At 38.0% G+C, this 106,728-nt stretch overlaps 1 protein-coding gene across 1 annotated transcript; it reads right to left on the reverse strand.

The window, feature by feature from the left end:
* Positions 1-337: 337 nt before the first annotated feature.
* On the reverse strand, positions 338-77,991 carry JMY (junction mediating and regulatory protein, p53 cofactor). Its single transcript, XM_065860267.2, has 11 exons — positions 76,701-77,991; positions 55,530-55,703; positions 35,553-35,703; positions 33,163-33,332; positions 26,417-26,582; positions 22,706-22,893; positions 16,556-16,642; positions 13,555-13,650; positions 11,757-12,303; positions 9,070-9,380; positions 338-5,746 (listed from the first exon to the last, which is right to left on the reverse strand). Exons 1-10 carry the CDS (start codon positions 77,604-77,606, stop codon positions 9,073-9,075), a joined length of 2,793 nt encoding a protein of 930 aa, XP_065716339.1. The 5' UTR covers positions 77,607-77,991; the 3' UTR covers positions 338-5,746; positions 9,070-9,072.
* Positions 77,992-106,728: the final 28,737 nt, after the last annotated feature.

Here is a 106,728-nt window from a genome sequence, read left to right on the forward strand (position 1 = left end):
GACCTGTATTTAAGCACAACCATCCTGCATTATTTAAGAGCAAGATTCTTCTACGACACTTACATAGTCTATGTGAATTTTAGTTTACAAAGATGTTACCTAAATATAATTATTCCCTGCTGCAACATAGCTTACGCACAACCATCTGCCATTAAGCAGTGACAGGCAGTTTAAGGATGTAAAAGAATAAAAAAAGGAAACCTAAATGAACTAGATATTAGGGTTTTGTTTGTTTGTTTGGGTTTTTTGTTTGGGTTTTTTTTTTTTGTGGGAACGAAATGGTAATAAAAATATATTTTTGATGTTGACACATGCTGAAGTTAAAACGAGACAGTGGTCAAATAAATATCCTTTAATAAAGAAAAAAGGAATATTTTAAAGCACCAAAACTGTGAGTATGATGTTACATCGCATGTACAAGAAGGTGAGTGCAGTACTTTGTGTACAGGTTTAAATTTGCATGACAATAAAAACCAAGAAATACACAGCAATAAATTCGCATTGCAGAAAAGCTGCACTAAAGAAAAGAGAGCAGAAGGCAGACAGTTAAATTGTTTTTAGTTTTTAGGTATTGCTAGAAATGTTTGTTTAGTTTTGACCTTTTTTTAAAGATACTTGTTGCTTAATACTTTATATCATGGAGCATTTTTAGGCATAGTAAATTTGCAGAATATGCATCTAATAGGCCTTTTTGAATATAATGGAGTAAAGAACATTTTTTTAAAGCCAAGCACAATGTGCTAATAGTGTTTGAGTCTACCAATAATATTGCACCAAGCTAGTGAATGGCAAATTGGTTTTCTTTTGATTATTCATTTATTCAACAGGCTTAACAAAGAAGTTAGTTTCATTAAACTTGACTGGCTTCCCTCATGCAAGATGACCTGCAGCCATCTGTATTTCTTAAGCTTTTATGATGCTCTATTTGTATACATTGAAAATGAAATACAAAACATATAGCAACCACAGCAACACATTGGGAGGTGTTTAATGAATATCCCCAACACCTGTTTCCCAATTCTGAAATAAAAAATGCATTTCTGCACCTGAACATCAAGCCAGTCTATGGCAAACTAATTACCAAATAGGTGACAGTGCGTAGAATAAAATCTCTGCAGCAGAGTTTGGATGACACTCACCAAAACGGCCATCATCCTTTTTACTTCGTCCAAATAGTCACACTGCTGGTTAACAGCCTCTGTATCACCTTTAAATAATACTCTACCTTAATATTAGAAACTCCGCAGATTAAAATTCATTGTTTGGTCATTTTCCATATTAGAGGTACCTCAGAGCATTCACATTTGCCAAAGGAAAGATGACCTTTTCTGTCAAATTCTGAAGCTGTGGGCCACAATACAGAAGACCTGCACCGCACTAAGAATACTTAAATGTCAGGTTGCAGACTTGGATTAATAGCCAAACTGAACTGGAAGTGCAAAGAACTGTATATACAATAGCCCCTCCCAAAAATACACTGGCATGCCTACCCACCCTTGGCCCTCCTAAAAATTCTAAGTATTTATGTATTAGGCAGCAATTAAATATAAATTTATTTTGTAGGAAAAATTTAAATTACAGTATATTTATAGGTTAAAAACAGCCATTACTGTACTTTTTTACAGCACTGATAGCAGTATGTCAATGTGCTTATTACACCAAAGAGCAATCTGCGGTCAAGTTTAGTATGACCTACTGTCTGTCAGCTCCAATAGCACTGAAGTTGTGTAATGCGTTCTCTCAGTAAGGTGCTTCTGTTTACTCCTTTTCTTTGCAAGAAGCTTCAATTGTTCTTAGCATCAATTCTGTAGTGCTAAATGTAACACCATATTGTCCATGCTTATGGAATCACTACCAGAAATACATCCAGGTAAGTTAATTACATAAGCGTTACAATGAAAATAAAATCTGATTACACACGTGAGCAAACTTGATTTACAAATTACACTCCTGAAATTCAGTGCAACAAATGGAATAAGGTAACATCAACCAATAAAAGTTTCTGCCTCCTCTTCTCAGTAAGTTGCATCTTCAGTAATGCATCTGTCATTACTTTAATATTAAACATTACAGAATATAGTGCTTATACTCAAAATGATTCTTTACAAATAATGTAGTGAAGCATATTGAGTTCTATCCCCAATGTAGTCACAAAAGAACACAATATATAATCATACTATTTTACAAGTATCTGGTGTAAGATACAGCCTGTCAGATATATATATATATATATATATAAAAAACCCAAACCCTAAAACTGATGTCTAAGAAAAATAAAAAAGCCTTCATCTACTCTAGACAGGTAACTTAACATCTGAAAACATAGCAAAGTGAATAAAAGAAGACTATTGGTCATTTGTAAAGGACAGGAACCTCTGTGAATGAGAGCAGGAAATTCACATTGATGCAAATTCCATTTCTGGTCGAAGACTGCTGCTGTTTACCTTACATTTTGGTTATTTCAGTAGAAATCAAATATTTCATTTCTTGTTCCCACTCAAAATATTTCTGAGTCCTCATGTAAGCTTTTGTACAATAAACATTATGCATTATGCATTCCAACTCTTTATCTCAGTTACACTATACTAAAACAGTTTAATTTGAACAAAGAAGTTTCTAAAAATGGAAAAAGCATGAAAGTTAACAAACCGCTTAAGATAAATGACTAGCAACGGAACAAGGCAGCCACAACAATGAAGTCCAGCCACAAATGAAAAATACTAATCACAGGTAGAAAGGTCTTTTTATGGAGGCTCCCCTTCCTTGAATGTATTTACATGTTTTTCTGTAGTGATGCTTGCCACAATTTCTCTGAAGGAACAACACAATTATTATGTCTTTTCTCAGCTATGGAGGAACCGATGTCAATGCAGGACTGTCATAATTTCTGTAAGTTTCTTGTGAATATACTTGAACTTTCCCCACTTGCTGCTCCAGCCATGGCAATGCAAAATTTCACATTACAGTGGATGGGAAGTTTTATGCATTAGCCTGTATGCTACATACGCACAATTTTTATACTGAAACAGAAAATTAAGTGAAATTGTGACATCTAGTGATTCATGGATGATTAAAATCCAGGAGTACTTCTTTAACAGTATATGGAAGGAAAAAACAACCAACCAACCAAACCAAAACCAAACCAAACCCAAAAAACCAAAACATTTACTTTCCACATTGAAGATGGCAGTTTTTAACTGACAGAAGCTGCTATGCTCAGCATAACAACTACTTTTTTGTGCACATAAAATACCAGCTTGTATGAGAACTCAATTTCTATAAACTAAGCTATTACAGGAATCTAAGACTTCAGCTAAATATAAAACAGATTAAGGACAGAAATCTTTCTCAGACATGCACACATTTTTCAAGGCAAAGATGACAGATCAAGTGGCAAACAAATCTGAAAACTGTAGTACAGTACAGCATGGAGCTATTTAGATAAATCTCAATCAGTGGTAAACTCTAGACACAAATGTGCAAAGGGACCATTGTCACCTATGCTTTAAAATTACTCTGTTTTTCCTTGGCTTGGAAATTTGCTAGTATCCCATAAGCATACTCTAAGGAATAAAACTGCAGGCTGGAAAACAGGAAAAAATGGATCTAGATGTTGCTCGATTACCACTATGAACTTAGCACTAAGTTTCAGATGAACTGTATAATCTGCATTACCACTCTACGTCATAGTTCTGCTTTGTGCTACACCCAAAAATGTATTTGATTACCTCAGTTTTAACATGTGTTGTGATTGTAAGTACAGACAGATGCAGAGCAAAAATACACCACAGCTTACAGTACAGGCAATGTCACATGATTATGATGAATTTTGAAATTGCTGTTACTGCTGCGTGAAAACACTATTGGACAGCTTACAACCACACAAAACACATCGTCTAGTTTTAGGTCCTTGGAAAGCCAGTACCAAGTGTTTCACAGAGCTGAACTCAGGACAGAGTAATACAGACCTGACAACTAAGACAGCAAAATCAATCCAACTCTACAGTAATGTTGCTCACAAGTACTTTGAAAATGAATGTTCACTAACTTTATAAATAAGGCAACAAGGTTAAAAATATTCCTGTCAACAGCAAAGGTAAAGTGACATCCTTTCAGATGCCTGACAGAGCTTTAATTTCAGAACAGCCACAGCAAAACAACTGAAGGGTCCAACAGCTGAGGTTCCTTTAAGTTACACAGCCTATTGCTAAGGTAAGTTCTCCTGTTCCTCTTTATATACAGAAATGGAAAGATGTGAAATCTCCTGTGACAAACATTTATGCAGTATGTGTTCCATTACATTACAGGAGCAATGCATTTCTCCACTTAGAAAACCCACCTAAATCCACATAGCAGTTTGTTACAACAGGTACACTGAATGGAACACATCACACAGTGGACAGGGACTGTGACTTTCTTAAGCACAATGGGTGCCATGCTGTTAAAATAGAACACTAGTGAAAATTCAGTTTTCGTAGGATTGTAATGGGCTGACTTCAATGTCACGTGGAACTTCTAGATGGTACAAGACTACTTGTACCTCTGCACTGACATACCTCTTAGTACTGTGGTATTGTAAGAGTAGCTGCCTGCAGCTGTTAGTCATGAAGTTTAAGATTATTTCTAAGTATTCACAGCAGAGAAAGCTGCAACGCTCCTGTAAAAACAAAACAGTCAGGATCAAAAGGGAACTTTTTTTTTTTCTAGCCAGTAGGCTTTTGGTTATGAAGTACAAACATTTTTGCAGCCACTAAACAAAATAATAAAAACCAGCAACAGAAGCATGATTTTCACAACTGAATTATCAATATGTTTAAGTGCTTTGATATTTTTTAAAGATGACTGCTTATAGTAATCAAAAGCCATTTTAAACCAAAAGAAAAAAATAATTTTAAGTATTAAATTACAAAATATTGCTTCTTAAATGATTAAAGTATAACTAACTTGGTTCAGCGTAGCTAAGTATTATTTTAAAAAAGCATGAAAATGTCTACTTGAAAAAGGTGCAAGACTACAAATGACCTTCTAAAAAGATCCTGTTGTTTGTCTTGCTAAATGTACCATGTTGGAAACAACGACATTCTTGAATATGTACTGAATTCAACTCTTATTTCTCATTGTGCTGTGGTCACTTGCTACTTTTGATACTGACATACAGTTCTTCAAACTAAGAAGAAAAAACATCTTAGTTGCACATTACTGAATTTCAGCTACTGCAGAGCAACTAGGACTTCTGCTCTTTCCATAATATCACACTGCTACATAGCAAGCTTCTCTGCAAAGGGCTATTAATTGGATTTTCAAGCAGATGATATATTCGATGCAGTGAAGGGAAGGTTTTATAGCTAGTTAGATGTTGTGGCTGAATCCCCAAGTTACTCTAAGAGCAAGTGTTCTCCCAACTCAAAATGCCCGCTTCATTTATCTGGTCACACATTACTACTGCAAATATAAAAAGTGCATAAGAATTGGGCATTCTTGATTATATAAACGCACATCTAAACAACTTAGCTTTCTGCCTAAACTAGAATTTTTATAACAAACTAAAGGTGTGACCCAAAAATTAACATTTTAGGCCATTTTTTTCCATCTACTGAATCATTTGCCAAAGAAAGACTATTTCTTTGCCAAGGAAAGCCTCCTGTGGAGTTGATGGTGATAACTGCTGGCTCTGAATTTTCAGAAATGAAGACGGAAAGTAATCTTCAACTGGGTCTCTTGTCTTATGATAGTAGCTGTGAATCACCTGTGTGGGGAAGAAAAAAAAAAAAGGAACATCTGAAAAGCTAAACAGCTGTACAAATACTTTCTGATCAACATATTAGGCAACTCCAACATGCAATACTGAGAAGAGTCTTCAAACACCTTGATTCTCTTTGGCCGCAGGGTAATGATGTATCAACTCTGGAGCCAGGACACACCAAATATGACCGAGTCCTTTTTTTTTTTTCTTTCTGGTCTTGTTGGCAGGGAAAAACAGATTACAGTTTTTGAAATCCCAAAATACTGGATTAGGAGACTATGGAGAACAAAAGCTTGCTTTTATCCATTGCTCTGTCTGTCTCTCCCAGAAACACAGGTTTGTCATTACTTACAGTACTGTTAAATGTACTGTAGTAATTTGTATATACCATTATGTACACACAGATAGGCTTGGGACACTTGATCACCAGTGATCTGCTAGTTTTCTTACAGAAGCTACTGCATCTTTATATGGCTTGTTCAGCTGTATTTCCAATTCACAGAATGCCTCAATATTTTTGTACATGGTTTTAGAGTGTCCATAACTTTCTTACGCTCTTAAAAAAGTTAGTCATAACTTTATGTAGAAGCTAACTCATAAAGCAGGTAATACAAGAGATTACTAGATCTCCTGGAGGAGATATTTACTATTAGTTTGTCTTCAAACTTCAATATTTAATGAAACCGCTCCAGTGGGTATTGTTAATACTCCTTGCATATACCTTAAGATACTTTTTGGCACTCGATAAGCCTATATCATTTTATCAGATCTAGCCTTCATTCCTAAGGCAAATAACTGCATTACATTTAGCCTACAAGGACGCACATGTATTAAGCATAGTTTGTAGCATATGTGCCAATATCTTTTTGTATAACTCTTTTCAACCCAAAATCTCTATGCAACACGTTTTTGTATGTGCAGAGCTTACAGTTAAAAATAACAGGTCAGTCTTAAAGCATGGTATTAAATGGATAACTTTGGAGTAAAAAGAGTATTCTGCGATTTCTACAACAGACTTTCATTAGATTTTACTCTTATGTAATAAATGCTGTGTCACCGGTCTATATGTTCAAGCAAGCACATTAATCTATGTGAAAAGCGTTTATTTAGCTGAATTTTACGAGGGCTTTGTCTCAATCTCTGTTCTCCCAGATTATTTCACATACCTCTTCAGCATGGGCCTGTTTTCCCTTTCTAAGCTGTTAGCTATTTTGCACAACCAGTATTCAATCAAATCTGTACTATCTGTTAAATAGTCTCATCTCATGAAAATAGGATTGTTTTCATAATAAAACATGATATAGGTAAGAGAAAGTGGGTCCCAAATGTGTGGAGAACTCCAAGGAGCACACACTCCAAGTTCTGACACTGCACCCCACTTTAGGTCCAAGTGATTTCACGGGACCTCAGTACTGGACAGGAGTGCATCCTTAAAAGCGGAAGATATCATAGCTGTAGACTGGTAAAAAGGAGACAACAACCACTGCACTACAGCTACTACATAGCAGTGATTTTCATCCTGCAGTCTGTACTGCTTTTATGAGGCTGCAAAGACAGCAGAGGTAAATGTGTACCTATTTTGTATGGCAGTGTACATGTAAGTCTTCTAACAGGATACACCTCCAATGGAAAACAAAAATTCAACATCACTCTTGGCCAAATTCCATTTTTTTTTTTCAATGACCCATAGTATTAAAGAGTATTCTTGCTCAAAAAGGTAAACAAGATCCCAAAGATTAAGTTAGATCTACTGAAATCATAAAGTTTAATAAAAAAGTTTAAATTTGCTCAGTTATCTAGGTAATGAAAAGAGAATAGTTGCACTGAGAAAGCCAAGTCAGTTCCAAGGTATGTCTTTTCTTGTAGCTGTCACTTGATTTCTGAAGGGCAGTAGTAGTGGGACTTTTCAGTATGCAAGTAATAGAAAAAAGTTGCATCCAAGCAATATTATTTTCACTTTGACTTTCAGCAAGAGTTAAGTACACCTCCATTCCTTGATTTTCAATTCCAAAACTAGGATTACATTTGGTATAAAAGGAGCATGTCATAATTGAACAGTATTAAATCATTAGTGTGGCCAATGGCTAGTTTATGAGGAAATGAAGGCAACATTTATTTTCCTTTTTAAAATTTTTAAGCATTATTATTTCAGAATAGCATACCAAATGGAACAGTTTGAGACATGGTATTTCATAATCAAAACACTTGGCAGATGATGGGCTAAGTCACCATCACCTTTTAAACAGCTGTAGCACTTTATCAATAGTCACCCTCCAGCTGTGTTAATAACTAACCACAGCAGAAATGCCTGATTAAAAATATCAAAAAAGGTTATTTTTTCCTACTGCTAGCTGTGTTGCAAGGATTATAAATATTTATCTCCCATACTCTTGAAATACTTTGATTTCTAAACAGATTTTTAAATTCTTTACAGATTGTCATACCTCTCTTTCCTCCAAATTTTAAGTTTAGTGGGAGCTTTCATTGAGACTTACGTTCATCCACATGCCAACAGCAGAAAAGAACCACCAGTGTCATGCTGTTGTTGTAATCAAGAATGTCTTTATGCTACGGATGCAGTCGTAATTTTGAAAACTGATCTCTTGACAATTTCTGTTTTGTTGTGAAGTCATTAACTTCATCTGCTGAAGTCTACCATCCATACTTTCAGACACTATAGCTTAGTATAATGCAAGGTCATGGAATTCATACAAGTAGCAGAAGTATAAATTACATATGTATATATATTATAAATAGTCTGGAAATTCAATTAAATCATAGAGTTTACAGACTGAAACCAAGCTATCAAAGAGTCAGTCACACAGGATAACCAATGAGACTCCAATGTGTTCAGCAGTCAAAATTAATTTTCCCTCAATTGGAGCTACTCAGTCTGAAGCAATAAACATGCTAAACTTTTATAAGGCCAGAAGTAGTTAGAAAGTAAGTATGAGATGTGTCCAAGAGTGATTGGGCTCCTTTGTTACTTAAAAGCTTTTTAAAGCTTCTTGGTAAGCTGCAAATAGTCCCTTCAAATTTACTACATAAAACAGAAGTTTTCATAGAAGCAGTCCTGTCAATATTGAACAAAAGTATTCAAACAATAAAAAGCTAAGATGTTGCCTACAAAAGTTTTCCTTACTATAAACCTTCGAAAAGTCAGTGTTACTAAATTCCTATGTGCATGTTATACCATGTTGGATGTCAGACAGCTTAGTCACATTTATACTAAGTTTCTTAGAATGCAAAACCTGAGGCTTAGCCACTATTGCTATACAAAAAGTGTTGAAGAAATATTTTAAAAAAAAAAAATGTAAATTAATTACAGGTTAATTTTCCCAGTCTGTGCAAGGCAAACTCTCCTCTTCATCCTCTGACTCAGGTGATGCTTCCTTAATTCGTCGCAATGCTTCATGGATGCTCCTTGTCAGAGGGTCAGTATCAGGCAGAATTGTGAAGGATTCTCTCAAAACATCTTTCTGCACTTTCTTCAGTTTCACCCCTTTCCTGATCTGTGCCAAGATGTTATTGCTATCATCTTCATCGGGAAAAGGAGGGAGACTTCTCTGCTCAACTTTTTTTAAGTGAAAGCTGCCACGTTTCAAGGAAGCCAGCACTTCATCCATTGGGGAACTCACTGCAGTAAATCAAAAGACCTTCAGTATTAGTTTTACTTAAATTTTATCAGTCTTCATTTATATATCCTACAGACCAAAAAGTAGCCGCATACTATGAACGTGATAGTCCCAGGCTATTAAGTATAATGGTAGGTCCCCTACTTGTTTTAGCCTCCAGATTTATCTTCCCTGCTACCATGTCACTGGTTTACACGTGCTGGTTTACACAGACAGTTTTCATTTCTGAAACCACTTAACCTCCTACCGGGCAGGTAGTAAAATGTTTTGAACAAAATGGCTTTCCTGTCTGCAGTCAGAAAATCAAAACAGCTACAATGAACACAACACACTAAAAAGTGTTTATTACATTATCATTCTTGACTTTGAGTACATACCTTACATATTGGACTGCACAGTGCGTTCTCAGCACTTGCATTTTGTGGCTGATTTTAGCTACTGTATGACTATTACTACATGTCAGTGAGGGAAGCGGCAGTACAGTCAAATGCAAGTGTGCATTTTCTTGCTTCTCTGGACTCATGCATTAGCACCTAGTCACACTGTGCCTATATAAATTCCCTTCCTTTATAATTAATGAAAGTGGAGAAGAACTGATACTTCATGACAAATCCTTCCTTTATCATAAATTTGAAACTAGTTCTCTGCAGAAATGAAAACGAGGCTTTGGCACTTTGAAGAGCGACAAGTGGGTAAGATCTCTATCCCAGAGAATGCATTACAATAAACTACAACAGCTTGAAAAAGCTTGCATACCCTAGCACTGCAATGTGCAGCACAAATCAATCAATGAATATGTGCCTACAGGTTTTTTCCATATACGGTAGAATACATTTTTTAAACCTGTTTTCCATTTATGGGTTGGCTTTGCCCGTCAGACTAATGGCCCAGACAGTCGGAATACACGAGGAAAAGAGAAAAGAAGAATACAGGACCGCACATTTGAAGAAGGAAGGAAGGACTGTAAAACAGTCGTCTGTCATACAGGAACAAATTTCTGAAGCCACTTAGAGACTTCGAACATCTCAGGGAATACAGAGCAGCAGGTAGACTGCTGCTACAGACATTAATACTCCTAAGAGGGAGGATATAATTTGATTTTATGTTTGTCATTTTATGACATATATATCAAATTGCACACACAATACACGCTTTATATAAAACTCCAAGATGAAACAGATATCAGAAAAATAAACAACAGGACTGCAGAAAAAGAAAAATGGAGCACAGCAGCATCAAAATTGACAATGAACTTAAGCACTGTACCTGCAACCTGCAAGACACATAAGAGCTTAAAAACTCTGTAACTATGCAGTTGCTTCAAGGGTTTTCAATCATTAAAGGACAATTCTAGAGGAAACATTCTCATTTCTGTTTGATTGATGAAGACTGTTCTAATTTTGATTTTATCTAGATGAGACAATATGTCAATGGAGGGTTGTTTTCTGTAGTTGTACTTGACAGAGCCAGACAGAATTTTTAATAAAATGCTAACAGAGCCACATTACAGCACTGTGAATCAGGGCTCACTCCAGGTACTTTTTCCCAGTGACATCCACTAAAGTAGTTCAGCTGAGCACTTTTGAAAATCCCATCTCTGATTTTCAAATAAAAACTTAGCTCAAATATAATATTTTCCACTGAAACGGCAGGATTATTTTGTTCAAACATGTCTGCCATTCTCCCATTTTATATATGTGATAAACAGTTAAAAACAAGTAGCACAGAATCAACAAGTTGTAAGAGAGCTCCCAGCTCAGCCTTGTGCTCTATTCATTCTCCTTAGTTCCTAAGGAAGTTTTTGATCTTTTAACTATTTACTTAAGACGCTTTGCTGAATGATTACAGATTTAATTTCCAATTGTAGTTAAACGTATATATTCTTACTCAACTCTCAAGGGTACTTGAGGGTTTATGGATTTTTGTATGAAAATTTTAAGAAACCTTGAAGATAGCATTCTCCAGGTCTCCTAGGTCCCAAGATAAGTATTCATTTTACTCTTTCATAAATTATGTAAAGTTCTGTTATTAAAAAAACACTGCACCCTCAGGTGAAGCATATAATATTTGCAGTGCTGGCTGTAAGCTCAACAGGAAAAGATTATTTCAGGCAACATTTAGCTCCATTTTCTAGCTAGTCCAATGTGGTTTATCATGGAATCAGTTTCACAAGTGTTTTCTGTCCAACTCAACAGTATACTGCATGCTGCTGTACAGGTCCCAACATTTGTTCGTGTTGCAGACATCTGTCAACTGAGAAGGATTTAACAGCTTTCCCATCAATTATAAATGAATCACAGCACACACTTTTCTGTAGAGCAATTCAAAAGAGGAACTGATGTGCATTACAATTAAATACACAAAAATTAAAACATTACCTCTCCTCCTCTGTAAACCCTCTAGATCACCGGTCTTCTTCAGCTTCTTCTTGGCACTAACTAGCTGACTGCTGTCAAAAAGATATGCTGGTGGTACACCAGAAGAGTGTTGGACTCCCTTCTCCTCACTCTGACGTTTAACAAAGCTGTCACTTTTCTCTAAGGATTTGGTGGCTTCTTCCTTGGAGGGCAAAGGTGGAGGAGGAGGTGGTGGAGGCAATGGGGGTGGAAGCGGTGCTGCAGTAACAGTCTCTGGTTGAGGCTCATTACCAGTGAGTGGAGAAGTACTACCATGAGGCAGCTCAGAGGTAACACCACTGGGAGGTAACGAGAGATCCTGAAGTTGTTCTAAGCTTGTGGATTCCTCCACTTGCAAAGGCTGAACTGCATTTTCCAATTCCACCCCTTCTTTCTTCTCTTGGATTTGTATGGTTGCTGGCAAAGATTGAGGCTGATCGACACAGGACACTGAGCTGGCTGCACATTTTCTTCTTGCATGGGCCAACTGCAGTCTGGTTGATTTAAGTATTACTTGCCCAGGGTACCGCTATGGTGAGTAAATTATTGAAAATTAAATAAGCACTGGCATCGCACTATTCTAGATTGTAAATACTTGTCACTAGGGTTTGCCTTTCTGACAAGTACAATTCATCTGCTAGTTTCATTCATTTTGCTCTGGATGTAAAAGCAAAGTAAATATATCCTCAGCTTTAAGCAAAAATTGTCCATTTTCTTAATTTTTATTCTTGGTTGAGGCCCAATTTATATGTGATTGGTGTAGTCAGGGTTACACATGGGTTAGAATTAGGATTTTGCTGAGAACCAGATGGCACATTCAAAACTGAAAACTAAAATTCAAAATTCCCTCTTGCTTTCCTCTTCTAAAACTGGTCAATGGCTCCCTCTGCAACAGAGTCCTCTCTGACCTAAGGCACTGGCCTCAGATGTTAATAATACTGCTTAAAAAGATATCTCTTGAAATTGTAAAACATTTTGAGACTTTCCACAGTGTTTTAGCTCTTAAATTTGCTACCTTGATATCTGTCTTCTTGTATTAGTCTCATCCATGGCCTGTTTTATGCAAAAAATTAAACTGCTTCTGAAATACAGGTCTAATACATTTTACACAATTGTAGTAGGCCTAAAACAATAGAGATCTTAACAATATCAATACGTTCATACATAAAGTCGGTTCATTAACACCTGCTGGTTAAAATAAGTAAATTCACGTTAATTTACAGAAGCTATGCAATTCAAACTACTTTGCAAATAATAAAGATATGAAGAGTGTACTGGTAAACAAGACAACTTCCCAGTAAAGAAACTTCTCACATACATTTTGTTATGTATTAAGCAAAACCAAAATAAGTCTTTGCTTATTAATACAGTCTGAAGTTCACCTCTTTCCATCTTCTATCCATTTTCTGATACACATATTGTAATAGGAAGGGGCAAGTATTGGCCTGTGTACTGGTAATCAGTGGTAGCAGGGGAATGTCAGATAGTAATGCTCTTTGTGGGCAACAGCATTTAGATTACATTTCTTTCAGGAACATTTGCCAAGTGTCTTGATACAAGATGTTGAGGTAAGAATGAACAGAAGCTTATCTCTGCACTGGGAATACAACAGGCAGAGGAATTTCTTACCACGAATGCCCTATTTTGTGTTAAATTTTCCAAAGAACACTTCAACTATAAAATGAAAGACAATAGCTAATAGCATAGTATAGTCCTGGAACGACTGAAAATTTCTTTTGCAAAAGAAACTGGCAGAAAAGAACAACTCTTCTTCTGTTACCTGTTTAAATGTGCGAAGTCTGTCCAGTGTTTTTTGTCGTTCCTGACTAACCCAGGAGCTCTTTCTTTCCTCTTCATCTTGTAATTGATCTCGCTTCTGAGAAAATACATGGAAACCATGTAAATATTACATTCAATGCTATGTTTAGTATCATTAAAAAAGCTGAATTTAAATAACTGTTCTACTAATTGTTAAGAATTACCTAACAATCTATTTCTCAAATAAATACATTTCTGAACTTCAAAACTTGGCCTTTGTCTTCCCCTTAAAAATACTATGCATTTCATGTTTTATAATCTTGAAGAAATCCAAAGCTCTGTAGAGAGAGATTTCATGAACACTTGAAGACTTGTTACCTTGAAAGATGAGGATACCTAGAGATGTGACAGAACATTACACTGAAAAAAGCCACCTTAAATTAAAAATTGTACAAATTAGCCAGACAGCAAACCAGTATCCATTTTGTATCATTCCAAGAATAAAATGACAGTCCAAATTGCAAGGTTGCCCATTTAAAACAAGTCATATTAAAACAGTAACTTCTCAGTGCAAGAAATTACAGAACTCAGTGCCATGTTTTGAACCCAATACTGAGCAAATTAAGTAAACATTTTCATTATAATTTACAACTATGAATAAAAGTTTTAAATTTAGTTAACTTAAGCTGTCATCATTTAACCCAGCTTGATTTTCTGTAATCTTATTTCAACAAAGATTTGGAGCTCTTTCTTGCAGCCAAAAGAGTTGTATTTTTTCTTGTTTGGGTGCCCTGCCTCAGTGAAAACACACATTTGGATCCTCCCCCTTTAACCAATCATCTATTTTCACAAAACTTCAGCAAAGTTACTACATCCTTGAAACAAAACACTATTCTTCAGTCGAATTTATTGAAAGTGCATGCTAGTTATCAGCTAGAAAAAGTCATTGTATGTAAGTTCAGAAGTTATCAGGAAAAGTGACTATGAAAAAAAACCTTGAGCAGAAACAGCAGCTTTTATTTTCAAGACTCACAGAATTAAGTATTACTTTTAAATGCTCATCTTAATCATAATTAAAAATTCTGAGCACTTTTGTAAACTTCTGCTGTCATTCAGTGAACACAAAAGCAGTGTTTGCCTGCCTGCCATTTTCAGAACTCAGGTAGTGGCCTTGTGTCCTTCACAAAGAACCGGCTCCTGTGATTTGGAAAGAGGTAAGTATAGATGCATTAGGGAGAGGAAGAGGAGAACATGTCTGAAACATAGGGGACAGGAGAAGGTAAAGAGGAATAGAAGCGTGTGGTTAAAAGAACAGAGCAATGTGGCAAAGTTCAAACAGAAGTATAAAGAAGAGATTATACCAAGAAGAAAGAATAGCTCTATCACCACACTTGCATACTACATATGCAATCAGGTCAAACTTTTCCTGAAGCAGTCTCAAACTCAAGGGGTTTTTCTGTTTGTTTTGGTTTGCATTGTTTTGTTTTTAAATAAGAAGAGTGAAATTACAATTCTTATTTGGTTTCAGGTTTGGAAACCCTTGAGATATTATCTTCAAGAATAGCAGTGGTTGAAAACCTGTTTTACAATAATAGTATAAATTTTCAGTGATATTATCAACACAGAAAAGCCAAAATATAGCAGAAGTTTCTTTATATAACACACGTGGGCAAATCTGTAAGTAAAGAAAAAGCCTTGCAGTATTTCAGAGACAAGAAAGTCCTTAAGCTTTGTCAGGAGTGATTTTTAAGAGTGATAAATGGACTACAATCCACACAGCAAATTCCATTGCCTTACCCTACAGTAAGGTAACTGAAAAAACCCCGTATTTTTCTAAGTTCCTGAAACAGTATGCCAATATGTACTGTCGTTCACAAGTTGCCTGTTCATAAAATATATTATGCAGCTGACTTCTTGGACAAATGTATCAATGTTAAAAATGTATAAGGATGAAAAAGAATCACTTTCACTAATCTAATTGGAGCCTGAATTAAAGAGACTTGGATTTCAATTCATCTTTGTAAGTGATCTTTATTAAATATTGATACAATATCAGTTCCCAAGACTTAGCCCAAAATTTTAATATTCTTTAAGTTATAGTTTGTTATGTTCAGCACAAGAGTCAGACTACCTGGCCTATTCTCTGTGATGAGACTGTGCAGAGAATCGTGGAGCATGCAGCTGGAGCTACATCTCTATGTGACACAATTCAAGTGATTTCTTTCGTAGAAAGAAGAAAAATAATGAACAAGCTTATTAAGATTCAAGAATACATGTGTAAAGAATCATAGAACCATTTTGGTTAGAAAAGACCTTTAAGATCATCAAGTACAACAACCTAACACTTCCAAGTCCACCTCTGAACCACGTCCCTAAGAACCTCACCTGTGCATCTTTTAAACACCTCTAGGGATGGTGACTCCACCACTTCCCTGGGCAGCCTGTTCCAATGCCTGACAACCCTTTCCATGAAGAAGTTTTTCCTAATATTCAATCTAAACGTCCCCTGGCATAATTTTGTCCTGTCTCTTGCTACTTCGGAGAAGAGACCAACACTCTCCATGCTACAGCCTCCTTTCAGGTAGTTGTAGACAGCGATAAGGTCTCCCCTCAGCCTCCTTTTCTCCAGGCTGAACAGCCCCAGTTCCCTCAGCTGCTCCTTATCAGACTTGTGCTCCAGTATGGTTTTCTTACTCACCTCAGCATGTCTGACGCTGTACTCTGACGTGTTCAGAATCATCTATGTGCATGTGGTAACAAACTGCGCTGGCAGTAATCACTTGAGACTGTGAACCTACCATTAAAGAACTGTTTTATTTGCATGGGTTCAATATCATCCTAACACAGCTATATAATCCTCCTTACCAACATAACATAACACAGAAATCCATGGCGTAAAGGTGCGGGATACACACCATCTTTTTAAAACAGCTATCGCTCTGAATAGTCTCTTAATTACGTATAATGAAAAATGCAAGCTATTAATTAAAGGCTATATTCAACAGCAGAAAACTCATACTTACTAGCTGTACAGTATGGTGCATTTTGTATTCCTCCTCACTCTGGTGACGCTGCTGGATCTTTTCATCATGCTTTGCAATACAGATCTCCTGTAGGGACATAAAATCTTATCTATAAAATATGAATTTCAAATATCGATTTACAAGGTACAATGTCATATCTAGCAAATAGCACTAAGAAATAGAAAAATAAAAATTACAACGCCTATCTCATACAAGCTAATCTAACCAAGCTAATTTAGCTTACAATAAAACCATAAAATGGACACAAACTCAAGACAAACTCAAACCTACTTCTTTTAACTGTCCAAAGAATATACACAAGTAACAGCTGGTTGAAAAGTCCGTATTTGTATTCATGGATAATAACTAGCACTCAAATATACTGTGTATTCCTGTTTATGCAACTAGACAGCTTCCAATATATAAAAGTCAGTTAATCTTTTGCATGTACAATCTTCAAGCACAAACATTAATAAAGCTGTTAGAACTGTATGCATGCACAAGGAGGTTCACTTATACTGAATCCACATCTGTAACATCTGGATTAAAACCACACATTTATTATACTGCCTGCAAGTAAGAAAAGGTTAAAAAAAAACCCAAAACAAACAAACAAAACCAGGCTACATTACAATAGATGACAAGAAACAAGATGACACTCAAACTTCATATAGATTATATAAAAAGATCTGAATAAATATCAGTTACAAAGACAAGGCATATGCAGGAACTGAGAGTAGCAACAAGACAGACAACTCCATAGGACAATACTGAGGGCCAGGAAATCAGACAACGTGGGCAATGACGTTAGGCCTGGTACAAGAACCACAAAGAACTAGAACGAAGTCCAGTGTATAGTTAGATCTCATGGCTGCATAACAGGGGGCAATGCTAGGAAGCGGTTTGGAGTGTGGCTGCAGCTAGAAGAACACTGAAGTGATGTGCTTCCCAGGCATCAGTCAGCTTGCTTCACTGGGTACAGCCAGCCAGGAGCTTTGCCATGGAAAAGCATGGCCTGGGACAGCTGATGGAGTCAGGGCCACCAAATGAGATACTACAGTAGTGGTAGAAAGACACCAAAACAAAGTGGGGAGGGATACATATATTTAAAAAAAAAAAAAAAAAAAAGAGAAGACTCCTGGAAAGGCAGACAAAGCTACATTCTCCTACAAGGTGACCACAGACATACTGTCATCACATAAAGAGGAAGCCAGTGTTCCTGCAGAGGATGGAAATACCATGCTGTCTTCAAAGTTTCTACACATTAAGATCATCAATGTTGTTATCATAAAGGTGTATATATACAGCTAAGCACTTCTGGGTTTAGTGTATATTTGTTTGTTTGTGGAGTTTTTTTCATGATGAAAAGATTTTAGTTAATACAGCTGGAAAAGTTAATCCATTTAATTTGTAACTGCTAATTACGAACTACATTATTTCTGCATTTCACAGGCACAGCAATAGCTTCAGAATATTATTAGAGAATCTGAAAGACCTTATGTAATACTACTGCTGATTTATCTTTATTATCTGTTTATATGTTAATTTTGACTTAAAGTCTTCTAAAATAATGAGGAATGTCTGTTATGACATGTAAAAAAGTATTATAAAACAATGAGAAAACATGTTAAGTTTGGGGTTTTTGACATGTCTCACAAATACTCAGGGGGCACACCTTCATGAAACATTTTTAGCATCAGTACTTAAATCTTTCTCATTAAGAGCAATAATTAAAGGTATTTTAAGCATGTTAAGAGGATAAACCACATCATATTTGTTTTGGTGCTGACTTTGTACTAATAAACAACCTACATTAATGTAATTAGTTTTCTATGACTTGAAATAATAAAACATGTTTCATCACAGGACTAGAAATCTGAATCATCTTAACTAACTACAGAAAAGGTCTATAAAAAACAAGGGTGCAGTTTCATAGGAACATATGCAGGGTTCCACCTGTGAAAGATTACGTGACAGCAAACTAAGGGTAAAGGAAAAAAAAAGGTGAGGTGGCAGCATTAAAGAAAAAGGTCCGGATGATTATGGCTGGTGACAAGTTCAAGATAAATCAACAATCTCTGGCCAAAAAAAAAAAAAAATAAAAAAAAGAACAAAACATCATAATTTGATATATGAGCAGGAATACATCCTGCAGGACATTGTGAAGCATTCCTTCCTTCTCAGCACTGGGAAAGCAGGAGCTCAGTGAGAGCCACACTTCAAGAAAGTCAGTGACCAACCGTATGAAATTGAGAGAGCATTGAGAAGTAATGTTCATTTCTCTTTTAATCACCTGACTGATTTCACAGTATGCAATTATACTTCTACTAAGACGACAAAAAGGGAGAGCTGAGGAACCATTTCAACTGTCGTCACTGGATAAGGTACCACATTTAAGATTAGTAACATGTAATATAGGTAAAAGAGATCTGCATTAGTATTATATTTAACTAGATCCAGTGCGCCTTGATTTCAGATCTAAAAGCATCCCAATTAAAAGGTTACCTTCTCATTTAGTAAGCTCAGTATGTGCAGAAACCGTATTTTACCCTAGGTGTTCTGAGTAGTTATGCCCTTATGTTGTAATAATAATAACAATAATAGTAATATGAAAGCATACCAGATAACTGTATGCCAGCTGTCACTGCATTTACGTCACACCTCTTCTGGCATGGGCTGTGCTTCAAACTATGGGCTTGCAAAGTAGTAAAGGTGTAATGGACACAACAGCATATGAGGAAGCTTTCTAGATCAAAGCACAAATCATGAACATAGCCTAAACGGCTTCACCAACCAGTGGTTTCTCCCAGTTTGCTCATGATTAGGAATGTAAAATAATTCTATTTCTTCGCAACTCTATTTTTCCAAAGGTATTTTTCGAAATGTCTTTTACACCATCTTTTTTTACCTTGATTTTTTGCTACAAATCTAGCTCCCTAATAAAACAGCTGCTGGTTCCATATAACCTAATTAATACCCCTGTGCAGCCAGCAGGGGGTGGACTGAGATAACAATAGCACTATCCTGCATCAAAAATCCATAACTAGCTTTCAAGAAATAAGAAAAATAATTAAACTGCTACTAAAATATTATGTTTTTAATAAATAACTCCCTGACACACACAAAGGAATATCAGGAAATTATTGCTTAACAAATACAAATAGGTTTGTATAAAAAAAATGAGAATGAGTTTATACTCATGAATTTATACTCATGGCAGTACAGTGAAAGAACATCAACCTCAGTAAAATCATTAATTTAAAAAAATGCTGGCAAAAGTTTCTAAGTAAAAATTACAATATATGACAACATCATTAAAAAATAAATGCATCAACTGCTAGAAAACAGGGAAGGAATTTCTGAAAAATGAAATGAATAGTGACTAGAGTCACCAGAGTTTATATTTATATTACATATAGTCTTATTCTACACAGAGTAATTGATTCCCTTTCACTGTTTTATGTCCTCAACAGAAAAGATTTTCAAATTCCCAGCTGATGAAAAGACCTCCTGAAAAAATAAGAACTGGTGATAGAAAATAACTTCCTAGTGTTTTCTTAATCGTGATATCTGTTGCTAGAAAAGGGGCATTCTCCTAAGGGAACCTTCATTTGCCAAAAATCTAATAATGAACGAGGACTATAACTTCTAAATATATCACAAGACTGTGATATTTACCACTTAATGCACAGCTTGCTTTTTGTTTTCAAATACGGAACTGACAAAGTAAAAAAAAACCAACCAAAAAAAACCCACCAACACCAAAAGCTCTCCAGCCCAATCCAAAACAGAACACTTGTTTACAGTTCTGTTTTAAAATACTTCACTAAGCCAAGCATGGTCAGGAAGAGAGTCTGAAAAGCATTAAATAGTCTCTCATCTCAGTTCAACAATATGTTTCTTAACTGAGAGAGACAGACTTTGAGAAAGATTTACCACATAGTATGTACTTTCCAAATGCACCCTCAAATCTCTTTTTCTCCACTTAGCATGCAGTCATCACTGTGCTCATTCTCAGCATCTAGAGTCTGCTTTTGCAACCCATCTGTATCTTTGTTCTGCATGTTTAACTCAAACTGCAAACTCTTCGTAGCAAAACCCCCTTTTCCCTCTAGTTTTGTGAAGTACAACTACTCACATCAGGCACTATTACAGTGCTCATTAACAATGTTTTGCAGTTTCACTAGGATGGTCATTCAAGACACATAGTTTATGTTTGAATCAAAGCCACAAGGGGCTTGATTTTCAGGTAATTACTAGTAAGCTTAGTAGGGCTCTGCGTTATTTAGCAGTAATAAGAGCAGCTATAGTAAATACCTCTAAGATAAATATCCATCAAAATGGCTATTGTTCTTTCCTGGCCAACAAGTGCTGCAAAATGGTACACAACAACTGATTCTGCCTATTCTTTTTTGCCCAAATAAAAATATTTTGTTTACCTCTACGAGTTTAAATGCAACCTGTGATTTCTTCAGAATCTGAAAGCTAAGTATCTCACTGTAGCCATCAACTGCGGATAAGCTATGCTGGGCAATGAAATCAGTAGAGCGCTGGAAGTAGTTCAAAGGGTGCTGTGATGTCCAGCAGGAGGTTCCACATGAAGACATTACCCCAGGTCCCAAAAGCAAGCCACCTTCTTCCAGCACAATGCTGAGCAGACATGAGGATGTTACTCCTACATGCAGACCCAGATGAGCAATACTACCATCTACAACTCTGCATCGTATCGCAGTGAACAAGTACGCATGCTGCAACTACTGTTACAGCCTAGAATTAATTCCTTCAGCTTAAGTAAGGCATTTTATCACAGCATAACCTTAAAACAAATGAAAGTGACTAGTTTATTATACCGATAAGAAAGCTAAAAAAATCTCTCCTCCTGCTTCAGGATTGCTTCTCAACTCGTTAACACGGGTAAGTTAAGTAACAAAGTAACAGGCTGTTGCTTTCAAACAGATTTGGGTACTCAGCAAGATGTCAAGCAGTGTCTTCTCATATTCAGGAGAAAATAGCATAACTACTATAATGGAGCCTATATTAATTAGCATAACATGACAGATAGAACCTATCCCTTAAAGCACTAAAAAGCCCAGCTTCTTGATAATTGATTTACAGTCTTCTTCATATTGTGTTACTCAGAGACGGGATGGTAACTCAATAAATATTAAAAAATCCAAAATATAAAATGTATCAACTAATGTTTTGTTTGCTCTGTTATGCTTCAGATTCAGGTACAGAAATAGATATACGACTTATGAAGGCTTTACCCCTCAGTCTACTGAAATTGTTTATGTAAAGGGGTCATCTCTCACATCAAGATGCCAATCTAGAATGAGTTCTGAACTCATTCTGCATAGCCTTGTAGTACATAGTATGGGGTCAAAACCTATTTTATAACAAGTATTATATTGCTTTCTCAGAACTTTGATCTATTCACTCATTAAGCTACCTTTCTCATTAATAATGCATATGCAGGTAACCACAAACTGCTAGGGAAAAATAAAAAGATCCTCTGGAAACAAAGGAATAAACATATTTACACACACTTGATACAGAATTTCACAACATCAGCTATATTGAAACCATTTTCTGCACAGCATCCAAATCATGTAATGGATGAAAAAGGAAACTGGTCCTAAAATGAACACCTAGTTTTACAAATTAATTATACTGGATTTCATATGTATCTACTGCATACAGAGTATCAATGACACATAAGTTTAAAAGGATGAGGTAAGAGAATGAAAGTAGAACTCATTAGTGAGAACACATATTCGAAAATTCTCTTCTGCAAACATATAAAACTAGTCTCTGTAAAAACATTAATTCTAGCATGTACTTTCCACATGAAAGTATTCTGATTAGTTAATAGAAACAAGTTTATTTGTTGACTTCAAAGTGATTAAAGGTTTCTTTAAAGTTAAAAGGTAAACTGAAACTTAAATATATCAATTTAATAATACATGCTATTGTATTTGGTACTCTGTAAAAGATCTTTTAGTAAGTAGTAAACATAATTCACAGAAATTCTGGGAGACTTGGAAGTTGTTTTGAAATTAAACCTTTTGAAGTTTTATTAAATTTGCAAATTATGCTAGAAATTTGCAACATAATAATATGTTGTGCTAGAAATTTGCAATTCAGTAATACCTTCTTATTTCTGAGGTAGGCTTTCTTGGCTGAAATACGTCCACGTCTTGCTTCCAGCTGGCGGATTTTTTGATGTAATTTTTGCAGCTCCTCTTTTTGCAAGTGTATAGATGTTGCCATATCCTCTTTTTCAAGCATGGCTTCCATACTTTCGTAAGTGTCATAATATACCACTTCATCTCTCTTCTCTGTTGTAAAAATGTCAGCAATCAAAAAAGGCAAATCAATAGTTCATATTTGATGAACATTTTTTTCCTTTCAACAACAACAACCACCTCCCACCCTTCAAGTTGCAAGACTAAACGTAGAAGAATTCTATGGTCCCTTTAGAGGACTATCAAAAGGTCAGACGAAAAGCATTAAACAGTGAAGTATTGTAGAGCTTTAAAATTTATATGAAGAAAAGAAACCAACACCAATGAAGCACAGCTTGGTAATCAGGTAAGCTCAGAGCATTAAAAAACAAACGCAAATCTAAACGTATGCTTGTGTCTGTAGCATAACTTGATCACGATGTACACGTCTTCGCATCTCTTAACCAAGGGACTCATGATATGCAGTAATATGCTCTGGTCTTCACTACAAACTTCAGGATTTACAGACTCTTTCTGGAGTCTTTGGCATGAGACTCTTCCGCCACAGCCTACTGTTAATTTAACAAAAGGGGAATCAGACAACAAAACTGAATGTTGGGTCGAAGAAGCAGCAAAGGTCTCTTGTTCCTTAACTCACTGGCATAACAAGTAGGATATTTCTGTAATACACCAAGAGCATTATTGCTGTCTGAAACAGGCAGATATGGCTGGCATGACTATCTTTGTCAATTCTGCAGCACCACCAAACCTTCTCATTTCAGCTTCATCAACTACTGACAGCAAGACCATAACTTCCTCCTACTTCTGCTACTAGATTATTTGGAGAGAGAGACAGGATTTTCTTCGGTATGCTGTCCGTTTTAAAAGCTGTGGTTATTTCATGTTACATGTGTGTGCAGTCTCTGCTGCAACCAAAATTCTGCCTGTCAATTTCAGCTCAGCAGAAGACACAGCAGGACCAGCACTATATTAATCTTAAAATAAAACCTAATAAATATAGACCTCCTATATTATTTACTTTAGCACTCAGTTAAAAAAACATGACACTTTCATCCATAAGTAAAACTGCCTAGTCAGTAGAACCCACTTAGACACATTGGCGATTAAAAGTAAGATTCGTGGCTAACAACTATTATATTTTACCATGCACTTATAAAATGGAAGAATTTTCATGTGAATTTGGCTTTAGAACACTTTCATGTAGAGTTAAAGATACAAATTTACAAGTGAAACACCAGTAGCTCAGCTGCACAATAGCAAAATCTACCAGTTCTAAAACATAATAATAAATCATCTTCTACTGTTTGGAAAATAACAACAACAAAAACAAACAAACCTTGGCAACTGTATTGCAACCTCCATGTAACATTCCAAGAGTTTTCTACAGCTTTGAAATATCTATAAGTTTGTAAGTGTTTAAGCTTCTAACAGCTCAATGACTTAATAATTACAAATATTCCGTTTAATACAAAAGCCATACCATTTGCACGCATTCAAGCCACTCTCCAACCAAAGCAGGAACCTACTATCACATTCTCAGTTGACAGCAATGCATCCACCATAAAACCATCATACAAGGTGGTATGAATAGTTTGTATGAATAGTATAAGACCCTTTAAAATTCTAAATAAACTCACATTTTGTGAATTTCACTGCAGGTACTTGGTTAATGACAGTAAAAAACTACTACTATTGTTTATGATATGACAATCTACTATAATTTGATACTTTTCAGATCCTATGTGCTGAATTTGCAAACGAAAATGTTTTTCTTGTAGCTTACAATAACTGGCAGCCAAATGATATCACACTCACAAAAAATTCTGTTGGGACTTCATTAGCAGTACTGCTGATGTCCCTCAAATCAAAACACAATCCAAACATCTCTGAAATAACTCTACAGAGCCAATACAGTCAAAGGGTAAAGAACAGCAATAGCCTCTACAAGTCAGTAAGACATACGTACTTCACATCATACAGCTGCGCACTAATAAAGGCTATTACTTTACTGACTGTAAGTACACTTCAATAACAAAGTGCAGTAGAAGATGCAAGAGACTGTTCTTCCCTCTTTGACTGCATAGGAAACAATGCATACTAAGACTACTACAGGTTTTAGATGCTTTCATTCAAATTAGATGCTGAACAGTATTAAAGAGATGGCAGACACTTCAGTGTGACATTCTTCACATTAATTGTTCTACCCCCTCCACCTAAGTGAAGTCCAAAGAGTTACTTTAATTCTTTGAGTAAATTTAAGAAATGTATTTTTCATTTTTTGTCCTATGAGATATTAATTAGGATTTGTTAAAAAAACAGTAATTCCTTCTAAAATAGATGGCTGTTTTTAAAAGAAAAAAAAAACACAACAAAAACCCCAACTTTTGGATTTTGTATTAAAGAATATTTTACAAATTTAAAACTGCAAAGGAAGCCAGTACAGTGAACTATTTTGTTGGCATGAGAGAAGGAGAAGGTTGGTTGCTTCCTGAGTAGGGTTTTGTTTTATGAATTTTGGGTCAGGTTGTAGGGTTTGGGGGTTGTTTTTGAGATTTCTGAGAAAACTTTACTAAGAAGTCATAATGACCTATGATGTGTTTACAGAAGGCTTCAGCTCTGAGGGCTCTTAGCTTTTACTATCACTATATCAAAGAAAAAGAATTTCGATACATTCTTTCTGAGCCTCTCCTTCAAGGGATTTCCTTTCGTCTGCCAGTAAGCAAACCATACTGTGTCTTCAGTACCAAAATTAAATGTCTACCCTTCCCAAGTACAAGCACCATCTACCTCTAAAGCACTAACTAGCTCTCCACAGAGGCACACAGTCAAGACAGCCACATTCCTTTAAGTCATTTACAGAGTTTGCAATCCTCATCTTCCATATGTGCAGTTAGAGTTGTTGCCATCACAAGACTAAAAGGAGATTTCACGTAACAGTAATTCCAGAAGCAGCTCACAATACAATGCAGCTTCAAATCTGTCTTCTTAAGTGACTTTTATGTCCGTAACAAAATTTGCTCTGCAAGCCCCATGCACTAAACAACACAACAGAGCTTGTGTGAATAAAACCAGTAACTATAGAAAGGTCTAAAGAAGAGAACTGGGCTCAAAAATGCTGTATGATTTACCTGTACGATTTCCATAGTTTGCAAGTACACAAGGTATAGTAGGTTCCTGAAACATTAGGTTTGCATAACTGCTCTATATCAGTGAGATGTCAATACAAGCTTCAAAGTTTAGCTGAAAGACTCTCAATTTGCAGGAATACCTTTAGAAAACCAATCACTTCAAATAAATTTGTAACAGCAATGCAAATTTTCAATAAGCCAAGTCCAGTAACTAAGATATTTCCTCCTCCCTAAATTCAGTTTTCCAGAACTTACACAATATCTTGTATGCACATTTCCAAATGCAGCCAATGAGAACCAGACCAAAACTGCTGTATTGTGTAGGTATAAGACTTATTAACAGGTATAAATTTTCATTTAACAGTACTTATGCCAGAAGACCCATCTCTTCACATGGTAAAGAATTTTTTCTCCCACAGGCTTTACTAGACTCTTAGAAAGAGAATTATCCTTTACATATTACATCTTAATTTAAATGTGCAAAGCACCTGACATCAGTCTTCTGATACTTTCAAGTTGTGCTGTCAGCAGTAGCTCTTCACATTTCAAGATCTCAAACTGCACTTCATATAATTGAAGCTGTAGATCATAATAATCAGCTTCTAACTCATCCAAATGGGCTATGGCTTCTGTACCACCTTTCAGGCTCTGCATCTAAATGGAAAGAGAAAAAAAAAAAACAAAAACAAACACAAAAACACATGACTCCAGGATAATAAGAACAAAACCACAGACTTCACAATTAACAGCTAGGTAAGTGTGTGGTACATTAAATGTAACATGCTAAAATTGAACACATCAGGAGGAGAAGATAGGTTAGATCAGCCACTCACTTTCAGATATCTTTCATATCTGACATTTTTTGCATATGACAATACAAAAATCCATGGCATTGGATTATTCTTTGTCACCATCAAAGTGACGAGTCATATAGTGCATAGTGTGAAACATCTCTACCACTCTTTTTGCTCCACTACTTGATTCTCTGAAGACACATAATGAAATTAGTATTTTCTGATCTTCAGTCCAAGAAGTCTAAAAGTCACTTTGCTAAAGGCATCAGGAAAACTACAGTTAAAACTATCATTAAACCTGAACTGAGGAAAAAAAGTGAAAGTTAGTGGAAAAAGAGAATTACATGCACCAATTCTCTTGTAATGACAACTGAGAAGTTTCATTATTTCTGGAGTCCTTCACAGCAGAAAAAGACAACTACATTATAATATTTATATACACTTTAGCACTTATTCATGTCATAAGTTTGACACAGAGAAGTGACACAATACACAACCAAAGTGATTGCAAATCACCGTCTTTTAGCTGCTCGATACTGTTAGCCATTCAGGTCACATTTAAGAAATACTAACATGCAGGGGGATCCTATGTGATGTCTCACTTTGCATGGAATTCAAAGCAATGCAGCTTTACATCCTGCATGTAACAGCGTTTTCAAAAGATTTTCTCATTGTAAAAAAAAATAAAAAAAACCCCAAACCAAATATCATAGCAACAAAATGTGATGTGGTTTTTGGTTGTTTGTTTATTTTTTGTTTGTTCATTTTGCTGGGGTTTTGTTGGGTTTTTCTTTGTCTCAAATTAAGGCAATGTCATTCAAACTTCTACCACAGCTAAGAACTTCAGCTTTGTCAGCAAACTGAATTTCACTCACAATTATACATTTTTTTCTTTTAAAAAAAAAAAATATGTTCCCAAATTTAATTACACATAATTTGTATAAAGACTCCATAGAGGCATAATAGGCTATCTTCAAAAGTATTGGTTAATCAAGTTACAGCAGCACAGTATTTTGCTCAGCTGCATCAGTGTCTGCCTGATAAAGGACCTGACTACAAGCACAAATTACAGACGCTGTCAGCTACCTGTTCTGTTTTAGGGGTACACCACCGCTATATTCAGTTTTCAGGTGCAACAGCAATGGAAAATTAATATTGTCATACGGTTCACAAGCAGATATCCAAGCAACATGAAAGCCCCTCAAGAAAAAGAAAAATGGACACTCTTAATTACAACCATTTATGTTAAAACTTTCAAGTGAGATACTGTATATGTGTTAATTCAAAAGAGAAAATTTCAGCATTTCTTGTTAAAAATTTAAGTGTTGTTCAATTCTTAGTGTTACAAGTTGCTATCCGCACTAGCAATTTTCCTCATGCTTGGTAGGTCTAAGGTTTATCAAAATGGTGAAAGAAACACTAATAACTTTAACGTAAGAATGTTAGAGGAAAGAAACATTTTGCAGCTGGACAAACAGCTAGAACTGAGGACAGATGAGTTCCATTTCCTGCTATGCCACAACTCCCTGCATTAACTCAAGCAAATAATTAAATCTCTGTGGCCCTAATTCAAGTAAGAGTGTTTATGGTCTTTGTTGTTTCATTCACACTAAGTGAAGAACCTGGGTAGGAACTCAGGTTTCCTAACAGTTCTAAGACAGAAATATATAATCTTAAACCCACACATTTGAAATAAAGGTATAACGGGTTAAAATGGAAAGTTTCTGACAGGAACTATGAATACACATATTAAAGAGATAGATGAGACAATTAATAGAAAAATAGCAAAACATGGAATACAGAGGTGTGGGCCATCAAATCCAGCTTTCCACCGACATGGAATGATTTCAGACAAATCTAAATTGAACTGTTTTCACAAACATGTTGCTGTTGTTGTTCTTACTCTGCTTTTGTAAAAGAAAAAAGCTTTCAAAAAAACCTCTCTGTTCTTTATTCCCATTGGAAGTCTGCTCCAGATACTCCATCCTAATTGCCAGAAAACTTCTGCCATATTTCCAATGTATTCACAATTAGATAGTATCATTTGTTCTTGCAGCAGTACTGAATAGGAACACACATTGCCCTTGACAAATATTTATTCCCATTAGTATTTTTGTGGAGAGCAATTCTGTATTAGTTTGACCTTCATATTTATCAAAAAACCTTCAAGTCATCTTGTAAAACAGACTTGCCACTCCTGGCATCATTGTGGTAGCCCTCTCTGCAACTGCTCCAGTTAGAACCAATCTTTCTTGGGTAATCTGTTACTGTTCAAATAGAATGCAAAGTTACGTTTCAATCCACTTCATGTGAATCCTGATTGTTCTCTAATTCAAGTATTCATTTTAATTCATCACTGTTGCTGTCTCAGAAATCTCAGAAGAAGGGACTAAAATTCACAGAAAAACCTCAGATCTAGTGCGAATATAGAAACTCATCCTCAAAACCAACAGAAAACCATTCTAAAGAATTTTGGCATTATTTTAATGAACTACAGGACACAATATTAAAATAATTAGGTTAAGATGATTACTTACAGTTAGTACTTGGGCAATCAGAAAAATTTCAGACACTAAAAGAAAACATCTCTTCCACATCAAAAGGGTGCACCACTGTTTTTACAAGCTTTTTTTCTTTTGTAGGACTAAATGTTCAAAATCCAAAGACAACCTGCTTAACACCAATAATGTCTTCATACACAGACAGATCTGGTCTTTGCTCTTAATTGTCATTCTTTCTGTCATAATGCACACCTGAAACCCTGATAAATTAGTTTCTTGAGTATTTTTGTCTTCTTAAAGAAACATCCCAGATTTAACTTATATGCCTATAAAACAGTAGCTAAATGGTTTGCCAGAGAAGGCATTTCAGTTCTGATTTTCTAACAGTGCTGTGAATCTGTTTCAAGTGACCACAAATACCTCATCTTTTTCTTTCTCTTGGTCAATGAGAACTAAATGTCATTGATGCACAAAACCCTTCAAAGAAAAAAGTACTGCAAATGCTGGGATTTGCCCTCTTTAATACTCTTTAAAATAGATTTTCTGGGTAAAAAACGTATAAAAATAAGCTACACTGTAATAAGGTTATTTCAAAAGAACTTATGTAGGATTTTGATAGCTATTAAGTTCAATGTAGGTTATCATTGGTAATGAGTAATTTTCTAATACTGCCTCATTGCATTATTAAAAGACTAACTATGACTTCCAAGTTTTGTCTATAGAATGCACCCTATTACTTCACTTGAGGTGCTTAAATCTTTCTGCTTTCTTTAAACACAATGACAACTTAAAACAGATTTTCAACTTTTGATTGAACTGGTAAATATTACACAAATATTTAATGTAAGACTAAGAAAAAAAAATTGCCTTTACAAAAAAATTTACTTTTCCAATTTGAACACTGAAAGTGAAAAAAGCAAAAGCATTGATAATCTGATATTAAAAATAATAATTCAAATATGATTTAATACATCTTCAAAGATTTTCCAATTTTAGCTTCTTACTCAGCCTTTTCAAAAAGCTGTCACTGAAAGAAAAAGCTTAAAAAAGATACAATGAAAACTATTAAGGTGAAATACACTTGTCTGAAAAATACTATGTTGCATCTGTACCAAAATATCTACTTCGTACAAAAAGATTAATTTTTCAGAAATAGCTATTCATGCCTTCTTGAAGAGAATCCTTAATAAAAGTCTGTTTTTTCAGATGTCAAAATAAAATGACAGTCATGAAATGCAAGATATACTTACATACTCCAAGTCACTGGAAGCAAATATATCTTTGATTCAGGCTTAATGTATAGGAAAGTACTCCTAGAGTTATGAAACTATGAAAAAATTCTTAAAAAAACAGAGCAGTGCTTTGTTGGAATATAATTTTGTTTATGAAAATATCACAGAACACTTATGATGTAAATTGAATACTGGTTTTGAAGTGTATCTTTAGAACTGAACTGTACAGCTCTAAAAGGAAAAAAGAGAAGACTAGTTACTGAATCCTACATATGCAAGATGGGACTTGCTGGAATTTAAGTCTCCAGTCACTCACTTCCATTTGTCCAAACTATTTTACATACTTAGAGAATTACAAAGGATTCCCACTCTCATTTAATGGTTCTGTTTACTGTCATGAGGATAAGACTTGGCAACCAGTCCTCAAAAGCAGACTCTGGTCTACCTCAAAAGGAAAGTTTTCATCATTCCCATCAAACAAAATTCAGAACAACAACAGATGGAACTTCAGAGGTACAAATCAGGAAAATAAAAAAGCACAGAATGTAATTTGTCTAGAATTTGGTTGTTTGTTTTTGTTTTTTAATACAGATAATCACATGGCTAACATTTTCAGCTGTCAAATAAAAACCCAAACAAACAACAACAAAAAAAAAACCAAACACCACCACCAAAACAAACAGAACAAAAACAAAACAAAAACCCAACCAGCCAGCCAAAAATCCCCACACAAAACAACAAAACTGATCTAATCACCTAACCAGGTGATTTTCATATCATGATAACTTGGAAAATGTAGTAGCTTTCTATATATTTACAGTGTGGACCCATCTTGGGAAACAAAAAAGTTCTCGATTAATACTAAATGAAAACTACAGAAACAAGGACATACTTATTGTCCCTCTTGAAAAAATCAATCAGCAAGATTGGTTTAGATTTGGAGAAGAGGGAATTGAGTGCAAAGGAAACAAGTATATTATTTCCTATGTGTCTCCTTTTCCTATTCAGTGAGACTACATTTATACACCTAAGGACAGTAGGAAGGTTTTAACTTCTTAGGCTTAAAGGAAAAGATATATCACCTTTTCACTTCTTTTGTTAGTGGTGTTGTGGAGGGGGGAGGTTGGTGTTTGTTTGTTAGTTTTTTTTACTGTCATATCTTCCAATTACTAATGTAATTACCAAATATTTTATTTATTATAAGACTGAAACCTGTCTTACCCAATATGGGATTGCCAGTCACATTTGTCACATCCAGCTTTGCATACTTTGGGCTTTTACAATCTCAAAGCAAAAGTAAGTTTCCGAACAGAAGCTTGTCCTCATATATCCCCATCACAAAGTTTTGACTCAGAGCTCTCTGTCCCTTGTAAGACACCATCCCAAAGCACCGTGCCCATGGACACCTCTAAGATATTCCTCATTTCTACATCCCCAAAACCCCAGCCTCTCAGTTCAGAGCTCTTCACCAGCAAGTATACCACAATGAGCTTCTTCTCTTGTGCAGCCCCTAATGCTTTTGCACATAAAAACAATCACTCACCAGACTCAGATGTCATTCAATAAAAAAATCACAGAAGGTCTCCACTGGGAGAAAAATAAAATGTGCTACGGAAAAAATGATGTGTAGCTGCTCTAAATATGTGAAGATATTTCATATAATATCTCCAATTAGTATTGTTGGATTCTCTCATCATGTCTTAGCTAAGGATGTCAATAGCCTCATAAACTCAGGTTTCCAGACAACTCTTGGCTTTCTAAATACAAAGAGCGTTGAAATGGAGGAAATGCTCTGGGTCTTTCATGTTTTCTCTCTTCCTTGCAGATCAAGCTGCCTTCTACAGAAGCTTCTAAAATAGGCACATAGTCTATCAGGGTTACAAACCTGCCAATCTACACGGTATTAAAGTCGAGACTTCTCTGGATTACCCTATTCATAACAGAGCCACCGCCTTACTCAAGATTTTGCTAAAATATTTGAAAATTAATCTAAAAAAAGCAGCTGATTGGCTAGAATGTCAATTAACATCAGTATTACAGAAAGTACTTACCGCCAACCACCTATATGACAGCAAACGTTAAAAAGATTATTTGTAGCATTTTTTCTTTTGAAGAGGTATCATAAAACCCAATGAATATGGGCTTTTTTTCTGTTAAAGCATTTAAACACAGTGTAATGCACGCACTCTTTCCTCAGTAAAGCTGTGGCTAGCACAACCCCCTCTGGAAGACTGTCTTTAAGAGAGTAAAGTACAACAGGCTAGTCATCTGTGTAATTACTAATGGTCAGACACCTTCCATCTGGAATGTCAGAACTATTCCAAAAAAGTGGTCATAAGCCTCGGAGAGCTGAAGTGTGGAGATGATATAGCAGCAGACTTCTGTCCTACCCCTTCTTTTCATTCTGTTCATCTCAGTGGATAGCTGTCAACATTAACAGCAAAAACTGTCATCCTGATCGACTAACCAGGAAAAGGTGAACAGAAAACAAACCATCACAACTATGTTGCAACTCCATTTGTTTAACATGGTGGAGAGTAATAAAAATTTAAATACAGACGTTTACTATTAAAAGTTGAAAAATAATTACTTTCAAGTCCAGAGATTTTTCTGTTTAGTTTGTTTGTTTTTAAGCACACCAATATTCTTTCAGGTTTGGGGGTTTTCTGCATGTTTTATTTTTCTGTTTATTGATATGAAAGATTACCTCCTCTTTCAGCGCATGTTTCCTCTGTTCCAAACAGATTTCTTTAGCACGCATCAACTGCAAAGTCTCCTTAGAAACTGCATACTGAAGCTTTTCCATACGTTCCACTGCTGCTGCCCATGCTGCCTTACCAAATTTCTTCTGGTCTGCTCTCATTCGATCGTACACAGCTATAGAAGGGAAGAAAAGGCAAACAGCTTACCAGACTCTTCAGATCACTAGTGATTCTATTGCAGAGAGAATACACATTTGTATCCAAAAGCATACAAGGTTCTCTTAGCAGGGAGTAGCCATTCTACAGAGTACTAACAATCAAGTACTCTTCTCAAGTACTCCTAGGATCCAGGTCAATAAGTGATTAGCTGCTTGTTGATAATTTTATCATTTTAATTCCAATTTTTGTTATCCACAGAGGGACCATTCTGAATACCCAGTATCTGAGCACTTGAATCACTGGTTCAGAGTTCCTGACTTAATAAAAATATTTCATTAATACTACCATGTGGTCTTTAAGCGCAGCCCAAATTTTCCACACTTCTGAATGCCCCAATTACCAACTTTTAAAGTTTCCAGTATCCCCTGGATACAGATAATTTCTATAGTGGTCATAAGTTTAAACAAACCTGCAGAGTGAAAAAAAATTACAATTTAAAATAAAAATTTCAGCTTCACCTCAAGGGCAATTCTGTAAGAACAATGAATAAGGTTTAAATAACATCTATCTTTTAACTCAAAATACAGGTAGCTTCACAAATTAATTCAGATTAATTGAACAAATTACCATCTGATTTTAATATGCAGAGATGAATGAGAGTCTTTCTCAGGAAGACTTCAGAGTAGCAGGAGTCCCTTGCCTGATTCAGATTTTCTATTCTTGAGCTCCAGACAACATCTATGCTGACATGTGATTGTTCTATATATTAAAAATGGTGAAAATGTCATACATGACACTATACACTTAGCTTTGTAAAGGAAAAACCACGAAAGTCACACAATCAAAGCAGCAGTATTCAGTCCCCAGGTGCTAGGAGGTATCACGTGCTGTTGTTTGGTAATAAAAAATATCTTTACATTCTCATGTGTTTTTCCTCTGCCACCTGTTAGTATTTTGGTATGTAAGAACACCCTGTGATCAGCAGGAAGCCAAAAAAACCTGAAACATAACAAAACAGGCAAGCAACCTGTACACCAGAGTTCTATGGTTATAAAAGGGTTCCAGGCATTTCATTTCCCAGTGTTTCTCCCCACAGTCCTGACTACTGTACATTAAAAAAAGGATGTGAACAAAACAAAAGGTAAATATCTATGAAGACACATTCTTTGTTAACTAACTGGGTATTTTATTTACTGCCTTTGTCATATTAGAAAAGGAACCAAAGTGATTAAATACATCCAGAATTTACTCTCATTAAATTCATTTCAACATCCTTAAACTGGTTCAGCCACTTTTTCACAATAAGGTGGAGTTTCGTGTTATCCTTAAGTTAGCTTGTCACCAAGAGGAATCATTTTGCAGTGACTGCTTCTCTTGAGGCAGATCTAGCAGTCACGCAGGAAGATGACAGGAAACGTACCCATCAAAAAAATACTTTCTCCTAGGCACATAGCTCATTTATCTAGTTGCACAATCATTAGGACCAAGGCAAAGAAAGAAACACAAACTCATAGGCAGGGAAGACAGTGGGACACAAAACTCTATTAGTGGTAGCCCACAGTCAAACTAAGAGGTGACATAAAACCACATCCTCAGATGTGTTTGCCCTAATAAGCTGATCATTTAAGTTAAAATGTACATGGACAAGAACACAGATGTACATGGGAAGTCATGACCTGCTTTTACTTCTCTAACTTTTTACTAAAACTGCTGCATTCTTGAAACACAGAAATGCCAAGGTTATATCCATGAAGATTTCTGAACAACAGAGCAGCTTTCACTGAGCAGCTGAACGGAGTTGTTGCTTAATATTCAGAGCTATGAAAAAAATTCATGAAAGGCAGAGAAGACAGAAAAAGTAAATTAATTGAAAGGTATTATAATAAACACTTCCTATGGTAGTCTGCTATAGCCAGTATAGAAGACAGAATCCATCAGGGACTCTGTGCTCCCTAAGATCTTTGCAATTGTACAGTGGAACTAATACAATCATATTGAGAAGGTGGTTGTGAAATTTTTATCTGAAGTCTCCATTCTGCTCACTCCTGAGGATGTTCTGAAAAGGCTTGTTGGTGAGATATTCAAAGAGACACAGAAAGAAAAAACAAATGGAAATGACAACTGCATTTTTCACATGGAGGATAGATTAAAAAAAGTACAATACATGACATGGTAAACATGAAATAAATTTTAAAAGATCTTTTATTTGATGAATAGGATAGTAAAAAATAACTACCTTTCTGTGTTTTAGCTGTTATTTCAAAGTATTTAACTGTAAGATCTTGAATAGAAAGCACAGCCATGTGGGCTTTTCTCTGCCAATCAGCATCTTCTTTTTGCAGACTCTCAATTCTCCTGGGGCCTAGGTAGTCATTCTCTATCGAGATCTGAAAATAAATCAGTCCACAATTAACACCACAATAAATTGTTCCTATTTTGACAACAGCAACCAGTTGCAAAGTGATTAAGAAAGAAAGAAAAACGAAAAGCATACAAAACCACCAGCAAATTACTATGGCTTCTATTCAATAGAAAACAAAACAAAACAACTCCTTTAAGTGGTCCTTTCTGTTGAAAAACTACATCCACAGTTTCATTACTATTTACTGGAAGCACAAAAAACTCAAAAGTAAATTTGATTTGCCAGTATCTTTTTGTTAAATATCTTATTAGGTTCAGATAACAAGTCTGCTTCATCCAGGCTTTCTTCCAGCCTACAATATTTGGTTCTGAAGTAAATGAATGGTCTTCAGTCAGTACAACGCTGGAAACAGGGGATATGTTGGAGTAGTGGTAAGTAATCATCAACATTTTAGTAGTTTTTCTTTGTTAAAGATGACTTTGAAAAACTGGGAGTTCAGATATCTTTTCATTGCCAAGATCATGGAAGTTGTATTTTGAAGTGACGACTTCAAGTGGAAATTTTTACACACTTCTAAAAAGTTATCAAGTAGTCCAACTACAGACAACAGACTATATATCTAAATCATTAAATATTTAAGCCTGCTTCTGCAACACCAAAGACTTAATTTTGAACATTTTTCATTTATATCTGTCAAGAAGACATCTCACAATTCCATCTCACAATCCCTCCAAAATCCAAAAGTACTCACAATCCTCTGTGTGCCCAGGTATTTCAGCCTGAAGTTCTAATGCCTCAGATATTGATCTTGATTTAACAAAGCTTCAATCTTGTCTAAAAGAGCCATTCCACTCTACAGCTGAACTGCCAGCAGTTTCTAAGTGACTGTTAAGGTTCTACCTCTGCATATCCACTTATCCCATCTCTTAAGAGGGATGATCTTCACAGGTAACAATATATAAATGCCTTTTAAGTAACTATTCATCTCTTCAAAAATGTTCAAAGTAGTCTAATAAGGTATTTTAATCTACTTCTTATATATTTCCAAAACCCTTAGAAAGGCAACAGGCAAACTAAATATCTAGACAAACAATAAGTGAATAATAGTTTTACTAGATAAGTTGTAACATATAATTTGATGGAGCACATATATATCACAATTTCCACAGGGAATGTTATGAGTGGACAGACAAAAGTTTCCAAAGAAATGTCAGACTGTATGATTATACCAGTGAATGATGACTGGTGAAGTTAATGCTTTGCATGTACGCAGAACTCTGAAACAGCAAGCTCCTTGAGAATCAGGATAAAAAATGAATACATTTAAAAGTCTTCTATTCCTTGGTAAAGATGAGGTAATTTGATACTGGAATTGACATGGGGTCACTGAGTAATCTGTGTTACATTCTTGTAAGGCATAATTTCTAAGAGAATAAGAAGCCTCAAAATAATTTTTTTTCATAAAGTTTTGCCTGCCAAAAGATTATTCACACATGATGCAAGCTAGAGAGGTTTATGATGGCATAACACAATTGTATCTTTGTTCCCTAAAGCCAGTATTTACAAGTAACAAAAAGGGGAAGCACCTTTTCATTAACCGCAAGTATGTCATCCGTGCTGTCATTCATACAGCAAGGCACAGAACACTCAAGAAGCCTTTGCTTTAGTAATACCCATACAAGTGTGCATATTTACATGTGAACACAAGCAGACAGTCACAATCCTGCAAAGCTTTTGAAACTGGGGCACAAGGAAGAGGAAAGGGTTGGCAACGTTTATGACGATGGACCACTCAACCTGGTACACTTACTGATGCACACCTTTCCTTTCCCTTTATGGCTTCTGTTCATATACATGTTCACGTTTAAAAGACACAAAGCACCATGCTCCACAAATGACTACTGTCTGGAAGGTGGTCCCCAAGTAGATGCATGAACAAGAACATACCAACCTCGTGCCTTAAGGCTGCAACAACAGTAGCATGCTTCACAAGGTCTGAAATGATACATGGGACAGAAGCATTTCCCTAATGCTGCTTGAGCTGACCTGCCCTGATGCTTAACAGTCTTATAGCCTATACCTACATGGCTTGTTATCTAGCAAGACAGTCAAACTCCTAGAATGATCGACCATGAACATTAATAAATAAAGACTCTTCCTGAAGTACCGTGTAGTACAAGGTAGAGCTAATGTTTACGTTTGGACTTCGCATTGCACAGCTTGGATAAGGGACACAAACACCATGTTAATTTTCTGGCTCTGAAGCCATGAAATTATGGAGGAGTGACATGCTGGTTTTGGCTGCAACAGAGAGAATTTTCTTCATAGTAGCTGGTATGGGGCTGTGTTTTGGATTTGTGCTGAAAACAGTGTTGATAATACAGGGATATTTTGGTTGCTGCTAAGCTTTGCTTGCACACAGCCAAAGTCTTTTCTGCATCTCACAATACCCCACTAAGTTGAGGGTGCACAAGAAGTTGGGTGGGACAGCTGATCCCAACAGACCAAAGGGATATTCCATACCATACAATGTCATGCTAAGCAATAACAGCATGGGGAAGTGTGAAGGGGTTTCGTTAGAAGGAGATATGTTGTTGAATTAGTCAGGCCCAAAGGAATCTCAAGGCCACTTCAAGAAGCTGAGAACAGAATCTGCTGTGAGAAAGAGGGGCGTTTCTTCATTAACAGGGCCTCAGCATGGCGTGAGTCGTTGGACCTATCATCGGTGGGGCTCCAGCGTGTGGACTGCCCATGATACTCATTTAGCGAATCCATGCTTGGAGCGTGGATTCGTGTTTAGAGAATAGTTGCGTATATAAGGAGACATGTTTCTGTAATAAATGGCTTTGGCGTGATTCACATTGAATCGGAGTGCTGAGTCCTTTATCGTTCCAACAAATGGTGACCCCGACGTGATACTCCGAACGGCGTCTCACTAAGGTCGGGGAAAAGCCTGGAGCGGCCCAGCCGGAGGCGGCTCAGCTGGACTGAGAGCCGGGCGGAGACGTACGGACGTTCCGCGGATAAATTTTGTTGAAGAAGGCCCCGGGAAAGGTGAGCGGCTGGGAGCAGGAGGAGGGAAGAGTGAAGTTATGGGGCAGAATATATCCTCAGAGGAAGAAGCTATAGTTAAAATCCTCCTGCATATTCTCTCTATGAGAGGACTTAAATATGAAGAAAGTAACATACGTAGACTGTTGGTTTGTTGTAGAACTAACGGCTACCCGACAGAAGCTGAGAAAGCTTTTAAAATTGAACTTTGGGACGATATAGGGCAGAAATTATGGGATAAGGTTAGCGACGGAGATAAAGAAGCTAAATCATTCGCGACTACATGGAAGCTTATAATTTCCACCTTAAAAGAATTTAAGGCTGAGCGGGCTGCGGTTACTGGAATTTTTGCAGTGTTACAACCTGATAAGAACTCTAAAAATAACTGTGAAGCTTACCCAGTTCGTGTTTTCGATACCCTCCTTACTCCATCCCCTGTTGTGCCTTCGGCACCCCCGATGATACAACAGTCTGGGGCGGAGGGAGGAAAATTACCGAGTGGATGGCCTCCTGTACCATCACACGGCGCTGGAGAGACCAAGAAGTCCAAAGAACTGGAGTCAGATAATTTGTCAAAAGGACTGGTGAAAGTTGAGAATGCTAAAGTCATAAATAAGTGTAATATCAATTCTTTTACTGATTTGTGTCCGCCTTCACCGCTTTCTATCCTTCTAACTCCTACAAGAGAACAGAAGGAGCCGCCGGATAAGAACTGGGCAAAAGAACTGTGTGAAATATCAGATCAGCTATTAGCGAGTGAATCCAACAGTCAGCAATATCAAGCTATGAGAGAGGTGCCTGAAACCAACAAAGCAGCCAAATCATTTGCAACTGTTAATCAGGGTCCCAATGAGAATTACATGCAATTTATTGACCACCTTCAAGAGACCATCAATAAGCAGGTTGAAAACTTAGAAGTTAAGGAAGCACTGGTGTTGAAATTAGCAGTAGAAAATGCTAATGTTTGCTATCAGCATGTTATTTGCGAGTTTTACAGTACATATTATGTGTTCCTGTGTACCGTCTCTCTGAAAATCAAGCAGCTTGTCAGGAATGTGAGTGAATTGTTTCACTAGTTGTTTTTAAGTGCACCATAAAACCTTCTGCCTGCTCTTCCCACTCAGGCTGCAAGCAGCCCTGTGCTTCCCCCCCGCCTCCCCGCCCCCCCCCCCCCCCAAGGTTTTTACTTGCAAGATGGGGTCAGGAATGATTGTTTTCAGTTGTGTTCCTGAAAAATCGGTATTGGGAGGTGTTTTAAAACATAGGAAAGCACTCGGACAAGAAATCATTAAATCTTTTTAGACAGTTTTACAGGCAGGGCGATTTGAACTTCAACAAGCTGAGAGAGACTTAACTGATAACACACAGGTCAGAAAACTTGTTAAAGTCTGCAAGATGCTTTCCTTATTAACCTGTTTTCTTTGTGGGTATCTGTTTAAGAATGCTGCAATTTTGATAGGTCTTTGTTACATGGTACGATAAGTTCACAGTCTGTTAAATCATGAGATTCCGTTGACACAAAATGTGCATTTTGTGATAATACAGAAGAACATGAGTAATTTAGTTCTTTACTGCATGAATGTGATGTCTATCCCTGTTTCTCTATTAGGACGGGATGTGTTAGGACAACTAGGAGCAACTCTGGTGACAAAACAACAGCATTTCTAGAAGCGGCCATTGATGATGGGCGACCAGTACTTAAATTACAGTGGAAAAATGATGATCCAGTATGGGTAAATCAATGGCCGCTCAGTGAAGAAAAGCTCGCCCATGTCAAAGAGCTAGTACAGGAACAGCTTGAAAAAGGGCATTTAGAGCCGTCTACAAGTCCCTGGAATACTCCTGTGTTTACTATTCAGAAAAAATCAAAGAAATGGAGGTTGTTACAGGATCTTCGAAAAATTAATGATACCATGGAAGACATGGGAGCATTACAGCCGGGATTACCATCCCCTGTCATGATTCCAGAAAATTGGCAGATCTTAATAATTGACTTGAAAGATTGTTTTTTCACCATTGCTTTGCATCCTGATGACTGTAAACGTTTTGCATTTTCCATAAATTCTGTAAATAAGGCTGAACCTGCGAAAAGGTATCAATGGGTAGTTTTGCCACAGAGAATGAAAAATTCCCCAACTATGTGTCAAATTTATGTAGCTTGGGCCTTGCAATCTGTCAGAAAGTCTCATCCTGAGTTAGTGATTTACCACTACATGGATGACATATTAATAGCTGGGGAAACTTTTTCGACTGATTTGTTGATAAATGAAGTATCTGATACCTTGCAGCATAGAGGATTGCAAATTGCTCCAGAAAAGGTACAAATTCAACCAGCGTGGAAATATCTTGGTTGGGAAATTTCTCAGTCCACAGTGAAACCTCAGAAAATAGTATGTCAGCCTGTCATTCAATCCTTAAATGATGTGCAGAAACTAGTGGGTGATCTGAATTGGGTCCGGAGCATTTGTGGGATCACTAATGAGGATTTAGCTCCAATTGTAAAACTGCTAAAAGGGGATAGTGACATTAGCTCTCCTAGAACGCTTACTGCTGAGGTGGATGCTGCTCTGAAAAAGATTATGTCCAAACTTGTAAAAGCTTTCAGCCATAGGTGGAACCCAGATTATGTAATCGGACTACTAATTGTAAACAATACTAACTATCCTTTTGCTCTCATAATGCAATGGACAACTGGTAAGGAGCCGTTAAAGATCTTAGAGTGGGTGTTTTTGCATTTTCGACTCAAACGAACCATTACAACCAGGGTTGAGGTCTTTGCTCAGCTTATAATGAAAGGTAGGCAGAGAATAGTCGAAATTTCAGGGGCTGAGCCTGCATATATCATTGTTCCCCTCATTTCAGAATATTTACAGTGGGCTTTGCAGAACTCCTTACCTTTTCAGATTGCGTTATTAGATTCTCAAGCTTTAATTAAGACATTTTCCCCTCCACACAAGTTAATGTCAGTTTTGAATATGGGATCAATGGAGGAGGGTCCCCCTCTTCTCTCAGAATTTCCTGTTAAAGGACCCACAGTGTTCACTGACGCAGGGGGTAAAATGCAGAAAGCAGCAATTACATGGAAAACAGATGGAAAATGGCACGATGTGATACTAACTGACCTGAAAGGATCAACTCAGCATTTGGAACTCAGGGCTGTAATAGAAGTGTTTATCAGATTTGCTCATAGCCCAGTGAATATTGTTTGCGATTCTTTGTATGTGGTAGGTGTGGTAGCTCGCATTGAAAGATCATTGCTCAAAGAGGTTCAGGATGCACAACTGATGTCTTTGTTCAAGCAACTATGGTTGTTGGTCGAAGAGAGACAACACCGATACTTCATAACACATATCCGTAGTCATCTGACAATTCAAGGCGATTTAGCTGAAGGAAACCGCCGAGCTGATTTTCTTGTATCTCCTGCCTGGGTTCCACCTCCAGTACATAGGTTTGGGCAAGCAGTACGCTCTCATAGTTTCCTCCATCAGTCTGCTCAGGTCTTACAGCGGCAATTTTCATTGTCCGAAAGTGAAGCCCAAGGTATTGTTAAAAGTTGTGCAGATTGTCAGCGCATCTCAGTAGGGCTGGGTGCAGGAGTCAATCCAAGAGGATTAGGAGCCTTGGAATTGTGGCAAATGGACGTCACACATGTCCCTGAATTTGGCAGGCTGAAGTATGTGCATATGTCTATTGATACATATTCTTTCGCCATATGGGCCACTGCTCAGACTGGTGAAACTAGTTCACATGTGCAACGACATTTATGTTCTGCTTTTGCAGCTTTGGGAGTTCCTGCACAGGTCAAGACAGACAACGCACCTGGTTATATCGCCAAAGCTACTGCCACCTTTTTTCAGTTGTGGGGTGTTAAGCACATTACAGGGATACCAAATTCTCCTACTGGTCAGGCCTTGGTAGAAAGGATGAATCGAACTCTCAAGCATCAGCTTGACAAACAAAAAGGGGGAACTGACTGTACTACTCCACATGACAGACTAAGCAAAGCATTATATGTCTTGAACTTTTTACGCCTTCCGCAAGGGTTCGACATTCCACCTATGATTCGTCATGGAACAAGCTTAAAAGGACACTTGACAGACCTTAGAGAAAATCAATGTAAGGTCAAAATACGCAATGGAGTTACTGGTGAATGGGAGGGTCCTTTCCAATTAATAACTTGGGGAAAGGGTTATGCTTGTGTCATTACAGACCAAGGATCAAAATGGATTCCTGAGAAATGGATCAAGCCATGGCTGAATAAAGACAACAAAGATTTGACAGATGCAGAAGGACAGGAGGGAGATATGTTGTGAGAATTGTCTCAAATGTAAACCATGAATTCTTATTCAGTGTTATAGATGCTCTTAGACCCAGTGGTCTAAAAGCTTATTAGTAAACAGATAAGGTACCTTCCATAGAGAATACTAATTTGAACAGATGGTAAGAGTTCCAAAAGGGTGATATTACAATTAGATAATCTATGCATAGATAAGGTAAAAGTATAAGATATTTCTACCATGGCAACCTAATTTAGCAACTGGTAAGGTTTTAAAAGAGATATTAAGATTAAGCTATAGATCTTTTAAATAGGTTAATATAAGTTTTAAGATATTAATTCAATAATTAGCATATGAATAGGTTAATATAAGTTTTAAGATATTAAGTCAATAATTAGCATATGCTGATGGTATTAAGTACGTTACTCTATAAACTGCGCAGTTATAGATCTTTTAAGAATTTAAGAGAATATATTGTATTAAGTTGTCTGACTATTCTAAAATAGTGCGTTGGTAAGGTTGTCATAAGTAGAATTAAGGTTTTATATATGATATGAAGGTTTGAGTATAAGCAGATAGTTGTTTAATCTTATTAAGTAAGGTTTAGCTACATTATATGTAATTGTAATTATGTTGTTAATCACGTGTCCTATGTTGCAGTGTATTTCAAAGATGATTCAGCATGCTGTTTAAGGGGCCTGACTAGTTCAAGAACAAAAAGGGGGAATTGTGAAGGGGTTTCGTTAGAAGGAGATATGTTGTTGAATTAGTCAGGCCCAAAGGAATCTCAAGGCCACTTCAAGAAGCTGAGAACAGAATCTGCTGTGAGAAAGAGGGGCGTTTCTTCATTAACAGGGCCTCAGCATGGCGTGAGTCGTTGGACCTATCATCGGTGGGGCTCCAGCGTGTGGACTGCCCATGATACTCATTTAGCGAATCCATGCTTGGAGCGTGGATTCGTGTTTAGAGAATAGTTGCGTATATAAGGAGACATGTTTCTGTAATAAATGGCTTTGGCGTGATTCACATTGAATCGGAGTGCTGAGTCCTTTATCATTCCAACAGGGAAGAAAAAGGGGCAATGTTTGGAGTAATGCTGTTTGTCTTTCCAAGTCACTGTCACACATGATGGAGCCCTGCTTTTCTGGAGATGGTTGAACACCTGCCTGCTGATAGGAAACAGTGAATGAATTCATTGTTTTCCTTTACCTGCATGTGCAGCTTTTACTTTACCTATTAAACTGTCTTTGTCTCAATCCACATGTTGTCTCACTTTTACCCTTCCAGTTCTCTCCCCTGTCCCACCAGGAGGAGGGAAGGAGCAGCTGTGTGGTGCTTAGGTGCCAAGTGGGGTAAAACCTCAACAATGGAGAAGGCAATCATTGTTTCAAAACGAACATCCAATCAACTGGTGAAGACAGAATCTAGGCACCAGTGGAGAACAGTCTTTGAGCGGTGGAAAACACCATCTGCTTCCTTAAGAAAGGTGGCTAGCTAGGAGCTGAGGACTAACTTCAAACTATTAGATGAGCACAGTCTGCACTATGTGCTTGAAGAAAGGTGCTTGCTTCCCAGCTCTGTTTCTATTAGGTCAATGACTTTCTGAGTGGCAGCAAACTTTAAGAGTCCCCTCTGGTACCTCAGAAGTTGCAGTCTCTGGGGTCTAGCTGCCTGCTGCTCCCAGCAGGCTTGCAGCAATCCTGCACAAACTTAGTGTTTGTGGCCTTGCCTGACACACAGACCCTGTGGCCTCTGAGAACCTCTCCATCAACCTGAACATGCTCCTGTGCTTCCCATGGGGAAAGCAATCTTTTCCCATCCAGCCAGTGCATTCTACCTGATTCAATAAGATTCATCAAGACATGTAACAAAGAAAAACTGAGTTACTAAAAAAAAATACCACTCTAAAGAAAATACTGCTAGTAAACTTTCTAAAGGTAATTACTGCCACTCTTTATAATAAAAACCCCATAACTGTGACAAACTAAAAGGCAGAGGGCATGTAAACATCTACTTTCGGCCATGAATGTGGCACATATCGGGGAAACATGGAAAAAACCATAAAGCCATAGTATGAGTGTAAATACTGAAAATCACTCATCACTTGAGGGAAGAATTACCCATTTTCAAGTGCATTCTATGTAGAATATTACTATAATCTCCCAGTCATTAATGAAATTTATGTTTGTCATCCTCTCAGGGCAGGACAATCACAAAACAGAGGTGAACAGCTGAGACATAGCAGCAAAATATACCTGGTGTCCCTTGACAAATGGCTGAGCAATACATCCCAGCCCAGTGAAGTACCACTACAGTAAATATATGCAAATATACATTAAATCACATTATATAAATTTAAATAATATGATTTAGGTACATTTATATAGAGGACAGAACTTATTTAGAGTTGTATGTTATCATAGGAACTAGAAAGGAAGTCCATGGGGAAAAAAAAAAAAAGGTAGTTTAATTAAGGGAAAACCACAGCTGTAATAAGGAGAAAAGTCAGCAAGGAAAGACAGGGAACCTGCCTCTGGAGATTGCAGTTCCTGAAGAATATGCATTATCTTCCCTTCCCATCTACAACACCTTCACGATGGAAGTGACCACTATATCCATTTATTCTACCTAGGAATTTCAGGAGGAAAAGGGACAGGGAAACACGCTTGGAGCATTAAACAGCAACATGAACAGGCTCATGAGTTTTAAAGATTTTGTTTTCCGTGGAATTAAAGGAAGCTCTTATGTGCTTCTGCATTCCATTACTGTTTGCAATGCATGCATAACATATTTACGATTCATTTTGCTCACTGAACACCTTTATGATGTGACCATTTTTTGTTTTTATAGTCCATAAAGGAGCACAGCTCATTTTATAGACTAAGCAGAAGCATGTTTTCTAAGTTACTATTGTTCAGACTAGATATGATTAAGAGAAGTCACCAAACAACTGAAATGGACAGAGTTATGAAAGAAAAACTACGTCCTGTCATCTAATTGACACTTCTTTTAAACATATGTACCTATTTTTGATTCAGTAAAATTTTATTTCAGTTAAGAATTAAGAAACTCTGATATAGTTATTGGTTTTTTTCTAACCTAAAAAGCTTTTCAGTTCCCTAACATTTTCTCAAACTCACTTTTTGGTCTGCAAGTTGTTCAACTGGACTCAAAGTTCTGGAGAAAGCGTGGTCTAACAGAAAAACCTCTCATCTCACAACTAGATCACATAGCCAAATCCACAGTTTCTCTTCCAGTAATCACTTTCTCAAAAACAAACAAACAAACAAAAAACACACCCCAAAAAAAGACCAAACAGACAAACAAACAAACCCATTCCAGGTATTATTCCTGAAGAAGCTGTATTCTCTTTGAGAAGATGGCAAGCCTCATGGTAAAACTGACTAATGTGGCCTTTTTCCCCCCCCGATGATGAAACTAGCTTTTGAAGACTTTCATGTTTTGCAAGCTTTACTTCAGATAATGTTTTGAAACCAAGAAAATCATGACAGCCTTCACAAAAAGTAGTTGTCAGAAAGCACACAATAGGAGGAAGAAATAGCAGAAGCCACTAACTTTAACGTATCATGTAAACATCTATTACCATCAGCTATTGCATCAGAGTAACAGAACATAAAAGAAGACATTTCTATAATATATAGATATGTTTCTGAAGGAAAACAAATTAGTTCTTCAGAGGAAACAAACTGAAAGGAGGTTCCTAATCCAGCCTGTGAGCAAGTGAGAATGAAACAGAGGTAAGACTCTTCTACTAGAAAGTTTTTTTCTCTGGAAAAGTTCAGAGACTGTTGTTGAGCTTTGAAGAGAGTAAAGTAAGTTTACTGTGAGAAGATACAAGAAACAGGCCTGCAGCTACAGGATTTTGTTAAGTTTTACATAGTATACATCTCCTAAATAAAGAAATGGTCCTCAAGGGTCTTTAACACTTCCCAGGTTCTTTCTGAAGACAGCTGGGAAAAGAATGGATGACACTGACAGAAACAGACTTGGGCTGGGTCTGTCCCATCTCTCTAGTTCCCTTGTTACCCCTCTCCTAGACAGATTCATAGTAGACAGAAAAGCAGAAAAACATAATTAACTGACCTACTGTTGTCACGGTGCATAAGAACAACAACAACAACAAAAAAAGTAAGTTGAGGGACCCCTATGGATAGCAGAGGCAATATACAAAAGGAAACAGCTTCATACAGAAAGGAGTGTTTCAGCTCAAACACTCAGCTCCCTTCTTTTGACACATTCCAGGAGGCCAAACAACCAATTGCAACCAAAGCCTGCTGGATATATTAAAAATAATGCATGCATTTCAGCTTCATCGTCCATTCAGGGACTTCTCAACGTTAGTCTTACTGGTTTCAATTTAACTGTGCTCCCAGCTGGTAACACACACCCAGAACCATTTTCCAAAATATGTTATAATTTCATATGTACAGCCTCAAATATATTAAGTGAAAGCACTTTACAGTTTTACTGGTTTTATCCTAAAAAATACTGTAACAGACTTTCATGTTAGTACATGCAAGCTAACTTAGATTGGATGGTCTAGATTCCTTAAAATATACGGAGCATGAGACTAGCAGTAAAAACTACTGGGGTTTTGATTATCTTAATCAAGATATAGGAGAATGATATCTACAACTCAATAAAGACTGTAAAGGAAGTAACAAGCTAAAAACCAAACAAGATTTTAAGACATACAAAACCAAGACTAAACAATAATGTCATCATACTGCAAAGTGCAGTGGTGAATATTTTCTCCAGTACTATGGAGAATTATGAAAAATTAAGAATTATTCAGAAGAGAAAAATCATAGAAAATTAAGGTTATGGCAAGAGTAAAAGGAATAACTGGGATTATTCAGCTGTTTTTTTTCCCCAGACACATAAGAGTGTATGTAAAAAAGCATTAAAACCACTAAATATTTTATAATGGCAACTGACAGAATTAAGGATAAATTGTGCAGCCTGAGTTATGCCTAACTTATTTATCCATGTGTATATCACAAAATCTTTATTTATATTTCAGCTTTATTGCCTGATCTCCAGGTTAAAAGTTCACCTTCATAAAGAAAGCTCTCTCTTTTTTTTTAAATATATTGTTTAATAAGACATATTCTACTAGTTATTTGAAAACTTTAACCAAGTGAGCTGGAGTGCTAAAGCAAGTGGGCTTGAGTGTTACTGGAAAGTTCTAGATTTCTGTGGATGAAAAGGACTAGATGGATTTTTTAAGTCTTCAGTCAAAAAAACCTTAATATATAAAACAGGCAAAATGTTAAGCACATCCACTGAGAATTCATGAAAGTATTTTTATATACAAATACAGTGAAAATAAGAAAATAATAAGGACACAATTATTAGACAAGAAGAAATAAGATTAAACACATATAAATACCCATCGACAGAGATACTGAAAACAACTGTAACAACTGCAAATAAAGGCCTACAAGATCCAGTATAAAGCCAGCAAATATCATGAAAGCTTACAAAAATTATTTTTTTTCCAGAGCACTACTGAAAAAGTAGTACTAGATTTCAAACTATTTACAAATCTAGGTAAACATGGACTTCCAAAGCTTACACTGTCATGACCAAGTTTTTCTATCTTTGAAGACACTAAGGCACTTTCCATGCCCTCTACAGCCTGTATAACGTTACATCAAAGTCTCTTCCTTCTTTCTCCATGCCTATCTCCAACACTGCAAAAGAAATCTCCAGTTTCCACCCTCCTTTATTCCTTGCCAGGAGACCCAAATTAGTATAGTCTGCATTTTAACATTCTTTCAGAGTTGTCATCAAGACACCTTTTTGAACGGACACTCTGATTCTGCACCTTCCTGCACTATTTTCTCCCAATTTTAGGTCAAATGCAAGGCTGTCCTGGCCCTTCCTTCCAACTATAATTATTACTAGCACTTGGAGAAAGAAAAAAAATTAAGACACAGGTATGGATAGATTGATAACTCCCAACTTCTGTTACTTATCATTCATGATGTATAGATCTTTTTCTTATCTTACATTAATCACAGGCTTTCTAAAGTAAGGTAATTCAATTCATTTACTCTGTCCTTGCACTGAGGCTGCTTGCAGGCGTATACTCTTACCAACCTCACTGCCATGCTGTAATTGTTCTGATCCTACAATATTTTTTGAGAGGGAGAGAGTAAACCTGCAGCATTCAAGGTGCAAGTATACCATGGATATACACTAAGGCGTTATGTTGTTTTCTATTTTGTTTTTGTGCTTCCCCCACTGCACTAGTAATTCAAAATCCTTCCTTCCTCTTTCAAAATGCTGAATGGTAAACTATTTTCAGAGAACTCCTCAAAATAATTCTCATACCTTCTTCCTCATGAGTATTAGTTAATTAAGGGCATACAAATGTACATGCATACTTTTGGAGTTTGCCATTAGTCTCCTGCACATGGATTACTTCTTATTTATTGACAATTTCACCAATTTCACCTACCATTTTATTATCCAATACAGCCTTTTGTAAGCAATCTTAAAAACAAACCAAACCAATCTACAGGTCTTATTAATCAGTTTTACAGTTCAACATCCAGGGCAGTTATGTACTCTGTTCACTTTGAAGGCAGGCAGATTTAAGTGATCAGATACATGCCACTTCTTTGTAGTGAGCAACCAAGAGTTCCATTTCCTCACTAGTCAGACTACCAGCCTGTCTTCCATCAGATTGCCTGTTTGGAGCATTATTTTTCCAAAGGCCCATAAAACCATGATATTATGTCAGCAAAATGTTCTTCTATGAGTTCATACAATAATCTAGATGATTTATTGCTCAGAACCTAAACAGAGACTGGCACACAACCCCTCTGAAACAGACTGAGACTACAAAGACTATCACAGCATAGTTCAGTATATTACAGTGGTTTCCGAAACAAGAAAGCAATATTTTCAACAAAGTTTATGACCTTAATTTGAAAATGCAACCATTCTGCTTAAACTTAGAAAACCCCTTCTTCCCTGCTCTAGAGGTTTTTCCAAAGCCAAGTTGATTTAACTGTGATTTCTGATGATGTGCAGACAAGCCTTCAACTACAGATACACTAAAAGAGACTTAAGAGTTCTCTGTAGTATTTCAGTCTCTCCACTGAGTACTACCTGAAGTTTTCTTACCAAATGTTTTTCATCAGCTTTTGTCAGCAAGTCACTAGCCTACAACTGCTGGAGGACGTGGTTCACGAAAGTGACAGGAATGACACCGAGCTGACTGCATGCAAGTAATCTATGTTTTAATTGGTGCTGCTTTAGTGTTCTCCAATATGCGTTGTGTAGCTTTGTTTTCATGCTTTTCACTGCAAGACCATCATGCACTCAAAAATACTATATGAGGCTAAAAAAAACATATATATCTGCACTTCAAAACCCAGCTCACTAACATACCAGTTATTCAACAGTCAATGATACAAACATGTATTCTTGATTTATGGGAGCAACACTACAAATTAAGCGTATGAAGCACTGACATCCACTCCAGTCCTCAGAACATCTTCAGTTGACTGTGAAACTTTTAAAAAAGTATTCTCTCTTTGAGTATTTTTTCAAGTATTCTATATTGCTAGCTATCCTCATCACTAAATTTATCTTCTCCTTTGGACTGGTTTCATAGTTGGTGAAAATATTTTTTAACCAAACTGCAATTCACCATCAAGTATTAAACGAACAGATCAATCTGCATGTTGTTGAGCCAGAGTTATATTTTCAACTGTACCAGTATCTGCTTAAGCAAGCTTGGAAGGGAAGCACAACATAGACTAATAAAGCATTCTACAATTAAAAAAAAAAAAAGAATTTGATGAATTGTCAAGCTATATGCTGTTCTAATCTTTTATTTCCTGTGCTTCACCTCAACTTCAGTGAATTTAAAGTGCTTAAAAACTCCTCACATTCAAGTGAATTAAAATATGCACACAATGAAGCTAAGAGTGCTTTAAAATATATGTATAGTAACATTTTAATGTTCAGATTTTCTGGAGATGAATTGAAAGGTAATGATGGCTGCAGTCTCTCACTGGTATCAAGATATTATCAGTTCTCAGTTAAACAAATCCAGTCCAACTCAGACCTTCAAGAATGCTTCTGTCAAAAGTTCTGCTGACATATACAGGTAGGTAATGAAACAATTTATATTATATTTTTAGTCAACAATATCAAGCACATTAAAAAAAAAAAAGAAAATCAAGCATGAGAAAAGAAAGCCTCTCATTGATTTTACCAGGGGTTTGATAAAACACAGTCTACTCAATATGACTAAAGTACTGTCCACAATATTAAGACCATAAAAATTCAAAATAGCAAGGTAGTTCGTTTCTCTCTATGAAGGCCAGTGAACACAACTGTACACACATAAAAGGCTTTTGATTTTTGCCTGTGAAGTTATTATTTTGAATTTTTTTTTTTTCCTAAATAACCAGATTTGGCATCCTGTGTCAAAGAAACCTCAATATCTTAGCCTTAAAGGGTTTGATCATATTAACCCGTCAGTAAGTTCTATAGCCAAGTATCAACCACTAATTGGTCCCTTCCCTACAGACTTTGCCAAGAAGACTGCACTGTGTAAGGAGGATCTGACAAAATTAAGATTTAACTATCTGAAATAAAAGGCACCAGAGAACACGTATTTACTCTGTTTCTTCCAAATTTCAGGAGTATTTCACCTTCATGTTACCACCTACTGATGCCTCCCTCTTTTCTGCTATTGCAATGTGTATTCCTAATGTATTTTTAAAAAAAGTTAAATTTCCACAAGAAAATTATCTATTTTGATAAATTTGTGGGTATAAATGAGAAACACTTTTAGGATCAGAAATATTAGTGTTTTTTTCAGTTAATTAGAACTCTGATTACTAGAAAAAAGAGCACCTTAAAATCTATATAGAATTCTAAATTAATGCCAGATACAGTGATCTATAAATATTGTTTGCCCTGTGGTTTTAAGTTCATACTTGTCTTCAACGTTTTTTGAAATACAGATAGCTCAAAACATATAATACAGCATTTGAATATCAAGCTTCACTTGCCCTTATGCCTATGTTATATCTGAGAGTCTGAAATGGAGAAATGGACCAGTAACCCAAACAGTGAAACTGAGAGCTAAAACACACTGGTTTAATGTCTTTACATATTATGAGAACTAAACCAGCAACTGCCCAGAAATAATGAATTTTAAAAACAACTACACAAATTTAGCACAACTTATGTGTATATAAATCGTAATGTTGTCTTCAATTCCTTTATTATACCTTCTCCAGCATTCATTAATCATACTTATAGATCTGACTGGTTGGTTGGCTTATCAATATGACTTTTCACACCTTATAAAACATGGTCATATTAGACACACAGAGTATTTCTAGTAAGCATATCTGACGTTTTAATATTGACATGAATAAAGACTTGCTTCTTTGATGGGCATTTTTCAATTTGATAATACCATTCATTACAAATTGGCTTTTACTTCTTTCCCCCACATAAAGGCCTTGGGGCAAGCAGGATTATTCCCATATCACATATATACAAAAATCTAAGTCCCGAACACTGCTGTGCTTGCAGTGTCCAATTTTTTTTTCAAGAATGCATGGTATCTGGTAAGCATTTTGCCATGCTTTGAGGGGAGTCCCCATAGGTTCAAGTAGCACTTAAAAATAATAAGCATTTATACAAACAAAACCAGGTTTCTGAAGCTGGGATACCAATAAATGAGAAATATATAACTTCTGAATACATTGTTCTAGGATAAGATGACTAGTCCATGATTAAATAGAAATTTTGGCAGAAGTCTGTTTTCCAGAGTGACATTTCATTTCATAATAAGCCATCCTTTTCTCTCACCATAATCTCCTGCCTTTCTATGTTTTCCAAATTCAGCAATACTTAAGTGCTTCACAATACAGCTTTGACTCCCCACCCATAATAAATGATACATCCTTCACACTAAATGAGGTAATATACACTTGAAAATCTAGCGTACGATCAAGTTAAACTATAAAAACAAACAAACAAACAAAGACTTCTATCACATCTATTGTGGACAAGACTAATCTTGATTTTCAAGATTCTGAATGTTTTAACTTTGTTATGAACTTCTGTTATGGCTTGTTTTGTTTTTCTCCAAAAAAGGAATCTACAGAGAATACATCTCCCTTACTCTAATAAGCCTCCACTGAGTGGACAGAATTTTGTGTTTGTTTCTCCCTTCCCTCCTGCAGGCTTGTCTCGTGCTAAAAGTTTCACAACAACAGCAGAAATATAAGACACATTATGTATCTTCCAATTTTTTGTCTTGCTCCAAAGGATAAGCCACTAAACACTCTTCTCAAAGATTACAGGCAAAGCAATTGATTTCCTCCTAAACTCAACCAGAAAACTAACAAAATTAAACTGATTAAAATACTTACTAAAATGCCAAAATTCTTAAAAAACAAAAATAAATTCCTCGCAAACCGCAACCAGATACCTAACAGAGAAAATGTCTAAAACTGACAAATTAGATAATTACAGAAGGTACATGCAATCTTGACCAAATATTGATATTTGTATTCATGCTTAATTATCCTCGTTATCTCTTTTTTCATTTTAGTAACACATTCTGCAGATTCTTCCTGCCTTACCCTGCTCTACATCCAAACTTTATCGTTCTCCTTGACACTCTTTATATATAAACATTCACAGCTCCCACAGTATATGTTCACTTCTATTATGCATGAAAACGGAGCCAACAAGAGCCATAAGGTTTTATGGAAACCTAAGGATCTTTGTTCCATTATTAAGCCTGCCAGAAAAACATATGCAGCAAGTTAGCACAAACCATTTCATGCACAAGTTCTATTTATAAAACAATTCTTCTACCCTAGCTACCCAGTGTAATACATATTTTGTCATCATAGATACAAGTACTGCTTTCTCTCAAACAATGAAATGAAAAACAAGAGATGGCATCTTTCTCTACCACATAATACAAATGACCAAGCTTTATAACTCAAAAATTGCCAAGTTAGGAAGAGAACTTAATGTACATTAGATGTAAGTATAATATGTACAACTAACATAATCAAACACAGAACGAGCGTCAGAACTTCACCAAGGTCATTCGTTCAGAAAAAATAGAAAATTTGGTACTTTAAAACTGGAATTCAAGAGATCATCGAGGCTGAGGAAGAAGGGAAAGGAAGGAAGGAGGGAGGGAAGAAGGCAGGCAGACAGGCACCCACACCACACAAACCACCACCACAAACATGCCAACCAATGAAGAAAAAAAATCCACAAATCTCAAATCCTACTCCCTACTCAATATGATACTTATCTAACAGAAAATAAATCATTTTCCTCTGCTACAAATTCAAATAAAATGGGAACTATCTCATCATGCATGGAAGAAGGTTTTTTATTAAATATACTGTTCATAATCTTCAGCTGTATGATACAGCTGAAAAAAAAAATTCATCCTATTCTCTATGCAGCAACACTTATCATTCAGGGGAAAAAAAGCACTTCTACTTCAAATATCATCACATTTTCTCACTGAGTTAGTTTCAGATTGCTGAACATTCTGAAATATTACTTTATGGACACAGCAAGAGCTCAAAATACAAGTAGTTTTGGCATTGTAAATCCTCTTACCTGCCTCCCTCGTTCCAGACTCAAAACCAGACAAAATCACTGTATTTTTAAATTGTCACCAGTAATGTTGGCTAATTAAACAAGGTGCCAAGCTAAGTCAAATTGACATTTGCAATACAAATTGAATGAAACAAACCCAATTCGATTTATCTGTTACAACACACATATTAGAATAAGAAGGGTACAGTCTTAATAATCTTCATAGGGACTAATGATTTTCCCAAAAGTACTTCTAAGATGCAATAAAGATGACATCTGGTATTTTTGGTTAACCATTTAAAATCAGAGTTATTTTTAAAGAAAACATATGCGTCATAAAACAGTTTTACCAAAATGTAATACTCTTCAGCTGGCTATACTTTTATAGCTCTTAGAAAAATATATTGTTAAGTGTCACAACAAATTATGACAAATATGCTTCCACGTTTAAGTGTTTTACAACATCAGATGGGAAGCTACTGACTTCTCATGGTTTACCACATTATCTCAGAAAACCAAAATGAAAAGTAACTTCCTGTGTAATTCTTTTGAAAGATTAACAATAGCACAGATACTGTAGATATGTCTCTATTTTACATATTGATCAGTATACCCAGTAATCACAAAACTGTAATTTTCACCTATTAAATTCAGCAATGAATTTGAACAATCAAACACAGTAAGTTAAACAGGGGATAGTGAGCTACACATCAGAGATGTTCTCACTCTTCAAAAGTACTCCTCTGAATGAAAGAACTAGGAAAATATCATCAACATCCAGTGGAGAAACCATCGCTACACATGCTGTGTAATAAAAATAGTAAAAAGTAACTAAAAACTACTATTTTCCCATTAATAAGAAGTTCAGTTACCTTTACCATACCTTTATCTGCTGTCTTCTAAGCATCGCAAGTTCCCTCATATCTCGGAATGGCTGCAGTAAGTATTGGTAGAGCTCCGTGGTGGCTTCTGCAAGACTACTGTAGGCTTCATCTTCCATTTGATACAATTCAAGAAGCTCAACCATGCTTTCTGTGTTCTTATGTTTTTCCAGAAGCTGTAGAAGAAGTGACGATTTCAGTGAACATGTTCAAACATTTCTGCTAAAAGTGACAGTCATTTAAAAAACTTTTCTTAACCCATCCTCTCCCACAAAATCATCTCTTAGACCAAAAAAAAACCCAATCAAACAAACAAAACCAAAAAAAATACAGGAAAAAAAACAAAACAAAAACACATACACACACACACACAAAAAGCACAAACAAACAAACAAAAAAAACAACACATGAAACCAACAACAAAAAAATCAAAACAAACAAAACATACTCCCCACCCACACCTTGAATTTAGCCAGTCAAGTATGAGCATAGCTTTGATAACCTCAACTCAAAATGTGCAGCACTCATTGATTTTTGGCTTCCCAAAATTTCTGGAAGGTAATGGTATGAGCACAAAGCACAAAAAGCAACTTAGAAGAATCTGTAGGTTAGTAAACACATATGCTACTTCACTAATTTACCACTTTCAGGTATGGAGAAGGGGAAGGAGTGATAGGAAAGGAGCCAAAATAGGAGAAGTCATATTCTGATCTTTCCAAGTTTTTTTGTGTCCTCTTTTTTTTGTTTTTCCCCCTCCTCTTCTCCTATCAGTACACTGGACCCACACAGCCCCGTTATATCCGTGCAGCTTCAGACAAACACAAAAATCTACACAAAACAAAACAGTGATCTGCATTTCTGGTAACTTTGCCTTATACTTAATGATTTTACCCTAGACAGTTTATGCATGAAATTTCAAATGCACTAAGTTTCCATTAATTTAGATTTTTTTTTTTTTAGAATGGAAATTATTTAAGTATTTTAAGTTTAAAAAATGAAGTTTTAATTCATATAAGAAAGCACAACAAATTCTGTCCATTCCTTCCTTTAGTTCTTACAAAGCCGAAAATTCATCTGTTTGTATAAATTTGCTACAATGTATGTTTCTAATTTATATGCTTGTTTCGCATCTATTTTGGGCATTTGCCTGGGCAGACCTCACATGCTGCTGGAAATCTTTTACTGTTTCTAAAAAAAATATTCATCTGTTTAAAAAAGCCTAATCTCATACATACATGAGGAGTTCTTGATGCATTTAAAAATACAAGATTATCAGAAATTAATTCCCCTCTTATATAATTTTTAAAGTCAAAGTCTCTTGTCCTTGATATGGTCATCTCCAAAGGATATATTCACAGTCCAAGTCTATTTAAACTTAACAAAGATTAGGAACACCACGGAGTAAGTACATCATATCATCTATCCGTTCATTCAAGTTGGATGCCAAGCCTACATGAAATATTCTCAGTATACTGAACTCCATGAAGTGTTACAACTACAAGACAAAACAAAGGGAACTGTAGATCAAAACTGAAGATTTGATCAACAGCCCTTGGGAGTCTCGTCCATTTATATCCCAGGACAGCCAAGAGAAAGAAGTCTTGATTACCATACTGTCTACTCAGTTTGCTCCATTACATATATACTACTATGCTGTGTTTCAGTTACCTGACCAGATAAGAAAAATCTTCTCTTCATAATCTAAATTTTGTTTCTGAAGATCCCCCAAACTCTACCTAGGCTTTCTTTGAAGCACTAAAGATCAGGCAAGATTAGAGAGAGGATGCAGAGCAGAATGCAGAATGGCTTGTAGTAGCTTTATTTATATGTTTAGCATTAAAATGATGATCAGATGAGAAGCCAGGAAGAGCTTTCCCTCAACAAGGCTTAGCAGAGATGAAAGGTCTCGGAGAGATGGTGCAGAACTGATGTGACATTCCTCAGAAGCATAAGGCAACTTGTTGCATTACATAAACAGTTTCACCTGGGCAATTGTTCCTATTGCAAGGTCATTTGCTATCCCCTTCTGCTGTCTTGCAGTAGCATGCAATATTTTGTGCTATTTGAGCTCTCACTGAGAGTACCGGGTATCACAGTATCACAGTATGTTTGGGATTGGAAGGGACCTTGAAAGATCATCTAGTCCAATCCCCCTCCTGGAGCAGAAACGTCTAGGTGAGGTCGCACAGGAATGCGTCCAGGCGGGCTTTGAATGTCTCCAGAGTAGGAGACTCCACAACCTCCCTGGGCAGCCTGTTCCAGTGTCTGTCACCCTCACTGAGAAGAAGTTTTTTCTCAAATTTAAGTGAATCCTCCTATGTTCCAGCTTGATCCCATTGCCCCTTGTCCTATCATTGTTTGCCACTGAGAAGAGCCTGGCTCCATTCTCATGGCACTCACCCTTTATATATTTATAAACATTAATAAGGTCACCCCTCAGTCTCCTCTTCTCCAAACTAAAGAGACCCAGCTCCCTCAGCCTTTCTTCATAAGGGAGGTATTCCCCTCCCTTAATCATCTTTGTTGCCCTACGCTGGACTCTCTCCAGCAGTTCCCTGTCCTTCTTTAACCGAGGGGCCCAGAACTGGACACAATATTCCAGATGGGGTCTCACCAGGGCGGAGTAGAGGGGAAGGTGGACCTCTCTCGATCTACTGACCACCCCCCTTCTAATACACCCGAGGATGCCATTGGCCTTCCTGGCCACAAGGGCACAGTGCTGGCTCATGGTCATCCTGTTGTTCACCAGGACCCCCAGGTCCCTTTCCCCTACACTGTTCTCTAATACGTAATTTCCCAACCTCTACTGGAACCTGGGGTTGTTCCTGCCCAGATGCAGGACTCTACACTTTCCCTTGTTAAATTTCATCAGGTTATTTCCCGCCCAACTCTCCAGCCTGTCCAGGTCCTGCTGGATGGCAGCACAGCCTTCTGGCGTGGTTTCTGGCTTCCGCCTGTAAAACTGACATTTTATGAACTTTCAGGATTAAACACACATAACCTAACCTGCAATTCAGAAGTCATCTCAGATGCTCTTGGGTTTGAGTCCTAATTCCCTATGGATTTCATGCATTATTCCAGCCCACTAGCTATATTAACCATGTACTCTATAAATCCACTTTCTTTCTCAGCAACTCTTGAGTGTTGCTAGTGCCTAAAAATAGTTGCCATCTTCAAGCCTCCTCCTACTTCCCCTGGGCATTATCAGAAAACCCTCTGGCAGTTCCAAAGCTGTAATTACCCCTCTGTCAAGGTACTGAAAAACCAAACCTTTTGTCTCAAGCCACCCAATGCAAGAAGGGTCTCTATTATTAGCAGCAGCTCTACAGCACACTGTAATGTTAATTTCCTTTTAGTTCCTTAGACTATTAGTATCGTCTTATCAAATAAACTCATATATTTGTTTCATTGTGACACCCTACTATTCTACTAAGGTACAAATCCTTGAAAGCAACAAAAAATTACAAAAATTAGAGAAAACTTATCACCATTTAAAGGAGAATCTTAAGTAATCTTATTCCAGGAACAGAACAATATAATGCAGGGGCATTTTTTCTCCTTTACAGACCACTCTTAAGACCTGTTTAATACTTCCAATACTCTGGAAGACAGTCACAACTTTGCAGAAGTTGGAGTGAAAGCACCATGAAATTAAGGACCATTTCCATTTTATGACCACCAGTATAGCACACAGACATCTTAAGGACAAGAAAAGCAAGAATCTACTTATAATTAGTTGGTTGTTCAGTGAAAATCATGTTCATCACTGGAAATGGTAGGGATAAAGTAATGAATTTTTATCACATTCCTTCCATACAGAAGACAAATAAATGGGTATCATTTCAAGGTCTCGTCCACATACAGTTCCATTTGGTTTGCTGCTGGAGCTACCCCAATCCTAAACCTAATGCTCAACTCCTTCAGAAATACAAAACTCGCAATAAAAAAATACAAGTGAGATCAGGATATTCATACAGAATATCTAAGTTATTAAATTATTAGCACAAGGTTAGCAACCATTTTTCCTTCCTAAGGCAATGATATACAGAGTCCATTCCCTGTGCCTAATGAAGACCTTCCTGAAAGAAAATGGTGATGAAATTTTATTTAAACTGTAGTTGCCAGAAAAGACAAACCAAAATATGAAAACTGATTTAGAAACTGAAGAGTATCACCTTACTTGGTTTGTAGCAAAGACCAAAGAGCTGTTGAATAGAGATATGGAGGGCAGTATAGTGGACAGGGACCTGGGGGTCCTGGTGGACAGCAGGATGACCATGAGCCAGCACTCTGCTAAGTCGGCTGTGTAGAGGGCATCTCCCACTTTGCTCTATAAGCAGTCTGATGGAAGCTTCCTGTTTTGGATCAAAGTCAGCTGAAGCATTTTTTTTAGCTGGCTGCCATCCAGGCAGTGTTCAGACTATCAGATAACAATAATGCTGGGTCTAGCACAGAATCCACTGAATTAATAATGTCATAAGGCAAACCAGGCCCTCCATAGACTCACAGGTAGTTCAACTGTGTATGTTCCAATTTTTGCACAAGAAGTACCTAGACAATACACTATATTAGAAACATGAAAATTCACCTAATATCTTATTTACTATGGAGACATTGGTTAAGCTGTCTGGATGCCTAAACCAACCTGGTACCTTAAAACCATGCAGTTTTCAAGGTGTTAGCATAAAATACATGAACAATTTTTGTGGTCTGTTTTGTGGCCCACTCATGATTAATTCTCAGCACAGACATTCAGTGTTACTGTTCACTTACTTCAACAGCCTCAGTATGAATTTCTGACTTTCACAATTTTTTAATTATGTTATTTAAAGAAGTGGGTGGAGGAGGGCAGAGTAATATCCTGTACAGGCCTGACTAGTGCTATACCCATTGAATGCTGCATTTATTTTAAGAATCATGTTTCACAGATGTTACATTGTTCACAACTAAATGAATCCATATATTTTAGGCAACTATTATGCAGATAGACTCTAACCAGCAGGAAACACATTATTTTCAATTTAACAGCACATATATTTGAAGTATATAACAAGCATTATTTGTGTCTTCTGTATTTTTTAAAAAATATTTTGTCCATAAAGCTCTAAAAGCATTGCAGCAGACAGTGCAATTATGTGCGAATTGACCTCAGTTTGGAGTGTAATGCAAAGCTTGATTTAATAAGTGAAGAGTCAAGTCCTACATTTCCTTTGTTATTATTCCTAAAGCTTTCCTTGTTATTCATATTTTATTTTGTGTATTTTATAAAAGTATTGCATGACAGATGTGACAGAAATCCATTTTTAGCTAAAACAGACCCTATTTTTCAGTCCCTTCCTAAGCTTCTTCATATTTTTCAAAACAGTAATCACACAATACCCTATTTTCCTATTAATTTGGATTCTTGAAAGCCTGACAGTATTAGTTGCCATTTCCAGGACAAATTCTGAAGATTTTTAATTGAAGCAACATACTTAAGATCACAGGTAAAACTAAGGACAGTTGTTTTCAGAGAGGAGCACAGTAGTGTAGATAGAGTAGGTTTTAGATACTCTATCCTTTCCACTGAACAGCAGTCCTAAGAGTGAAACACCAGATCCTTCTGCTGCTACACTTGCATTAGCCTGCAACAAGCTTCAGACAAGTTCCAAAGAAGTTAAGTTCTAGAGTACATAAAATTTGGATGTGAGATTTTAGCAACTAAACTTAGGCTGCAATTTCTTGTATCAGAACGTACTTTAAATTGTTTCTATTCTCTTTTTAAGCTATCTTTAAAGAAACAAATTATTGTTAAAAGCCAACGCACTCCCACATGTCCTGCTAATAAGCAAAGTCCAAGCTACGTGAAATCTGTACTACACGCTAACTACTTTTCTCTCTCTTACACGCATGGTCCTGTATTTAGATGTCACCTGTTGTGGCTAGAAGATCAAGATTTGCAAGGACATTTAGTTTTCTGTTTGCATGGTTGCATTGTCATCAACAACCTTACTTTTGTAATATAAAAAGACTATTCGCATTATTGCAGCAGGTGAACGCCCCCAAAATGGACCAAAGACTGACACACCAATATAGATCTAAAATATATTTTACAATTGGGGCAGAAATCAGATATGTAAGAGACTACAAAGGATGGACACGGAGTTGGGACAGCATAAACAAATAAGGTAATACTGCCCAACATGAGCAGTGGCTGGAACCAGCACTACATCTGTCTGACCTCTTAAGATTAAAGGAAGATACAAAGAAGTGAGTTCCATATTAAACTTATCTAGAAATAACACTGTTTATAATTGGTACATAAAACAATCATCCACCTACTGAGTGGACAAAAAAGTCCAATTTTTTCAACTGAAAGACAGGAAATTCAGCTGAAGACAGGGAATTGGAAGTGTATGATGACACATTGCAAAAGTTATTGTCTGGATTATGGGGGAATTTTCTGAGGGGCTGTTTAGAGAAGGACTGGGCTAATTAAAATAATCAAACCAAATGCATACATAAAGCATCTAACAAAAAAGTTCAAAGGTTGCAGTTAATCTAAGAAACAAACAGCAAACACATACATACACAAAACAAAACCCCAAAAATATATTAGAAAGTAAAACACGGGGCGTTTAAAACACAAGAAATAAAAAGGAGCAATTCCATAAGATGTGTCTTCTAGGTCTCTGAATAGCTGCTCCTATCAAGTGAGCCACATTATTCTTCTTTAAACCCTGTTTAAAACAGTCTTCTACCTGCATGCAGACAGCCTGTGTACCTCAGTATATGTGCAGAGAGATGTACTGGGAGCAGGTGGCAAAGTTTCTGTAGCAGAGGTCTACAGAGGTGGATTCTGTGAGAAGATGTCAGAATCTAACCCTATATCCAACAGAGCCAATGCCAGCCAGCTCCAAGACAGGCCCACCATTGACCAAGGCTGAGCCCACCAGCAACAGTGGTAGCGCCTTTGGGATAACGTATTTCAGAAGGTGCACCGAAAACTGTTGTACAACAGCTGGGAGAGTGGACTGAGAATACATGAGCCACTGCTCTGCAGACACCCAGGACAGTGACGAAGGAGGGGGAGGAGGTGCTCCAGACACTAGAACAACCCATGATGAAGAGCATGGCTAGGGTGGCTCTGCCCTGGAGCCCATGGAGGTCCACGGTGGAGCAAATACCCACCTGCAGCCCATTGCCAGCTGAGGAAAACTGATAGAGCGGCTTGGTGGGCATCTGGCATCCAAGGTCAACCTGCTACACAATAGTACACCAGAAAGCTAAGACCAGCACATTGCAGATTGCCTGGCCTCTTTTAATTCATGTCAGTTATCTTTGTTTATACCTAGGTTAACAGCTCCTAGGACAGTAACAATTACTTTTGTGAAGTTCATTTACACTGCCTACCAAAGTGCACCTCATTGCAATACACTACATGTAATATAAGTCCATAGCAAAGGAAAAGAACTGAACTGGGTAAGAAAAACTTAAGCAGTATTTTAATGTAGCCAAGGGAGCCAAATCATTATTTCCATGTATGCATCATTACTGAACAATGCAGTTTCTCTCCTCCCACCCGATATTCTAAACAGAAATCTCAGCAGAACTGTATGTATATACATAGCTTGCTGGAATGTCACAAGGCTCAGGCTTGAAGCTGCCAACTCTGAAAACAATGTATTGCAGACCAGTTCTCTTCTGAAAGCTCAAGAGGGAGATGTTGACAATTAAAAATGATGCATCTCCTTTTCTGTAAACAAGACAAATATGTGTGACATCATGGTAAAGCTGCTTTTATTTTAAGACAGTACTCATCTGATCACACTAGCATACTGTGTGATGTGGTTGTGCCACTCCTGAGTTACACTCTAATGCCAAATGAGTGCCTATAAAAACAGGTACTTGTTTGAATTTACTGTATTACTTAGAATGGCACTGCCACAAATAAGCTACAGAAATCACATGGTTTGTATATTCTATTACTATTACATCTTTCTTTGCTATTCTATTAAACTGTCTTAATCTCAACCCACAAATTGTCTTTTTTTCATTTTCCTCCCCACCCCCCACAGGGTGGATGAGGAGAAAGAGGCTGCATGGTGCTTGGTTGCCAGCTGGAGTTAAACCACAACAATAGCAAACAAGGGCTAATTGCACATGAGTGCACATTGTGCAGGAGTGTTAGGCATTTTTTTTCTGCTATTAGTAACACAAAAGAAGTATTTACATTGTAATGTAATTGGATTAATAAAATAGATATGTTTACTGTATTTCAAAGTTATTATGGCACTCTGGGGCTCCCTCCTCTTGGAAAGGGGCAAAATAACTAAAAGATAAAATCATTTGTGAATCATTGATCAGTTGGAACATGGTAACACTGAACAAAAAGACTTCTCGGTAACACCTCACCCTGAAGGCTTGGCAAAGAGTTTATTTTATGCATCCTAATGAGTTCCAAGTAACTTTTTTCTGCAGAAGTCTGATTTTAAAAATTTTTTTTAAAAAATTTTTAAAAATCAACAAACACATGTGTGCACACAAAACACCAAAGCCAGAACACTAAGAACATACATTACATAAGTGTTCATGCTGTACCATTAGATACATTAACTTTTGGTCCACTGACCCTCTTGTGTGCTTCCGAACTATGCTATTAGTCAGACAAACACATTCAAGAGCTTCAAAACTGACAACTGTCTGAACAAACTAATATTTGCATACAATTAATACATTTACTTACCAGGTATTACAGTGCTACTCTTAAAACCCTTCTTTGTGCAAGGTTTGCAATTCCAGGACACAGGCCTAGTAAAATACCCACTCTGCTAAAGAGAAAATGTTCTTTTATGAAAATAAAGGTGAGAATTTGATTGGAAGAAAAAAAAAAACTAAGAGGTACAATCAATTTCACTTTCAAGTCAGCTCCTGTGAATCTTTATCAGCAGCACTGAATTAGTACTCTTACCAGTTTTACCAATGCATTTGGCATGGTAGCAGATACTCTCAAATGCACGGTAAATCTAACGTTAGACTTTCAAAAATCTAACTCAAAGTTGGTAAAGCATTGTGACAATACCAGATTCAAAGTACTAGTACATGTGAATTTACTTTTTAAAGCTGAGCTGACCTAATGACTTGCTTCTAAGAAAAGGAGATTCTGGATGCCATCCCCTCTTTCCTTCCAATTCCACCCCAGTTTCTTGTTCCTTCTGCTCTCAGGTGCTCTCTACCTCCACTGCACTGGCTTTGGTATTTCTCAGACCTTTCAATAAACTAACTGAGCGTCTGGCAGAAAGCTCTTTCTGTAGTTACTCTTGTATTAATTCACTGAGGTTTACTGAGTTGAATCACCATATCACAAGGACAAAGAACATAACAGGAATAAACACAAAGCTGAACCAGGGAGGGTGGGTGTGGACAGAAAGCTATAGGATTCACCCCTTTGAGCTCTAGAGCCCTAGCAAGGTGATCATCCAGTTCTTCAGCTCCCTTCAACAACATGGCTGATGAACAGCCTTTAAAACCTGGACATCAGCTGACAGCTAACTCAAATAGCCTTCTATGCAATTTCTCAAAGCTGGCAGAGCTCAACACTGTTTAAACCTTTACAACACCTTGCACAATGGTGAAATCATGGAAAGGCAGATCTAAGAAGGAAACAGCATTACAAATGACTAAATGCAATTTTTAAAGTTTCTAAGCTAACATAATTGGGTTTTTTAATTAGAAGTTCAATACAACATCCAAAATGCTCAACAGAAAGAATACATTTACAGCCCATGATTATGAACAAAAGGCTAAGTAAGATATCAAGAAATTATTGAAATGCTGTATCATTCACACGATTCTTCTTATTATTCTAATAGCAAATACCATGTAAATAACACGCTACTGAACTACTTTCATAACAGCACAATATTTCAGACAAAAGCAGACAAACATCAGTATCAAGTGAACACAGACTTGCATTCTGTGGTGTTACTCATTTGGGTCGGTTGTATCCCTGTTGTCATGGAGAAATGAAGGGGAAAGGATACACAGCTTTAATGTTATGGAGAAAAAAAATCTATGTGTGATAAAGCAGCATGATAAAACAAAGTTGAAATAATACAAACCATTTATCTATTAACTCAGATCTTCTAGAACAGCTCCAATACTGCAAGTAGTGTGGGATTTTTTTAAACTCCTCCCACATACTGATTTTTTGCTGAATTATACCACTCTAAAGTGATAGAATGGTACAATTTAAAATTCTGACATCTAATGATTATAAAGAAATACCACATTACTGAAGACTGAAGAATCTTGGCTCTGAGGCCAAGCTATTATTTGTAGAAAGACTATAAATTTTCAGAAACTTCTAAAACTGATCTACAGATTTTTGCCTCAGTAGTTTCACAACTGAATTAATACATTTGTTTATTCTTCTTTTTTAAAATTTCCTTAAAACAGATACAAAGCACACAGTGTTATTTAAACCTCATTTGCTTGTTTGTTCAAAAAAACAAACCCTAATCAAAGTCAGTTCTATTTTAAGCATGGGGTTCAATGAGAAAACACAAAGTGATTCCTTCTACTATAATAACCTAGGATTCTAAGTTATTGAAAAATCTTTAAAATCCTCCCTAAAGTATATCAAAATATGTCATGATGCAATGTTGTCACGTGAAAAGTTGTATTTCTACTAACTTGAGATGACCCACGTCAGTTGTCCACAAATCATCACAAACAAATGCTAATTGATTACTTAAACATTTTTTCAAAAGAAAAAAAGCCATCCAGTTTCCTCACACCAATATTATAGCATTTTTTCCAAAAGAAGGTAATATAAACATTCGTCTACAAATGTATTTTGTAAAGTATTATAACACTAGCATAAAATAAACAAAAATTTCCATTATCATTTATGAAATCAGAGGTACTCAATTCACTCTCAGGAAAAAATAAAAAGGTTGCTGAATGACTGGAAGTGTTTTCTAACACCTTTCCAGGAGCAACTTGTTGACAAAGTCCCCTAAGCATTTCCATTTTTTTCTGAATGGATGTTTGTCTGCCACATATGTAGTGACAAAAAAAAAAAAAAAAAAAACAAACCCACATATATTTTGTAAAAAATTTGGCAAAGTAGCAGATGTGGTTTACTTTTATTTCAGTAAAGCATTTGGCACAGTCTCCCACAGCATTCTCACAGCTAAACTGAGGAAGTGTGGTCTAGATGATCGGGTAGTGAGGTGAACTGTGAACTGGCTGAAGGAAAGAAGCCAGTAGGCTGTGCTGCCATCCAGAGACCTGGAGAGCCTGGAGAGTTGAGCAGGGAAAAATCTGATGAAATGTAACAAGGGCAAGTACAGAGTCTTGCATCTGGGCAGGAACAACCCCAGGTTCCAGTATAAGTTGGGGAATGACCTATTAGAAAGCAGTGTAGGGGACAGGGACCTGGGGGTCCTGGTGGACACCAGGATGACCATGAGCCAGCACTGTGCCCTGGTGGCCAAGAAGGCCAATGGCATCCTGGGGTGTATTAGAAGGGGGGTGGTTAGTAGGTCCAGAGAGGTTCTCCTCCCCCTGTACTCCGCCCTGGTGAGACCGCATCTGGAATATTGTGTCCAGTTCTGGGCCCCTCAGTTAAAGAAGAACAGGGAACTGCTGGAGAGAGTCCAGCGCAGAGCCATGAAGATGATGAAGGGAGTGGAGCATCTCCCTTCTGAGGACAGGCTGAGGGAGCTGGGTCTCTTTAGCCTGGAGGAGACTGAGGGGTGACCTCATTAATGCTTATAAATATGTAAAGGGTGAGTGTCACAAGGATGGAGCCAGGCTCTTCTCGGTGACAATCAATGATAAGACAAGTGGCAATGGGTACAAACTGGAACACAGGAGATTTCACTTAAATATGAGAAGAAACTTCTTCACAGTGAGGGTGACAGACACTGGAACAGGCTGCCCAGGGGGGTTGTGGAGCCTCCTTCTCTGCAGACATTCAAAACTCACCTGGACACCTTCCTGTGTAACCTCATCTGGGTGTTCCTGCTCCAGCGGGGGGATTGGACTGGATGATCTTTCGAGGTCCCTTCCAATCCCTAACATTCTGTGATTCTGTAACTTTTACTGCATAAATACCACAGAGATAAGATCTTATCAGTAATAGGTTTTTAACTGAAAGCAAACTCTGCCAAAATGTCTGCAATTGGTGAGCAGTCATATGCAGATATACCACCAGTATTCTATTTACATTTACCCTGAACAGCTCCAGATCACAAGTTTCAAAAATGGGCTTGATAGTGATGCTCTCTGCACATCTAAACACCTTTCTGCCTATGACCAGAAGAGTTAATCCAAAAGTATAATCCCAACTGCACTAATGAGCCTCTAACAAGGTTACTAATAGAAATGGAAAGAGTTGACAAGCAAGAGCTACTAAACAACGAAATACTTGTGGAGACTTTTCAACTTAACATCTACCACTGTGCGTTAAAATTCTTCATGAAGTTTTCAGACAAACCAATAACGGTTTATGTTTCAGGCCCAAATTCTTCAGAAAATTGAAAACAGGCAAGTTTCAACAACAAACTAATTCAAACAAAAACACATTTCCCTTAATAATTTATACAGCTTATGACTGGAAGATGCTATGTGATCATCCCATATCAGGCCTAACATATTTGGACTATTTTCTTTGGTTTCATAATCCTGCTTCAAATTACTCAAGGGCTTCAATAATTAAAGACTAACCTGTATTCTAGTAAATAGCACCACCAGATTTCTAATGAGATCATAGAATTACTTCCTGTAAAAGCACAACAATGCTTTTTTTCACTGTTCTTAAAACATTTTTGCATGTTTGCTATTAAACAGCATTGGATTTAAAGCAAGGATTTTCAGTGAACTATCCAAGATCTTCTGAATGGTTACAGTGACATTAGTACTATGCAAGATGTATAAGTAATACAAATAAATTGTTGCAATGTAGATTAACTTTGACTCCTTTCCTCAAAACTTGGTCCTGTACTCTAGATCTGTGTATGGTACGTGATTAAACCTACAGCTGTTGTTAGCCCCACAGGCTCTTTCCCCAGAGCACTATCACGCTGAACACCAGTAGCAGGACAAGACTTCTGGACCTCTATTTTTAACACAGGAAGATGTTTACAACAGCAGAATATCTTATTTACAAGCTTTCAGTACCCAGTAAATGAAAAGTAACTTTTGGCGTATTTTAAAAATAAAGTTACTTTACTTTAACTAGGGTTTTGTTTGTTTTCTAGGGGGGGAAAAAAAAAAGAAGAAAAAAGAGAAGAAACAATGTAACTGTTACATTACTAGCAACTCCTGACTACTCCAGTTACCCAAAATCACAAAACATGTTTTACATGCAGATTCTATGGAGTTCAATTCACGTTCAATTGCTTCTCTTGCTTTTGTGTAGTACTAAAAAAATATACATTCTGGCATTATAGACTCAGGGTAGAACTATAGTATCCCCAAAGGTTAATAGCTGATCCTACTCTGAAGAAAATAAGGAGGCAGGAATTGACCCTATTTAGAAGATACTCTGAATTGCTGAAGCAACAGGCTCAACATGCCACAATCCCACCTTATTCCATTGCCAACCCCCATTTAGCACACAGCAGTCTGAGCAGCAGCCCAGATACGTATACATAACATCACTGAGTTAGTCAATATGTATCTTAAGAGTATCATCATTCACTTCCCTCTTCTCCTATGCTGCTATCCTATCTTCGTTCTTTCCCTACTACATTCCTTGTGGTGAAATTTTCATCTCTTGAAAAGACAAAAAGGTTTCGCAGATGCACCTTTAGTTGGACCGAGTCCCCACTCTGACTGAAGTTCTTGCCAGTAACAGGAGTTTCCTGGTCCTGGTGGACTGCAATGGTGTGTTGTGGTGAGTGCACTCGACTGCCTCCCCAGCCAAACCGGCAGTAGTTTGGTGTAGAATCCAAAGGAGGTGAAAGCCTGAGCTGCAGCTGGGCAGCAGCCTGATTCTGCTTGGCAGACTTCCTCCATGCAGTAAGTAACAGAATGAGCCTTGTCACTGAACTCCGTTAAGTCACACTTTTCTTTAAGTGATCTAAATACTGCTTTGTCACAAGCAAAACCCTAGATCATCCATCCACAACAAATGTTTCTACTAATATTAAAACATGGATCCCTGAAAGCATCTCCTCAAACAGGAAAAACAGTAGACGCAGCCATTTCTGAAAAACTCTGCTTCTCAGTGCCTTCTTCAGTTCTGTGGTAGCAATATTTACATAATATAAGAACAACATACACTTCACTGATCATCTGTAATTAGTGTCCTCTCATGTTATAGCAAGAAATGTAAAAGACTAAATGATTAGAAAGAGTCTGCTTTCAAATTCTAAACCTGCCTGTGTAAAAGTACCTCAACCAGAAACAGAAGGGTAAAAAAGTGACCTGATTAAGAAAGCACTTTTAAAAGGCATCAACTTGAAGGCAAGACATTCAATTGAAGGGAAAGAGAATAATGCTGGAAAAATTGAGAAAAAATATGCAAGAAGACAAAGGTAAATATGAAGAAAAGACAACCCAACACCACCTCTAAAAGCTAAGACATTAAGTGAGCTGTGAATCCTGAGGAGCATAACAGATTACAGAGTGGTTATTACACAGGCGGTACACACCTCTTTAAAATGTTCTGGCATATGAAAATGCTGCAACTGCATATCAACTAGAATAACTTCAAACAAAAAATAGAAGAAAGTGTACCTCTACATCTAGGAAAACAAAACAATTCAAATTCTGAAGGGGAATATCAAATGAAATAATCTCAGCAGCAGAATATTCTCCCAACTACAAGGCTGAAATGGTTCTCCAATCCCAGTTCAGAGAGTTAAACACAGGATACATTTTTTTACCTCACAGGTGCTTGGATAAAGAAATTAACCATGAGACTGGCAAGCTGCTGCCTTCAGTTCCTAAAAACTAAGTCTAAGCTTACTGACTTAGCGGTCATACTAAACAGTATTGCTATATTCAACAGAATGTATTCTTTTTTGTCACGTAAGACTTAAGTTCTGTTAAGGAAGACCTAATTTTTCAAGCAGATGTCTTTTCCTTTGTGTACATATCATTTGTACATGTTTTGAAGAAATGTACATTATTTAAACATTCTGCTGTTCTCAGATACAACAGTTGTGTTCCATCATCTTCAGCTAGCTCTTTTCAAACTTAAGAAGGCATTAATAAAACAATTCATGAAGTCTATCTACACATATATGCCATAAGTAAAAAGAAAAAACAACCAAAAAATCTTTAAATCCAAAAGAGGTATCCTAGGCAAGAGACAACACAAAAAGATCAACAACAACAACAAAAAAGTCTAATTAACCTGTGATCACAAGTCTATAAATCACTGAAACAATTTGCTGCTACCTGTAAAACAGCAGTAAAAGGGAAAGGCAGTCAGAAAAAAACCAAACATTTACTCAAAAAGATATCAAATGGACGAAGGATAAAAGCACAAGGTTTTCAATTTAAAAGTAAATTGCTATGTTGCTTAGGACTTAAAAGGTTTTAATACCCAGACTAAAGAGAGAAGCAAATTCTATGGTAATATGGTCAAATGTCCTTTAAGTACAGAATTTCAATAAGCCATTTTAAGGTACATATTTTAAAATGCTGTGTAATCACATCTTAGGCTTTCAACAAATTTGAGTCCACCATATGATTAAGCAGTTGTGTATTTAATTATCCTTGCTACTGCGACAGTCCAAGAATCCCAAGTGATACAGCCCTCTCTACCCTACTTCCACATCTTCCAGTAGTATCAGATATCATCATGAAGTGTTTAACTTGTAACATGGCTTTACACTTGTAGAACATATTTCAGAAACTCACTGAAACACTGTAAATAAAATACCTGTGTGACTTAATTTTTTATTATTTGCAGAAAAGGGGAAATGGTGAACCACTGCACTTTTAATTCTGCTTATCTGAGAATGTATCACAGGATCCTCGCTATTGGGCTTGATGCTTGCAGAAAGAGTTAGGTGTGACCATCCAATGCTTAAAATGCTGGGCCTTTAAAATACTTATTAGCATAGGATTAGTTTGTAACAACCAGAAATAACTGCTAATGACTCCAGCTGCAAATTTGGTAAATACAAAGATGACTGCTGACAAGGAAGAAAATATCTTTGGTCGGACAGCAACACAAGTACTAGCCAGAGTACTATTATCATGTGTCTCCTAAGAACTTGGAGTTCACTTAGCATGCCCTACAGCTGATGACATTTATATTTTGGTCAGTACTAACATACAGGATTGGCACAGCACTTAAATGCCTATTTACAAAGCATTTAGAAGTGAATCAAAACAGTTTTACAGGAAAGAAATGTTAACGCTACAAATAATGAGTACACAAAAAGAAGCTTTCAAACAAAAGTAGGTTGGATTTCCCAAATGTTCAGCATTAGTCTTAACTCTGCTCTATTTCATGTCAATAGGCAATTTTTTAAAAATCCACAGCATCTCCCATTTTAATATTTTCTGTTCCCAAAGTTAAACCTCTTCTCCACCGAGACACCATATATATCTTCTAAATCTAGCTTTTCCAGTTAACATACAGGATCCAGTTTTCTTCGCTGCTTGCGTAGAAATATATTACATTGGTTTTGATGGAAACACTACTGCTAATATTTATTTTTTGTATTACTGAAACACTGAATACTTTTTCATAGTGTTTAATATTATCTATGAGTTTGATGTTGAAATCTCTCTTAAAAATCACACTGTGCCTAGCAGTACATCATTGAACAGAGAGGTCACCTTACCTCTGGAAAACCTGCACTTTTGGTACAGTGCCCCACCACCTACCATATACACATTTACCTTAGAAATGAATGCACATAGCCAAATGCAAGGAAATAAAATTATCTGAGTTACTGAGATGATCCTGAATATTAATTTTTCTCTAAAATATTAAGACAGGTTCAACAAAAGAATAACCTTTTCTGATGTAAACAGAAATATGTGACAGTACCCTTGTCCACAATTTATAACTATATCACTCAACAATTTTTGTGATTTGACTATCGTATTTAATTAATTGAAAAGAAAAAATACTTCCCCTTTAAAGTTGTGCAAGTCATTTGAAAAGATTGTACACATACTGATTTAAGAAGAAAATGACAATACAAATTTTTTGTCAGGAAACCTACATTTTTCTTCTCATACAACTTGTTACTGTAACAAACCAGTTAAATTTTTTTTCTGCTGATTTTTCTTAACCTTTCTAACCCTTTGAATCAAAAGAAAATTAAGCCAACTGACATAAAAGTTTCCAGGGCTATTCTGGTGCTTAGTAAAATATTCCACTATACAGAGCAAGGAGATTAAAAATATCAGTAGGTCCTCACTCCCAATGCAGTATGGCTTAGCCACAGAAAACAAGATGCTCTGGGTATTTCTTCAGAATTTAATCAGCACTAAGAAGTGTTTCTGAACTTTTCTATTAAAGTATTTAAAAACACACATAGAACAGAGATGCAGAATGGTCTTTGAAGGTCTACCTGCAGATACTAGAATTCATAGATTGTACAGATAAAAATGAAAGCAAATGTCTGACTAGTTTTATAAATGGCATTCAAGATTTTGCAGGCCATCATCTGTCAAGTTTCAGACTGCCATGGCAATTAAGTGCTATATGGAACAGAGAGATTCACAGGTACCATTAATCCAAAGACACTGAAGTAGGCATGTAATGTAAAGATAGGCTTCCCAAACTCACAGCTTGCTATGCGAGAGCAAAGAATAAGCATACAATGGAACATGTTTGTTGGTGTGACTAAGCCACCAAACCCTTTTAATCATAGTCTGTACTAACACCACATTTTATTCAGCAGAACTATGAGTACGTTTAACCTTTTGCCAACAGGGCATTGACAGAAGTATGACATCATCCTTGATATTACTTTACTCACAAAAATTTACAAGCACGTTATGGTTAGCCTAGAAAAACTCCTCCCCTGTTATATGGGGAGGAACATGGAGAGGAAACTGGCAGGAACAAGAGTACAGAGGAGTCCTGCTTCCGCCTTCTGGATGCAAAGTTTAAGGTTTTGGAAATACTAGCCAAGAAGCTGGCATTCCAAATAAGGATTCAATGTCATCCTCTCTGCTGTAATAATAGCATCTTTTTATCTGGTCATTAACTGAGTCTGTATCATGTCTCCATCTCAGAGCTCAGACTTTGAGCTGAGCATCCAAGGAATTTTTTAAACAGGCAAAAACTTAATGAACATGGGATCTGGACAAGTGTTTATTTGTTTTTAAAAATAAGGTAGAACAGTATTTACTCCTTTAGATACAAGGTTTTAGTTCAACACAAATTAACAGAAATTTCTAAGCTATTCCAGAATTACTAGTTTTATTTAAAAAATTCAAATATGTGCTATTTCAAAACTGCAAATCATGCAGAAGAAATTAATTCCAGGTCATGTTATTCATCTACAACTATTTTTCTTCCTCATCTTGGATCTGTTTCTACTTGCAAAATTCTTCTGGCTTATTAAAGGTTTATTATTGAGACAGAGATAAAAATGCCTATTACAAAGAGCAACAACTATTAACTGCTGTGAAAATAAACTTGCTTGTGTGTAACTTATGGAAAGCAACAGATGGCCAAGTAGGGGACGCTGAAACAAGGAATAGGAGGTTTTGTTGTTCGTTTCACTTCTCCACCTCAAGGAATATAATCAACAGAAACTGCAAGCAATATCTAACTGCACAGAAGAATGTGTCCTAGAAAAATGAGATATATTAAATAACTATAAACTGCAGAAGCATATTTTTATATGTTAAGCCAAAGTCTTGGAGTTCTAAACTTGGTTTTTTGCACAATTTTTCATTAATGAAGATCTTCCACATTCATTATGCTCCTTGATTCCATTTCAGTTTCCAAAACTGCTCAATCCATTTTCTCAAAAACTTCTTGTAACAGGTAGAGTTTTTTAAAATCACGAGAATACAACATTCCTGCAATCTGCTAACAGGCAGAATTAGCCAACAGCCAGACTTCCAAGCACTGATGGAAAAGTAAACTAAAGTGACGGATGAAACATTAATTCAGTAGGTCCTCTTGAAAGTATCAAAAACTTTAATTCAGAAATACCAAGCAGTACCCATCATCCATTGGTCCATTTGCTAAGAATTGCAATGACAATACCAGTATTTGCTTAAAAGAAAGGCATTTCCTGTGGATGAAGTAAACCACTAACAGGTAAGGAGAAGAGAAACCTGAGAGCCAAAAGGGAAAGAACAGGTCATTCTATTGGTTTCTTAAACATGAACTACCTTTAATTAAAGATGGCTCAATTTACACAACTGACAATGACAGAAGTACAGCTGTACTGCCTTTAGGTACACTACTGGGTTGGTTACTATGGGAAACTAAGGTTGTACTGTAGTCAAATACACAAATAGGCTCTGCCATTTTGTCTGCACCAAGTTCTGAATATTAACAGAGAATATGATGTTGTAATTTAGAGATCTTGATGGATAAAGCCTGCATTGCTTATTGATAACCAATGTATTTTTTGCCAACAGTATTGGTACTAACGAAACAGAAGTCGTGATTCTTGCACAGTAATTCCAAATTAGTGTTTCCTCAAAAACACCACACGCTTTGAGTTAGGTACACAGTTCCCAAACTTCACATGTTTAACAGGAACTTCTCTTGTCCTGCTCAACTCCTTATACAAATTACTGAGCTGAAGGCTAAGTGAATCTAAGTACGTGTTCCCAAGCATTCGTGCAGTCAAAGAGAAAAAAACAGAAAACAATATGCTTTCGTATATTCTGGACAACTGCAGAAGGCCATTAAACTAATTATCAGCTGTATTTCAAAATTAACAAGGATTAATTCAGCCCTTTAAATAGCCATGTGGGAAATAAAAAAACCAGAAAAAAAGAAAAATATAGGAAAAATCACAATGATACATCCTACCACAATAGTTTGGTAATAAAATTATACCTGACCACGTTACACTTGGATGCTCTTATCATGTTTTCATCATTGTTCAAATGATTTTTCTCATACTCTGTAACTCCAGTCACTAAGCAAAAGCACAGCCTAAAAAGACTCAAAACTACGCCATCAAAGCAGACAACAAGCAGATACGGAGTCAGCAAGGAACAAATATTCACCACCACACACTACTGAACACACTACACTGGCAAGATATATGTAGGCAGCTGAAGCAGCCAAATGTGATCTATATCCATGCAATAGAATTTAGACAGTGTTTGCAAAAATAAGAAATTCCATAACCTGATTCCTACACGTAGTCACACCTAAAGAGATACTGGTACATTCTGGATTGAGGCCACCGAAATATAAAAACCACTGTAAAATTCTCCTTTTTTTTCTAGAAAAATCTGAATCCTCATAAACCTCAGTCCACAAAGATGTTATAAAATTCTCATACACTGATGCTGGAAGTCAGTAGAACTTCCTCAACTACTTTTGTCTAAATAGTATGGTATGAGAAAAACAGATGAGAGTTCAGAAATATCCCTGTCTTGTCAGACATCAGCAAACATTAAATACTTGTTAGGACTAGACAGCCTGCTTTTTAAAATCCCCACTCTAAGAATTTACCAGACGAACAAAAGTTGTAGTTACTCTGTTTCCAACAGAAAACATCCTCTCATTTGAAATACCAGATTCAGCAACCTATGGGAACCTAAAATTTTTTGGCCTCAAGTGCCTAAATTGTACTGTCAAAATAAACACCACCCATTAAACAGCAAAAATCAGCATCCAACACATCCTGCTGCAAAGCAATGCAAGAACAATAATCTGGGAGTGAGATCTTGCCAGATACATCAGATCCTTGTTCACAAACAACTACGTTCCATTGTACAGAAGAAAGTACTGAGGCACACTTAGATGATTAAGGGAAATCTGCATCTTCTTAAATCCTGACCCTAGAGACCTTGGAAAGGTTAAGCTTCATTCTCTTGCCTAGATTTTCAAATCTTTTTTTTTTTAACTAGACAGTTTTCCTGTACTTTCTTTAGTCTCATGGTTCAACCTATTCTGCAAAGGCAGAGAGAAGCAGCTAGACAAAACAACCAAAGAACACGCCATGAAAGTAAGAAAAAGGTAACACTAAGGTGGAGGTATCTGGACCGTGTGGTAACCTCACCTCCTGGATTCGCCTGCGGGCCCGCTGCAGCACCTCCTCGTACCCCTTCTGTCGCAACTCACTCAGGCTCTCATAATACTCTTCGGGGTCGTCAGTCTCAGTGAAGAGTACCTGCGAAAGGATCTTCCAGCCGCAGGTATCCAAGCTGTGAACCAAGTAAACTTGCAGTTTGTAGCAGAGTGCATCCATCTCCTGCTCGGATAGCCCCGGAGCTCCGAACAGCACCGTCCACATGCCCGAGGGCTCCTCGGGGAAGGCAGGCAAGTAGGGCTCAAGCTCAGAGTTCACAGAGCACAGCTGCTGGTGAACAGCCCGCAAGTCTTGGAAGGAGAAGAGGCCGGCCCAGCTGCACTCTTCCCCCGCGGGCTCAGCCTCAGGAGCGGCCGTCTCGGCTCCCTGCAGCGGCGAGGGCGGCAGCGACAGCGCAGCGGCCGCCTCCTCCCTCCCCAGCTCCAGCACTTCTATCTCTTCGGCGGCACCTGCCGCCTCCGGGCCCCGCTGCGGCCTCCGGGCCGGGCTGCTCTTTGCGCGCTGGGGGCTCTTCGGCAGCGCCTCGGCCGCTGCGCCCCGCTCGGAGCCCCGCAGCCCCGCCTCGGCGCGGGGATGCGAGGAGCCCCGCGGCAGGCCGGAGTCCGCGCCGCAGGCCGGGCCCCTGCGCACCGTGGGGCTGCCGGCCTTAGGGGCTGCTCTGGCCTCGGCGCCGGCAGGGCCGCTGCGGCGGAGCTCGCGGGAGCCGCTGCGCTGGCGCTGCGCCGTGCGGTTGTGGCAGGTGATGGCGAACTTGCCCTCGATCTCGTTCCAGGCCACAATGAAGACAAACTTCTGCTTCTCCCGCTCCTGGAAGGCGTGAGGCCGCACGGCCACCCAGTCGGCCTCCAACGTTTCCTCCAGGGCGAAGGCGGACATGGCGCTGCGTGGATTCCCACACACACCCTCCCCGCGTCCGTCCCGTCAGCCGCCCCCGCCCGCCCCGTCAGCCGCCGGCTGGCAACGGCTACCCGCAGCCCCGCGCGCCGCCTCACTGCCCACCATCAGCCATCTTAGCGGCGGGGAACGGGGAAGGATGCGCTGGATCCCCACCGGAGCGGTGGGAAGGCTGGGGGGGAAGGGGGAGAGGGAAGACGGAGACGAACCACCTCCTCTCTGCTCGGAGCCGGCTGCCGAAGAATTCCGCCACCGCCCTCGCTCACCGACCCGCCGCCGCGGCGGACAATGCCCGGTGCCCCAGTACAGGTACTTGGCGCGCGTCACGTGGGGCAGGATCTGTTTACAAGCGGCGGTGGCGCTGCGGCAACTCAGCGCCGGCCCCGCCCCGTGGCCTCCCGGAGCCCCGCCCCCCGGCTGCGGGACGCCTTCCCCATTGGCTGTCGCCGCAGTTTCTCCGGCGGAGGAAGACGGGCGGAGCCTCACGTCCCGCCCCGCCCCATCTCCGCCGGCCACGCTCGCGGTCTCCCGCCCTCCCTCTTCGCGCTCCCGCGGTGGGCGGGGCGGGGCCTTCGAACATGGGCGCCGCGCGCTGCACGCCGGGAAGGGCACGTGCCGGCCGGAGCCGTTAGGCTTGGGGGGCGCGGCTGGGCCGGGCGGTTCCGGGGAGAAGCGCAGCGGGGCGGCCTCCGCCGCCGTGCAGTCGGCTTCCTTCCTTGTGCTTGCAGCGCTCCTCGCCACGGCACACGGTCTCTACGGCGGCGCCGGCTTTGCCTGCCGCGGCTCTGGCCTGTCAGCCCGGTGAGGCGCACTGGGCTGGGCTCGCTTGCCCTGCAGCTCCCCTGCCGGCTCCCCACGAACCCGCAACTACTGCTGCTTCCCAAGGCCTCTGCCCCAAAGCTGACAGGCGGGTTAAATATGGAGGTCCATCCAAGCAACAAATCCTCCCACAGGGAAGTGATATCGACACAGGATCAGTTCCTGTGTTTCCCATAAAGTGGCTTCCTGTATGGTTAATAGGAAAGGATCTGGTGCTTCAGCAGCTTGTTTTAGTTGTGTGACTTAATTCTGTCTAGAGATTAAACCGAAATATTTCAAAGATTGTCATCAAGAGTGCCTAGCGGCACGCCATGCACCAGGAGCTTGCATTTGTGGTTAGGCTGCCAAAAAGAGTGCAGCATCTATGATGAGACCTGTAGACAAGGGCATGCTCTGAAGTAGCTTTCATGGGCAACTGTGTACTTTTATAACTGAGCAGCGCTGAGATGCAGCGTTTTATGCTGGTGTTGGCCAGTCCTACTTAAGAATTGGCAGTGCCTGCAGTGGTCTCCAAGGTATCCAAGTGTATTGCAGAGCACATAGGTTACCGTAAGCTTGCACAGAAAACTCCAAAAAGCATGTCTGAAAGGAGTGATTGACCACCTGCAACTCTCAGGCCAAGGGCCAGTTTCCTGGTGCTCTTTGGGATATTCCATTTCTCCTCTTGCATAAATGAAGTATTTCTTGCTATAACAATCCCAAAATACTTGTGTCAAAAATAAGATCAGTAGACAGTATGCCTTGGCACATCTGTGATATTGTTGTCCTTCTCCAAATTAGAGGAAGCACTGGGGAAATAAAACATTCTTGGTTGCGTTTGCCAGAGAAGCAAGAGTGAGTCACAGCTTTTTTTCTAAAGTTACTGTATTGATGAGCATCCTGTCCTTGGAGGTTAAGGTATTTGAGGAGGGCCTTTGGCAAGCTAGACATTCTCTGGCCATTAACAAAGCAAGCTCATACATGCAGAAGAATCAAGGTTGTGTCTTGAATACACAAAGTCACAGCTGTTAGAAAAAAGGGGGAAATTATGGCTCACCGTGCAGAGAAAGGACCATACCTGCATTCTAGAGCTAAAGGTGATGTGTGCTGTATATCTCAGAGAACAGCATTCTTTTTTGCTACAGTAAATTTAGGCATCTGATCAAAGCACCTGTGAAATGATCTTGAAGATTTTATTATACCCCATGTGAAGTGGCCAAGCAAGCAAGCAAATAATGCATTAGTGAAGGAAATAGCATCTCTTTCTGTTAGGTATTTTAAAACAAATTTTCAGTAGATGAATGTAAGCAGCAATCCAATTTTGTCTTTAGTAATGCATCAAAGAAAAATTAAAACAATGAAGACTCAACAGTGTGTCTGTATCTCCAAGCTTAAGAGAATTAAACATGGATTCAAAATTTCTCATCAGCTAAAGGATCAGAGTCTTAGTATTTCAGGTACATTACAGTAGAGGCTGAGGTCTTTGAAGCAGTGTTAACCTGACTGTTCTCAGATAGCAGAGGGGCAAGCAGGTGTGATTTAAAGCAGATATTGGATAAATGTAACATTTGGGAGCTGGCTGAAAACATCTGAAAATCACTCAGCTACAATCAGTTTTCTGATAGGCTTCTTTCATGCGGCAGAAAAGCTGTGTCATCAGCTCTCAACAGCTATTACATTTTGATAAAATCATAACCTTAGAGAAAAACCTGGAAGGAAATAGTAATTTTTCAAAATCACATTATCAAGGAGCACTGAGTAGCTTTCATATGAACTCTGTATTGGGGGCATGCATAGCTCGTCAGTCTTAACAATGTGAAGGGCGGGCTTTTCAGATATTGGTGACTTTTTCTTAGGGATGGTTAAAGGAAATACATCACTGGTTTCTACCAAATCAACCTGCAAAAAATTAAAATTACATTCTGAAAGGCCTAAATTGCCTTCTGAACATGACTGGTGGTAGGGCGTACTCTTCATCAATAAGCAGAAGTGGGTTAGATAGCACCCAGTCTGCCTGAGCTGTGATTGATTCCTACACTTTTAAAAGGTGACAAGGTTTTAGCAACTGAAGAACTACTGGGAAGTGTCTCTGAAGAAAACCCGAGCTGTCTAGAGGGACGGGAAATGCTGCCACACTGCTGGCCAGGACATGGCACTTCAGCACATGAGAATCTGATCAATATGGTGGAAACTATACACGTGAGACGCAAAGTTAGCCTCACCAACAAGGCTGTTGGAAGTAGCAGTTACTCAGCCAATAAGCTGGATTATTACATTTTATAGAGCCAAAACTTTTTGAGAGCCACAAGCATCCTGTCACTAGTGAGCTGAAATGTAAGGTTAGGAATTTGATTGATGTCCTACTTTTCTGTAAGAACTCGGTCAAGTGCCAGAACTTTTGGGGCAGGAAGTACTTTGAGTCGTTTCTGTCCCTGGGCAGTCTCCAAGCAGCAATATTTAATAAGATCCTGAATTAGTAAGCCAGTGAAGAGTAGGTTTGCAAATTTCTAGGAGTCACCATGTGCTTTTTCTGCTTTAGAGTATCATTTCACTGAGCCTGTGTCTGCTGGTTCTCAGATGTGATCTCACTTCAGGTTGGTGTTGGGAGAACAAGGAAACTGCAGCACAAAAGGTAGCCTGCCTAGACAGATCCATACGTAATAAATGCAGAACCAGGCTGGTGATGGAATGCAACCCTATGGAACTGCACATATGTACTTACTTGCACATAAGAGGGGTGGATTAGTAATTGCTGAGTGTGAAAGGTTGGGTCCTCTGTGGACTGAATAACCTGAACCACTGAAAAGTGGTCTCACCCAGTGCTGCATAAATTGTCTTATATGCTGGTGATGTGAACAAGACCAGAAATACTCCTCTAAGTGTTTGTACAAACATTCCAGCATCTAGTGTGTGACTCCTGCAACCTGTGGCAGACTGAACTGAAATTATACCCTTCTGGATTTGAATCTTCGAGCACTTTTAACAAACTAGCTTTAGTACAAAGCCTTTTTGAGAAAACCTGGTCTCATCTGCAAAGCCTGATTTAAAGCTTGATCAGTTCCAAACAACTGCTGTTGTAACATCATTTCTGTCCAAAGACAAGACTACTGTATTCTCAGTTAACCAGCTGCACAATTCCTTACAGTAGTCAAGATGAAGGGGGGAGGATATTCAATACCATGCTTCGAAGAACCGCAGAATCACAAGTAATTTTAGGTGTCCTGAAATTGCTATTAAATATTGTGCTTAACACAACTATGCTGGACAAGCATTTTTAATAGGTATCTGTTGATAGTATGATTCAAATTTTGATGTGGACAAGCCAAAAAGCAATGTCTGTTTACTGTTAGTGGGAGTCTTCTTTCTAGCAAAAGTCTTAAGAGTATTTTTGAGAGTATGTCTGCGTGAAATGAGACAAGAAGCTGGATACATGGAAGCACCATTGACTTTGTGATGGCTTAGTAGCAATGCAACATCCACCCAAAAGCATACTCTCTAGTAACAGTTGTATCTGCACTTGAAAATCTGGAAATGCCTGCCCTTAACATCCCTGACATAAGAGATTGGGGATACTTTCCAAGGACAAGGAATTGCATTGTACAACAGAACCAGTATAGCTGCAGTGCATGTAATAGCTCATCTATTTTATGGAGGAAAACTGTATACTTTGCATATTTATGCTGGCTCTAAACTGAAGAATTTTCTGTAGCCAAATATTATTGCAGTTGTAGAACGTGGCATTAATACTGTGTGGTAAGCTTTACAAATGTGTGATAAACTGAACATGTAATGTAATCTCTTGCTTACTTCTGAGAGGACCCAGTAGTTTAAACATAAATCAGTCATTCCTTGAAAGGAATCATTCATAAAAGTTCATATTCTCTGTTTTAACCAAAAAAGTACACTGGCAAAGTTAGATTTTCTGTTTAAGTGAAAGGTAGAGTGAAGTTAATGGTGTAAAAATTATGTTGGTAATACTCAAGAATTCCTCTTTGAAACTTGATATGATAGGGAAAAAAAAAGTTTCCCCTTCAAACTTGTCATTGTAGTGGGAAAATTCTCATAAGAATTTACTAAATTGCGTGAAAGTTATCAGAAGTCTCTGTGGTAGATAAAAAACCAGTCGCAATGAGAGAGGCAATTGGAGCAATCCTGTCTTGCAGGCTGAGTGAGTTGGGAGTGATGGTGTTTGCAGCTCTCTTTAGTGGTTTACAAAACAATTCCTCAACTTGTTTGTTTACAGAAGCCATATTCTTAAGTGCTCCACCCAAGTACATGGGGATAGTGAAAACGATCCTGATGACAGAAAGAACAATTTGTAGCTTTGAGAAATATAGGGGTTTTTTTTAAGTACTTGATTTTTGTCTCAAGTGCAAAAATACAAGAAATACTTATAATGTAAAAAACAAAACAAACAAAAGACAACTTTTTCTCGTGCTTAATATATCATAATTACACAAAAATTATTTTATCAAACAGTTCCCCAAATGTGGTATTTACTTCAAGGAAAAGCATGAAAAAGTCCATAATATTTTGAGATTCCTCAAAATATTGATCTATTAAAAAGTTTACTTGGCTCTAAATACAGTGTACTGAGCTGTACAGCAATATCAAGACAGTAGTGGAGCATAGGAAGATATTATTCAAGGAAAGAGGAAGCAATATGTTTAGCCACATCCACAACTCAACTTATTTGAGAACATTTTTAAGTAGGCAGGGAAGCCACAAACCACAGAACAAGCATTGAGTTATAACAGACAATATACCTACATGAATCTAAAAAAAGGAAATTATAGTTCCTGTGACAGTGACTACAGTCTGCCTTCTGATTAATGAGTGGAACATATGACCAGAATACAGTTCAGATGTTTTTAAGTAGCCTTACAGGTTCCAAACTCTCTGTCCCTCATATGGGTGGAGGGGTCTATAGCCTGACAATCACGGTCTGTCTGCAAGATCCCACCAGGCTTATACTAAAATAATTCGAATGCATGGAGAAAGATTGACCTGAAGAAATCTGGATTATGTTTTGGGTGAAAAAAAGTGGGTTGAAGACCACTTAGCTTTTGACCACTGTATTGGGTTTATGTGGACTTTGGTAGTGGGGCAAGCTGCAGGGGTGACATCTGGGAGAAATTGCTAGAAGCTGCCCCCATGTTGAACAGAGCTGGTTCCAGCCATTTCCAAGATGGACCCACTGCTAGCCAAGGCTGAGCCCAGCAGTGACAGTGATAGTGCCTCTGTCATAATTCAAAGCCCGCCTGGACACATTCCTGTGCGACCTCACCTAGGCGTTCCTGCTCCAGCAGGGGGATTGGACTAGATGATCTTTTGAGGTCCCTTCCAATCCCAAACATACTGTGATACTGTGATAATGTATTTAAGAAATGACAAAAACTGATGCATAACCAGCCAGGAAAGAGGAGTGAGAATATGTGAGAAAAACAGCTCTGCAGACACCAAGGTCCGTGAGAAGGAGGGCTGGAGGTGCTCCAGGCTCTGGAGCAGAGACTCTCCTGCAGCCTGTGGTGCACCCATGGCCAGGTCAGCTGTCCCCTGTGGCCCATGGAGGTCCCTGGTGGAGCAAATACCTGCCTGCAGCTCACGAACCCCATGCTGGAGCAGGGTAAGACCATGAGGAGGAAGGAGTGGCAGAGACATATTATGGACTGACCACGACCCCCACCCCACGTCCCCCACCCCACGTCCCCCTGCACCACTTGGGAGGAGGAGGTAGAGAAATCAGGAATGAAGTTGAGCCTGGGAAAGAGGGAGGAGTGGAAGAAAGATGCTTCTAGAGCTTTTATTTCTCATTATCCTGCTCTCATTTGATTGGCAATAAATTAAAATAATTTCCCAAAGTTGAGTCTGTTTTGCCTGTGATAGTACTTGCTGTTCTTATCCTTATCTCAACCCAGGAACCTTTAATCATATTTTCTTTCTCCCTTGTCCTTGTAATAGAGTGGCTTGGTGGGCACCTGGTGTCCTTGGTCAACCCACCACAACCACTTTTTAGTGTGTGATCCTGGCATCTCGCATAAACATGTAAGCTCTTGTTTCTTTGGTCTGAGGGAGGAAAGCTTTGAAAACTGGTTGAGTCATTCCCATTTCCACTACATTTCTAGACCATATGACCCCTGCAAGATTCTGCAGGGTTTATGTCACTGCATTATACTCTGGCTGAGATGACCATAACAGACTCTCATGAGCACAGCCAATGCTATCCTCAGGGTCACAGTTTGGATGGTAAAATTTCCAAATACATTCTCTAAAAGGCTAAGAATAGATTGAGTAATGGAACTAAATTACTCAATTATGTGATTAAGGAGTAAGTGTGCCAGTTCTAGCCCATGCTCAAGAGGTCTTTGCTTGAATCCAATATATTTAATCTATTAAGATGGCAAAAATCTGCACTCAGCTAAAAAAGCGTCAGGATTTGTTTGTATTGTTTGTGGCTTTCAAAGCAGTCGTACCAGACAGGGACTTTGATCTCCGATCAAGACAAGAACTTCAGAGAGTGACAGAAAATTTCTTTCATTGTTCAATTATCCTCTTTGCTTTCTCTGTATTGCGTAAGATTTCAAGCATGATATACTATCAAATTAAGTATCTGTGACTTATAAATCACAAGAACACTGTCGTAATTTATTTTTCACCAAAATATTCCAATGTTTATCATTCTGCCCTTCAATCATACAGGTCAGGGAAGCCCATGAATACTTAAACAATTTTCTTTGTTATTCAATCACTATCTCAAGGATGCCCAGTGCCTTTTGAGTCACTTGCTAGTGTCATCACAGAAACTAGTGTATCTCCAGCCTCTATGTAATCTCCCTGCTATTTCAGCTATACTCTTCTGAATACCCAACCTGCTCATGTTAAAGTTGCCTTGTATATATTTGTGCAGGATTCAGTCCCAGCTCTTGCTGCAGTATAGACATACTTAAAGCCTTTGAAGAGCAACATCTTAGAAAATTCATTTTTGGTTGGCACAACAGCAGCAGAGTACACTAACATAGAGGAGAGTTGGGGCAGAAGCTAAAACACAAGGCAGACTAACACTATTATTAACAGACTTCAGATCGAAAAAAAAAAATTGACTTATATGATATTTACTAAGCATGGAGTATTTTCCTAAGCATTTTGAAATTCTGTCTCCTGGTAAATTGCAAGTCAGCAGGCTAGAGGAAAATTTAAAGTCTTACCAGCTTTTGAGCAGAAATAACTACTGATGTCAGCAATAGTTTGGCAGATATGTGTTACAGCATTTTGGGATCCAGCGAGATTTGAAACAGTACAAGACAGAGAACAGCCTGCTGGGTAAAGAAATGCACACTAGTGAGAAAGTCTTGCAACCAAATTCTCCAGAACACTGTGGGAGCACTCCACACAACCACACAACAGCACAAACTCGGTTTATGGAGTGCAAGGTCACAATAATGCTGCTGACAGTACAGACAAGCCTTCATCCCGAGCGTTCGTATCAAAGCATGTCAGAATGGCACCGCTACATCTAGGAGATTGGAGGTGTTCTCCTCTACACACCCCAGTAGAAGGCCTGACATTTAGCTTCACTTGAGAAAGAAGTTCTCATCCTGATTAAACTGTTCTGGAGAAATACTGGATAGCATCAGCTGCTCTTTGTAGACATAGCTACACCCAAAGCTGCTACATAGTTGAGTCTGATCCAGTTACTCAGTACAGGAGAAACAGATGGTATCTTCATCTGGTTCCATCTTCAGCTGAATTGCCATGTGATCCCACGGCCAGCATCGAGGAAGGGAAACAGTCCTGGTAAAAAGACGTCCAAATCTTCTGTTGAGGGGCCTCCATCCCTCCCAGCAGATGGATAAAATCCCTCCTTAAGTCCAGATGGTCAGATTTTGAAGAATAGCGAAGTCCAAGAAAGATCATATGGAGGCAGAATTAATAGTTTATATGAGAGTGATGAAGGGGAGATGAGTTGTGTTTCTTTCTGTAATGTCACTAGGCATTACTGTTTGGCAAGCCTCTAAGTAGGCATTCTGCAGTGAAGAAGCAAAGTTCAAGGATGTGGGATGCGAGAGGGTGTGGTGCTAGAAATAATAATGTTCAGCATTTGTAGAAAGTGGTTGTTTCTCTGATTCTTTATTACTGTCACGTGATTGCTGATGAATAGCTGGGCTGAAAGAAAATCAGGCTTGTAAAAAAGAACAGCTTTTATTTTTAGAAATAAATATTTTTGCTCTCAGACTGTATCTCATACTCTTTGCACAAAAGTTCACCTTCTGATTGTGGGCCCTTTGGAACAGAAACAACATCCATATTATTACTTTATAGATTGTAGGCATAAATGAAAAATTAGAAGGTTACTTGTGTCAGATTTTGTGTTGCTATTCTCTTGACCATTTAATGAGTCTTACTGTTTTCAGTCCTTACATTTATGCTTCAGGCAAACAATTTATTCTATGAGCAAGAGAAATATTCAAAACTATTTTCTTACACATTTATATTCTATATCCTCAACTCCATGTCCTAACTCACCCGGCACCCCCCACAAGGTGCCAACACATCTAGGTAAACGTCTGTATGTGTTATGACTCATCTAAAGCTATGTTAATACACGTACTTGTGTCTTAGTTAGTTGGTCAGCTGATACAGAGCATATGAGTGTATGTGTATGTTAATGGCAGATTTTTTTGAAACTTGTAAAAAATTCATTTACCCATTGACGCTTTACCAGCTGAACCAGATGACCTCTTGAGGTCTCATCCAATCTGAATCATTTTGTGATTCAACATTGTTAAAATGATTTACCTTTAGATACTTCAGCAGTTGGACTCACCCAATCTGAATAATTTTGCAATTCAGTGCAAAAATTGGCCAGCACGTTCAAATATGATCAGGTGTGGAGTGGCAGGGACACAGACTGATGGGTGGTGATTGTGTAAGCCTTGTTTTCTCAGGAGATCAGGCTGGCACAGCATACCCAGCAGTGGGCTCTGAGACCGGCACTTCAGTGTTGCTAGCTCGGGCTCTGCTTCTCATATTTAGCAAGGTTTACTTTCAGCATCTGTTCAACAAATGTGCTCCATTACTGAAATGAAACCTAATGACACTATAAGCCATTATAATATATTTTAACAATCACCTATTTGCTTTTAGCATGATGCAGCATACACAAGACAAACTAATTATTATGGTATTGTATTTATGCTTTAGTGCTGTGGTCATGTGTTCTTTTCCAGAGAAGCTGGTCATCCACAGGAATAGTTTTTATTAATGACTGCTCATGTGTGTCATTAATTACCAGCTGACACCTTTTCCAGACAGTCTTTATTTCTAGAGTTGCATCATATGACAAACAAATCTTAACATCCTTGCTGTTGATGCAAGACCTAAAGAATTCTGAGTTGCTATTCAAGTTCCTGTTGGTAATTTCTTGTCATCGTACTGTGGAAAATCCTTTCTGTTTAATTGTATCAAAGCTATATTCTGTATGTTGACTCCTTTTGGAAATATTCAGGTTGTCATAACCATAGTTATAAAAAATATAATACTAACCATTCTTAAAATAAGGGAGAGATGTCTTTCATTAGACAGATACAATTGGGGAAAAAACTTGCACTTCTTTAAATATTGTTAATTGATGCTATCAGTAGCTGTTATATTCTATTATTTTTCCTTTACACTGTTTAAAGGATCCTTTTGAGTAATATAATGTTTGTTTTCTTAATTATTATGTTATTTTCTATTTGTTAAACACTTTAAAGATGGCCCGGTTTCTTTTGCTTGGTAATTTCTTGTTTGTTTACCAACACAGAAAACTCCTTAATCATTCTATTTCTGCTTATTTATAATATCACTGATTCTTCTGTAGTTAACAACTGCATTATTTTTAGTGGTTTCCTGCTTTCTGGAAGACTTGACAGACTTTAGCCTATCCTGTCTTTTGATAATTTTTTGAATATGTCGGCTGACAGAAACACATCTACTGAAGATCTTCACCTGTGGCAACTAACTGAATTCATCTGGAATTTACTCCCATTTTATTGGATATGTCAGAGGAGGTCAACATCTTGAATAAAAAATTTCTGTCACCTCAGCTCTAGTTTACCTTTGCTCCAGTGAGATACTGATTATTTCCTTCTGGGAATGGGTGTTTCACTGGTGACCTCGTTACTAACAGGAGACCCTCCATCTGGTGCCTTTGTTTAGCATCCCTTCATTTTAATTCCACAAATGGTATTTGGAATTTTCCAGATCATTCTGAGTGGTACCAAATGTATTTTATACGACAAGAAAAAATACTTTTTACTGCAGGAAGCTGGTTTTAATTTGTAGAACTACAGAAGTTTCAATGCCAGTTCAGTCATCAAAAGTATAACTTCAGTGTAGTTGATTTGTAATTCCTTATTACAACTATCTGAATGTGAGTCTCCACAGCCTGTCAAATCTGCATTGTTATTACACTAATATTTTACAGGCATGTATCTGTTTACTACCCTGAATAGTCTAACTGACTGGGAAGGAACATCTTCCATTCCAAGTAGTATGGCAAATATTTCACATAAGCTGTTTTTGTTGATGTGTTTGCAGTCAGAGCAGGCACTAAGAAGCAGGAGAAGGCATCTGGTAAAAGGCTGGTATAAAAAGTGCTATTTGCAACAGGGCCATAGGTGATGGCAACATGCCTTCTTTTTTTAAACAATTAGCAAGAGCCTGGCTTCAGTGTAATTTGACCACAGCTTTTAAGTGGCTGCTTGAACAGACCTCAGACTTACCTGGCTTAGGTGGAATCAGATATTGCTACTTTTATTACAGAATCAGAAACCATGTCTGGTAAGGACCTCAACAGATCAGGCATAACATCAGTTTCCCCAGAACATAATCCACTGCAGGTAAGCCGTTCCTACCCAATGTCCCTACCATACCTTTTCTGATGTGTCCAACAACAGAGATGCCTCAGCCTTGTTAGGCAAACTATTATACCTCCATATTTTCTTTGAGATGGGAATATGTTTCCTTGTGTCTATCAAGAAGATACCTTCTGCAGTGTCAATGCCGGCTGAAGTCCTTTGGCTCTATGTTAGCTAGAATCTGTGATACTGGCAGGGCATAATAAATTGGGAGAGGACAGATGCCTAGAAGCCTGGCATGCATAGAGGGTCTTTCCAAGGAAAGTGGCTACACAGAAGACAGTGTGGAATGATGCTGTGGAAGAAATGGAGATGCTCCAGTGGCTGCTGAGGCCAGAAGGGAAAGGTAAGCTGCAATGGGGTAATAAATTATACCGTACTTGTAAGCCAGAATCTTGAAGACAAGAATATGAATGATCTGAACTATAAAAAGGCACTCAGACCTCATCTTGTCATCATCAGAACTGTGTTTTCTCAGGTTTATGTAAGCAAAAAGTAAAGCCTTTGAGTTTTAGCTTAAAGGACTGCCTTTCATTTCAGTAAAGGATATCAAGGTAAGAGCAGCTCTTTCCTGGGGAAAACAGAGATGGCTGAGGCTCCTAACTCAGTAAGGATGAGGAGGTAACCCAAGGAATGGCAGCTAAGCAATAAGAGGAAGAGTACCAGAAAGAAGAAAATAATGAAGAAACAATGGCACAGTGTTTATAGAGTCATCTCTGGGGGGTGGAGAGACGACAGTGGCATCCTGTATTAATTAAAAGCTTTAAGCCTGTTTTACTGGAAGAAATGAGTCAGGATGGTCAAAGGTATTTATTTATATAACCCACTCTACAACACTGAATAGTTAAAGTCTGGCCATTCAGAGACACCCAAATGTCCTTCAACAAACACCCACATCTAAAAAAAACCAAACCAAAAAAAAATAAACAAACCAAAGCCTAAACACATAAATTTAATACTTTATTAGCCACAAAGAAAAGAAAACAGCAGGGAAAGCAGTTGAGGGAGATTTTAACCACATCTCTTACTTCCTTTCTCCATAGCTTCAGGAGTGGTTATTGATTTTGTTTTGTATCTTAATAATAAGAGAAACTGTTGAATTTGGCAGCCTTCTAGGTGGTATTAAAGATGGTAATAACTGTTCTTTTTGGATGAAGAAGAAGTTAAGATGATGAGCCAGAGCTGCTGTTATTACTGTTGTGGTAAAAGCCTGGATCTGCCTCCTAAATGATAAATCAGGACAAGCACACAAAAGGGGGAAAAAAAGAAAAAAAAGCCAAGTTAGAAAATGCACCTTCTGTTTCTGCTCCTGACTTTAATTTACAACATTGTTGCTAGAGGAGACTGCGTATAGCACATGGTGACTCCAAGATTTGACTTTTACAAGCATTGAGCTGTTCAAAAGCTTTGCTTTACTCTGTGTTTCCGACTTGAATCAGCGCTGCCAAAAAAGAGTGATCTAGATGGCTAAGATGTAAGCTGAAAGCATAGGAAGAGTAGCAGAAAGAAGATGATGTTGGGGAAGAAAAGGGGCGTAAGTGAAAGAATGTGACAGCCAGAATGCAAATTGTCTTCCAGCAGCTGCATTTACTGATGCTGGGGGAGGAGGTGGTATCATGAACACAGCCCTCTGGGCACTGCTCTAGTCAGGGTGTTTCTTAGCACTGAGGAGAGGAGACCCAGAGGCGTCACAGTGGATCTACTTGTTTGCCACACAATCTTTCCGTGGTTCTTAGATGGGTACCTGCAGACTTTCCTAGCTTTAATATTTTCTGACTCGTATAGATAATATTGTTTTATAGCCTGCTACCTCTGCTCAACACTGATGTTTCCTGGCTGTCTTCTCCCTACCTGAGCTTCTCTCAAAGCATGAGCCTTTGAATATCAGATAATCAGATAATCTGAGCTGCTGTTCCTATTGTAGTTTGAGAGCCATGCATAACTCTTCAAATACCATGATTTACCATGTTATTGACTTTTCTTTAAAGAACCATTACACTTTTAGTTGAGCTGGAATGGCAAACATCAACTAGCCCTCATTAACCATTTTCTTCCTTACCTTGGGAGGAAAACCTAATTTTATAAGACAATTGTGGAATGGTTAAGGTTGGATGGGACCTCTAAAGATCATCAAATTCAACCCCCCTGGCATGGCAGAGACATCTTTCACTAGACCAGGTTGCCCAAATCCCAATCCAACCTGACTTTGAGCACTTACAAATGATGGAGCATCCATAGCTTCTTTGGGCAACCTGTTCCAGTGCCTCACCACCTTCACTGTAAAAAAATAAATGAAAGTTTATTTCATGTTTATTTTGCTGTGTCTCTTTTACGAGTGAATAATCTCTGTACCTTTCTTTGTTCCCTCGTGTTCAAAACAGTTGCTCTGGCTGGGCTTCCACATGGGATCCCAAGCCCTCTGTTTCTCTTCACCCAGTAGCAAATGTTCTCTTAACCTACATTTAACTATTTTTTCCCATCCTACAGTCTACTTAGTAGTTCCCATCTTTACATCACAATTTCAGATTACCTGTGTATCTTCACACCAACTGAGCTGGACATCTGTTCTTTGGACAACCGGAGACTTTCTGCCCCTCAGCTCAGGGCCTTAGTGGGTGGCCGAGCCCTTTCAGTCCCTTGGGCTTGCAGGCAAAACCTGCTGATTTTGTATTGAAAAAATTGAACAAAACCAAAGGCTTTTTAAAATTTTGTTTGAATTTCTTTTTTACTTTGAGTGGAAACAAAAACTTTGTCAGTGACATTAGATAGAAGTGCAAAGAAAATTAGTTGGTTGGTTGGTTGGTTGGTTGGTTGGTTGGTTTTTCTTTTCCTTCTCAAAGGTCAGAGGAAAACTTCTTTTTTTTTTTTTTAAGTGAAAATGAATTTTTGGGAATCTTTTAAATAATATAAACATTTTCCCTGTGAAATACTGAGCAGCTTCAAATTTGTTTTCCCAGAATACTGTGGCTTGTAAAGTATAAAGAGGCAATGGGAGTTACTGTGCCTTCAACCTACAAAACAAAAGGGGATCAGTGCCCAGGAGTAATTAATTGATGCCAGAATAAGGGCAAAGTGCCGAGTTCATGGGAGACAGACTGATGGCTCAGAAATGCACTCTAAATAATTTTAATGAAGTGTAGTCAACAACAGAGGTGTGAAGCAAGTCAAGAAAAAGGAAGGCCGAAAAAATGCCGGATATGCTGTGATGCAAATGCATTTTCATGATGAGGCATCTCTACAGTTGTGAAACACTGAGATCCTTGGGGAGGACACACTGAGTGTGAAAGAATAGTGAAACAGAAAAGGTTTCAGAGCACTGCAGCAAGAGGTATGCGGTTTGTTTCACTCTTTCCTCCTGCTTTCCCTGCCTTTGTTTTCTTCCTAATTTGGTTATTGTTTTCCTCTTTTCTCTCTTATTCCATCAATTGTATTCTTGTTGCTTGGCCCTCTTTGGGTACCCCAATTAAAATTTAATTACACTTTTGGATTAAAAGAAAGATTTTCTGTACTACATTTTCCTTCAACACCATAACTTGACTTAAAATGTTTTTGGTATATGACAAAATAGAATTAAAATGTTGACCCTATAATATTTTTTAAAGTTCCAAGTTACCTTCTCCTTTGCTCATGAGTATATACATTATAGACATAAATATTTTTTTTTTTATTTTCTTGCTTCAAAAAAATCATTAAAGAAAAAAAATCAAAGCAGTAGTCTTTGTGCCTTCATCTTCAACCAGCTCTTGTCTGCATACTTTTTACTTTCATTGTCTTTCATTTTTCAGTTGGCACTTATTTCTAGCTACAACTCCCAGTTCCTTTTCCAATACAGTGAATTCAGTCAGTAACAACTTCTGCTGTTCTCACTAATGCTGTCGGTATGTGCATTCAGTTTGCTTCCTGATAGACAGGCAAGACGAGGAGGAAGCAGGCGAGACTAAGGCATCAGTCTGCATGCTGGAGGTAGCAGTCTGGCTGCTAGGGAAGGCAGTAAGGAGGTCCGTTTGCATCAAAACTGAATTCTAACCTAGAAATTTTTTTTGGTCAATAGTTTTATAGAGACTTGAAGTACAAACATAGCATCGAGTAGCTTTCATAATTAAGTAATTGAAGGCGTTCCTTATTTCAATTTCAAAAGCATACACCCAGACCCCAGAAATTAAAGTAGTTGTAGATACATTCCAGATAATCTTCTGATTTTAGATTTTAATTCCATTTCCTGTACAGCCTCCCAAATTTTCTACCTTAATATTGTTTCTCCATTTTGGCATGAATAATGCATCAGTTTGGAAGGAATTGCAGGATATTTCCTGTAAAAGAATAAAATGAAGATGCAGTGAGGTATTTCGTAATGCAATACAGGGCTTTTAGAGAGGCTGAGCATATTTCTTTGAGTATATTTAAACTCAACTAACAGTAGCAAACTTCTCTGTTCTCAGTTCCAAGCCTTTTTCAGCACAGACAGCCCAAAAGCTGCTTTAGTTTTGTTCATGGTTGTTTTCCTACCGCTGTTTTTCTGGTCATGTCTTGCTTTTTTTTTTCTGCCTTGTTTGTGTGCATCTGCAGAGCTTCTCTTCGCTGTTCTATTTGTTGAAAACATGTATTAAAAAAAAAAAAAAAGAATGCCTACACATACACGCTCCTCTGTGTTCAGATTAGTCCGCTACATCTGTGCCATTTCCCACACTCGGGGAGAACCCATGGGACCTACAGCTCAGCTGTTGCCCCACCCTCAGCGTGGCTTAGTCCTTCTGTGACTGACTTGCTGCAATTTTAGCCATTGCTGAACAAAGGAGTCCCTCTAAATTGTTTCCTGAAATAGACTGAGTGGAAGATAATTATCGTGCCAGCAACTTCAACCAGGTACTTCAGTTGCCCGCAGATCAAAGACTCATTCAGTGGGAACTTAGTTGATGAAGAACTATGGAATATTATTTATGGCTCTGTCATAGGAAACTGAGTAAAACGCAGAGGTTTAGTTCTACTTCTGGAATTGCACTTCAGTGAGCACTGCGTTGTTTAAATACCCTGTATTTTAATGATACTTTTCAGAAGAATTTTTGGGTCATCTTTTCTAGTTTTTATTATCCTATTGAGTGTCTAGTGAATTTGATAATGGCTTTCATTATTTAAGCCCAAAGTTTTTATTGAAGTGCAGGCAGATAATGCCTAAAGATAGAATTTAGGGCCCAGAGTGCCAGTGTGCTATTAGTTTCTAGAGATACACGGGTGATTATGGTGTGTTGAGACCGAAGTGCAGTATTACCTTTAAGTTTGCTACAGGTAGTCCTGCTCTGGCAGACTCTGCCCATCGTTTGAAGTTTCAAGAGTCCAAAATTCCTTTGTTAATTTTTAAATTTTGTTTTCTGCTGCGATTTTAAAATCGAAAGGGGTGTCTCGTAGTTTCTCTGCTGTATCCCATATCTGCCAGCCTTTATTTGTGGCACACGTTTGAAATGTTTATAGAGTTTTCCTTCCCTAGCACGGAACGCTCTTCCCAGCTGGGTATATCTTCTCTGCCACTCAGGTAAAGAAGTGTTGTCAGTGCAACTTATTAGCTAGCTTAAAACTGCTTAGACAAGCAGTCATTTAAATTATTTTATTTCCAGAAATTTAGCAATAAATATAAAAAGCATATTGATTCTTGGAGGAAGCCTTAACTTTTTGATTTAATTTATGCCAGTAAAATCATCTGTTCCCTTGTGATGTTCCTTAGCATGAAACAGGCGAAGTTATACTTGCCATACAATAATATTGCCTATCATGGTTAAGGACCTTGTATGTTATGTACTTATTGACTTATTTTTATAGAATTTAAGTTTTACCTTTCTGCAAAGTAGTCAACAAGCGATTTCTAGAGTTTAATGGAAGTGTTTAAAAGACATGTAGATTAGGTTCTTGGGTTCATGGTTTAGTGATGGACTTGACAGTATTAGGTTAACAGTTGGACTCAATGATCTTAAAGGTTTTTTTCCAACCTAAATGATTCCATGATTCTATGATTTCTAGGCTGTGTTTATAAAGATTGTGATTTAGGACAAGACTGGTCTGGCCTGCTAGTGTGTAGGGAAATGCAAAAGGGATTTGGATGCCTTCCTGGCTCCCAGTTGTTGCTACCGGTAGAGTGTGTGGAACATGGAGCATAAGCAGATGCATGTGATAGAAGTGGAGGGGACAAAGCTACTACTATAACCTACTGCAGAGCTCCTGTATAGTCACTGCTTTGTAATTACAAGCTGCTCTTCTCCTGACAGAGGTGGGCCAGGTGGTGCTCAAGCATTAGCTCTACCCTGGTTAGGTGCTGGACTATGTAGCAATACTTGCAAGAATACCTTTTCTTTTCCAGGACAGTGCAAGGAAGTGAAAGGAAAGAAACGAAGGACTATGTATCTCTGATGATGCAGTTCTCAGCCTGTTGGTAGGGAAAATAGCTGCATACTGTTCCAATTGTGTAGGCTGTGTCAGGATCAGAACTGTCTTTTGCTTCTTGGAAAAGAAAAAAAAATATCAGAAACTGAGATGAAAAGTGATTTTTCCCAACAGTAAGAGACATTTTCCGATGGTGGCATCTGATGCATGCTTTCTTAGCAAAGTGAACTGTGTTCTGCACAAATCTTGGCTACTTTGATCTGAGGGCTTCAGGAATTTGACCCATCCCAAACAGAGAAGAGCAGCATTTGTATTTTTCTGAAGTATTTTAGCTACCAGTTGTCCTTTGGTCTGTTCCATATCTTACTGTGGCATAGCTATCACATCCCTTTTGTCCTTTCACTAGTAGTAAGGATGAAGATGATAGAGTGGCTATAGCACCTCTTTACTGACTACAGATTTCTATACAGGGAAAATTATTTCTGTAAAAGGTGTTTCTTCCTGGAACCAGACAAGCCCAGATGTTGTAGTGGCAGAGAAACATATGCTACTGAGGAATGAGACGGTATTGTGGTTTATCATAATTTACTTTCCCACTAGTCCTCTCAAAAAGAAAGGTATTAAATGCTGAAATACCAGAAAGAACACAATGGAGAATTAGGATATTATCAGCATCTGGAATGGAAGGATGCCGAGATGTGAGGACAAATTACTAAGGAACAAAATTTCCTAGCTGAATTATTGTACTTTCTTGTAGGGAGTGTTGTCTGGTTTTCCCACCAACATTGGGGGATCCAAAATTCTTTCCATTATTTCAAGTGCAGAATGATTATTTAGTTGCTGAGAAGTCTCCAAACATACCATCTTGACAGGATACTTCAGCTGATAGAGGTGGCTGAGGATATATTCAGTTTTCTAAAATAAAACTTTAGGCATCTAAGCTTTCACTGGGAAGCCTGAATGCATCCTCCTGTTCTCAGCATACCCAACATAAGAAAAAAAACAGTCTTTATTTCCCACAGTATTTAAAAATATATTTGCTAGATTTTCTGCAGATTTTTAACTCTCCAGTCAGGATCAGTAACAGGCACTATCCCAAAAGATAACAGAACAGTCCTGAGTTCACTGACTGAACTCCCAGTGCTGCAAGACCATTTGTACAGGCAGATGTTTATGCCAGCAGTAAGTTTCTTGCAGGACTGTGTCCTTAGACAAGAAGTAATATTTCAAATAGAATAAAAGAAAAGAACCAGTGAAATATAAATGGTCTTACCATACATTTGTTACTGTTGTTAATAAAGATAGATGAAGATGTTTGTAGAATCTAAAGAACTACATTTTTGGCTAGGGCACAACAAGCTGTTTCATGTATGAGCTGTATGTAATTATACTGAAAACAAACTTTGCTTCGAGAACATTTTTGGCTCCACTGTGCAATAACACAAAGGGCCTTTGTTATGCTCTCAGCAGAGTTATTTATGGATTGCAAAGGACTTACTAAAGGACAGTTTAATCTGATGGTATTCATCCACTAACTAAATTTAAATGTAGTAACTTATGTTCATACAAATCATAATTACTGATATGTTCAACCAGACAAAGATTTCTGAAACTAGAAATGGGATTGCTCTGCAGATTCAGACCTGGAACAGCAGTACAGAGTGGCGTTTCAGATCCAGGGCTTTGAACAAGCCAGAATGGAAAATGCGACAAAAGGCTTTGCATAATTCACATCAATTATAATCATTTTCAGTTGAATTGAAAATGAGGCTCTTGGTCTCTTAAATGGAAAAAAAAAAAAAAGTAGTCACGGATTGCAGAGGGAGCTAACAGGCTGTTGGAAGAAGCAAATCCCAGGGCAATGTGGGTCTGTGAACACCTGCCAGAAGCTCCTACAGAACCTTATGAACCCAATTTACAGGACTGAGCTTTCCTGTGGCTCACCTAAAACTGCTTTTACCTTAAAAGATTACTTTCAGAAATCCTGCTTTCCCCAAATTTTTCATGCCTGACCTACGGGACTTGGGAAGCATCCAGCATCAACTTTCTGTTTTACTTCAAACTCAGCGTGATCATGGACAAGCTCTTTAAGGCCATTTTCAGACCACTTGCCATCAGTACAAGCCTTTGGTTCCACAACTGCTGTGGCACCTAGGTTTAAGAGTGCCACTCAGCAATTCAGAGCGCTGTTTATACAAGATGGGAAGACCTGGGCTCTCCGTGGCATCAGCAGAGGAGGCATTTTTGATAGTGAAGCTAACTCGTATGAACCAGTCTGAATGTAGCCCCTGTTCATTCTTTTGCTTTGGTTTCCCAGCTGTAAAATAGATGGCCAATAGTTATTTACCTCACCAGATTCCTGTGAAATTAAACACTTTAAAAGACTGTGAAGCACTGAGATATTGCAAGAGTGGAGGTTATATAAATGTAATCCAATTATATAAGCTTCTTCAGATGAATTGCACTTTCATTACCATAACCTTCTGCTACATCCTTGTTGTTTATTCATGCTATTAGTGGTTGCGAAGACTAGATGTTGTATCAGATGAGGAATCCCAGTCGTATTTTCTTTACTCAGTGAAGAATTTTGTTTTGGTCAGGCAAACTGCTTGCAGGTCACATTGTCTCCATCTGTAGATGCAAACACTGAATGGTTCTGAACATTAGGGCCAGTTTCCTGAAGAATTTCGGTATTTCTTTACTATAGCATCTCACTCCTTGCCATTTCTAGGGTCCACTATGACTTATAGCTACCATCTAACACAAAGTTTTTTGTCACCCTATGGGGAATGAAAACAAACACTGTTTGGATGGAACAAGATGCATGTAGAAGGCTCAGGAAACAAGTAGACCAAGTTGGCATCACCATTGGTTCACTGTTTACGAACTATTCCTTTGCGTTGTGCTGTTATTTAGTTATTAACCAAATAATTAACTGTAATAATTAACTGCTAATTTAGTTATTAACCAAACCCACTGTATTCTACACAAGTCTTTATTGTTTTGAGCAATTGATGGCATTGTTCTGTTGTTTCCTCTAGAAACCGCTGAGGGGCAGCAGGTTTTCACGTGGAAAGTATTACTGTCTCATATGTAAAGAAATCTTGAGCTATGAATATCACACATTTTGTTATTTTAATGCATTCCATGCATTAGGTCACTGAAGATTATAAGAAAAATGTCACTGTTTGCTCCTGTAAATGAATATGGTTTTTGCTGGTGTGTGGAAGCTTGATGTATGTGTTCTGTATAAGCAGAAAAAAATGAAGAACGTCCTACCAGATGTGACTGCAAAGCACCTTTTTTTGCTGTAGAGTGCCCATAGGATTGGATTCATAAGTAAGTCCATCACATGCACAATACATATTTAGGCACTGCTTTTAGAAATGAGGCCAGGATATTAGAACAAAAGAATGAGAAGACATTTGATTTATTGGCTGCAACTAGCTAGCTGAGTAATGGAACAGGCTATGTTACTCATAATCTCTTTATGCTTCTGTTAAATAACTATTTACTAACTAGACACTCTAGTAAAATAGTTCCTGTTCTAGCTAGACTATTAAATTGAGCCATGAACAGTAAAGACATACCTAATAGTGACCGCAATCTGTCGTTAATTCTAGTGCCCCTGCTGCAGCTGCCTACCCTGTGTGACTGCTTGTGCAGGGCAGCACCCCAGCCCAGAGGTCTGCAGTGAAGCGCTTTGGTCTGTCAGCGTTGAATGCTCACCTGTCCAACATGCCTGACCATTAATAACTCGAGGGAATACTGATTTAGATCCATGATTTTCTGCATGTATTAGTGAAAACAGCAAAGCTAATCGGGTTTACAGAGGATTTCTGCATGGTTTATGCATTAAGCTTTGAACCAAGGGTGAGATCGTTGTTTGGCCAAACAATTTTCTGCATACAATTTGAAAAGTGCTGGCAGTTACCATTTGGACCTACTCCTATCTCCTTTCTGTTCCCAGCTGAGGACAACTTCCTGGCGCAGCTTTTCAGTAACACCTCAAGGTACTTGAAATAGTGTGAGCTGTCCTGGTCATGCTTTTACACCTTTGTGATGTTCCATATTTCCACATGTGGGAAGAACCTAGTGTGTAAGAGTCAGACACATCATCTTTATGCCATCAAAGGATTGCTTGATTTCCAGGCAAACATAGCTAATCCAGTTTCTGTCCTTTTGTGCTGCTGTATCAGTGTGAACAGAGTGAAGCACATACAGCTTCAGCTTCCCCCCAAAAAGCAAATAATCTTGCATGTCAATGATGTGAATACTAATTAACTTTAAGAGTGCTGTCAGCCTAGCAGAACCAGCAGAACCAGTCACATTAAACATAGGTGTAGCAGTATGAAAGTCGGATGGAATAACAATGATTTTTCTGAGAAAAGAGTTATCATATGAATAAAAGCATCGGCAAAGGCAGTAGGAAGTTTAAAGGATATAGCCTCAATTTGCTCTTCAGTTATGGGGCAGTCTTGAAAGGATAGCAAACAAAAGCCTGGCCACGTCTAGCCCTGCAGAAAGCAGTGGCTATATGTTGTGGTTTAGCCCCAAATAGCAGCTAAGTACCACACAGCCAGTCACTCACTCTTCCCCCTCCCAGCCCTGGTGGTTGCCAAGGAGAATCAGAAAAAAAAAAAAAAGGTAAAACTTGTGGGTTTGGATAAAAACAGTTTAACAGGACAGCAAAAGGAAAGATATAAACAATAACAATAAAGGAATCAAAGAATCATAGAATCATCTTGATTGGAAGAGACCCTCTGGATCATTGAGTCCGGTCATAACCTAACTCTAGCACTAAACCATGTCCCTAACAACCTCGCCTATATGCCTTTTAAATACCTCCAGGACTGGTGACTCCACCACTTCCCTGGGCAGCCTGTTCCAATGCCTGACAGCCCTTTCCATGAAGAAGTTTTTCCTAATATCCAATCTAAACCTCCCCTGGCACAACTTGAGGCCATTTCCTCTTGTCCTATCACTTGCTACTTGGCAGAAAAGACCAATGACCTCCATGCTACAACCTCCTTTCAGGTAGTTGTAGACAGATAAGGTCTCCTCTCAGCCTCCTTTTCTTCAGGCTGAACAGCCCCAGCTCCCTAAACTGCTCCTCATCAGACTTGTGCTCCAGACCCCTAACCAGCTTCATCACCCTCTTCTGCACTCTCTCCAGCATCTCAATGTCTTCCTTATGATGAGGGGCCCAAAACTGAACACAGTGTTCGAGGTGCAGCCTCACCAGTACTGAGTATAGGGGGAGGATCAATGCTCTGGTCCTGCTGGCCACACTATTCCTCATACAAGCCAGGATGCTCTTGGCCTTTTTGGCCACCTGGGCAGACTGCTGGCTCATGTTCAGCTGGCTGTCAATCAACATGCCCAGATCCCTCTCTGCCAGGCAGCTTTCCAGCCACTCTTCCCTGAGCTTGTAGCGCTGCCTGGGGTTGTTGTGACTCAAGAGCAGGACCTGGCACTTGGCCGTGTTAAACATTGTCCAATTGGACTCAGCCCAACAATCCAGCCAGTCCAGATCCCTCTGTATGGCCTTCCTGCCCTCCAGCAGTTCAACACTCCCACCAATTTGATGTCATCTGCAAACTTACTGAGGGTGCACTCAATCCCCTCATCCAGATCATCGATAAAGAGATTAAACAGAACTGGCCTCAACACTGAGCCCTGGGGAACACCACTTGTGACTGACTGCCAACTGGATTTGGCTCCACTCACCACAACTGTTTGGACTCAGCCATCCAGCCAGTTCTTTATCCGTCGAAGAGTGCACCCATCCAGGCCATGAGCTGCCAGCTTCTCCAGGAGAATGCTGTGGGATACGGTGTCAAAGGCCTTACTGAAGTCTGAGTACACAATATCCACAGCCTTTCCCTCATCCAGTAGGTAGGTCACCTTGTCATAGAAGGAGATCAGGTTGTTTCAAGCAGGACCTGCCTTTCATAAATCCATGTTGACTGGGCCTGATCATTTGTTTTTCTTGTAACTGCCATGGGAGGTCACTCAGAATGATCTGCACCATGACCTTCCCCAGCACCGAGGTTAGACTAACCGGTCTGTAGTTCCCCGGATCATCCTTCTTGCCCGTCCTGTAGGTGGGTGTCACATTTGTCGACTTCCAGTCAACTGGGACCTCACCAGTTAGCCGGGATTGCTGATAGATAATGGAAAGTGGCTTAGTGATCACCTCTGCCAGCTCCCTCAGCACCCTTGGGTGTATCCCATCTGTATCCCATAATTGAATAGAACATGCAAACTTTCCTGCATGCATCACCATAGACTTGTGGGTGTCCAAGTGGTGTATCAGGTTGCTATCCATTTCCCCTTGGATTATTGGGGCTTCATTCTGTTTCACATCCCTCTCTGTTTCCCACCTCAGGGGGATGAGTACCAGGAGTACAACTGTTCTGACTATTAAAAATTGAGGCAAAGAAGGCATTTAGTATCTCAGCCTTTCCCTCATCTCTGTCACTATGTCTCCTGCTTATCTTCATGGCATTTTTGTATTCCTCTTGAGTAGACTGCACCTTCTTCCAAAGGTTATAAATTCTCTTTTTATTCGTAAGTTGCAGGAATATACAAAGTGAGAGATACACAATGCAGTCACTCACCTACATGGAAAACAATGTTCACCCCATTCCCAGGCAGCAATCCCCATCCTTGGCCAGCTCCCATAGTTATGTACTGAGCACGACATCACATGGCATGGAATATCCCTTTGGCTAGTTTGGGTCAGCTGTCCTGGCTGTGTCCCCTTCTAGCTCCCTGTGAAAATTAACTCTATTCCAGATGAAGCCAGGACAATTACGGGGCAGTCGTGTCAGGATATCAGACAGAAACCTGGCAAGGTCTAGCCCTGCAGAAAGCAGTGGCTACTAGTGGATGCAGCTGTGCGTGCCTGTCAGATCAGCTAAATTCTGCCCTATTGTGTAGTGGATGAACTGTTGCGTGGCATTTAATATTACACATAGTGTCTTCTTTGCCTCTGTTACTGTATTGGACAAACAAGTAGGCATATTTAATGACATGTAGTTAAATTTCTGAACTACTAAGAATTAAACTTTGGAAATTTACATTCTAACAATGAGAGGCAATGAGAAGGTAGCATTTAAATATATTTTAAGTTTTCCATTTGTTAACTACCTTCCAAATTTCGTTCTCCATTGCCCTATGCCTTGTGATGGAAAATCTATTTGTCTACATTGTACGCTCTGTGATTTTTTAAAATAAGAGAGAACCTGGCCATATTCAAAGAAAAACTTCAGTCCAGCCCTTTTATTTTGACAGTAAAATAAGACTGAAAAGTTGCGCAGTTGGAGACTTAATTAGCCTTGACAGTTCTTGTAAATAAAACACTTCCTTGTTAAGTAACAAACACAGGTGTAATTAAGCCCGTACTGAAATTAAATAGATATTAATCGCTCTTCTGATTTCTGTCTTTGTATACAAACCTGAGAAGCTATTTGAGGTTCCATCTTGCCCTATCCTGTAGCCATACAAATAATCTCCAGGAGGCAGTATTTGCACATATTGCTACAAGCCTGTGTATTTAAAGTATAATTTGATGAGATTTCATCATACAGAAAAAGCCTGAGCATAAATTACATAGTGAAAAACAAGATTTTTAAAAAGCTTTTTCATTAATAGGACACATCTTTGTTTTTCCATAAAGCTGTAGTACTGTGATGTTACTTAGAAACGTCTTTTTACAGAAAGATTTTTCAGAAGAGCCAGCATGATCTTCCAGCAAGCCAGCTGACATAATTGAATAGAACGTGCAAACTTTGCTGCATACAAGCCTTTCCTTTTACAGGAAAATACTTCAAGTGTGGCAGAAGAACACTGCTGCTTGAACCAAAGCACAGTACAGTCTTTTTATTCCATTTTTTTCCTTGGGTGGAGCTGCCCTACTTCTTTTTCTTTTTTTTTTTTTTCTCCCACTTGATTAGAAATAAAAATTGATCAAGGGATTTTGCATAACATCTGTTATAAATCTTGCTACCCTGTCTGCCAAAAGGCAGAGACTAGTGTGCCGGGCTGAACAGGTTTGGTTTCTTTCTAGCCCTCTTGATTTGTGAGCAGGTAAATTACAAAGCAGGGCTTGTTTGATTTTGACCATTTCCCTCCCTTCTGTGTTTCAGTTGTCACTTAATCTCTTTCTTCAGTTGCACTGAAATGAAGACATGCAAATGTTTGCAAATGAATGTTACAAAATACTCTTGCACCACCCACTGATAACTGGTAATGCTTGTAAAGCACTTTTTGATCAATGCATGTTTGCTGTTGCTTTATTAGTCATGAGATAGAATCATGCTTCTTCTCCCTATTCCAAACATACATTTATTAAATCTGTTTTGAAATTAATTTCGTAGCAACTATCCTCCACTCTGATTGCATCAAGCCCTGGTACCCAAATTTGCTTTTCTTTTCAGATTTATAACTTTACTGGACACAGAAGCTCCCAGATGAAGCTGACTCAAATACATCCAAAGTCCATCTTCATGTTCCTAAAGCTGGGACATAACTGATTGCTCTCTGTTTCATGAGTTGTGTATATACAGAGATATACACTGTTCACCCAATTTAGTATCATAATTCCATGAAATTCTAGGTACTGGAGATTGATATCTTGTATAAAACTTGAACCAGATACCATCTCTCTCAATAAAGCGGAACATAAAGAAAAAGTAGTGAAGAATTTTTGCAATAAAGCAAGATGCTGAAATAATATATACTATTATAATATTCTGCCCATGCTGTTTCAATGGTGTTTACACTTATTTTAATTCACTGCAGGATGAAATAAGATTAGTTTCTGTTTGATATTTTATAAAGTCAGTAGAGTAGAACAAGACAGACACATTAATCCACTTATTTTAACGCTTACGTTAAAAAATGTCCCCGAATCTGCCACTGTGTTTGTGTATATAGGTGAAAAACAAGGCATGAGCTACGAACTGCATTAGGAAAAAAATTGTGATACATGGAGATTTCCCACTTGGTATCACACTTAGGAAACTCTTTTCAATAAGAGCAGGGAAAAAGCCCTTGGGTTTTCTGTGATTTTGTACCTTATTCCAAAATTTTTTTCTTCACAAAAACCACTCCTTGCTTTCCTGCAATTTATAGATAAATCAGGTCAACACCAGACCATTAAACGACAGGTGTTTAGGCCCTTTTTGGCATGAGGTTTTGGAAGACTTCCAAGCTGACTGAAAATAGAGCCATCTTCTCATGTGCAGCACAGAAAGCTTGTAGTTTGTGAAGTTTATGGTTTGTTCACATCTCTTTTGTCCTGAAATCCAGCCTCATGAGTAAAGGTTTATTCTTTAGATATAAGAGATTTTGGATTTTCTCTTCTGGATCTGAATTTCAAAGTTCAGATCGCTTCACTTCTGCTTCCAGGTTAAAAACAAAACAAAACAACCACCCAAAAAACAACAAACAAAAAATCCCCACAAATCATAGAGGTAGGAAGCTCTGGGAAAAGATCTGATGAAGGTTATCTCTGGATTTATGATGAATCACAGACTCAGAGGCCACAGGGAAAGAATCAATGAACAGGCTCTGTTCAACTGAGAGAGAAACAAGGGATATATATGAATCTTCAAATGAATGTTTTTTAAAGACTTCAGCAAAGACAAAGGGAATAAATTCTTCATGTCTGTAATAATCTGGAAATAAATAATGGATTTAAATTCTATCAATGAATATTCAAATTAGGAAAAATTTGCTAAGAAGAGTGAAGTAACCAGACTGCCTGGGGTTGCCATGGAAGGTCCTCATTAGATGTGTTTCCAAAAAGGTTAACAAATGTCTTCTCCTATGAATAGCTAGCTGATCCTGCCCTAGGGTACTAAACACAGGAGTTGACCTTCTGAAGCCCCTTTCACTTCCCATCTTTCAGACAGGCTTCCTAACACAACAAATTCCTAAGACTGTGCTGTCAGCCTGTCTTAGTTTTTTAACAAGTCATGTAATGAACCATTAGAAAGCTTTAACAAATCTAACAGTTCCCTTACCCCTCACTGAGATGTTACACAGAAAGAAATGGGAAATAAAGCTTTGTTGGCTTTGCTGCTCAGGGATTTTTTTGGTTTTTAAGAGAGGTGCGGGTTGGGTTTCGTGGGGGTTTTTGATAGTTTGGGGTTCTGTAGTGATCAATAAAGCACTTTAGCACTTTGTCAACTTTTTTCATCCCACTGTCAATTCCTTTCTAAATGCAGCCTGTGATATGAACCAGACACAGATTGTATAGCTTCCCCTTGGGTCAGCTTTCATTTTGAATGGCTTCAAATAGCCTTCTAAGTATTTCTTGTAATTGTTTGTGTCTCTTAAAATGTATCCCTTTTAAACTGAGTTTCTAAAAATAAATGCTGAGAATTATATTTTATCATCTTCTTATGTACCATGGTTTTTCAGTATTCTGTGTTGTAAGTTGAACTCATTCACATCAATACACATTTTTGCATGTTTGGACAGTTTGAAAAAAAAATTAGTTCAGCTGCTTATATAAAGTATGATGCTAAAGCTGCATTGTTTGCCCCAGGAAGTCTCTAAACTGGTATTGATTGTTCAAAACACTTATTTCTCTATTGTATCTTGTAATTTAAACCACTTTATCATGCATATGTCTTTAATGCTGCATGCATTTCAGTGGTGATGAAAGATCTGGCCTTCTTGTTTTACAGATTTTGCCTTATTCCATTTTCTGCAGGGAAAACATCCAGAAGGGTTTAGGAAGGAAAGGAGTTTAATGTAGAGCACATATACTTATATGGATGCTTTCCAAATAATCTACATTTTAAAATATCCACTTTCTTGATTTTTCTACTCTTGGCTTTCAGGCAAAATTTCCATCTAGTAATTATTTCAATCTGTTATAAGCTTAGTGAAGGCAGATGGATTTTTCTAAAACCTGTGTGCAATAATGGTCTGAAAAGGATACCTGAAAATTCTCGTTGAAGTGTTGCATATTTAAATGCTCTCTGAACTGCAGAATATCAACATTGATAGAAATAATGAAA

Source organism: Patagioenas fasciata, chromosome Z, assembly GCF_037038585.1.
Source record: "Patagioenas fasciata isolate bPatFas1 chromosome Z, bPatFas1.hap1, whole genome shotgun sequence".
NCBI lineage: Eukaryota > Metazoa > Chordata > Aves > Columbiformes > Columbidae > Patagioenas > Patagioenas fasciata.

Bases quoted from the DNA above. Each gene is read 5' to 3' on its own strand.
- JMY (XM_065860267.2), bottom strand. From the start codon at position 77,606: ATGTCCGCCTTCGCCCTGGAGGAAACGTTGGAGGCCGACTGGGTGGCC. The intron at 33,333-35,552 runs GTAGTTATTTTT...TCCCTTCTATAG, and splicing joins AACAGCTAAAACACAGAAAG to CTGTGTACGATCGAATGAGA. The intron at 9,381-11,756 runs GTAATGTTTTAA...GATTTACTGCAG, and splicing joins GGGTTTACAGAGGAGGAGAG to TGAGTTCCCCAATGGATGAA.